Below are 144,179 nucleotides of genomic sequence, written 5' to 3' on the forward strand. Positions count from 1 at the left end.
TAGGGTTTGGTGTGAATGAATTGGGGAAGATGGAAATGGGTGAGTATGAGGTTGGGGAAGATGAATAATGTGAGGAAAAGGGGGAGAAAGGGGTTTAAGGGCTGAAAAACCCGACTGGGGCCCACTTGGGGAGTCTCCGCTCTTTTCCCGCGGTCCTGGCCCGCGCCCGCGGCCGGCAAACGTGGGGGAGAGTCAGGGGACCCGCGGTCCCGCCCCGCGGCCGCGGGTGGTGACCGCGGGTGTGTCCTGGAGTCGGGGGCAGCTGACCCGCGGTCCCACCCCGCGGCCGCGGGTGGTGACCGCGGGGTACTGGGCGTATTGTGCAGTCTGCTCGTTTTGCTCCGTTCTCCCTCGTCCGGACTCGGATTTGGTCGCCGTTTGCGCTCACGGATTCCTCTCGAGACGTACTTCAATCTCATATATTCAAAATCCTCCAATTAATCATTGATGTTTCCTGAAATTACTCCAAAACTACACCAAGATATCAAATCTTCATAAAACTAAATATTCGGGCACAAACAAGCATTCACAAGCAAAACATGAAGGGAAATGACAACAAAACATGTGGAATTGAGGTACGAAAACCATGTTTGTCATCAGCTCTCACAGAAAACCTAATTTTCGTAATTTAATTTACGTCTGGTGTGTTCTGTTCTGAGAGCTTATCAGTATTTATATTTATAAACACAGGATATTGGCCAGGCTTATAAGTTGGACTAATTTTTCTTCTACAGGGCTCGGGAGTCTTTCGGCCAGCCCGATGATCAAATACAAGGAATAAAGATGGGCCTCAAATGAATTAATTATGATCAGCCTAGATCATAATTAATTTATAAATATTAATTCATTTCACTAGAGAATCAATATTGACTTACCCATTTATTGCCGATGATGAGCCGGGGCTTGTATTTAGACGTATCGAACCCCCATATTTATGATATCCAACATCCATTAATTAATTAAAGCTTCTGACAGTTTATATTAATTAATTTCTTATTAATCCTTAAGTAGTACCACTCAACCTTATTATTGCACCTGAACTTAATCAATCTGCAGGGTTTAGTGCAATAAACCTTTTGAGCTCCTTAAGGGGATGTTATCATCATATACCGGATACAGTCACCTAATACAAATTACCAAATGTCATATATAAATTGTTATCACCCAAGATACAGAGTACTCAAGTTAATATGTAACTCTCACCCATAGTAAGTCAAAGTGATACACAAATTTATATATGCACCTGAAATCTTATTAGAATTTAGGTCTCATTAAGTCACCGAGATCTTGATTCTTCACTTAGGTTAGACAGAAGAATACATCTCATTGTGATCCTATCAATACGTTTACACGCACCAGTATAGACAAGTAGTCAAGACAAAATACTTCCATCTATACTGTAGCCTAAACCAACAACTCGTCTTAGAGTCGTCTCGGTTGTGATCAATTTTATATCTCATAAGGTTATTTCAATTATATGGTCTTCTGTGATCTACAATACACCATATAATGTACTTATATAGAGATAATTGGACATACATATGCAATTATGAACAATTCAGATAGGAGATTAGATAGTGAACTCAGGAATCATTGTATACTAGCATAAAAGTTCTTGCTTTCAGTATACAAATCCAACAATCTCCCACTTATACTAAAGCAAACTTTTAGTATACAATGTGTCTATTTACCAATCACCTAACACTTCTCTCACTTATACTTAAAGTTTTCTAAGTGGGTGGCATCAATCGCATTCCCATCTTTCAATGACTATTTGCGATAAGCCTTTTGTGAAAAGATTAATAAATTTGTCCAATATGTGTTATTTCATTCTATGAGCACATAACCTCGATTTACGAATAATCGTATAATTTTGTACTTACTCTCAATGTGTTTGACCCCTGTGGTTTATGGATTTCTTAGAGTTTGCAACTGCACTTGAGTTATCACGAAAGTGATGCACTCACGCAAACTAGAAATCACTCTTAGATCCTGGAGGTAGTAATCAAGCCTAATGATTTTTACCTCCCAAGGAAAATACATAGCTCGAGGTAATTTTTCTTTATTTCGGTCAGCCTGAAAATCCGAAACCTTATAATTCAAAAGGAACTAAACTGTCTAACTGGTAAACTATCCTTATTCTTTATTTTGAATTGTGCGCACCGGCCGTCGGTGTACCTGTGCTCGCCGGAATCCGATGTCGGGCAACCAGCACAAACCCCATCATTCTTCGTGTCGTCCGTGTCTCTATCTCGTTCTTCCAGATTTACAGATTACAACTGAAAAACCAAAAACAATTCGAAATTCTAATCTAACCACAGATTTTCTCGTGGTGGAAAAACGATTACAACGTCAAAACGACATATCCCACGAATCAACAAACCACGAAGAACAACAACAGATAAATAAATTAAAACACGCACATATTAATCGAACGCGAATTATCCGACAGAGCCAAGAAAACTAATCTGGGCTCTGATACCAATTGTAGGAATATTAAACTTAATTAATACTCGATTTACCCAAGGATCGTCTCTTAGATTATTTAAATTCACCATACATCGATTAAACCTAGCATGCTTCTATTAATTTAAATACTACACCGAGGAGTTCAGAAATACCTGAAGAATTCTAAGAATTCTAAGAATTCATCAATTCGTCGCTAAACATGTCAGCCAACTACAACCCTTTGAAGCCTCAAACGTTCTCCAATCACATTTTTTTTTCTTCCGAAATACGACTTCTTCGTCTTCGAGAGAGCTTTATGTGGCCGCCTGTTTAATCTCAATCGGAGTTCTGTAGAGAAAGTTATGGCCTTACTCCAACTCTGATCTTCTAGACTGTGTCCCGCTCAATCCCCAACGTCGGATGGACGATGATCTTCAAGGATTCCCCGAAAAAAAAAATCACTCAACAGGCGCCGCTCAGCTCTCACAGAAAACCTAATTTTCGTAATTTAATTTACGTCTAGTGTGTTCTATTCAGAGAGTTGATAATTATAAATACAGAATATGGGACAAGCTTATGAGTTGGAATAATTTTTCTCCTAGAGGCCTCAGGAGTCTTTGGGCCAGCCCAGGGATCAAATACAAAGAATAAAGATGGGCCTCAAATGAAATAATTCTTATGATCAGCCCAGATCATAATTAATTCATAAATACTAATTCATTCCACTAGAGAATCAATATTGATTTACCTCTTTATTACCGATGATGAGTCAGGGCTTGTATTTAGACTTATCGAACCCCGTATTTAAGATATCCAACATCCATTAATTAATTAAAGCTTCTGACAACTTATATTAATTAGTTTCTTATTTATCCTTATGTAGTACCACCCGACCTTATTATTGCACCTGAACTTAACCAACCTGCAGGGTTTAGTGCAATAAATCTTTTGAGCTCCTTAAGGGGGTGTTATCATCCTATACCGGATACGGTCACCTAATACAGATTACCAAATGTCATATATAAATTTCTATCACCCAAGATACAGAGTACTCAAGTTTATATGTAACTCTCACCTATAGTAAGTCAAAGTGATACACAAATTTATATATACACCTGAAATCTTATTAGGATTTAGGTCTCATTAAGTCATCTAGATCTTAATTCTTCACTTAGGTCAGACAGAAGAATACATCTCACTGTGATCCCATCAATACGTTTACACGCACCAGTATAGACAAGTAGTCAAGACAAAATACTTCCATTTATACTGCAGCTTAAACCAACAACTCATCCTAGAGTCGTCTCGGTTGTGATCAATTTTATATCTCATAAGGTTATTTCAATTATATGGTCTTCTGTGATCTACAACACACCATATAATGTACTTATATAGAGATAATTGGACATACACATGCTATTATGAACAATTCAGATAGGAGATTAGATAGTGAACTTAGGAATCATTGTATACAAGCATAAAAGTTCTTGCTTTCAGTATACAAATCCAACACGTCTCACTTGTTACAGATGATGTATTTAAGTTTGCAGGCAGTTTTTGTTAAGTAAATGTATATTTAACATAAATACTTCGCCTCTTACATAATATTTAAACCATGCAACAAACTCGTTATCATACAAAGCATCTAACTCCATTCCAATGATTGAATGATTTGCAGATCGCATTTCCTCCTCGTAGACCATTGAATACAAAGATTAACTTCCATGTTACTACCTATATACGATGAATATTTATATATATAAATTGAACGAGTATACTCACTTGACATATGTGTCTGTAACCTCCGCACAATTGCTCAAAATATACATATGCGCAACAATGTATTCTTTTGGCTCCATGTATCTCTTTGTCTTTTGGCCAATTGGACTTCCGGAAAATTTGAATATTGAGAGTTCATTAAGATCATCATTCTCATCAACATGCCTATCAGTATTGCTCAACTTTGTAAATCACATGATCCTCAAAGTAATACGAAGAGAAAGTAGACATTTCTTCAAGTATATATGCATTACTGATGGATCCCTCAACCTTGGCTTTGTTTTTGATATTGTTCTTCAATCTCGTCAAATATTTTTCAAACGGATACATCCACCGATACTGAACTGGATCGGCAAGTCGTGCTTCATCTGTTAAATGAATCGGTAGGTGCTCCATTGAGTAAAATAAACTTGGTGGGAAGATACGCTCAAGTTTACATAGAGTAACAACTATTTTCTCACTAAGCATTCTCATATCCTGTATTGGGATACTGCGGGATGTTAATTCCCTGAAGAAGAAGAAACTTAACTTTTTAATTGCCTGCCAAAAGTTCTTAGGAAGAAGTTCTTTAAAGACAACATGTAGCAGTATTTGCATGAACACATGACAGTCGTTACTTTTCATATTGTTCATCTTCAGGGAATTAAAATCAACGCATATGCTAATATTTGACACATATCCATCGGAAAACTTAAGACTCTTAATCCATTGAAGTAAAATCTTCTTCTCATCCCTGTCAAGCGTGTAACATGCTTTTGGATATTGTCGGTCTCCATCCAATTTCTTCAATTTCAGTCGTCGACAAAGATGTTAAATTATTCTCTCAACTTTTCTGTATCTTTTGTCTTCCCCTTCAAATTGAGGACAATGTTGAACACATTATCAAACACATTTTTTTCAATGTGCATGACATCTAAATTATGTCGAATCAAAAGATTCTTCCAATATGGAAGATCCCAAAATATGCTTTTATTTTTTCACCTAATGTGTTGATCTTTTGCGAATTGGGCGTATCTGCCTTCAAAATCTTCTGTAACCTTCACGAAGCCCAACCCCTCGATTAGATTCAATATTTCCCTTCCCGATCTCTGTTCTGGTGGATTCACATTGCAAACGTTATTCTTCAAGAATGAAGTTCTATTTATCCTAAATACATGGTTAGGAGGTAACAACTTCCGATGATTGTCAAACCACGATTGTTTTTCACTTTTCGGTAGAGTGAATGCTTATGTATCCTCCATACAATGTGGATAGGCCAATCTTCCAGTTGTACCACACCCAGACAACATATCGTACTCTAGAAAATCACTAATAGTCCAATAAGAGCTGCCCGCATCTGAAATTTTGCTTCAAAGATATGTCATAAGTATTCACACCTACCTCCCACAAAGATTTCAACTCTTGTATTAGCGGCTACAAGAAAACGTCGAACTTCATCTTCGGGTTCGATGGCCTAGGCACGAGAAATGTGAGGAACGTGAATTGTTCTTTCATGCACAATCACAGAGGCAAGTTCTATGGTGTGACAATAACCGGCCAAGAAGAATACTGACTTCCTAATTGTGCAAAGGGGTAAAACCATCTGTAGAGAGGCTCAATCTCACATTTCTTGTCTCCTGAGCGAATTCAGGATAAACTGAATTCAAGTTTTTCCATGCCAGAGAGTCTGCCGAGTGGCGTATAACCCCATCGTCTGTAAAAGTCGCATGCCAACTCATATCTTCGGCTGTTGCTGGAATAACTCACTATCAATATTTTAAAATACGTAATATCTAAAAACAAATTATTCAATCATAAATACGTAATATCACAAGAATTTAAGCATAAATATTAATATCATATTTTAAAATACGCAATATCTCAAAACTAATTATTCAATCAAGATATCAACAATCTCATTGTGCTTTTGTAAGAATATTATCTTGATGGAAAGACACGATTCTTTCCACGGCGTACCACCTATGGTGAAAGTATAATAATCATAATACCAGGTAGAATAATATGCGGGAACATAATATTATGAGTTTCAAATACCTATATTTATAATGACAAAAGATAAGGGTTTAGGTCGGGGGTTCGGTCATCATCTATATTATGAAAGTATATATTTACAACATATATTGAAATGTAAAATATTTATTAACTGCTCAAACTAATGATAATTATATATTTATAACCAAAGAGTATATAGTTTCTTTATTAATCTCACAAAATGACATCTTAAAAAAATAAAGGGTAATTATTCGATTTTGACCTATCATCTTAGTTTTTAACGAAAATGTCCGACTTTTAAAATAAATTCATAGAAATACCCAACGTATCAGATTTAAGTTATTTGTGTTCCGAAAATAATATTCGACGCCTGAACATTGACATGGAACGTTGGAAATCCAAATTAGCAACTTATGTGAAAATTATGTTCGAAAAAAAAATAGAAATCCATGTAATCAAAACGGTGTCTTCACTGTCACCGCTCTCACCTCACCCTTTCCCTCCCCCTTTATCCTCCGTGACCTCATCCATGGCAATATTTGCGCTACTTGATTATGAATATGCTCTTTGACTTTAAGAAACTTCACAAAAGATTCAAAATTCTAATCTTCCAAAATCAATTATTGCTGAAGATTATGTCGAATTATTCTCCTCTCGGCCTCCTCATGCAGCAGCCTCTGCAACAGCTTATCCTCGACGTCCCTCAAGAACTTAAATTTGGGCGGCAGCGAGAAGCACAAGCGGCCGAGATCCACCTGTGGGAGTGAGTCGAAGAGTGGGTTTTATCCCGTGGTGGCTGTAGCAATCCAAAGAGGTCAAAGATGGAGATGGACATGGAGATAACAATGGTGTGAGAAAAAGAGGTGGTGTTGACGATGTCGCTCAAGCTTCTTGTTCTTGACCCCCTTCCTCAATCTCCCATCTTTTGATAATTCCAAATCTCCCTTGCTCCCCTCTTAGATTATGAAGAGGAATTTCGGTGGGCCACAAAGAATGTGCACCCTCATCAAATCCGCCTTATCTCATTCCCAATTTTAGCTCTTCCTTGCATTTCAACCCTATTTCCTTTCCAATTTCCAAACCTTTCATTTCTTGGTAGTTTTTTGTTGGGTTTTTGAGTTCTTTGATGCTATTGTTGCAGTTGGAATGGGGGAGGGAAGGGGAGGGGAGGGGGGAGAGGTTGGAGGAAGGGGGACAACGAGGGAAAGGTCACAAGGGTAAGGGGGAGGTTGGAGCGGCAACAACGACAACGACAACGCCGTTTTAATTACATGGATTTCTATTATTTTGAAAGATGATTTCCATGTAAGTTGCCAAATTTGATTCTCTATGTTCCACGTCAACAGTCAACACTTAGGTGTTGGTTTTTTTATATTTTTTTTTATTTCAGGACACAAATAATCAAAATTTGATATGATGTATATTTTTATGCACTTATTTTAAATGTGAGATATTTTCGTTAAAGTCTTAATACGATGAGACCAAATCGAATATTTACTCAAAAAATAAAAATAAAAATAAAGAAATGTAAAAAAAAATGGGTTTGTAGGGGCTTAAATTTAATTTATAACATCCCAAAGTTAAACCCCTTCAGCCGGTGTTAGGGTTTAACCGTTTAAGGCTTAAGCATCAAACGCCAGCAGCAGAGAGGAGGGCTGAATATTCAAATGGAGTCTATCGTTGCTTCACTTTTGAGCAGTTTCCGGCGGATTCCTCCGGCGGCGATTCCGGCGGTGCTTGACTGCATATTGACGTCCACAGCCGCGTCTCCATCCTCACTCTTCTATCGTCTTCTCGATGAATTTCCCGATATCTCTAAGGTACCATTCTTACCATTTTCTTCTATTTTCCTCTAGAACGCTTGGAACTGTAATTAATCGTTTAAACAAATTCTCATGCTTGAAATAACTTATTGTCAGACTGCTATCTAGAAACTTCATTCATGTCCCCTTTAGTTATTTGTTCGCTGAGGAAATGTTAAAGAAATGGCATTTCACTGTGGTTATTTTCGTAGATGTAGGGAAAGCCTATATGTACCTGTGATGCAAGGACACTAATTATTTCAATAAAATTGAAATTAAATAGTGGAGAAGAGCAAGAAAAAATTAAACCTACTCTTCGTAGTGGGTGTCTTGAGGGAGACTAGAAAATCGAGGATCTCAATTGCATAGTAGCAACGCATAAGATTTTTTTTTTGGTTTTCTTTTGTTTTTTGTGGGTAGTCTTATGTTTCATAGGTTTCAAATTCTCCAACACAGACTTCTGAGGTATTTTATGCCTTGTTATTGTAAACATAAGTTTGTCTAGTATTACATTAAATCCCTACGAACATCAAACTACTTATCAAAGCAGACCTTGGCAATTAAGGTAAGAAACATATGTTTAAGGTACTTTTAGTATTTTGATTTTCACCTATTACTTGTAATGCCAGTGGGAGAAAACATCAGCATGATCAGATGGTTTTGGAGAAATACTTGTCGAACCAAAGTGATTGTGTTTTTCCTTATTGGTTGGGAGAAGAATGTTTAAAGGATTTGTACGTAATGTAGGCATAATGAACTTTCTAACAACTTCGGTTGATCATTTTGGCAAAGTAAGGACGAACATGACATACCTTGTGATCTTGAGACATTGATTGAGAAATGTGGATTTTTTTTGGTATGAATTTGATTTTATGCTAATTTTTCTAATTCCACTTTATGAAAGCATATTCTGAGCAATAATGAATAGTATCTTGATTTAATTTTTTTGGATAATTTTTGTTGGATATAATTTATTAAATGTTAGGGCTTAGCATATTTTAGTTAGGATTTTGTTGCATTATGGAGTAGATTAATTTTGATTACTTTTATATTTCGGTTTTGTAGGAGTTATTTTTATGTAGTTTCATTTTCCTATGACATAGTGCATATTTGAGGATTCTTCGTTGAGATCAATAAGAAAATATCTATTCTTTCAATTTTAGATTATGGTTAATTGCTAACAATGCACGAACTTCGACCTTTCTTTGCAATTTTAACCAGATCTGTGAAACTTGTCAATAATGTCCCCAGTCTCCATCTCTCAATTTGTAAGAAATTACATGCACCAAAGAAATCTATGTGTGTCAATAATTTTTTTGGAGCCAACTTTTTTAATGAATATGTTAAACGATGATTTAAATGGACAAACAAATTTGGGGTGTCCAATCTATTGCATTGAAAGGTTGTGGGCTCGATTATGAGTGTAGCTGTGTTGAGAATGAGATATGTGTGCTTGTTTCCGTGTATATGTGGCAGATAGAATATACCACGGAAGGTTGAAAGCGACAGTGTAACCGCTTTGTTTGTTATTTCTTAAGGTGATGGTTGGTATATAGGAATGAAATTAGATGAGAATGTAATGAATTTAGGAATGGAATGAAATCAAATATAGGATTCCTATGGCTGGTATCTAACAGGAATGAATGAACGTAAGAATCACCATTCCATTTCCATTCCATTCCTGCATACCAACCATGCCCTGAGTTGTTAGAATATTATGTATTAGTCGAGTTTAAGTTTGGGCTGCTGGTTCCTGTGTGGGCTTAGCAAGCCCTTTTATCCTTAAGCTTCTCTTGGAAGTCACTCTTGGCATCCCTTGGACTGCCAATGTTGAACTGCAAGGACGGGTGCCATTAATTCCATCTCATGGATGACTTTGCTGAGCTTGTGTCAGATAAAGCTTTGCTAAAATAGGCCCGCGGTCGGCCATCCTGCTCCTGGTCCTCGGCTCTATGCGTCACACTCTATGAAAAACGATTTGGAAAAATCAGGAGTAGCTAATACTGGTGCTGTGGTCACAAGATTCTGCAAGACTTGGAAAGCCGATTGGGCTGTTGTTTTCCAATTGAAATTGGCACTCTATCCTTAAGCAATTCAGTTGAAGGACGAGCAATTTGGCCGTAATCTTGAAAGAATTGGTGGTAGTATGTGTTTAGCCCCAAGAATCCACTAACGCTCTTCAGTTAAGGATGTACGGTCCGGATTCTATGGCTAACGCATTTGAAACCCGGATGTACACCACTTAGACTGGAACAGTAAGTGAATATGTCAGCTCTTTTATTTCACATTTGGTGCATGTTCTTGGCCTTGCCGGAAACTATTGTCTGGGAATGCTTTTACATGGGGTACGTGACAAAATTTTTGCGTATACGCTCACAAGAAGCCAAAGATTTATTTGAAACTATTTGTATAGCTAAAGAGTAGAGATGGACACACTAAGATTCCAACTCCTGTGAGAAATAATGTAACAGGAGGTGGTATTAGGGGTCAGTACTGGTCGGCTAATTTGCATAATGATCAAAATAGTTTAAGAATAGTGCACGGCAGCTGGGGGATGAGGAAGGGAAATCCACTTGCTTCCCGGAGTTATAGCTCTGTGGGATCCAGATACAATCAGCCACGCATGTCCAGTTACAATCAGCCAAGCAGCAGATCAACTTGTCAAATATCACACAAGGATTAGTTGGCAACATAAAAGGCTGCACTATGTTTCAGATGCAATGCAAAGTGGTCGCCAATGCACCGTTGTGCTGTTAAAACATTGCAAATGTTTATTATCTCATACCAGGATGATAAAGATGCGTTTCCGGATGAGGAAATGGGTCCGCCACCCGACAAAGAAAAGGAGCATAATGAAACACAAATGTTGGAACTTTTCCAACATTGCAAATGTTTGATGCGCCACACACGATGAAATTAAAAGGAACTGTTTCCAATCAGGAGTTACTTGTTAAGGTGGATATTGGAGCAAGTGATTGTTGGTTCCTATGTGGGCTTAAGTTGTTAGCATATGATTTCTTAACTTGTTAATATATTATGTATTAGTCCAGTTGAATTTTTGGTTGTTGGTTCTTGTGTGGGCTTAGCCAACCCTTTTATCCTAAAGCACGAATACGTTTTCCTACCCACCGTCTACGTATTAATACGAGAAAAATATGAATACGCTAAAATACATCAATAATATGTACTCCCTCCGTCCCATTACAAATGTCCCACTTTCCATAATGAAATGTCTCATTACAAATGTCACATTCATTGGATTCGCGAAAAATATGAATACGCTAAAACCGACTGAATTTGGTCGGTTTTCATTGGTTGTTTTGGTGCAATCAGTTTTTGCTCACCCCTACATACAAGTCTCCGCTAATTTTGGTCCTCATTTCATCTTCAAAGCTAATTTTAGCCAACTCATGAGGTCTTATTACCTGTAAGAATGATGTTACTCTAGGGATATTGTTTGGCATTGTGTTGGTCTCCTTTACTTTTGTGTGTGTGTGTGAGAGAGAGAGAGAGAGAAACCAAAAGGACGCTGTTCTGATGAGTTTTGGTTTTTAAATAAAATATGAGGAGCAATATGTTCCTAGAGTCCTGGTTGCTTGGCCGTGCCCATAGTTATTAATCGCGCATCGCGCACGATCGCGTAAACCTGTCCTAGGGTGATCGCGCATTGCGAATCGCGCGCTATTTGAATATATCGCGCAGAAATATATAAAGACATAATATATATCATAATCATAAAAAAAATATCCATAATATGTCTAGTTAATATAAAAACAGGGGTTTTTTTCTTAATTTTTATAATCTGGCAGCTGCTCCTCGAGACTGCTGCTGTGAGTTGGAGAGAATAGGAGAGGAGAGAGAAGCTGGGTCGGTGTGTTGTGCTGCTGCTAGGTTTTTTTTCTTAATTTTTATAATCTGGAGTCTTTTACTTCAATTAAAACTCTAATTACTCCTAAATTATTAAAGCCCATTTAAATTAAGGCTAAAATTCATTCAGCCCATGAATTTTCGCAGCACCTATGTGAACGCCGCTTGCCAAACGGGATCCTATTCCTACCGCACCGCTTCAAGGCGGCGTTCAAGCGCTGTTTCAAATCATTTTTTAAAACATTGCATGCAGACTTCTCAATAGCGCACGCGATCAGCGCGATGCGCGACCAGCGCGATCAGCGCGACCAGCGAATAGCGCGCGCGAATGGAAAGTGCCCAGTAAATCGCGCTGCGGTGCGATGACTGTGCGCGATGCACCGCGACGCGCGATGTGCGCTATTCATAACTATGGCCGTGCCTCATTCTAACAAAACAAGCGAGGAGTATTAGTGACTGGGTTGAAGATAAGGTGGCCTCTAGGTGCTAGCTGGGCTGCGTTTTGTTGCACCAAGGAGGCACGGAATAATACTTGACGTTGAAGTGGTTCAATTCCATAATGCCTTTTCTTCCAAGTGATGTTTGAGGTTAGGTAGATAGCATTCGTTAATTGAAGAGCTTAATAACTAATTTGGAAGTCTTAGAAAGCTTGACTGACTTTGGTGAATCTTCAATGACAAGTACTTTACCTTTCCAGTAACCAAGATGTGATATTTTTGTAGGGTATTGTACAAAAAGGTGAACAAATCGACAGTGAGTGGCGTAACTCTGTTGCAACCTATGTGGCTGCCCTATCTCACTTTGTAAAGAAGTCCGGTGAGTTTCTCTGCTATTGTAGATACTTCCATTTCCTTACATACTTTCATTGTCTTGTTTGCTTATCATGTTATGCTTATCTTTTTGAATGGAAAATGCTCCAGTTTTGACTGCATTTGGGTAGAAGTCCATATATTTATTAACCAAAAATGAAGTCTACTTTTCATAGTGTAAGCATTGGTAAATATCGAAGAACCATATTAGGTTGAGCTGAGAATTTAGAAAATTTGTAATACTGTACTTGAGACACCATCTATTATCTTCTAAATGCTAGTGCACTTAGCTTTTGTGAAGAGTGGAGCTTGGTTTAAAAAAGTGCACCTAGGCGTAGGGCTTAGTCAAGGCGCAGGTCTGGGCTTTTTTTAGGCGAGGCGCGCAAACCATAGTTATTAATCGCGCATCGCGCACGATCGCGCAAACCTGTCCTAGGGTGATCGCGCATCGCGAATCGCGCGCTATTTGAATATATCGCGCAGAAATAGATAAAAACATAATATATATCATAATCATAGTAAAACCATGCATAATATGTCTAGTTAATAAAAAAATAAAGTCATAAGAGGAGACAAGAGGAGAGGAAGAACTATGAGAGGAAGAAGGTTGATGAACCGTGAGAGAGAGAGGCAGACTGCCGTGAGAGAAATAAAAGAAATCTTCTGCGTTGGAAATTCTAAAGAAGTAATTAAGTATATAAAATAAAACTTAATACCCTAATTAAATATTACTTATTGCCTTATTGGAGAGTCTCTTCATGAAGTTGGAGGCGTTAGTATAGTCTCTTCATGCCTCTTTGACGATCAAAATTCAGCACCCTAATAAGTAATAACCCTAATTAAGCCTAATTAAGAAAAGCCCATGCAATATTAGTCAAGCCCATGCATGCAATTGAGAGATTTCACGGCAGATGCGCGACCTGCGCGACCGGCGCGATGCGCGAATAGCGCGCGCTATCATGAAGCAGCCATGTTATAGCGGTGCGGCGCGATGGAGGTGCGCGTCGCGACGCGCGATCGCGCGCGCTACCAGCGCTATTAATAACTATGGCGCAAACCTACAAGAGACGCACGGAGGCGCACTGACGCGCTGGAGGCGCGCCTAGGTGCAATAGCCTCGAGGCGCACGCCTTTGGGTATCACTATGATTGAGGCGGTGCTCAAGGCTAAAAGGCAGTGAAGGCAATATTTTAGAATTAAAATGCAATATTTGTTATTATTATAATAAAGGAGTATATATTTTATTTCAAAAACCCAATCAGAGCAGCAACTTTTAGAATTAAAAAGGGCCCATCAGCCGCAACTTTTTTTGCAAAAGAATTCCTAATCGTAATTAATATATTAAGGTATAAAAATTAACTCTTTGTAATAACTTTAAATTAACTTTAGCAAAATTCGTAATAATTTAGATGTGATAAATTCTTATATATTATTTTATTTATATTTCAGATTTTTGAGAGTTTGTGTGTTTTAAATTAAGTATTTGTGGGTTTTAAGTATTTATGTTTTAGTTATTTGTAGGGCTGGGAATCGGGTCGGGATCAGGTACCTTACCCGAAAAAATTGGGTACCCGATCCCGAATAAGACCAAAATCCTATACCCGACCCCGAACCCGAAAAAAAATCGGGCCGGTCAAATTGCATCTTTCAAGTCAAACTGTGAAAATCGGGTATTTCGGGTGTTAGGGTACCCGAATTACCTGATTTGGCTTAATCGGGTACCCTAATACCCGAAATACCCTATTTTCTTTTTAAAAATTTCGAAAATGTAGCCCCTATTTTTAGCCTTTTCCTATATAATTGCATACGTTTTTAGTTCCATGTATTAACAAATAATATATAACATCAAATCAAAAATCAACAAGCACAAATCTCAACTCCCAAGTCTAAAATTTTAAATTAAAATTGAATTTTATTTCAAAATTTTACAGATTTTTAAATTAAATTTAATTAAATAATTTAAAATTTATTAATTAAAAAATCGGGTATTTCGGGTATACCCGATACCTGAATTTTTAGCACCCTAAGTACCCGACCCCGACCCCGACTCCTAATTTTTCGGGTATAGGGTACTTGATACCCGATTTTTTCGGGTCGGGTAATCGGGTACCCTATACCAGAACCCTATCTTCCCACCCCTAGTTATTTGTGTTTTCAGTAGAAAATATATTATAGGTCAATATATTAGAATTTTTATACTTTAAGTGCGCCTCGCCTATAAAAAGCCTGCGCCTGCGCTTCAAGCCCTACGGCTAGGCTCCGGGGCAGTTTGCGCCTCAGGCTTTTTTAAACCAAGGAGTGGAGAAGCTAGGTTCAAGCTTTTGAATAGAGGAAATTGCCTTTTGGATTTTGTGGGGTTTGTTAGATGACTAGATCTCAAAGCCTTTGTTTGATTGTTGTTTGGATATAATTTCTGCAGGCCCTCATGACATGCATATATTTGTTTGTAATATTTGGATTCCCTTACTAAAATTGGTTCATCCGTGTGACCGTGAGTTATTTAATGAGGTAGGTCATTCAGCTTCTGTTCTTTTTACCAGCATTCCGGATTTGTCTATGGCACTTTACCCTGCTTCTGTTTAATGCTTTTATCCCTTCTTTTGAGTTCAGGTTTCAACTCTGTTTCTTAATGTTGTAAAAGAAACAAACAGCTGGGAGGTTCTTGAAGAGACCATGGTTCCTCTTCTATTAAGATCAATTGGTCTATCAATGGGAATGAGTCAAAACGAGCAGTTTGCAATATACAAATGGAGTGAAAATCCAATTTCTAATGGTTCCATGGATGAGGATATGAGACCAAAATTGCTTGGAGATTTTCACAATAAGTTAACAGATAATTATATACCAAAAGATGTTTTAGTATGTAATTCTTATATTATTCCATTATCTATAGCTTGTCATATCTTAACTCTAACCTTGTATGCTGCCCTTCGGAGTACTTATGAAGACATTATACCAGAGTCAACTCTAGCAATTGGATCCCTGGCAAAAACTTTTGCAGGGAAAATGCTCTGGGACCTTTCCAGTTTGACACTTAAAATGCTTATACAAACTTCAGAACATCGGTCCACTGCAATAAAGTTTCTTCTTCCATTTATATTTAATGCATTTGCACGTGAATATACATTCAGTGTTGCAGTTCCTGGGACCTCTCATGTTTTAACTAGGTATATAAGTTTGTCTCTCTAAAGCACCAAAATCAGCTTTGCAGTTACCTAAGATTTTCTTTTGAATTTTAGCTTTTTGTTGGTGTTACAGGGAGGACAATTTTATAAAAATTTGGAAGTGTATTAAGTTACTGTTTACGCTGGGATCTTTGGAGAGAAGAGATGCTTACGATATACTTTCCCTTTATTTGTCTCTTCCATCACCAGTTGATGAACATAAAGACTTGGATATGGGTGGAAGAGAGGGAGAATTTGATTTAAGGGATGACCAAACATTTTGGGATGAGATCAGGAGAGGCTTGGTAAATGCCATTGTTTGACATATTTTAATTAAAATGTATCTTGTTGAATATGCCTTCTCTAAGAATATCATGTGTGTGTGTGTTGCTCTTTCTTCTTCTAAAGCTTGATAAAGAGAGCATGTTGAGGAAGCAATCACTTCTTATACTGAAGAGAACATTAAACTTGAGCAAGGAAAGGAAAAGCCACTCTGATACTTTGGTGGAAGTATCCGGGGAGAATGGATCCTGTTCTGACATGATGGGCAAAAGAGGGAGGTGGGCAGACAAAGAAGCCCAGTCATTGGGCGTCGGAAGAATATGCAGTTATAATGAATTAATTTCCACTGGCTGGTATAGGTGGGAGGCCTTTGTTTTTCTATATGAAATGCTCGAAGAATATGGTACCCATTTGGTTGAAGCAGCATGGAATCACCAGGTTTGAAGTTCTAAATTATTCATTTTGTTGAATTAAACCTTTCTTCTTTCTTGAACGAAGTAGTTCTTGTTCTGTCTGTACTAAACTCATGATAGAGTAAAGGCGTGTGAAGATGAAGAAAGAAGAAAGAAAATAAAAGTACGATATAAACTCCTCTTGCGAGGCCCTCAGAGAAAAATATCTCTGCCCTACAGCTATTGCTGTCCCTAAACAATGATCCCCTGATATCCTTAACCCTAAGTCGTAAAGAACTATATATAGACCTAATGACTTCAGGTCCAATTAATTGACTTGGAGCCCATGAGTCTGACCTAAATAACTTAACCCTAAATAATTGAACTACTGCGAAAAATAAAAGATAACTATGAAACTAACAAAAACTAATAAAATAAAGATAATCCTAAATCTGCAGGCTGCAGCTGATCTACACGCTATCAATTGCCCGCCTGTCGAAACAGCCTTGTCCTCAAGGCGGTTGCTGATTCACATGACCCCATGGGACTTCCTCCTTCAGCCCGGTATCCTCAGAATTCTCTAGGTCCCTGCCCGGGTAATCTTCCATGTCACCGATTAAAACCTGTAGTGTTTTAGGTGGGCAGCGGTGTAAAGGCCCAAATTTCAGGCCGCAACGAAAACAAGTGCCAGCTGCACGATGTTTCATGTACTCCTCAGTGGAGATCTTGCGAAAATTGCGGGGAGGGGCAGACGAAGTAAGGGATGCAGTCGGAGGAGCGGACGACGTGTGGGAGACAACCGACGATGTGTTCGTTGCGGGTGGAGGGCTGTGATGTCTGACTGGGGAAGAATGTCGAGTGAACACAGGCCTGGTGGAGTAACTTGTTGTGGTCACTGGCGGTGGGTCTACTTGCCGAACCATTTGGACAGCAGTTGCATGGTCTATCTTTCGAGCGGCCTGTAAAGCGGCCGAATAGCTGAAAATTACACTATCTTGAATCTGGGCTCGCAGATGCTTTTTCAACCCACCCAAGAAAAATCCCAAGTAATGCGCATCCGAGAAATCAGGAATTTGTGAAACCCTATTCTCAAAAGCGGCGATATATTCCTCGAGAGAACCTGTTTGCTTGACTGCAAGCAAGGCATCATAGCCGTTAATTGCGCTCATCGCCATATCGAATCAGCAACTCCAGACGAAAAGTTACCCAATCGGGATTAGGTATTCTCCTGATCAGCAATTGATACCAAGACATCCATGACCCTGACAAGGCTATCACGGCGAGCTCAACCTTCTTCGCCGCAGGTGTCTGGTGTACCAAGAAATACTGCTCTGCACGTGCAAGCCTTGCACGAGCATCAGATCCGTCGAAGCTGGGCATCTCCATCTTCTGCAACATCAGAGTGGGGGAACTTTCTGACTCCAACAGCGAGGGATCGGGGCTCCGATCAAAGTGATCAGAGGATTTCAACTGGGCGAGAATGGCGTCAAGTTTAGAATCTGACGCTGCTTGCTTCGCCGCCGCTGCAGACTGGGCAGCGCGAAGTTCCTCCATTGGCCTTCTCTATCTGCTCCATGCGTTGGTCTCTTGTCATCGTCATCTTTCGATCCGGCAGGTCGGACCAATTTGATAGAGTAAAGGCGTGTGAAGATGAAGAAAGAAGAAAGAAAATAAAAGTACGATATAAACTCCTCTTGCGAGGCCCTCAGAGAAAAATATCTCTGCCCTACAGCTATTGCTGTCCCTAAACAATGATCCCCTGATATCCTTAACCCTAAGTCGTAAAGAACTATATATAGACCTAGTGAATTGAGGCCCAATTAATTGACTTGGAGCCCATGAGTCTGACCTAAATAACTTAACCCTAAATAATTGAACTACTGCGAAAAATAAAAGATAACTATGAAACTAACAAAAACTAATAAAATAAAGATAATCCTAAATCTACAGGCTGCAGCTGATCTACACGCTATCAACTCATTGATAAATTTTAGTTGTTGATTTAGCTTGAAAATATTCAAACCCTTGTTTATAAATGCTGAAAATATGGGACTTTCCATCTTTGCATCTCAATAATTTATGTCTGTTGAAATTATATGAAGTCTGATATCACAAATATGCTTTTTCAACATAGAAGTATGCCAATAGCATTTTGATGTTTTTTTTGCTTCATTTTATGCCTCTAATTCGGTTCTCTTCAATAATTAAAATGCAGCTACTTGAGTAGGAGTCATAATAGTCACGAGGAAAACTATATAAAGTGAAATGAAATTTACCAGATTCATATCCTGCTTGCTAGTTTTATGTGGACACCATGATTCATAATGTGTTCCCTTTTCTCATTAGCAATAACACTTTTCCATAATCTTCAGACTGGTATATATAAGTGATATCATTGTCCTTGCATATGTCTCTGCAACGTGCTTAAGTTGCTAAAATGACTGTTTCTGCTTCTAATATGTCGGTTATCTATTGCACTGGGCATCTGGTGGCTAATTTTAATTTTTCGTTGCTTTATGACTTATAATGTGCAGTTAATGCAGTGCTGACAGTCACTATCGTATGTAAGGATGAATTATTGACTTTCTTAACATCCTTTTTCTTGCTTCTTGCTGGTTTTCGTAGATTATGCTTTTGCTTCGTTCTCTTCCATCAGAAAACACGGTGTGCTCTGCTAATGGAGAACTCTATCACAGTCGTATGGCAACTGCTGAGCAAATTTTTGAATGGTTAGCAATCTTATGGGAGCGTGGCTTTTGCCATGATAATCCTCTAGGTACAATATACTATTGTAACTTGTGATTTTCCCTGATATTTGCTGCTTCTTTGTCTCACTTATCTATGTTGGTATCTATAATTCTTCTGAAATCTTCTACTTGAATTTTACTGCAGTGCGATGCCTTATTATGCAATCGTTTTTGGGAATTAAATGGGATAACTATGGATGCTGTGCAAGAGTAGTGCCCAAAAGCTTCATACTTGGTCCATTTATTCGAGCATTAAATGATCCTGTACACCACAAAGAATTTGGTTTGTTCATTTTATTCATGAATTACGAATTATAGAGTAAATTAGGTCTCCATTCACATTCTTGTGTAGTTCATAATTTTTTTTGTCATAGGTGCAAAGGAATTATATTCTTCTTGGGCAATTGAAGCTTCAGCGAGATTTCTATGTCTATATGCTAGCTATATGGAAGAGAGGTATGATGATATGAAGGGGTACTGCAATAGTTCTTCAAACTCACTTACAGATGAAACTTTGGTGTTAGCTAAAAAAAGTGTCTTGTCCGGACAAAGTCCTGGTGGGATTGATTAGTCCAAAGCAATAACTTTAAGCCACTATTTAACAAATCAATAAATGGCTGTTTGAAAGTTGAGCTGTTGCAGATGGCCTGTGGAATAATCCTCGGCCAAGTAAAAAGAACTTTTAGTCCATCATTGATATCTATATGCTTATTTTCAACAATAAAGTGTGTTTGATGGGTTCTTAGTGCAATTGTTTCCAGTTTCCTTTTGTACTTTAGTTTCAAAACAGAAGAAACTAAAACGAACAGGCAAAAGTGGCCTTTATTGTAATACTAAATACCAAACTGTGCATCAATCAAGAAAAAAATAAAATAAAATTATTCTTATGTTTTAAGTCAGTCAGTCAGGCTTGGAAGTTTTTAACAGCTTTGTCTGTTGTTAAGCTAATGGACTGGGAAGAATTAAAGATGAATTGATCAATTTTATTCCATGTGCTTTGGCATCCTATGTTGCCAACAAACTTGTATATATTAATTGAGAACTTGTTTATATTAGTTATGAAATTATTCTTTTAATTAGTCCGTGGTTGAAGCCATCTGATCTGATTACAGGCAGCACATTTCATTTTTGGTCGATCTGTCTCTTGTTCCTAAAATGCATTCTTTTGGACGAGCTGGGCTTATCTGCCTTGTGGAGTGCATAGCAGCTGCTGCTTGTGGTGTTCGGAAACCTGGAAATCATGATACTGATGCGATCATAGGTGAATCTGGGCCAAACTTCTGCCAAATTGATAAAGGTCACTTATTAGATGTTTGGCGGTTTATTCTCGAATGTAGCAAACAACATTTTAACACTAAATACCGTCGTCAAGGTACTACATTAGTCTCGTCTTATTCTTCTATCCTTGGATCATGAATTTTCTATAGAATGTCTTTCTGACCTGAAGCTCTGTTTAGTTTGCGAAAAGATATTAGCAGCTGCTGCCTCAGTGATGAGTGGAAGTGATGTTCCTTTGGAGATTCTTTTTCACTTCATTTCTAGCCTGCCTCGTGAATATACTGATTATGGTGGTATGTTTAGGCTGTGTGTTCTAATGTATAGTTTTTACCTGCATTATAACTTGTTGCAGATTGATTGGTTTATTTGTATTTCCTGCTTGGGCACATCACTACAACTTCTGTTGTTTATAGGTTCGTTGAGATATGTGGTTCATAAATGGCTCCGCGGTCCTGATTTGCAGCTTTTGAAGGCTATTGATGGATTTCCTGGGAAATTTCTCACCTATCACCAGTCACAAGATTCTGATTCCATATTTGACGATGAAGAATTAGAGGCATGGGGATCAGAAGCAAAACGTTGGGCTCGAGTTCTTTTCCTTGTAGTAGACAGTACAGAGCACTTCGGGCCAATCCTTAAGGTTTTTATATATATGAAAATGTGTTTGCATGTGTGCACTGTGTATGATATCCAATCACATGTTTTCATTTACCCTTTAAAACACTGGCTTATGTATGATGAATCTCATCTTCTGTGGAGAGAAAAAATTGAAGCAGAAAATATTTTGCTCCAAATTTACACAATTCTTTCTATTCAAGTTTCTAAAGACATATTTACAAAATAACTTTTATGAATGATCAATGATGAATTCTTAGAGAAATTGTTGTCTAAATAGAAGAAGATTTTTTGAAACTAACTTGAAGGTAGAACAGTGCTAGAGATGAATGAGGTGTGAATGAAGTTTAAAATATAAGAGGATTATGTATCAAAATGGAAACACCACAATTTTTGTGGACAGACGAAAATTTTAATAAGACTGCAATCTTCTTAGATGGAGGAAGTAACAAATATCCTTTCCAGATCACTGAAAAATAGGATATAAGAAGTAAACATGGCACAAAGTAGTGATGTTAACCCTCCCCTTAAACTGGGTTATGTTCAGGATATCCAACTTGAACTTCTCAAGGAATGTAGCTGGCATGTGACCAAGAGTGATCAATGTAGAGCCTGGGCTTCGAATTCTTTTTTGTTTTTCATAATCACATATTTAAATCACTTCTTCACAATGTCTGATGGTGGCAACCATTGAACTGGATTGATACAAGTCAGTGGCTGGGGAAAATGATAATTCTCCATATCATATGCGCTGTTGTAGCGAAAGAGCTTGACTTGCTATCAAGTTTTTGATTTCAAAGACAATTTTGACGTATTCGCAGGTAAATAAAGGAGAGTATATATGCTATTTGGGGTGTGGAACACTTGCACATGTGGCTCAGTAGTGAACATAAAAGTGCGGTCTACATCATGACAGAGACTGCTCGTAAATTAGTTCATAGAAACTGACAATAAAGGACCCCATATCATCTCTTTTTGTTAAAACTATATGCAGCAGGCGTATAATGATTTACCCTCTGTGAACATGATTGGTCCAGCCCAATTCCCAAAGTAGTTGAAATAACGAAGATGTTGTACAGCTTGATCTGAAGTGGGTTTGAAATAAGCATGGCTTGATGAATCCATATCACTTTTACACTATATTGGCAACAATATTTGCCTTGACAGTTTATATCGTTGGAGTTTAACTGAAGGAGTTAAAAGGCTTAGTGCTCAGAAATTCATTTTAGTTATAGGAATGTACATAGGAATTTCGCTATTATGAAATTGATCCCATCCAACCAAAAGAAAGTGCAGAATTTTAGACTTACTACGGTTTATGTTTGTTTTGCTCTGCCTGCCAATGTTTCGTACTGTGGAGCGACTTGTTCAATAATGAGAGGATGTCAGCCTTATTCAGAGCTGAAGGGTCTCCTGAGTGCACATCCACTAATATATTTCAGAACTTACTTTGTCTTACTAAGTAAATATTTGAAATAGTTTTGTTAATCATAGAAAGGATTTACCAAGTCACATTTTGGTCAGTTTTTCTAGCTATGTTTGATCTTAGATGTATTTATATATTTTTCTGATGACTTCTCTCAATTTTGCCCGTGTTAAACCTTTCTGCAGTTCATTCAAGATCACAGAACTGATGTCTTCAAAAAGAAGAACTATTTAGAGCTAATGGCAGTGAAATTTCTCATTCTTATTGCCAGCTTGATTGAGGAACTTCAAGTAATCCAAGAGAAAGTAGCTATTTTTCAAGTTGCAAAAATAAAGAATGAAGATCTTAACATGCCTACAATTGTAGACAACTTCACTTTCATGGAAGAATCAGTTATCTTTGTCAAGTTTGGAGTAGTATTTCTTTCATTTTTGGTATGTATCACCATTATAGTTTTCAGCTTAATCAATTTGTGAAACAGCTTCACATTGTTTTGTTTATATGGTTTGACAGGAAGAATTGGTGTCATTTACCAAATTATCGTGTTCTGTCTTTTGGTCGTCTGTGATCACAGAGGACATGACTCTGGCAGGTTCAGTTAGAGGGAGACTAGGGGGTCCGAGTCAAAGGCGCTTACCCTCTTCTCCATGTACTTCTGTTTTGGAAGCTGTAAGATTGTTAATATAGTCTCTGTATTCCTGGCCATTTTAATGCCTACATGGTTATAGTTTTCTTCACGTGTTCTGATCTTCATGGCCATGGTTGACTCTTGAAATTGCCCTTATTAATTTGAGCGATGACCGACAGACTTTTTTTCGAAATAATGTGAGTGATGAAAGATCAGTGAATACATCATATTATGCTTGTAGGCATTTGAGAGTTTTGTATTATATATGCATATATATTTAATGTGGTTAAGTGCTACAAACGGAGTACTATTTATTCCAGTGTCCGCTTTCTTTGATACATTTTCTTATATATGAGGAATTTGAAAATTGTTGGCCAGTAATAAGAAAGCATACAACACAGATTATTCATAAACTTCCTAATCCCATAAGGTGTCCTGCTGCAAGATAAACGTGTGCCAAATAATCTAACAATTTATCCACATTCTTATGTTGCCTCAAAAGTTCAGGTCATTTCATGGTTAATGGTTTTGGGAGGTTCTGTTAGCAGAAGGGGCATAGTATTGTGCGGAGTTATTGTCCCGGTTTTGTGTGGCTTGAAAGGAATGTAGAAATCTTAAAGGATCCATATGAAGTTTTGGAAGGGATTTAATAAGATTAAGTTTAGGATGTTATGGTGATTTTCAACAATGAATGTAAAACCATATGTGTTTGTTTTAGTTAATAATTGTTGTTTCATCCTTAGGATTACCTTTGATTTTTAGGTATTATTTGCCCCTTTGCATTTTCTCATCTATGTAATCAAATTTGTTAACTAAAGAGAGAAAGTAAACGAACATGAGAAGGTTATTTGTTCTCTGTGATACTATGAATGCCCACAATCAAAATGGAGATGTCGTAATATCATAAACTTATGTATGTATTGATAATTGAGATTTAGTGTTTATGTGAGTGCTTTCAAATATATATTCTTAATTGATTTGAAAGTGATTCAGGCAAACATATTCATATATTGCACAGGGGCCAGATACTGGTTGAGCTGTTGGTTTAATTTATTTATTTAATTTTATTTTGTCAAAAACATCTTAGATCCATTTTCAAGTTCTTAATTTACACTGTCTTTTTTCTTTAAGAAGTTACTTTTCATGTACCTTTTCCAAAGATTTTCATATCTCTTCCCTCAGATAACATCCATAAGGACGCTGGCTTCTGTGTTGAGATGGTGTGTGCAGTCGAAAGCAGATGGTCTGATCCATTCAGCTGAAAGCTTCCTCTGGAAGTCCTGCTGGAAGATTATCACAACTCCAGCACCTATATCAGAGGTGTTTCAGAATATTGACAGTTGTCATGAAATGATGAATTACTCAATAGTTTAATTTTCATCTTAAACTATTGTTTGCTTACTGGGGGTTTCATTGCGTACTTGTCAGGTTGAAGCAGAAATACGCATAGCTGCTTACGAAGCATGTGCTTATGCTTTGAAGGACTTAATGTTTGTATTCTCTCCAATGACATTGGATATGATGGCAGACATTGATGATTCATTTCAGTTAGAAACAGATGACCAAGGTCTGTTGGATGTGTTTGTCAGTACATTTATGCATAACATCAATCAAATTATTGATGGGGGAAAATTGACTCGAACACGACGGGCAGTTTTGATGAATTGGAAGGTACTACTACCCTTTTCTTCCTTATAATTTCTAGAATCTCCTGCATTTTGTAATTTTTTTTTAATCTTTGAAGAAATGTTATTTTGTCCGTGTAATGTTAATACTTGATATCACTAATCAGCGAAAAAGGATGAGGTAGCTAGCATATATAACAATGTAGGATGGGCAACTTATACTTGCATTTTAGTTTTTCCAAACATCAATGAAGCCTGCTAATGATTTTTGTATATTTTGGTGAGTGAACTTTCACGGTGTTCGAATTTTAGGTAGAAGTTCCATTGCTAGTCCTTTACGGGGCGTTTAGTTTGGTGGATGGGATAGATGAGATTGATAAGACATCGTAGGATTGAAGGGTGATTAAAAAATTAATCCAACTTTGGGTTGATTAATAATCATCTAGTTGGATGATTAGAGTGCGGGCCGAGTTATCAATCATGTTTTATCACTCAAACCAAATGCCTCCTACCTATATACATGGTTGGTGGGGATGAGGATCACGATAGTTCTATATCTTTGCTTCTCTATAAATCTCATATATAAATAACTTTTATCCCATACACTGTATTTCGTTACAGGCATGCAAATCCCTGACACATTTGTATGGGTCAAGAAGTCTAAGGTCCTAACAGGACTTTAGACTTGGATGGAGAATTAAAGTTAAGAGACATTTTATTTTTAACTTGTTAATATCTTTTTGGTTACACATTTTTCATATTTTATTCACAGGTGTTATAATTTTATAGAGAGGCGAGATACTTTTCACTTGTCCCATCTAGTTGTATATCCAAATGACGAATCTTGATCTTTTTGTCTGGTATTTATGAATGGTGTCATTGGTGTGCCTCTACAGTAGTAAGTGCAAGTAGCAAGCTAAATTAAATGCAGAGAAAGGAATGCTCCCATTGTAATTGTTGTTTTTTGATTTCTTAAATAAAAATAAGGATAGTCATTTCTTAGAGTCATGATTAAATTAGTATTTTTTCGTTTTCTTTTGAATTTATATTATTATATATGATTATGTAATGCTAAATAAAATAAAATCATTCAGAAGAATTTTGGTCACAAAAAAAAAAAAATAGCTAAGGTGAAGACTTTTTGGCAAACAAATAAAATTATATGCAAGTTTAATATCTACTTGAATTTACAAATTAACTTCACAGACATATATGAATTACAAAAGAATTGAGGGGCCTTGTGGATTTTAACTAGGGTGGCTATATTTGTCACGACCGGACTTAACTAAGGATAGGTAAGCCGGGAAACCGTGACTAGGGAAGGGAAATTAGGAGAGGGGACAGAAAGGGGTGATAAATAATTATAAATGAATTAAATTAAGATTTAGACATCATATGAGAATAAGTCACACATATATATAGATAATAACGAGTAATCGGTCATGAGTATCCGATTTAAGTGTTTATACAATAACTTGATTTTGACAATCCAACATAATAGGATAAACTGCATCATAACTGAGTGTTCGCAGCGGAAATGAGAACGTGATACATGTATGAAGACATGTATCGCCAAGAGTTTATTTAGTAAATATGACAAAGCTCCGCACGACACCCCATCATCACTCATCACTGCTCAACCTGCACATTTAGAAATACATGCAGGGCTGAGTACAAAGTACTCAGTAGACATATGCCGAAAATCATATACATACATAATAAATGTAAATTGTCATGCCATTTCAATAGTATAACCAAGGGTTTTTACTTAAAAAGGCCCTAAGCATACTAAATTCATTTGTGATTCTAAAGTTCGTCTGATCAGACTAAGTTCTTTTGTAATCTATCATATCTGAATCTGTATGCCGGAGAGGTGGCCACCTCTCACGGTCACTTGACCGGCCAACCCGCTAGATGACTCACGGTCACTGGTGTACACTAGCCAAGGCAGGATAGCTATCAACTGCTCAAGACCCGAATTCGATTACATGATAACTGGCAAAGCCATATCAGATAGATATCATACTGAAATTAAAACATTTTATGGCAAGACAATACTTGAAATAACTTCAATTTAAAGATTTTGTCATGAAATAACTTGCTTGAACGTAACAGTTAAACTCATTTGATATATATGAAAGTAATGCCTACCTGATTGCAGTGTTTTGCTACTTAAGACAATGATTCTCTTTCCTTAGCGCGATAGGTTACTCAGGCGCTTTTGTTTATTTGAACCTTTGATAACACGAAACATGTGTTCGAGTGAATAATAGGAAAGATAACAACAAATGCAGTGAATCACTATTCACTCATTTCTCTAACTACCCATATTTCCTTAAACGACTGTATCTAACTCATATACAATCGTTCTTCTTTTATCGAAATACTTCATGTACCTTTGAGGATGTAGGAAAGCCCATTTTATATTATTCCTTTATTTATCCATTATAAATAAAGAATAATTTATAAAATATTTTCCTTTTCCCCATTTAATAATGCCAATCAATATATAAATATTGCTACTATTAAAAGAACTAATAAGTCATTAATAAATTCTAAACATTAATTCCTGATGAAAATTTCATTGTGAGATTTTAGGAACATTTGTAAAAATATTTAAAATAATAAAAGGAGTTAACTATAAAAAGAAATTTTCGAGAAGATCTAATAATTTTAATATTTTAACCATTTAATTAATAAATCTTTAATATTTCATTTATCAACTATTCCATCTAATATAATTTTACCAACAAGTTCTCATGAAATCTTTCTCAGAATATTTATATATCTCAATAGCTCATTTATAAACTAAAAGTGATATTTTATCAACAATAAAACTTTAAAATCCTTAATAGGAATTATTTTGAATCATTTCCATCTCAACAAAACTGTATATATTCAACTTCAACTAATAAACTGCTTTTACTCCGAACTCGTATGGAGTCCAATTTTATATCAATAGAAACCTCTTTGAGTCTAGTTTAATTTAAAAAAAAGTATGTTGAAAAACTCCAAGTAGTTTAAGAGATATAGCGATTTTCCCATCGCCTACCAGATTCGGCAGTTTCTGCCAACTGAAAGTCCAGATTTTTGAAAAATAGCAAACGTTACCTGAATGAGCTCAAATTTTATACATAGATAGCTAACACATATATCTTCATAGAATAAAAATTTGAGAGCTAAATATCAACATATGGTTACTGAAATAATTAACCTAATCATCTGCCTCACAACAGTTTTAGCAGATACGGGCAGTAGACTTCTCGAATTTTAAAAGGGTAGTAAACGAAGTTCAAATGATATGAAACTTTGTACGAATATTTATCACACTCCCATCTATACCCCAGAAATTTCTCATAATATAATAGAAACGGGAATGCATCGAAATAAGGGCGTCAACTTACCCTTGTCCAAGTGAGCACTAATGGAAGTTGTTCGCCGGGGTTTTTTTTCTGGTCGTCGTTCCGCGATGGGGTTTAGCCGCGAAGGTCTACGACTTAGTTTTCCTCGTGCGAGATAGATCAGGCTACACAACGGTGGTTTCTCGATCCTTTTTCGTCGTAAGGATAGTGAGAAACGAAGGCCGTAAGTTGGCCGGTGGCTAAGTCGGGAATTCGACGTTGGCCTCCGAAGGATATTGTGGCCTTTGGTCGGGAAAATATAGAGAAGGTTTCGGCCTTTCGATTGTTGGGTTTGGTAGCCTAAAGATGGAGGAACGAGTACACGTTCTCGGTTCAGAGCCTAGTGGCCGGTCGACGAAGAAATGGCCCGGCGAAGGGAGCTCACTTGAGCTCTTGCAAGTAAAAGAAACAAATCTCCTAAACTCTCTCTTGCTCGCTGCACTTCTTCCTTCTGCAGAACTCTCCTCAATTTATAGAGGAGTTTCTGCAGACAACAGAATCAAAATGGTGGAAATTTTGGTACCTGGAGTTGCAACTTTTGAAGATTTGATCGTTGAAAATTTACATCCTTTGACAATTGTGATCTTACCGTGAAATTTCTTTCTCGGCGTGCTGAAGCTTTTGAAAATTGTGGATATTGGCGTGATTTTCTTCTCCTACAGGAGACTTTGGGGTGTGATGGAGTTCAGATATACTATCTGCAATCTTTACAATCTCCTTCTGCAGTAATGGTGTATTGGAGGGGAAGATGAATAGTATAGGGAATAGTGTAGGGAATAGTGTAGGGAATAGTGTAGGAAATAGTGTAGGAATTGATGTGTTGGATGAAAAATCGAGACATACGTGTAGTGCCGTGATCTAGTTTCTCCTAGTTCCTGTAATAATTCTCCAATTCTCGTTTAATAAATACTCGTCGTATTTATATAAATTAAATCCTCAATCTTGAGATTTAATACGTGAAAGTCGGAATTAATTCGCGACTTAATACCTTAACTCATATAATGCGAAATAATAAAATTATTATGCATATGATCTCAAGTTATAATTCTAGCAATTTGATTTAAATAACACGATTTATAAAATCGGTTATAAATCTAAATTTTCTAATAATATTGATTAAATCAATAAACTGGTAAAACAAAGTCTCAAACGTATAGTTAAACCAATAAATTTAATTATTGGTTTCATTCATGACTGAATATTAAATCGCAGCTCTGTATCTCTTATACAGACTTTTGCTGAAATAATATTATCTGAACAAAATAATCACCATAAATAATTAAAAGAATTTTATAACTAATGCACATATTTAATCTAATATGTATTTAAAAGAGCGGGGCATCACATACTACCCCCCTTAAAATAAATTTCGTCCCGAAATTTGCATACCTTCGTTAAACAACTCTGGATATTTTTCTTTCATCTTGTCTTCGAGCTCCCACGTAGCTTCTTCTTGTCCATGGTGCCTCCAAAGAACTTTCACTGAGGTGATTGATTTATTTCGGAGTTGTTGCACCTTTTTATCTAAAATCGCTTCGGGTCTTTCTTCATAGCTCAGGTCTGGATTAAGGATCATCTCATTTTGGTGTATCACGTGCTTTGGATCGAAAACGTACTTCCTAAGTTGTGATACGTGGAAAACATTATGGACATTTCCTAGGCTTGGCGGTAATGCCAGCCTGTAAGCCACTGGGCCTATTCTTTGTCGGATCTCATAGGGTCCTATAAATCGGGGTCTAAGTTTCCCTTTAACTCCGAACCTAATGATCCCTTTTGATGGAGAAACTTTCAGAAAGACTTTTTCTCCATTCTCAAATTGTAAGTCAGTTCGGCGTTTATCAGCATATGACTTTTGTCTATCCTGGGCCTCCTTAATCCTCTGTCGGATTTGGCGAACGATTTCAATCATTTCACCTATTGTGTCTGGCCCTAGGATTTTTCTCTCACCCACTTCATCCCAATAAAGTGGCGATCTACACTTTCTCCCATACAGTGCTTCGTAGGGTGCCATAGCGATAGTCGCTTGGTGACTATTATTATATGCAAACTCGATGAGTGGCAAAATGTGCTCCCAGTTTTCACCCTGGTCTAGCACTACTGTCCTCAGCATATCCTCCAATGTTTGAATCGTTCTTTCAGACTGACCATCTGTCTGTGGGTGAAAAGCTGTACTAAAATTCAATCTTGTGCCCAGTTCTTTTTGTAAACTGATCCAGAATCTGGATGTGAACTTGGAATCTCTGTCCGATGTAATTGACTTTGGCACTCCGTGCAAACGCACAATTTCTCTAACATAAAGTTGAGCTAACTTGTCGGATCCATGGGTGATTGGGATTGGTATAAAGTGCGCACACTTCGTAAGTCTGTCCACAATGACCCATATAGCCGTGTTACCTCGCTTGGATCTTGGCAATCCTGTGACGAAGTCCATTGCTATATCATCCCATTTCCATTCTGGTATCTCCAAGGGTTGTAGTTCCCCGTAAGGCCTTTGGTGTAAGGCTTTCACTTGCTGGCAAGCAAGACATCGTTCAACAAACGAGGCTACATCTCGTTTCATTCCTTCCCACCAGAAATTCTCTTTTAGATCTTGATACATCTTAGTACTTCCCGGGTGGGCAGTATAAGGGGTATCATGGGCTTCGCTCAAGATTTTATTCTTAAGTTCTTCATCTTGAGGAATGCATATCCTTCCTTCAAAGAGTATGGCATTGTCTGGTGCTTCTTGGAAATCTTTGAGATCTCCTAATCTTATCTTTTCCCGTAATTTTTCCATCTTCTCATCCTTTCTTTGTGCTTCTAGCACCATTTTTCTTAAACTAGGTATTGTCTCAACAACGCCTGCTATAGTTCCAGGTGGTTTAATCACTTCTATCTTCATCTTGTCAAATTCTTTTATAAGCTCAACTTCTCTCGTGAGAAGATGTCCTAATTTTGACGAGACTTTTCGGCTTAATGCGTCGGCTACTACATTAGCCTTGCCTGGGTGGTAGTTAATACCACAGTCATAGTCCTTTACTAATTCGAGCCATCTCCTTTGTCTCATGTTTAGATCTTTTTGCTCGAAAAAGTACTTCAGACTTTTGTGATCAGTAAAAATCTCACACCTAACTCCATATAGGTGATGTCTCCAGATTTTTAATGCATGTACTACTGCAGCTAGTTCCAGATCATGAGTCGGATAATTCAACTCATGAGGTCTAAGTTGTCGTGATGCATATGCTATTACCTTGCCATCTTGCATCAACACGCAACCTAGTCCATTTTTGGACGCATCCGTGTAGATTACATATTCTTTGTCTGGTTCGGGGATTGCTAAAACCGGCGCAGTAGTTAGCATCTTCTTGAGTTTTTGGAAACTCTCCTCACACTCGTCCGTCCAAGTATACTTGATCCCCTTCTTGAGCAGTTGCGTCATTGGCCTTGCTATTTTCGAAAATCCTTCAATAAACCTTCGATAATAGCCAGCCAATCCTAAGAAACTCCTGATCTCGTTTGGATTTGTTGGCGACTTCCATTCTTGTACTGCTTCCACTTTGGCAGGATCTACCTTGATTCCTTCTGATGATACGATGTGTCCTAAAAATGTGACTTCTCTCAGCCAAAACTCGCATTTGCTGAATTTGGCGTAGAGTCGTTCATTCCTTAGCGTTTGTAGAGTGGTCCTCAAATGCTCTTTATGTTCTTCTTCATTTTTGGAGTAGATGAGGACGTCATCTATGAACACTAAGACGAACTTGTCCAAGTAGGGGTGAAAAACCCTATTCATGAGATCCATGAATACAGCTGGTGCATTTGTTAGCCCGAATGGCATAACTACGAACTCGTAGTGGCCATACCTTGTTCGAAAAGCTGTTTTGGGTATATCTTCTTGTCTGACCTTCAGTTGATGATAGCCAGATCTCAAGTCGATTTTTGAAAATACACTCGCACCCCTAAGTTGGTCAAACAAATCCTCTATCCTTGGCAAAGGATATTTGTTCTTGAGTGTTAGCTTGTTCAGCTCTCTATAGTCAATGCACATTCTCAAGGTGCCATCTTTCTTTTTGACAAACAAAACTGGTGCTCCCCATGGGGATACACTAGGTCTGATGAAACCTAGGTCCAGTAGTTCCTGCAATTGAATTTTTAGTTCCTCCAATTCTTTTGGAGCCATTCTATACGGTGCCTTTGATACTGGCGCCGCTCCCGGTTCTAAGTCTATGGTAAATTCCACTTGCCTATTAGGTGGCAATCCTGGCAAGTCTTCTGGAAACACATCACGGAATTCTCGTACGATATCCACATCTTCAATTGCTCTTTTTGTCTCAGCTTTCCCGTTTAGGTACACGAGGAATGCCTGAGAGTCCTTCTTATTCATCATCTTTCTTGCTTGTAGGGTGGATATAATTGGTATTCTCCTACCCATTCTTGTCCCGTGAAATTTCCAAGCATTTTTTTCTGGAAATTTGAAAGAGATCTTCCGCTCCTTGCATAAGATTGTAGCGTAGTTTTCAGCTAGCCAATCCATTCCTAGGATTATATCAACGTCTGACATCGGTATAACATATACGTTGTTTGCTATGACCTCTAGTGATCCTATGTTCAATTCTAAGTTCGAGCAAACATGCGTTACTGTCATTGTTTCTCCTATTGGTGAAGAGATACTCATGTCCTGATTAGATCTTTCTATTTTGAGTCCTAGGGTGTCCACACATGCACTTGCAATGAAAGAATGTGAAGCACCCGTATCAAACAGAAGTACAACAGGTGTGTTGAGTAGCATGCCCATACCTGCCAGGTTTCCCTGGTTTTTCTCGGGCTGGTTCTGTTTGATAGCATAGGCTCTTGTGTGATACGGTTGCATCTTTTGTTGCTGCTGACGTGGCTGTGGTTGTGGCAGCTGTGGTTGATGTGATTGTTGAGGCTGCGGCAATTGCAGATGACGTGGCTGGGGTAGCGCTTGGATAGCTCTCAGATGTGGGGCTTGGAATGGTGGGTTTGGCCTTAAGCTCATCCCGTGTTGCTTATTTGGGCAACGATTTGCATAATGCCCCTTTTGGTTACAGATGTAACAACTATCACTGCCAGCCTTGCAGATTCCACCATGGTTTTTGTTGCACTTTGGGCAGGGTGAAGTTTTCTGTTGGTTGTTCCCCGCCTGATTAGGAGCAACTTGCCTTCCAAAGCCCTGTTGCTGGGGTGGTTGTCCCTGCCATGGTTTCTTCTCAGTTTGGCCATTGTAATTGCCTTCCCATTTTCGTTTCCCTTTGTAGTTCTGGGATTGGGCTTGTGGGGGTGGTGGCATAGGTGTTGCCACTGGTCTTTCCCATGGCATTGCTGCCTCAATGTCTAGAGCTCTACTGAGGGATTCAGTATACGATAACCCTCCATGACTAGCCAAAGCCATCCTGATTTCATGCCTCAGACCGGCACAAAATTTTTCAGCCATTTTCTCGTCTGTATCAACTAGTTCTGGGGCATATCTGGACATGTCGCAAAACATCCTATCATACTGTGTAACCGTCATCCTCCCCTGTTTCAGGTTATAGAATTCCATCTCTTTCTTCTTTCGGTAACTTTTGGGTATATATTTATCATATATCCCAATCTTGAACTGCTCCCAGGTGAGGTTTTCTAGTTGATCAGCTGTCATTGTCTTCATTCTGGCTTCCCACCAGAAGTCAGCCGATCCCGTCAGTTGGAAAGATACACAGGTTAAACGTTCCTGGTCGGTGCAGCGCAGAAAGTTGAAGATGCGTTCGATTGCACGCACCCAAGTTTCAGCCTCAGCTGGATCTCCTGTACCGCTGAATACAGGTGGGTTTTGACGTAAAAACAATTCCTCTATTCTACGTTCTGGCCGTATTGGTTGTGGAGCTATTTCTGGTTCTGGCCCTGGTTCTGGACCTCTTTCATCATTTTGTGGGATTCTTCTCCCACCTCTTGGACGTCCTCTCTTTGGTGGCATTCTGATAAGTCAATATAATATGTTTATTAGTACATGGTAGATGTATTCTAACACTCGTTCATTGCTTCTTCAATTCCTTGTACTAGCTATATCGTATGCAAAACTTTTAAATCAACGAAATATAATAAGTACTTAACACACGAATTTACTGAAGGCGTGAATTTATATATAAGTACTTAAAGATTCTGCCTCCTAGAGGCCTCTTCGAATAATATGGAGTTATAGAACGGTCCATAGGTAGTTACCGTTCCTGTAGTAACAACTTCCTAGATAGATGAATATTACAACCCACGAGTTCGAGATACATCATATAAGCAAATACAACTGCCCTAGACTATCGATCCATGGGAGCTAGCAGACTTGCTCTTCTCCGGATCCTCTTCTGGGTCTTCCTCCGGATCCTCTTCTGGGTCTTCCTCCGGATCCTCTTCGGAGTCGATATCCAGGTAGTAGTCCTCTGTTTCCTCACCCTCTGCCCCGAGCTGAACACGACCACCGAGAAGTCGGATTTTCACCACATCCTTGCAGGGCGTTCCTGCATCGGAGGTCGTAGCACCCTTCTTAAGGGAAAAAGGCTGAGCAGGTAGTGGCTTCCAACTCGCCTTGCCTGGAGTTTTCTTCCTACTTCCCCCAGTGTCATCGTGGGCTGGAGCTTTCCCCTTTTCAGCAGTCTTGAGTGCCTGGCGCAAGATCTCACCTTCATCGTTGTCAGTGCATGCCAGGGCTTTGCCCTTATCAATAAGTTCGCGTGCTTGACGCAAGACTTCTTCTAATTGTTTCATGGCCGCACTGTAAATGGGGTCCTCTTCCCCTGGTGGAGGTGGCTGTATCGGGGGTGTACCGACTGGTGATTGGGGTGGTGGAGTCTCTTTCCTTTGGGTTTTTGGACGTGATGTCCCGGCCTTGAAGTCGTTTCGGCATCGACGACCGAGAACAGACAGTTGTGGGGAAACACTCTGCACTGGGATGGGTGGATCTGCTGTTATAGGAGCCTGAGTAGGCATAAGTGGGGTCCTTTCTTCCGGACGAACTCCGACAGGAGCAAGGTCTCCTGGCCTCATATATGGTCCCCTGAATGCTCTGCCAAAGGCATCATAGGTGTAGTGAATTGCTGCGATGAACCGTGGAAAATCGCCTTCTGGATCAAACGACTCTTCTGCAGTGTGTACGTAGTCACCTGCGAGCTCTGTAGCCCATCCCTGCCAGTCTGGTGGAAGTAATAAGATCAAGCGCATGATCCCGTCATAACCAGTGGCTCCATGGGGATGTGCAGCTTTCCACAGTCGATAATAATGGGCGAGGAACTCTCCTAGGTCATCTCTCCAACAACGTGTGTAGGTTCGGTATTCCCTGAGGATACTTTCAGGACTTGGTCGCCTCGTCATTTGCTTTCTAGCGGTGCGTCGTGTTCTTGCCATCTTTGAAAGAATGACGTTCTATAATTAAACTCATAATAAGTTATTATAGCAGTAGGTTTCTAATTACTCTCATGTATTAACAACACAAGTCGTGATCATATCATAAGTAATATTGGTCTTAATCTCTGACTTATGCATAATTAATAATTCACAAGTCCTAGATCGTGCAGTCATAATCCCAATACTTACATATGTATTGAAATTTTAAGGGTTGAAAGAGATTCAACTCATTGCACAAATAGTAAATCATTCAATGCACTTTTGTCACTACGAGCTATATAATAAATAAATTTATTGGGTAAAGCAATAGTTGATATGTTTGAACAATTCGGACTATGCCCGTATCATCATGAGTGACACGCTCCGTCATGTCTCTATCTTTATACATCCTCGAGTGACGCCTGATTTTCTTTCTTCTATTGTGTTTTTCATTTCAACTGTAATGAATGATAACTAAACTCATGTATATGTTTTGCTTCTATGTTCTTTGTAAGAGTGATCAAACATTTCTAACGCATCTAAGTTCATCAAGGAATCTACTCAATCATATAGCATAAGATTTAAGCACTTGTACAAACATTTGAAAATACAACTTTCTCAACATTTAATAAATATTTACCTCTGTTTCTCTGTTGAGCAGGATGTCGTGATGAGGTGCTGAGCTTTTGTCAACTGACCTTTCTAACACTAGTATTCAGTAAAGAATAAATTTTGGGATAACTCTTGGGTTCAGAGCAAACGAACTGCTCTGATACCATTCTGTCACGACCGGACTTAACTAAGGATAGGTAAGCCGGGAAACCGTGACTAGGGAAGGGAAATTAGGAGAGGGGACAGAAAGGGGTGATAAATAATTATAAATGAATTAAATTAAGATTTAGACATCATATGAGAATAAGTCACACATATATATAGATAATAACGAGTAATCGGTCATGAGTATCCGATTTAAGTGTTTATACAATAACTTGATTTTGACAATCCAACATAATAGGATAAACTGCATCATAACTGAGTGTTCGCAGCGGAAATGAGAACGTGATACATGTATGAAGACATGTATCGCCAAGAGTTTATTTAGTAAATATGACAAAGCTCCGCACGACACCCCATCATCACTCATCACTGCTCAACCTGCACATTTAGAAATACATGCAGGGCTGAGTACAAAGTACTCAGTAGACATATGCCGAAAATCATATACATACATAATAAATGTAAATTGTCATGCCATTTCAATAGTATAACCAAGGGTTTTTACTTAAAAAGGCCCTAAGCATACTAAATTCATTTGTGATTCTAAAGTTCGTCTGATCAGACTAAGTTCTTTTGTAATCTATCATATCTGAATCTGTATGCCGGAGAGGTGGCCACCTCTCACGGTCACTTGACCGGCCAACCCGCTAGATGACTCACGGTCACTGGTGTACACTAGCCAAGGCAGGATAGCTATCAACTGCTCAAGACCCGAATTCGATTACATGATAACTGGCAAAGCCATATCAGATAGATATCATACTGAAATTAAAACATTTTATGGCAAGACAATACTTGAAATAACTTCAATTTAAAGATTTTGTCATGAAATAACTTGCTTGAACGTAACAGTTAAACTCATTTGATATATATGAAAGTAATGCCTACCTGATTGCAGTGTTTTGCTACTTAAGACAATGATTCTCTTTCCTTAGCGCGATAGGTTACTCAGGCGCTTTTGTTTATTTGAACCTTTGATAACACGAAACATGTGTTCGAGTGAATAATAGGAAAGATAACAACAAATGCAGTGAATCACTATTCACTCATTTCTCTAACTACCCATATTTCCTTAAACGACTGTATCTAACTCATATACAATCGTTCTTCTTTTATCGAAATACTTCATGTACCTTTGAGGATGTAGGAAAGCCCATTTTATATTATTCCTTTATTTATCCATTATAAATAAAGAATAATTTATAAAATATTTTCCTTTTCCCCATTTAATAATGCCAATCAATATATAAATATTGCTACTATTAAAAGAACTAATAAGTCATTAATAAATTCTAAACATTAATTCCTGATGAAAATTTCATTGTGAGATTTTAGGAACATTTGTAAAAATATTTAAAATAATAAAAGGAGTTAACTATAAAAAGAAATTTTCGAGAAGATCTAATAATTTTAATATTTTAACCATTTAATTAATAAATCTTTAATATTTCATTTATCAACTATTCCATCTAATATAATTTTACCAACAAGTTCTCATGAAATCTTTCTCAGAATATTTATATATCTCAATAGCTCATTTATAAACTAAAAGTGATATTTTATCAACAATAAAACTTTAAAATCCTTAATAGGAATTATTTTGAATCATTTCCATCTCAACAAAACTGTATATATTCAACTTCAACTAATAAACTGCTTTTACTCCGAACTCGTATGGAGTCCAATTTTATATCAATAGAAACCTCTTTGAGTCTAGTTTAATTTAAAAAAAAGTATGTTGAAAAACTCCAAGTAGTTTAAGAGATATAGCGATTTTCCCATCGCCTACCAGATTCGGCAGTTTCTGCCAACTGAAAGTCCAGATTTTTGAAAAATAGCAAACGTTACCTGAATGAGCTCAAATTTTATACATAGATAGCTAACACATATATCTTCATAGAATAAAAATTTGAGAGCTAAATATCAACATATGGTTACTGAAATAATTAACCTAATCATCTGCCTCACAACAGTTTTAGCAGATACGGGCAGTAGACTTCTCGAATTTTAAAAGGGTAGTAAACGAAGTTCAAATGATATGAAACTTTGTACGAATATTTATCACACTCCCATCTATACCCCAGAAATTTCTCATAATATAATAGAAACGGGAATGCATCGAAATAAGGGCGTCAACTTACCCTTGTCCAAGTGAGCACTAATGGAAGTTGTTCGCCGGGGTTTTTTTTCTGGTCGTCGTTCCGCGATGGGGTTTAGCCGCGAAGGTCTACGACTTAGTTTTCCTCGTGCGAGATAGATCAGGCTACACAACGGTGGTTTCTCGATCCTTTTTCGTCGTAAGGATAGTGAGAAACGAAGGCCGTAAGTTGGCCGGTGGCTAAGTCGGGAATTCGACGTTGGCCTCCGAAGGATATTGTGGCCTTTGGTCGGGAAAATATAGAGAAGGTTTCGGCCTTTCGATTGTTGGGTTTGGTAGCCTAAAGATGGAGGAACGAGTACACGTTCTCGGTTCAGAGCCTAGTGGCCGGTCGACGAAGAAATGGCCCGGCGAAGGGAGCTCACTTGAGCTCTTGCAAGTAAAAGAAACAAATCTCCTAAACTCTCTCTTGCTCGCTGCACTTCTTCCTTCTGCAGAACTCTCCTCAATTTATAGAGGAGTTTCTGCAGACAACAGAATCAAAATGGTGGAAATTTTGGTACCTGGAGTTGCAACTTTTGAAGATTTGATCGTTGAAAATTTACATCCTTTGACAATTGTGATCTTACCGTGAAATTTCTTTCTCGGCGTGCTGAAGCTTTTGAAAATTGTGGATATTGGCGTGATTTTCTTCTCCTACAGGAGACTTTGGGGTGTGATGGAGTTCAGATATACTATCTGCAATCTTTACAATCTCCTTCTGCAGTAATGGTGTATTGGAGGGGAAGATGAATAGTATAGGGAATAGTGTAGGGAATAGTGTAGGGAATAGTGTAGGAAATAGTGTAGGAAATAGTGTAGGAATTGATGTGTTGGATGAAAAATCGAGACATACGTGTAGTGCCGTGATCTAGTTTCTCCTAGTTCCTGTAATAATTCTCCAATTCTCGTTTAATAAATACTCGTCGTATTTATATAAATTAAATCCTCAATCTTGAGATTTAATACGTGAAAGTCGGAATTAATTCGCGACTTAATACCTTAACTCATATAATGCGAAATAATAAAATTATTATGCATATGATCTCAAGTTATAATTCTAGCAATTTGATTTAAATAACACGATTTATAAAATCGGTTATAAATCTAAATTTTCTAATAATATTGATTAAATCAATAAACTGGTAAAACAAAGTCTCAAACGTATAGTTAAACCAATAAATTTAATTATTGGTTTCATTCATGACTGAATATTAAATCGCAGCTCTGTATCTCTTATACAGACTTTTGCTGAAATAATATTATCTGAACAAAATAATCACCATAAATAATTAAAAGAATTTTATAACTAATGCACATATTTAATCTAATATGTATTTAAAAGAGCGGGGCATCACAATATTGTTCTGAGAAAGCATATGGCTCATTGCGAAGACCAGATGCCCCATTCCTTTAGTGCCTCTGCCGTTGGTTGTGATCATTCCTTCAGTACCTCTGCCGTGAGTTGTGGTCTAGTTGAAATATACAGAGCAGATATCTGTGAATTTTTCCATTAAACGGCTTTCAGTCATATAGGTTAAGTCAAGGAATCCTTCTTTGGACTTTCTGAAGACAGCTCAGCTTAGCTAGAGAGGTCTATCTTTGATTTGAGAACTGCAAATTCAAATTTGTTTTCTTTTTGTTTTTTTTTTATCTTTTACTAATAATTGGTGCATATTTATTTTCATGTATGTGGTGTGGGGTTCCTTAAATGTCGCCGAGTCTTTAAATAGGCAGAGGAACTTGCTTTGTTAAGCATTTGATATCTGAGAATGGCTATGATTTTGGCCCAGTAGAGCCTCGACCCTCGAGGCCCTGGACCAGTTGCATCCTTTTGATAGCTGAGCTGTAATTGTATACTTATGTCACACTAGTCTGTAATTGTTTTACCCCTATAAGATGCATTCATATTCTTACTTTCTTTGATGATTGTAAGAAGTTCCTGACCATTGACAATGTGCAAGTCAATTCATAGTATTGAGTAATGATGTTTTTGCTTTTCAGTGGAGTTGTTCAGAATCTCTTTTGTCGATACCAATTAATGCACTTCGCAATGGAGTTCAATTGGAGACGTGTAAATCTTTCTTCTCAAACACAATTGTGGAACATATTTTTGGCGATCTTGTTGGAAGGTGAGAAAACTAAATGATGATTGCAGGCTGCCACCTTAAGCTATTCCTTTGGAGTAGTAATAGGCATTACTTTCATCCACCAATAGTGGCTCTATCACATGTGGTTTCAGTAGGTAAGAGGCATATCCACAAATCAGGACATGTTTTGGGACATGGATACGCCTCTTACCTACATGTCATATACATTTAACGATGGGTTTGAAGACTCTGACTAACTAAAAACTGAAGACTACGGTTTTGCTCAACCGTGGTCCATTATATTTGGACAACTATACTGCACGAGATTTTTGAATATTTCGGGGACTTAAATCGTGATAATTAAAATGAAAAAACTGGGAGTTTCTCCATGCTCTGGAGGCGTTGTAAAGAAAGGGATATGGTTTATTGAAATTTGTAATGTATAGACAGTGTAGGGGATCTTTCCTTTTGGAAAAAGAAAGGGTCTGCCTGGCTATTTAGCCAGAAAGGAAAGCATGTCTGCCTGATCTCCTGTATAATTAATCAATTAGCTTCACTTAATAATATAACTAATCATGCCAATGAATAATGCACGATAATCATGCCTCCCCTCATTAAGGAAATAGCTAAATACTTGATTGATTGGTTTCCTACTGAATCCTAAACTCACGAGTAATAATGCCACACTGTTGTAGTAAGGGAACTTTGCTTTTAAGTTCTAATAAAATCATGTGCTTGAATATGTTAGAATGAATAGCTTGTGTATGCACCTATTGATTTATGTATGTATATACGTACAAGAAAGACTAATCTATTCCAAGAAATGAAAACATGATATTTAAGCCTAAACTGCTTCAACCATATATAAAATCTCTAGCACTCCCCCACAAGTTGGAGCATAGATGTTAATCACACCTAACTTGTTACAAAAATAAATAACCCTAACTCCGTTTGGAGCCTCTGTGGAAAAGTTTCCTAATTGGTCTTCAACTCTATGTATTTGTAGTAGAGATCAATCTTCATTGAATCTTCTCACGAACAGAGTGACAGTCAATCTCAATATGTTTGGTTTGCTCATGAAAGACTTAAGAGGCAATGTGAAGTGCAACTTGATTATCACACTACATTTTATCTGGTGTTGAGACCTTCAAACCCACTTCATTGAAAAATTGACCAATCCTTACTATCTTGCACACAAATTTGGTCATGGGTCTATATTTCAACTATACACTTGAGTGTGAAACCATATTTTTTTTCTTTTTTTTCCACAAAATCTATTACCTCAATAAAGATATTATCTTCAAATGGATCATTGATCCTCTTTTGACCCTACCCAATTAGCTTTTGTAAAACATTTGATCTTATCATGACCACGGTTACTATACACGATTTCACGCTGAGGTGCTCTTTTTGAAAGCACAAAATGTTCTCTAGTGCCTTCAAAATGATTAAAGTGGGTATCATGTACTAACAAACAACATCAGGACGTGTCACTTTAACATAATTCAACTTTTCAACCATTCTTCTATCTTTATCTACCAAATCTTGAAGTTGTATCTTTCGGAACTATTGGAGTGCTACAAGGTTTTGCTAAGGGGAAAATGTTTCAAAATAATCAACACCTTAAGTCTCTGTCCATAGTTATTTTAATATTATTATTATTGGTACTATCTCTTTTAATTTTCTTTAGTCCTTTTCATTCTTGTGAAACAAATGAATAAGATTAAGTTTTATAAGTTCTATATTCTTAATGCATCAGTGGTGGCAATGATTTGTAGTTTCATTGTGCTTCTTTGGTGTTTTCAGTACGTTTTTTGTTGTATGCTCATCATCATTTTTTTGGCTGAGATTGCAGCCTAGAAAATGCGGGGGAGATTTCTGTTTTACCCATGCTCAGATGTGTTCGATTAAATATTGAACTGTTAGCTTCCCAGATAAAGGATTCAGCAAAAATTTTCTGTGGTGGAATATCTATCGAGGTAAGCTCTGTGGTTCAGTTACTTTAAGAAAAAATTATTTGTGCTTGTCACATGAGATAAATACATGCCAATTCCGGAACTTCTCAACAATGGTTTCCCTAGTTTCATCATTTTTATGCTAAATTTTTGTCAAAGTTTCGATTAGCTCTGCAAATTCTTAAGAACCATTCATGCACGAATATTGAATAATGTTTTGTGAACATTTGGTATCAACTTTTGCCTAGCGATGTTCTGCATTGAGTGGAAATGGGAGTTTGAATGATTCATAAGTGGGTAATAGTAAACTCTTTCCTAGAAACTTGAATCAATCATTAGCCAGAACAAATACCATGTAGTTGCTAGCTATTGGGCTTTCATCACGTGAGCTCGAAGAGTTGCAAATGATATTCGAACTTTAACAATGAACTGATTGTGAGTTTTTTTTCTTTCTGTTATTAATTATCTCATCCTGGCCTATTAATAACTAATAACCAAATGGAGTTTTCCTGGGTTTTGTCCTAGAGATGATCAGATGAAGTAATGCAAGGAGTGTCTTGCGTGTCCAAGAGAGGTGATTGTAAGGTCCGATATTGTGTGAGAAATGAAGTTTAAAATGATTTATAAGTTAGTATTTTAAAATTTTCTAGTTACTAGGGTTACAAGTTTTGCATTGTGAGAATAAATGCAAAGTAGTTGTGATGTCATGTTACTGCTACTGTCCCTCCAACCCATGTGCAGGGGTTTTCATTATTAGATCTAGAACATCAGTAATGACTAATGAGTTGACAAGAACCTGTCTGACCAAAAAGGATGATAAACCAAAAAAATTTAAAAATGCAAGTTTGGAGGGTTCCCCAAAGCTCACCTGTCACTGATAGATACTAAAATTACTGAAGTTTGTGAAATTATATAGCTCTGTTTCAGTTTTTCTTTGTAAGCCCTATAATCTCAAAGTATTTTGGCGGAGTTGGATAGTTTAACTTCCATTAAATGCTTTTGTCTTTGTAGATGATGTGGCTTTTGGTTCATTCTTCATGGATATTGCATATCAGCTGCAATAAAAGGAGGGTGGCTCCTATTGCTGCACTTTTATCATCTATCTTGCATCAATCGGCATTTGGGGATCAGTTCATGCATATATCTGACGATGGCCCTGGACCTATGAAGTGGGTATGTGTTATACTCCCCCTCTCCCTTGAAATAAGGTTTGTTTTCTTGTTTGACATGTTCATGCAAACCATCATCAATTTTGCAGTTTGTTGAGAAAATTCTTGAGGAAGGCACAAAAAGTCCACGGACAATTCGTCTTGCTGCATTACATTTATGTGGGCTTTGGCTAGCCTATCCGAATACATTGCAATACTATATTAAGGAGCTGAAGTTGCTAACTTTTTATGGTTCTGGTATGCTATATTATTAAAATGCAGAATTATCCAATATACTTTTTCTACAACATTATGTGACAGCTATAGTGTCTTGACTCTTGAACAGATCTGATTTTTTGATTTATTTATTTATCACATCGCTTTTTGTACAGTTGCTTTTGATGAGGATTTTGAAGCTGAACTGGCTGAAAATCATGATGCAAGGGCTGAGGTATCATTGTTATCGAGAAGCCTGGACCCCGAGTTAACAAATGTAAGTTACTAAATTTGATGTATCTACTTTTGATGTTTCATTTTTACTTTTAACTGCAAGAGAATGATTCATTTTTAAACCGTGCCTCTTTGTAAAGTTAATTGATATGTATTCTAAGAAATTATCAGCAATATTGTTTTCATGGGATTTTGGGAAGAAGTTTAATTTAAATAATAGTCCTTTGTCATAGCTTAAGCTTTTAGATGAGTGATGGGATATATTTTCTTTTGTTAGTTGCTGTTTTATTCATGTAAATATTGTTTGCATACCATTTTGGCCAGTTAAGTACTGCACGGTCTTATCCCATAATTATTAGGCATTATTTAAAGAGTGCTTGTAATTATTTGTTAGGTTAGGGTATGCAGAATCATTTGTTTAGCTTTTGGAAGAAGATTTTCCTGACGTAACCTCCTTTGTTCTGGCTTCATTATCTTTCATTTTGGTCAATTACGTTACTTTGTGTTGATTTCAATTAATTTGTTCTTCACTTGCACGACCACCCTTGACACTATCACAATTGAAGTTCCTCCATCTATATGGCTTGCTACTAGGTTGAGCAATAGTCCTGTTTTGGCTAGACAAATAGTTGAGTGAACTAGAGATTGTGATGGCCCTTAGAAGACTAGTTTTCATGAATGTTAATGCTTCAGTTCCATTTTGGTGATGACTTCAGGAATGTAGGCTGATAAATGCTTCTGCAACCCAATGGCGATTGTTGTAACTTTAGTTGGATTACATTAGCAGTTGTTTTCTTGATGTCCAATGAGAAGACATATTTCAAGCTACAAGGGTTTCAAACTGCCCATCATCTAAAACTTATTTGCTATTTACTTCTTAATTTTTAAGATTAGTTGGGCATCCCACATTACATGTGTTATATGATACGTGTGATCATAATATTGTGGGAATAAATAGTATCTATTTAATTGGACGATTACATGTATATATACAAGAGTATTAGCTAAACTAAGTAAATCTAATATAGACGTGGGATAATGACATTCTAACAACATGGATAATTCTTTTCAAGTTGGGTGGAGCTTCTATTTAATGAGTCCCGGCCCTTTGTCTGCATCGTTGTGCTATCACCGGTTTTTTTTAGGTTTTTCTTTTATTTTCTTTTAATAAAATCTCGATTTAATAATACATTTTTGGAATTTCTGACTCAATAAAACTATAATGCTTCTTCTGATCAGGTGTTTATCAACACAGAGTTGTATGCGCGTGTATCTGTTGCCGTGTTATTTGCCAAACTTGCGGACATCGCTTATTCAGACAATTGTACTTCTAGAAATGAAGACAAGGTTGCAATTATCGCATCTGGCAAATTGTTTTTGCTTGAACTCCTGAACTCTGTGGTATGTATGTTTTATAGTTGTTAAGCAACCCTCCAACCCATCATGTTTCAATGTGTGATGGGAGGCACTGGTCTTCTGTCGGAAGTTTTATCTTTGCTCTAAATATAGTCTTCTTTTCAGTTCTCGTTATGATTTGGGTTTATTGTTCATGATTTCAAAGATTTTGACATAGTTGTCATCTCAACTACAGATGAGGGATTTGTTCCGTTAATTTTTTTGTTCTATTTTTGCAGTAGGTGAAGAACAACCTTTATTCTATATGCCTGCAGCTTTGGTTGTATTCAGAAAATATCCTATAGAATCTTCTGTATTGTTTTCTAACAGCATTATTTACTTATATGTTATTTTGTGCTAGATCACTATTATTTTCCACTCTTTTTGAATATGGATATGGCAAAGTGCTCATCAACTGCTGAATCTGATTTGTTGGCAGGTGAATGAAAAAGATCTCTCTAAGGAGTTGTATAAAAAGTATAGTGCCGTAAGTTCCTTGTGGAAACAAACTTGAATGTTATGTCTTTGAGAAATTATGAACTTTCTTGACCTTATTTTCTATCCGGATGCTCCTAGACTTTTATCTTTTTCTTTATGATTCATTTTCTCAATGTATATAATTTTCCTGGCCTGTTCTCTTCTTTATCCATCTCTATTTACTAGTGTTGCTCTCAAACATACATGATAAAAATACTTGGGATGCATTTAATAGACTTATGGAATTTCAAAATCTAATTAAGTTTTTTTAGTATCTTAATTCTTGCTTGATGGTGGCGAATAAAATGAACAGGATTTTCCTTTTCCATTTTTTTTGCTCTTTGCAGATTCATAGGCGGAAGGTTCGTGCATGGCAGATGATATGTGCATTGGCACATTTCGTTGACCAAGATATTGTTGAGGAAGTGACATTTAGCTTGCACACATCAATTCAAGTGAGTAATTTCTCTCCAATTCAGACTTTTCTTTATTCAGCTGTCTTAATAAACTTTTTACTTGCATGCTCTAAATCTAATTGCTTTTCACATGAGAGGATAGGGTCCTTGTGATGGGTTCCATACTTCCATGATTGGAACTGTAGATAATATAAACTTTATACCTAAAGTTAAATCTGGAGTGTTGTTGTATACATATATTTTATCACAGGTATCAGCTTTATATGCGTGACATACTTGTGCTGTTGACCTAGAATACCTGTGGAAATGGCAAGTATTTCCCTATGATCACTACACTACTTTATTTTCCAAAACTATTTGTTGCTTGGATTGAGGACTTGTGCACAGAGTTGGTGTTCTTTTTTGAATCTATACAATAGGAGATATAGGTTTTCTAGTTGAGTTATACATGGTTGGAAAATAGTAACTTGTAGGGCCAGACAGTCTTGTAAGAGCTTTTTTCTTTTCTTTTTCTCTCTTTCTTTCCCCTGTTATAATCTCTTTCCTTAGTCAAGCACTACTCATGCTTAGCTCTCAGTTTTGTCACTTCTAAGATCCCCATGAACATGAGTTTGTAACTAAACTAGGACTAGAAAGATTCTTTTCACATGTATCCATGAGAATTTAGTTTTAGATTCTCAGGAGGAGAATTCTCATCGAGGGGACATCTCTCCGACTTTGATAAATTATTTTTGCCTCACTAAGTTGAATATTTTGTATGTCAACGTGTGGAACTTCTTATTGGTTACTTCCATTTCTAAATCATGTAAATATACAAATCTAGTGTGCATGTTCCTAGGCCTATCAGTCTATCACTGTGTTAAACTAATAATAAGAAAAAGGAAATACACTGTATTAGTTCTGAAGCATAGGGATGTCTCTTGTTCATTCTATTGTCCCATGAAGGGTGAGAATGGATTAAGGTTGCCTAGTTCCTGAGTTTCTTTTATGCATTGACAGATACAAGGTTTGGTTTATCATTATGGGACTTATCCCAATATATGATCATGCATTCTTGGATTTGGTGAAGAAGTATTCTTTACTCTTTTATTCTTGCTTCTAATAGGAAAATTGCTTCACTTGGTGCACAGGCTCTGTCTTTCTGTGTTTTGATTGCTGATCTTCTGATATTCTTCTCGTGTGTTTTATAGAGGAACAACTTGCCCTCAGTTCGTCAGTACTTGGAAACTTTTGGCATATATATATATTTGAAGTTCCCTTCACTGGTGAGAACATAACCTTATCTGCTCCTTCTCCACTTCGACCAATTCTTCTCTTCTGTAAATGTTAGATGAAACTTCTTATACTTTAAAGAAATTAATGTCATTAGTGCACAAATAAGTTTCTTCTCTCTTTATGCCTAGTACCTTTCTCCTTGTTATTTTCTTCCCTCTATATTAACTTCTGCGGCCCTAATGGGTAAGTAAGGATGCTGTGGCTACTTTTTATTTTTGTGATAAGAATCAAGCTTTATAGATTTGACAATGAGAATATGTTTGGCTTATTTTACTTTAAAATTTTATATTGGGTCCCTCTAAATTTTTGGTTGGAATTGAAGAATTATTTGTAATTGGTAGGTCCCACGTACTGATGATATCAGATTGTTGATATGGGGATTGGGAATGGGGATTTTCCGTGAAACTAGAGTAAAGCAAACACGATTTTAAGGTTTTGCTTAATAGTCAACTGTGAAGATGCCGTTGGCAATGCAAACACAGAAGCCTTGAGAATTTTAAATAGTTGTGACTCGTGACTGAAATAGTGTAGAAATGTATAGTTTGCTGATGATTATGCTCAATTTCTGTCCTTAGGCCTTTTCCTTTTCTTCATTTTTACAGGTTGGCCAACAATTAGTTCCTCTGCTAAGGAATTATGATTTGCGGCCTCAGGTGAGATAAAAACTGTTTTTCAGTTTGATATTGCTTTGATGTTCTATATTATGAAATATGCCATCACAAGATCATTATGGCCAAAGAGTCCCAGATACTTGGTCTCACACATTGGTTTACGCACGAGTCCTGTATTTATATTTCTGACATCTATAAATATGAGGTAAATGGTTACATTACAATGATTTTCATCTTGCAACTGTTCAGATTGAGTAGTTTAAGTGTTTGTGCAAGTCTTTGTAGCTCACTATTTACTAGTACCATGCATACAAGAGAGTCAACTAATTGGAATTCATTTAGCTATAGATTTTCTTTCTTTCTTTCTTTCTTTTTTTTTCTTCTGTTAGAGCTCATACCGAAAGTCTTGCTACTGTTTGAGTACCATTACTTTCTCCATTCAAGGTGTCTTCTATTGTTGAATAACCACATCTTATGAAATCTTTAGTTATGATGAATGGGTATCATTTTATACTAATATTAACCTTATGATTTTTGTACTGAAGCCTTGTACATGAAAATTTTAGAAAGTAGGTGGCATGGGATTCAGTTGGAGGACTTTTTGCTTGGGCTACATGGAAATTTTCAGTAAATGGGTGGCATAGGATTAAGTTAGAGGACATTTTGTTTGGCTGGCTCTGATGCAATGATGTTTTTTTTTTAAAATATCCGAGACTCACTGGTTCTGGTTTATTAAGACTAGAGATGCGAGTTTGGGTCACCAAGTTGCAGTCTGCCTAGCCCCTTTGCAGGGCTGGTGGATTATGATTATTCCAACTGTCCCAACCCACATCTCCTTGCATCATGAAAGCTTATTGTTTATGCTTTTAAGATTTTCTTGTACATGAACTTAAATGTATACGAAAGAAGCCTACCGATGTTGGTGGGATGGAGGGCTTTCTCTACTTTTAATGTGATTCTGGATACTTGAATCCTTATGAATTTGAACGAGCAATAAGATATTAGTAGGCCATGGCATAAACAGATGATATTTTGACAGAACCTATAGTATCTTACCAAATTGCTTACCAATTATAAGTACTTAGAAGATGCAGTTGAATGGAACTACTGCCTGTTTTATGCTCTTTTCCGAAAACGACCTTTTAGTAATCTGACATGTATCTTAGTATTCTTTTGGTTTGTTCCGCGAAGGAACAATCTATGGATATCCTTCACTGAAGATTAAAAAGAACTATTCCACATTATATCCTTTGTTTTGAAGTTCAAAGTTCCAGAACTGTCTATATTATGGAGTAAAGGATTAGCAGCAGCGACTCATATCTTTTTCTCCTTATACACTGCTAGTAAATTTGTTTCCTACTAAGGCTAAGAATAAATATTTCATATGGCATCAATCTGACAATTGATATGCAAAAAGGCTTGACATTCCTTGAGCCATAGCTTTTTGCTTGTTACTTAGCTATTGTATGGTCCACCACTTAATATCAGTAGCACCATCCTCCAAGAAAGGTCTATGTAATCATGTTATGTCCTTTATCTGCCTTGGAGCTGAACTGTATTCTGTATAGCAGAAAAGTACTGTGCAGCAGATCATCAACATAACTAAAAAGAATGAAGAATTTAGTCCAAGTCTTGACTCTCAACCTATATTGTTGTCCTATATTGTTGTATGCAATCCACTTATTTCAGGTGGTACTAGGGTTTCAAAAAGTATGATTCTTGATAAGTGTCTCTTGCCGTTGTTTCTAGGATCCTTTGTTGGATAAGATCCGTGCTCATGTCATCTTTATTGAGCTTCCATTATTTGTAGAATTATTTGAAATCTTATGTATTACCTATAGTAGGCAACACTGTTGATGGCTCCAAAGCTCTTACCTATACAGTGCTTATTAATGCAGGCTTTGTCATCATATATTTTTATAGCAGCTAATGTCATTCTTCATGGGGAAAAGACTCAGTTTGGGCACCTAGATGAGCTGCTTCCCCCTATAGTTCCATTGCTGACATCTCATCATCACACTTTACGTGGATTTACACAGGTCACTCTTCATAAAATGGAGAATGTTTCTTACTTTCTTTATGTGGACCTCAGAATATTGTATTTTATCATTTGTATTAAATTGCAGATATTGGTGTATCATGTTCTTGAAAAAATGTTTCCTGATTCAAATCCTGCTGCCTGCTCTTCCATGTCCTTGGAAGGAAGGTGCTTTGTCGATTTGAGATACTATTTGGAGCACAACTCAGATTGTACACGGTAAGTTCATCATATTATGCGATTCTTGGAGTTTCTTTTATCAAGGTGAGGTCCGAGTTGCCTATTATTGCTACTACCACAAGGTCTCTCTTATATATCGGAGTCGGTCTGTCTCCCGCTAGTGTATTGTTGGTTTATTCTGTCTGATTAGGAAACTTTAAATTGTAGGCTGCTGGAATTAATCTATAATTGCGTTTAGCAACAGTCTAACAGAATTCCTCTAAGTTCCTGTCATGTGTGCTGTAATTTCCTACGGACCACTTTAGGTGGGACTTTCTCTCACTGGTGTTTAAAGTTGAAGGTCCATACTTAGTCAATATGTGTTCGATGGAGTGACAAGTAGAGTTTGTTATACTTTGTAACAGTTGCCAGATAGGGAAAATAAGTAAACAGGGGTTGGTACTTATTGTAAATTTTTAGTAGAAAAGTCCAATTCAAAGGGCCTAATTTTGTATTATCTGTATTAAATACAGCAGGTTTCGCCCTGCACAATATTGATTCTTTGTATTGTTTAAGTCTGGACATGAGCAAGTCTAAACTTGGTACTGCTGTGTTTTTCTTCTTGGTATTGAAGGTTGGATATACTGTGATTCTTTCTTTATTTGTGATCTTTATCAATTATCAATGCAGGTTAAGAGTTTCCATGAACAGTTATCTTGATTCTTTTGATCCAATTAAGTCTGTATCTCCAGCTGGGATTTTTACTAACAGGGTGGCGGTGGAGGTCAGTTGTGATTAACATTTTCTGCTCTTTCTTTTAGGGGTCGTTTACTTTGCGTGATTGATAAAATACATGATTGAGTATTTTGTCCTTAAGATTAGGATTTTTCTAATCTCGCCCTTTCAATGGGATATGAATCAAAACTAGCTCAAATGATAGAAATTATCAAGGGCCTTGCCATTAAAGTAAACAAGACATTTTCTATGAACAAGTAGAAACTTTTTTATTCGTACTCGTATATCCTTTCCAATGTAAGCCTTCATCTCTTACGTTCTGATGATTGCCTATAGTATAGCGCCGTTTGGATGCCATTTAACTTTTTTAACAAAAAGAAACTAGTGACTAGCGATACAAATTGCTAGAGCTGGGACATTTGTTTTATTTGTCAATTGATGTTGGAATTCAATTCCCTGCTAGAGTTGGGAGATTTATTTCTTTATTTCGAAAAGACAAGATTTTATTTGATTTTAGTCTTCCAAATCTACGACAATTCGATCTAGGTTAGGTCACTCACTGGCTTATTAGAATAATATGAATTTAATTCCTTTTTTATGGTTGCACGCCAACCACATACTCGTGTATTTTAGGATAATGTTTTCTCCGTTGTATAGGAAAATAAACAATTTCTAACAAGCAATAGCTCTCCCTAGAGGAGGTAATCTGATCGAAGTATATACTTTATTATTTGCTTCAAAGTATCCATTGGGAACTCCTTTTTAGGAAGTCCCACTATGATAATGAGAATGGTTTTGCATATACATCCAAATTGGTATGAGATATAGATTTGTATATTGGTATATCTTATAGAACAAGATAGTGCTTTTCTAGTTTAGTTAGGACTCTTGTGTATATATAAGTTCTTTGATCAATAAGATGATATACAGAAAATTTCCCCAACATTATGTTTTTGTCATTTGATTTAACAATCTGATATATTTCTTCAGTTAGGCTTGTTAATAAGCCAAACCGAGTCAATCTCAAACTTGACTTTTTATTATCAAGTTGAACTCAAGCTTAATTTGCTGAACACATTCAAGGCTCATGTGCTAATTGGAATCCAACTTAATCAAAAAAGTCCAAATGCGCTATATAATTGTCTATTTAAATAATATCATTTCCTTTAACAAATAATTTATTCTATGCTAAAAAATGTGATAGAACTACCAAAATCTACTATTTCTTGTAATAATAAGATTAATAATATATTATATACTTATCAGCAATTAAATTAAAAAAATGTAAGGTAAATGTCAAATTTAAATTTCCGAACTCTTTTGACTACATGCGAGGTTGCTCACAAACTAATAGGCCGACTGATATCGAGTTCAAGCTTGATACATTTATGTGAATGAACCCAGTAAACAAGCTTATAAAGAACAAATTCGAGTATCTTGTCCATAGCTCTACTCATTTACATCCTTGTTATATGGTTAACTGTTTTTATCATTTCCAAGTATTCCATCTGGCCATTTCTTCCTCATTTCTAAACCCTCCATATTGTTGATATTTTTGTAGGAGCAAGAATTTGAATGCGTTCCGGCTACACTTATGGAACGAGTTATTGACTTTTTGAATGTAAGCAACCAGCTACTTCATTGCTCATTTTCTTGTAGGTTTGTGGCTTAAGCTTATAATTAATCATTACAGGAAACAAGGGAAGATCTTAGGTCATCTATGGCTAAAGATGCAGCTGCTATCCAGAGTGATAGCATCTGTATAGATGAAGGTCGTAAATGTAATGAAACATTAAATTACAATGGAGGTCATTCCACAAACCAGCTAGGGAAAGAATTACTATATGACTTCCAAAGAAAAATTTGCCTTTCCAAGAATGAACAGCTAGAAACGGGCTCAGCATCTTTCTTGGCTAATAGAACATCTCATGGATCTTTATTAGGTAAGTGAACATGAATAACTTGTTATGTGCTGCTCTTGCATTTAATTCCAGAAATCTTTCAAGTCCTATGCCAAAACCATTCACCTCTTATATTATTTTATAATTTACATAAATGTTTGTTTTAATCTCTATTTCAGTGTAAAAATACCTAATTTCAACTATTTATTTCCACTCATAAACATTTGTAGAATTTATATCTTCATTTGCAATTCTATATTTTCTTTTAACCCCTCGTATATTGTAACACGTAGACTCACTATGTCTAATTAGAAAATATTGTTTCATGTCATTGTTTCAGTGTTGCCAACTTACTGATGATGCATCACCCTAATAAGTAGTCACATCCATATAAATAGTCACATTGGACGTTTACAGTTTCAACTGAATATGAATGTGTGTATTTTTCTGTTCTTTAATCCCATTTTGTTGATGGGTTTCATTTTAAGACTTATTATTCGTTTTAGATAAAAAATGAGCCTAGCATTTTATTAAAGTGGTTGGTTCCATATTCACTTAAGACCTTCGTTTCCAAAGGAACTTTTCCAGTTTTCCACCATGTAAAGCATTCAAATCATATTTGTTTGATCAATTGTTGAAAATTTCGACATTGTAGATGGGGTCTGCTGCCATTATTTCTTAAAACCCTAAATTTTCTATTTTTTAAGCATCCATAATCATTTCAATGGGATCTAAACACTTATATATATTATTCATTTCTAACCACAAATTCAGTGTTTGGCCACTATAAAAATTAAAAGGTACGATCTGTCAACTTATTCTCATTTTCAAACCAGTGACTTTCAGTTTTCAAAATCACAAATCCACTAGTCGATTGCAAACTAACCTCCTTCGAAATATTCGTACCAATATCTCTTTAAACTTTAAAGACATTGCTAGTGTTCCCTTAGCAGATTTTTTTATTAAGATATATAACATGATTTTCCTGAATCATGAAATGCAGACATGGAAAATGAAGATAATCTTCTTGATCAGTTGCTAAATAATAGGGGAGTGATAGATGAGAAGTTAAAGGGAAGCAGGCAACAAATTATCCTTCAAGCATCCCTTATAGATCGGATTCCTAATTTGGCTGGATTGGCACGAACATGTGAGGTTAGTTAGACATACTTTGTCTGCTTACTCATGCTCGCATCCATACATGATTGACATTTTGCTTTGACTTGCTTAGTAAATTTTCTCTTTAGTACATCTCCATCGTGTTCAATAAATGACAGTCTTATTGATTCCAGGTATTTAGAGCAGCCGGACTAGTTATTGCAAATAAGAATGTACTAAATGACAAGCAGTTTCAACTTATCAGGTTATGATAAATTTGACCTCCGCATCTTTTATGTGTTTCTTATGAATGTTGTTAACTAAATTAGCTTTTATAAGCCATTCAAAAAGTCTCTTCAGCCTTCCCATTAATTGTCTTTTGGGACCTTTGTGGATATGGATGCCCATTTGTTAATCTCTCTTTGGTGGTTCGAATGTGATCTTTAGTTTGAAAAATTTATGTTTTCCCTACTCATGACTTTTTGGGGACGTACTTAACTTATAAGTCCACAGGACCATAGTCCTTGTATTTGACCATTAAGATTCATTCATTGATTAATATGATTATAATGGCCTTTTTAGAAAAGCCATCCATAGGTCTGGAGCAGATAGAAAACATTCTGTGAAACATTCTGTAATACTCTACCGGAATGAAATTTCTTGAGCAGATAGAAAACATTCTGTCTAGTTTACTATGTTCTTGTAAAGCTTCTAATATTTAATATGTTTCTTATCTCTCCTGTCTGTTTGTGAATCATGATTGCACTATGAACTGTCAATTTTATCACATTATTATCGTTTTCACTGCAATTTTGTTATGGGCTTTACATTTATATATCTCGAGGGGTTGCAATAAATATTACTATCACGTTTTAAATTGGACTTCTATAGTATTATACATGACTAGATTTTGGGTGATGTAGTTCCCTAGCCATCAAATATTGCAAAAATAAATTTTATGATACTATTAAAAATAATTTCTTCACAATCCCTATAATCTAAACTAAAGAAATCAAATTTCCTAATTTTCATATATTCATTTATTAGCATTTGTAAATGGCACTGAGACACCTTTCCTTATCAAATATCAGTGTAACAGCTGATAAGTGGGTTCCCATTGTGGAAGTCCCAGTGGAAAGTATGAAAATATTCTTGGAGAAAAAGAAACAACAAGGTTTTGCTATCCTAGGTCTGGAGCAAACTGCAAATAGCATACCGTTGGACCAGTACAATTTCCCTGCAAAGACAGTAAGTCATTCTCACACTGGCTTGATTAGTATGGTTGTTCAAATAGGTCTGTTTATTATGTACTAACTAAATGCATATATTTGCTCTAGCATCTGTGTAGGATCCCATTGCATTCTAAGTTTCTTTTATTTATTTAAAAATAAATAAAACAATCTTTGGAAGATATTACTGGGAATTCTCTGTGCTATTTGTAGGGGAAGGCTTAGATGCACCTGGTGTATGACTTACAGATTACACATTATTTTTACATCTATATTATTTATCCATTTATCTGGCTTGGAAGAAAGTTAAAATGTTTATGTAGCAAATATCACCCTTTTATATATTCAATCCCCCACTAACACACCACGTCAACTGAGTTATAACAGACTGTTGTGCATGGTTCGTTTGAATTGGATTAGCTGGTTTTGTAATTATTTTATGCTTTTACAATGGATGTAAGAAGGAAAATCCAGAAGCTGATATTTTATTTTCGTCCTGATATAAGTTTATCGCGGATTAGGCATAGAGCTATCACCCCTATCGTAATGGTTATCCTTGTGTTTTAATTCTTTTACCTGCATTGTATGATAGGGAATCTTTGGGATTCCTTTGCTTATTAAACAAAATCTGTCATTTTTATGGTTTTTCTGTGGAATGGGGATCTTAAGGAAGATAGTGCAGGAATAGTGGAAGCCTTATTTTTTTTGAAGATGTTGGTTTCTCTTGTCTGAAAGTTATTCCAGCATTATTGATGACCATGCTATATCAGATTCGTTTTATTATTAATATTATTTATGTATGAAAAGGTCATGATTCGTCATTACATTTTTTGCAGGTATTAGTTCTGGGTCATGAGAAGGAAGGAATACCTGTGGAGATAATCCACATGTTGGATGCTTGCATCGAGATCCCACAATTAGGTATTGTTAGGTCCCTTAATGTCCATGTCAGTGGCGCCCTTGCACTTTGGGAGTATACTCGGCAGCAGAGGTTGCGATAAGATGCTTTGAAGCCTTACTCGATCCGATAGAATCTGGTCGCTTGTTTGTACATTTACTGGTCATCATCATCAATGTTGTATAAAGATCAATTGGAGCTACAAATCGAGTCGTGTTCTCATGTTTAGAGTTTCTTCGAAGAAGCATGGGAGCATACCTCAGGCGTCCCGACGTATGCAAACCTCCTCATTTGTTAATCAGTTTGAAAATGCAGAATAACTTGTCTGAGGTTTGAACTCTCATTGAGCTTAAATATCAGTCTCGAAATACATTCAGTCCCCCATGCATCCTAATAATGCTTCCTAAAACTGGAACATATGTTGATGTTGACAAGACTTGTATGTTCTGTTTTCAGTTGTCAATTATTAGACTGAAATTTAATCTGGGTAGTTAGATATAATGAATGCAAAAAGCTAATTATCAAATGTTATTGTATTTAACTTATTATTTTGGTTGATTTTAGGTATGAAGTTTGTGTAGCTACTTGTTACAAATATTTAAATTTTGAATGCAATGGAATCAATTGTATTTTAATCTCGTTCTCGTTGGATTACAGGTTTTAAATAATTAATTAGTACATATTTTAATCAGAACATTGGCTAAAAATTGCAGTCTATTTATTTAAACCGTAGAATTTGTGTAAATAATAACTATGGTCAGCACTGTAGACTATGTATTACAACGGAAAACATAAGTCTTTGTATGGATCATAGTGAATAGCTACGTTTGAGTACCGTAGAGTATGAAAGACAATAAACAATAGTGTAGTATATGCGCATAGCAGTTGTAGACTATTTGCAACCGAATAATCTTTTTCCACCAATTCGCTCTACAGCTCGCCACGCATATAATGTACGTTTAAATTTCGTTGACTATGAAGCCAAATTGTAGCAAGTGTTATCAATATTGTATTCTAACACCACTAATTGAGAAATATTTACCATAAAATAGAAACTTATTGTTGTATAGTGAGAACCCTAATTAAGTTTTATTAAAAATAAATGATTTGCCCTAATTTTAGAATAATCAACCAAAAATAATTATTTTTAACTAAATATTATTCCCTCTGCCTACGAAATATTGTTCTAATTTGTCACTTTGGTCCGTTCACAAAAAGTTATCCTAATATATTTTAAATAATAATTTGTGGGTCTCATTCTTCACTCACTAACATGTGGGCTTTATTTTTCACTGACTAACTTAATTATTTTTTTCACTTTTCTTCATTTATGAGCCTCTTTCTCTACTCAATAAATTAACAATACTCCCTCCGTCCCAAACGAAATGACCTATTTCTTTTCGACACGTAGATTAAGAAATGTGTATAAAGTAGATAAAGTGGGTTGGTGAAAATTATTTAAATATTAAGTGTAGAGAGAGAGTATATTGCCAAAAAAGGAAACATAACATTTCGTTTGGGACAGCCCAAAAAGGAAAACATGACATTTCGTTTGGGACGGAGGGAGTACAATTTTTACAAACCCGTGTCTGCCCCCAAGACAACATTTCATGGACGAAAGGAGTACAAATTAAATATATAAAATTTAATTATAAACCCTTATTAGATTAGGTGAATTTTAATTTAAATTGTAAACCTAACTAAATCTTAGTGATGATAGGACATTAAGCGGGACATGAAAGTTAAGATCTTCCCATCTCGAAATGGCAGAAAATTATTAAGATGCACAATTCTGACATATGGAGGCAAAATATGGTAGTTAGCAATGGTGATGAGTAATGAGTAAATTGAACGGTTGGCCTGCATACTTTTTAATTCCTAATCTTCTTCATTTGGAAGTCCGCATTTTTTTAATCTTAAAATTGTAGAAAATCTGATTTTTCTTGTTTGGACATTCTACCTTATTCAATGAGACTCAATATTTCGATCCATCCAATGAACTAACTACCTTTGTCTCTTTATCTTGTTTATATTAAAGAAAGAGTAACTTTAATTTGATGACTCAAGTGTTCATACTACCAGCCAACCCTTCTCGTCTGCAAAATGGTTTCTCTCTCTCTCTCTCTCATTTTTGTTATTTGATTTGCATGTAAGTAAACATTTTCTTCTTTCGAGCCTTCTCGAAAAATCTTGAGAATGCAACATGGGTGTCACACAAATTTCAAGAAATGCGATTGCGAAGTTTTGATGAGGCCAGATTCTTGAATTTGAAATATGTCAATTCCAGAATTTTTTGAATTTTTTTTATTTTCGTTGTTCGTATATCTCTATTTTGAGCCCTTGTGAATCATAATTTTATAAATTATGCAATATATCTGCATTTTATTGGTGTTGATAATTGATGAAAATCCGAATGTGGTGCGTAGACAAGGAAGTGGTGTAGAGAGGAGGGTGTTGTAGTGGTGGTTTATGCGGAGAGACCGCGGCGGGAGAAACAAGGCGGGCGGCGGCGTTATCATCGGAATGTAGTACGAGGATACAACAGAAGAGCTGAGCTTCTTGACCATGCAAGGCATCTTCGCCCACCTGCACCACAATCTCATCCCCCATCCCAGGTCAATCTCGTTTTCCCTTACAACTCAACTGCAAAAATAAGGACTTTTCTCTTACGGCTAAGTTTTATCTTTACAATAGCAAAATCGATATTTAGATATAGTAACTCTATATCAAATGTATAAATATTACTCCCTTCGTCCCGTGAAGCTTGAGCAGTATTTCTTTTTGGGTGGTCCCACGAAGCTTGAGCATAGAGCACTTTCTTTATAGTATAACAATTTTTTTTTCCTTTATTCACCCTTTTCACTTTTTCACCTACCACACTTAACTCACAAAATATTGACTCCTTAAAACCCGTGTCGAAAACAAATTGCTCAAGCTTCGCAGGACGGAGGGAGTATGTCCTAATTTTTACTAGGGTGGTGACTTGTGGAATTTCTATACTTGGACAGGCTTTAACTACTGATGGAACAAGAAAGCAAAGCTCTTTGAGTTCCCCAACATGTTTCGACAAATGGAGCTTTTTCGTAACGAGGTTTCTCAGGTCTATGACGATCCCCAAAACCACCAAAGACAAGCATAAAAGGAACCATAAGAGCAATGTGGCCTCAACCACTAAGATCAAAGCTCTTGTAAATAGTCTTAAGGTAAAATTTGGAGACCTTATAAGTTTTCATCATATATAAATTTATACTCAATTCTGCCATACTTGTCAGTTGAAGAAACAGGGCAGCTTCGTATCGAAACTGCTCACAGCACTGCAGAAACGACGTTAGGAAATTAGATTAAGGTGGAAGCGACATTTCATGTAGACACCTTGTGATCTTTAAGCTTAAGGATGCATGCTAGCTAGGGATTGCAGGTTTTCAAAAAGTTTGGGTTATTCTTATAGTATAGCCCAAACTCTTATGTCAATACTAGACTTCTCGCCCACGAAAAAGCAGATGGAGGTGGAACGCTATGCCCCATTTTTTCATCAATTCCGCAGTCTATCGAGACATTGCGAGCGTCTTTTTTTTTTTTTAGCCAACTTGGTTGTGATTGTTATCTCATGTCATATTTTTTCTTTTCATTTGAATAAATCAGGCAGTGAGATTTCCCTCTTCCTACATTTATTCAACTAAAATGAGGGAAATCAACCAATTATCATAAGTAGAAAAAAATCTTCAATCACAATCAATCAATTATCATATAATGATATATGGAGATGATGTGGTTGAAGGGCTTATCTCGGTACCGTAAGGCTACTCCATTAGCAGAGTTCAAATTTTTTTACTCTAAACTTAATTACAAATATCACAAATATATTTTGTACTTAACAACGTTGTTCACTTAATAACTTAAGCTTATTTGTCTTAAAAATAGACATATAAACCAATAATATGACTACAAACAACCCATAAAGGTTTTAAATGCTAAAAAAACAACAATTTTTTTATTAACTTGCCCAATAATCATGGCTCATACTATTAAGCCGTGCTTATAAGCTCCTAAAAAACAAACAACTTGACAATGATTTGACAAAATAAATTTATAAACAATTTATAAGCTATAAATAAGTTATAATAGTTTAATAGTTTCCAATTTTAACAAAAATGTGTTTTAAAGCTCTGTGTATCGGTATACATATCTTGCATATGGTGAAGCAAATACATAAGTTCCTTAATCCCAACTCTTTCTTTGAGATAATCTTATAACCAACAATTAATTTACAAAAATAATCATACTACAGTTGACTATATCTATCGTATACTCTTCCAGTTTCGCCCCTCTTTAATTTCCGATCTCTAATAGGATTTTCTCTCTACATTGGAATTCTCAATTACCAAGACACTTGGATAACTTATGTTGGATTATAACTCTTTCTAAAATTAGTCTAGCCATAGATCCTCTTATTTAATCCCAACCACATTGTAAGAACATAAATTGTGCAGTGTGATCTGTTTGTTCATTAAGGGTACGTTTTCTTAGGTTGTAAAGTTTTCATTGAAAAATAATGGATAAGAAAATATGAGAAAATATTACTTCATTCGTCCCATTACTAATGTCCCAGTTACTATATTGGAACGTCCCACTAGTAATGTTACATACAATTTTGAGTAAAAAATTAACTATTTAAAATATTATTTATGGTGGGCACAACTCACTTTATACAACAACTCACTTAAAATAATCCTTAAATATCTTCCACCAACTCACTTTATGCACGAACTACACTTTTTCTTGATCTTCATGCCCAAAAGTAATATGACATTACCAATGGAATGGATGGAGTATATCTCCCTCTATTTTTATCATATGCTTACTAGAGATGAAAGTTGTTAGAGCGTCAAAGATACTTCATTACATTGTCATTATATAGACAAATTGCAAGTATCAACAAATGTACTTTTTGAATTAAGCACAATATCTTTCATTGTACTTGTTGTGTATGGAACAACTGGAATCTTAGTTATTTGTGGATTTTTAGCAGCTAATTTGAGGGTTATGAGATTCTTGTGGATATACTTGACTTCAAATATCCAAATTTTATGAAGTCTTATTGGATCGCGATTACAAATAAACTCTATTATCTTTGTTCCAGTTATATTCGAGATATAACTCTTATTAGGGTTCAGCTAATTAAAGATAATGAGGACAACATTTTCAGTAGCTGCTTTTATTGTTATTTTCCTGAGTTTTGCATAATATTTTCGTGTTTATTTCCAGATCATACTGCGTGAGCGTGTGATCTAGTTAGTCGCTTTTTCTATATTGTTCTTAAGCAATTGGAGTTGTGTTTTCTTATTCATTGTTGCTTTCATCAAGCTGCAAGTGGAAGATATTTTCGTAGGGTTGAGGTGGTGAAAGTGATGTATTCACACCTAGTGAGTAAGTCATTGTCTTGCTCTCAATTGTCCATTGTTGGTGAGATTTTGGAATGATATAGAGGCTAAGTAAGATCGAGTCTTATTGTGTAGGTCCTTCGTGTATCTTAACTTCATATAGTGGATCGTTTACCCTGGACGATGCCCCCCAGACGTAGGTGTTTTATCACCAAACTAGGTAATCATTCTTAGTGTATTGTTCTTTACTGTTTTAGTACATTTTGTGATATTGTATTTGCACACGTACTTACTTTGTATGTGTGCGAGATTTTATGTGTTTGGATAGGTGACAATTTCTATTGACATCAGAGTGGGTCACCCAAATTATCGGTGTTGATCATGTGTTTCCGCCGCCTATCCTATCGCTATTTATCGTGCGCTCGATGGCTTCTCAGAGAGAATGTGGATCTGTTGTTAGACCACCATTACTTGATGGCACCAACTTTGCTTATTGAAAAATACGTATGATTTCCTTTGTCAGATCTATTGATGAGAACACCTGCACTACTATCAAAGTTGGATGGTCTATTCCTAAAGATGCTGACAACAATGAGAATCCTAGAAACTAAAGATGCTAACAACAAATGAGAAGCCTAGAAACAAGTGAACTAGTGTTGAGCTTGCTACTTCAAACGTCATTTAGAATAAACTCAATTCTATTCAAACTGTTGTCGCTATGGATGTCTTCACCCTCATCTCAATGTGCACATCAGCTAAAGAAGCATGAGACGTGCTTCAGAATACATATGAAGGGAACTTAAAGGTGAAATGGCAATGTCTTCAACAATTGGCTGTCATGTTCGAGGAATTAAAGATGGATGAAACTATTAGTGAGTTCCACGTTAAGTTACAGCTATAGCCAATGAAAGTTTCTCGTTGGGGGATAAGATACTAGAAGAAAAACTTGTTCACAAAGTCTTGCGATCTCTTCTAGAAAGATTTGATTATAAAGTTACTACCATTGATGAAGCGAGAGACATCTCAACTATAAAATTGGAATAACTCATTTTTTTCATTGAGAACGTTTGAAATGAGCTTGAGATCTGAAAAGTCTAGAAGAAAGAAAAACATTTCTTTTGTTGCTGACTCTGGAAAACAAAAGTCTGCATTATACCTGATACTCAAGAAGAGCTTATTGAATCTTTCCTCTTGTTCATCAAAAACTTTGAAAAAGTTTTCAATCTATTCAAGAATGAGCAGACTTCGTCCTTGAAACTGGGTATTCAATATTGTGAGTGTAATGGACCTGGACACAATCAATGTGAATGGGCCAACACGCTAAAGAAATCACATAAACATAATAAGCCTTTTAATGTTTCTCGTAGAGATGAGGAGACAGACGACAATGGAAGTCAATATGAAGGGGAACATGTATCTCTCATTGTTCGACAAGAAAGGCGTACAAAGGAATTGGTATTTGTAGATGACCCTTCAAAACTAAAAGTGAAAAGTGATACAGACGCAGATACAATGGCCTAATTGAGAAAATTGAGAAACCTGTTACAATCGTTGTTCTTCCGACAGATGATACACATTGTGACACAGATGAGCTGGATGAAGAGTATCTTGTCAAAAACTATAAACTTATGCATCAGAAGTGTGTGTTTCTTGAAGTAAATAGATCCTTAGCGACTCAACTGAGTGAGGTGGTGGACGTCGTATACCACCAAATAATTCCTGCAGAATTATCAAAACAAATTAGTATGATGATAAGCAGGGTCGATCCCACAGAGAGCAGGTAAAATCATTCGATTCCCCAAAAATCTATAAATTTTGGTGATGCCACCACGCCTTAACTTTGGAGAAAATATTAATTAACTAAGAAAAGCAAATTAAATCAAATAAAATACGATTGAAGTAAATCAATAAAAAGGGTAATTCGGCTCAAATAAATCCACTCTAATTCAACTCTGATCCTCGACGCAATAATTAATCAATCCCTATCAACCAACCAGTTATAGGATACCGTGATACACACTGACATACCCCAATTCCTACTTACTATGTCGATAAACAGCTAGATACGCTAGTCTTGTCTATTTCCCTTATTAAAATATAACCTAGCTGGATACGCCAGTCTTAGATTTAATATTCTAACAGCATTAAGAGGAAGGAACCCAATTTAGACCAATTATCCTAGATACGCTAGTAATAATTAATCCACCAATTTATTCCTACTACAAACATGGTAGTTTTGTCACTAATCAGCCCTATTCTAACAATTACGGATTGGAGGTGCTAATTGACTGTAATCCAATTAAACCTAAGTTGATCAGGCTTAAATAAAATCATAATTATCATTGAACCTAGGAATTAATCGGAATCAATAGGAATCAATTTTAAACCAATTAGGTCTCACAGATAATTAAATCAGAGTTTCATTATTCTCGCCGAATTAAAAAGTTAGCTACTCATGCTTAAATTAAGAACAAGCAAAGAAATAGAAGTAAACATAAAACAAGAGAATAAATTAAAACGCAATAAAATAACTACTCTGGAATGAAAAGAGAAATCGTTTGTATTGAAAGCTAAAGCAAAAGTATGAACGTAATCAAAGTAAACTAATAAATCTAAGTCTAAGGTTGCGGCTGCCAAGGGAAAGTTGATCTTCAGGAAGGACAAAAATTAGGGCAAAAGATTGTGTATCTGAAAGACGAAAACTAAGCCTATTTATAGATCTCAAATTTCCCTAGATCACCATGGAAGTTGCCATGCAAAGCCGGACTCTAAAAGGAATAGAATCGTGTAAAGGAAGGTAAGTCCAACTGTGACGCGCGCTGCAAGTCATCTCCATTCTGGCCGAATTCGCGGCTCTCGCCAGAGGAACGGCTGTCGTCAGAGAAACGGACCTCGCCAGAGAAATAGCTATCGCCAGGGGAACGGGTCGCTCCAGAGAAATGGTGATTTCTCTGCTCTGGCTTTTGATCTCTCTGGCACTTATGATTCCTCTGGTATCTTGATTTCTCTGGCGCCTTCGATTTCTCTGCAGTTCGATTCCTCTGGCGCTTTCGCAGATTTCTCTGGATATGATTTCTCTGCAGTTCGGGCTTTTGATTTCTCTGGCGCTTTCGCGGATTTCTCTGCTCCTCTGGCGATTGGTTCCGCTGCTCTGGCTGGTGATTTCGCTGCTCTGGAGATTGGTTTCTCTGACGCGGGGCTTCGGCTGACTTCTCTGGTCTGGCTACAGAGTTATGCTAAAAACACCCTCTTTAGCCCCGAAATCTCCAAAATTATATTCTTCCATCTAAAAACCTAAATCTCCCGCGAAGCATCAAACAAGCCATAAAACGCACCAATTTCCAGAAGATTCTCTTAAAATAAAGCTTATATAAACCCAAAATTTAGCACAATTAAGCATAGATCATGAGGCAACTCAAGAAAGAGATAGTCTTAAATATTCAAATATTGCTCTAAAGGAAGAAAATGACGTACTTACTAATAAGTTCAAGCACCTAGACAAAATGATCAAGATGATAAACAATGGAACTGAGATACTTGATCAAGTTCTGAAAATTGGTCAATGTTCCAACAATAATGTTTGATGAGGATAAAAATATGCATTCCTTATTCATCGGTTGTCAACAACAGAAGCGAGGCTGATTCAGCCAGAACAAGGCTGATTTAGCCAAAACAGGGTTGATCCAGTCAAAACCAACCTGTTCGGCCTCAAATCAACCCTGGAGCAAGAAGGTTATCTTATCCCTATTAGGATACACTTCAAATCTAGGAGAAGATGCAATCGGAGAAGAATCCGAGCCTAAATCAATGTGAATATACGTGGATAAGCACAAGGAAGCATAGTTCGAGTAGAATTCGGTAATAGAGTCCTTTTCCTGCTAGATTCTTAGCATCTTGCCTATAAATAGAGGCATATATTTTAATTATTAGATCATCAAGCATTCAATAATTCTTGTAAGTTATTATTTCCCGAATCATAGTGAAAAGCATCCGAAAACCCCGTGGACGTAGATCCTTACGATCGAACCACGTAAATCTCGTGTTCGTTACTGCTTTATGTTGTTACTGTTATTTTTGGGCACAACAATGTTAGTCTTGGTTATAAAAATCATCGATGAAAACCTGAAGATGCCTACATTCAAAGCACGTTTGTTTCTGCCAAAAAGGAAGAAAAAGACAAGCAAGATGAAGCCAAACCTCATGATCAGAATAATAAGACCGTTAAACATTCTGAAAACAAGAAGTTGGCTCAGTCTCACACTCAGAATTCACAGTCTGTGTCAAATCGACAGGCTCTGTACTCTTCTTATCATGAAAATAACTTATTTGTTGCTATTTATCATTATTGTGATCGTCGTGGGCACATCAGACCTCATTGCAGATTTTATCTCGGTGATAGAAAGAAGATGACAAATTTAAGAACTTATCAGTCAAATAAAATCTCATCCTGGTAAGATCAAATTTTGTGCATCTGAAAAGTACAAAGACAAAATCCAGTATATAGCACAGAAATCACAGACTATTCTCATACACGATTATTTTGAGGCTCAAAGGTCTGAATTTAATAAATCATCTGTAAGTATGTGGCGTCCTATCTATCAGTATTATGATAAACTACGTTATATTAGATCAAATTGCAGATCATATCATAAGGATAAACAGGTGAAGAAAAGAAGAAAATTTCAGAAAAAATGGGTAAAGAAGCTATACATGTTCATGTAAATGTTGGAATAGATGGAGAAATCACATCTAAACACCACGACACTGCTGTTGATATTCAAATTCCTAGAAAGAAAAATGTTTCTTTTTTAGGTATTTTAAATTTCTGAGCATGTTGAAGGAGCTTCTAATTTGTTGGAGAAAAATGCCCCTACTCCAACATATGTTCCTTCTGCAGAAGTTACTATATCAACATTTGATCAAGTTTTTAATGTCATTGATCATGCATGTCTTCTTGTTGCCTCTGGAGAACTTGTTTCAGTAACTATTCCTAAAGTCATTTCCCCGTCGTTCATACCCCTATCGTTCATAACACACTTGATCCCGCCATGAAGGTATTATTTTGAAGCATATATTAAAAAATATTCTTACATAAGAACACGTTTTATCTCTTGTTAGAGATCAGTTTTGCAGCCCTCTGACATTTGCAACAAATTGGAGAGAAGTTTCAAGGGGAACTTGGTATATGTTTTATGACTAGCCATCTTGAGAACACAAGTGCAGTTCTGGATTTTTACTGGAACATGCACTTCTTTATTTTGGTATTCTACCAGCAAATATATATGTGTCAGCCATTGTTCTTGCTTCAGATGATACTCCCTCTGTCCTAATATAAATGTCCCATTTTCCATAATGGGACGCCCCAATATAAATGTCTCATTCCTTTTTTGGCAATATATTCTCTCTGTATACCTAATATTTAAATAACTTCCACCAACCCACTTTATCTACTTTCTACACATTTCTTAATCTCCGTGCCCAAAAGCTTTATATTGGGACGGAGGGAGTATTGCACTGATGATGATGATGCAGATGTTGGTACTGATCGTAATGATGTGGCTAGTTCAGATTATGATAGAATTAATGATGATGGTGCAGCCGTTGCTTCATGGTGATGATGGTTGCAGCCTTTGCCTTTAATGTTTGACAAAAAAGGGGAAGAGTGGTGATTATTGTTAGCTTTGCAGTTTCTGTTGATCGTTCTTGCATTCAGGGGGAGTTGATTTTACATTAAGGGAGAGTTCGGCTTATCTTATTGTCTTGGTTTTGAGATATCGTTTGCTTCAGTTTCATGAGTTGTGCTGCTTATTTTGTCTACATCAATCACAAATGGGGAGATTGTTAGAATCTTAAAGATATTTCCTTATATTGTCATTATGTAGACAAACCGCAAGTATCAGCAAATATACTTCATGTAGTAAGTACAATATCTTTCATTGTACTTGTTGTGATTGGAATAGCGGGAATCATAGTTATTTGCGGATTTTTAGCAGCTAATTTGAGGGTTATCTTTATGCGAATCTTGTGGATATACTTGACTTCAAATCTCTAGAGTTTATGAAGTATTATTGGATCGAGATTATAGATAAACTCCATTATCTTTGTACAAGTTATATTCGAGATATAACTCTTATCACGGTTCGTCTATTTAAAGAGAAGTAGGGGCGGTTCTGGGCCCTGCACGGGGTGGTCGACCGCATAGGGCCCCGAAAAAATAGGGGCCCCAAAATATATCAATTCATACATGTATTATATATAATATTTGCAACACTTATAATATAAATATATATGTTATAGCTTAGTGGCAGAGAGCATATCCATTTTTTACTTTGTCTCGGGTTCGATTCCTCATTGTTGCACTTTTTGTAGGCGTAATGCATTTTTTTTTTCCTCTTTAGGTTCACTGATTTTTATTAGTCTCTCTTAAAATTTCTAAGGTAGCCCCAGTACTGTGTCAGGACTATGTTTTCTAAAATTTAACAAGCTTCTCTTGTTAATAAAATTTTCTATCATAGTAAACATTCAAAAATGTTAGAAAAATGGTGAAAACATAAGTGTTCTTTACTTTTCCATTAAAAGTAATGGACCCTAAAAAGGCATAAAGAAATAAGATGGGCATATACTTAAGACTATAAGACGCTGCTAACAAACACAGAAATGGGAAGTCGAACCACATGACCTTTGTTTCCTCTCAACACCATCTCCCCAAAAGCGTAAGCATTGCTTCTCTGCGTCGCATCCATGCGGATTATGATATACCTCGACGCGTTCACACGAATCTTGAACACGCTCGGCGCAACGCCAATCTTAACCCCCCAAGGCTCTTGCACAACGACTCTATACATCTCATCTTCACCTCCCACATTCGTCACTCTTCGACTCACCTTTCTTGACCCAACCAAGTTGGAAACCGTTATGCTCGGCAAGTTCAAATCTGAGCACCACTCCATCCTCTTGTCCGGGGCCGGGCATCCTACCCCGACGGCCCTCCTGATGGACATGTCGTCCACGCCGGGGACCGCGCACAGGAACTCCACGTAGTGCCTGAACGAGGCGTCCAACACAAGCCCCGGGTCCAGGGCCCGGGAAGGGTTGACGAGCCCTGCCCCGAGGTCAAAGGGCGTGGCCGGGGCAACCTTGTTGGTGTACTGAGCTGCGATTGGGGCGCCGGAGAGGTCTGTGACGTTGGCCGTCGTCATCATTGCCGAGGTGATAGCGGCCGGGCTCCAGTTGGGGTGCTTCTGCTTTATTAGGGAAGCGATGCCAGCGATGTGCGGAGCGGCCATGCTCGTTCCGGACAACAACGCGAAAGATTGCCCTAGAGTATCAATCTTATTAGGATTTTGAAAATGAGCGAACGAGGATCAAATGAGAACGGGGAACCATTTTCAACCCTTGGATCATGAAGATCTAAATGCACACATTATTGTGGTGGTGAAGGAGTAAATCTTTTTCATTTTTTCGAGTGCAGTTAATTGCACAACGATGCAATAACTATACACAACAATGCAGTGTTCTCAGTTCTCATTTTAATTAGCGATTTCACTATAACCAACCCCTATATATATAATTTGGAAGATGTAAGAGTGATAGTAGGTACCTTTGATGTATTCATCTCCTACACTATTAGGAGTCCAAGCAGCCCATATGGAAGAACCAGGAGCCATGATGTTAGGCTTAAGTACATCGGCAGTCTCTAAACGAGCATTGTTGAGGTCAGGGCCTCTTGATGAATACGTTGCCACAACAGCTCCCTTCCCACCATAGCTCGCCCTCCTTCCATCCAAAATCCTCGCACTCGCTCCGAATATTATAGCCAACCCACTGCTGCTCCTTATCGTATTGGAGTTGTAATAATCCCAAAGAGCCTGCATCAACTATGATCAATACATACCATATATATGTATTTATGATTCTTGAAATAGATATATGATGTTACCGAAGAAGATTCCATATTGTATAGAATGATTCCGGGGAGGCGTAGCGTGAGCAAGGCGCCCTTGATCTGATCAGCACCGATGTCGGGATCCATGGTGAGTATGAAACCGGCAGCCCCAATGGCTTGTGCAGTGTCTGCCACTCTTGAAATGGTTGCTGTCTCAGAATCGAAGTCGAATGTGTAGGTGCAGATGATGAGTTTGCCGCGAGCCAAGGATCGTATGAACGCGTCCGCGCTTTGGCAGCTCTCCACCAGCCCTGCCGTGATGTTCCTCCGGCACACGTCCGCAGCCGCCGCAAGTGGGAAATGTACACCTCCCATAGTTGGCGCTGCAGCCACAAAACTAGACAAAATTACTTTTGTTTTTGGGTATCAAGTGGAAAAGAAGAAGACGAGGAAGTCTTTTTAAGATATTTCAAGAGTTTAAAATTGAACGTAAAACAAAAATTGTGAGTAAATCTTAGTTAGAAAGGGAAAATGCAATAGGGGTGAAATTTGACCGATGGAGATCTCTTGATCGTATAGTACTATTAATTTCATTATTTTATCATTATTTATTATAAAGATAAAAATTACTATTATATATATTAAACTTATCACTAAAAATCAAAATTTTAAAAATAAATGATAGGTTAATGTTAATTAGCTCTAAAGATCGCATATTAATTCAAAAATTAGAAAATAAATATAAAAAAGTAATTATAAATCTTAATTGTATTAGTAAGCTAGCTCTAGTTAAATATCTTAAGCCTATGCTAAAATATAGTAATAAATTTAAATTAATGAAAAATAATTAATAAAATTAAAGAAAAAATAAATTAAGGTTAACAAATTTAATTCGTTGAAAAATTATAAGTTATTGAAGATTATTTTATTCAACTTATAAGCTAGTTAGGAATTATTTTTCTCCAAATACTTATAAGAGCTTATACGTAATAAATTGTTGAAGAGCTTATAAGGTAAACCGAAGATGACGAAGAAGAAGAGGAATTACGTGCTAGTCCCATTCCCGTATAACGTTGGCCGTTTCCAAGGAAGAGAGAGTTGTTATACTTCCTATCGGTGATGGAGGCGGCGACGCTGGCGATCCACGGGCTAAATGAGAGGATGGAGCTCGACGAAGGGCCTCGATTCCCAACGGCTTGAACAACAAGCACGCCGGCTTTGGTTGCTAAAAGAAGCTCGAGTTCTAACAAGTTGAGGAAGGCCGAGGCGCCTGAGGGAACACCTGCTGGCCCTATTGAAAGACTTAGTATATCTACTCCATCTTCTACTGCCTTCACAAATCAATTCATTCATATATTGCTTTTAATAATTATATCATCTCAATTAGTTAACATTCAATTAATTATATATAGAATTAATTAGGCGTAATCGACTCACCTGATCAACCGCAGCCACAACGTCGGACATGTAGCCCCCGAAAGGAAACATGGCTTTATACACTGCAATGCTGCTATAATTAAATTCAAATACCGTGTCACGATGGACTCGAATTCAAGATCATTTTGTAATTGAATTCATCAATTCAAGAAATATGGAAGTAATTAAGATCATTACATACCTAGCTCCTGGTGCCATGCCACTAGCATACCCATAGTTGAAGTTATTGACTATCACTGGTATATTGTGAATTCCCGCTGCTGTTGATGCTGTATGGCTGTAATTACATTCCCCACAATTTTTAGGTTTTTTTTTTGAAAGGGACAATAATTTGGTTGTTTCGGTTACAAATTAATTGAACCGCGAAACTGAATTCTAGTGTAATCACTAATCGAAAACTGAACCGGTTAATCAAATTAACCGATTTACAGTTAAAAATTGTAGAGGTCTATTTCGATTTCACACCTTTATTGTATAGTAATACACATGCGACTATGATTCTATCATTAGTATTACCACTATATATAATAATCCATTGAAACTCAATAAATTAAGAAGTAAATAATGTATATTTATTAAAATTTCATTATTTGTTCAAATAATTTAAAAATCACTAAGATAAAGATTAATAATATTATATGTGAGCGCAACTATGTGCTTTCAAGGGTATAGGTCTTTTCTTCTTTGCGTTTTTTTTTTCTTTTAATAAAATTTCTAATTCAGTGGCAACAAATGTATAGCTTGACAAGTCTCTAAATAATTGGTTGCATTAGTATGCGATTTGTTTTGGTAAAATCATTTTCTATACATTAGATGGAGTACCTGGAAACACACTAGGAATAAAAACTGTATCTAACAAATCAGTAGTTAAGGATTAACGGTGAATCGGTTAATTCGGTTAATCGATTTTAATCGTTCAGTTATCGATTAAATCGATAAATCGAATTTCAAATTATTCTACAGCCGAAAATCAACCAAACTTGTAAATTTTGATATTCGGTTAATAGATTAATCAAATTTTCAATTCGGTTACAATTATAATTGAAAAACCAAACTCATTTTACCACTCCTGCATACTACTCTGTCCCTCCACCCAAAAAAAAAAAATAGTATCCTTCAATTATCACATGCGTTAAGAAAATTTATTTTATTTTCTTTAAAAATACAATCAATTATATACATTTATTATTTTGTCTTTATTTTAGTGTTACACAACAATTTTAACAAATATTGAATAAGGTTATTTTAGTAAAAGAAAGTATTAGTATAATTCCAATAAAAAAATAGATTTCATTTTGGCAAAAAAAGAAAAGAAAAAAGAGAAGGGTCTAATTTGGAGGCGGAGGAAGTAGCTGTACATAGTATATTTAGTTTGTGATATTATGGGTTAATAGAGTTTTTATGTCTTGAATTTTCAGTGTTTTCTATAAAATGTTTTGAATTTTTGCTTTCTCCTAAAGAAATTCAAACTTTTAGTATTTTTTCCATAAAACATTCCGCTATACAAAATTCGGTGACAGAATGATGTCTTATCTCACCGGATGAAATATTTTGAGGACTATCATTGTTGGAAAACCATATTTCATACTACCATTGTTTTAAAACGGTGAAAGTTCTTGAGTTTTCGGCAAGTTTTTGTCACCGAATTTTGTATAACAAGACATTTTACGAAAAACTTGAAAGTTCGGGATTTTTTAGAAGAAAACAAAAAATTGAGACATTTTATGAAAAACGCTGAAAGTTTTGAACATAAAACAATATTAACCTTATTACTATTGACATTACTTGCCTTCCGTGACCATCGGAGTCGAAGGGGGAAGCAACATCGCGCGTGGCATTGAAGTCTCCTGCTGCAATTGCTGCTCTTGCAAAATATTGTGCACCAACTATCTTCCCATTGCATGCCGACTCCGGAAATTTGTCGCCTGTCGCGCATTTTCCCTTGAACCTGCTAAATTTAGGAGGTGCCGGTGATGCTCCGGTGGTGAAGCTTGGATGTGTGGGATTGATTCCGGTGTCTATTAGGCCTATCACCACTCCTTTCCCGGCGGCTGCGTATCCACCTAAGGCTGGCCAAGCGCCGCTGTTGATATCCAAGAAGTCGGGTGTGTATGTTGTGAGCTTCTCCATTTTGGTATCTTCATGGACAGATCTAACTCCCTTTGCACTCCCAAGGAGATGAGCAACCTGCATGTATATATTATGTAAATTCAGATTTTTATTATTTAGATATGTGCACATATATTATATACGTACCTCCTGATTGTTTGAATGGATTGCAAAGCCATTCAACAAATGAGTATAACTATAGAGCTTGATGTAGAATCCTTTCTCCAGTAGCGATTCAAGGAAAATGTCGTGCTGCTGCGTCAATTTCTCCTTGTAAAATTCGGCGTCGCCGCCACCACCGCTGCTCCATATATCAAGGAAACAAAACGCAGATTATTGATGCGAGAAACTCATATCTATACATGTGTAACGCCGGAAACAGTAAAGGAGCGTTTACTTTGGATGATCGCTAGTAAGATATATAATTAATCCTTTGTTTACTTTGATAAATTGAAATTTTGTGATATCTCAAGGCCGTTGATTATTTCTATCATTTAAGCTAGTTTTACTTGATTCATATCTCATTGAAATAGTGAGATTGAAAAAATCCTACTCTTCAGAAAAAAAAAATACTCAGATCATGCATATTATCAATCATGCAAAAGTAAACGTTCCCTAAGAGGTAAGGGGGCGCAAGAAATGTATATTTTTTTTATTCTTATTAAATCTTTAATCAGTTGGTGTTTTTTGCAGCTCCGATATAGAATAACTTTTTGTGTATGAAATATTATATACGTATGTAGTGAATAAGAGGCCTAATGGTAAAAATAGGACCGTAACTTTTAGGATTTTTAGAAAAAGGACTACTCCCTCCGTCCCATTAATCAAGTCTCCTTGCATTTGGGCACGGGAATTTAGGAGAGCTAAAGTAGATGTAAAAATAGTAGGGACCACATAATTAGTGTATTAGTTAATGTTATTTTATTTCATAATTAGATGCAAAATTTGGGGTCAGCTCACTGTCACACTCCCCAAATCTCTTCTCTCTCTTCTCGCCCTTCTCTCTTGCAAAACACACACACACACAGATCTCTGGCAGAGCGCACCACCATGGCAGAGCGCACCACCATGGGAGGAGAGCAGAGTCGAGAAGGGCTCGAGCTTTCCGATTCGAAATATTCCGACGAGGAGAAGGTAGAGGAAATTGAAGGAGAACCGACGATTGGCTACGCCGACTGGTGGGAGTCGTGGTCGCAGAAGCGCTCCGGCGACTGGAAGTGGATGAGTCGCGGCGGAGAAGAGCCGCGAGTGGACGCCTGAACGGTGGGGTGCGAGAACGGTGCCGCGGAGAAGCCCTCTGTGCTCGATTTCCGGCGAGGCAGCAGATCTGCCGCGGTGCAGGCGGTAGAAGGCGGCGCTGGAGCATGGTGGAGGCGGCGGAGGCGTTGGCGTTGGAGTCGGTGCATTTCGCCTTTTGCAGAGGGCAGCGCCGCCGCTAGAAAAACGGGCGGCGGCTGGCTGCGCGGATGTGTCTGGGAGAGGGAGTCGGTGGAGGCGGAGGAGATCAGAGGCGAAGGCGGTCACCGGGAGAGAAGAGGAACGGTGGTGGTGACTGGTGAGGCGTCCGAGAGAGAGAAGAGGCGAAGAGAGAGAGGACGAAGATAGAGATAGAGATAGAGAGAGAGAGAGTGAGAGTGAGAGATAGATAGGCAATAGATAGGCAGAGAGAGAGAATTGTTAATTCAACTAATTGTATCTTAATTTTTGCCAAAAAGGAAAAGGAGACTTGAATATTGGGACGGCCCAAAAAGGAATAGGAGACTTGAATATTGGGACGGAGGGAGTATAAGTTACGGATTTTGAAAATAAGGACTATAATTTTTTTTTAACATTTACACTCCTGTTTCGGGCTCAAAATTAATTGTTTGGGCTTTTGATGCCACCTAGAGCCCGTTGCTGACGTGGACTGCCATGTCAACTTTTTTGCAAAAAAGAATTTGTTTCTTTTTTGTATTCTCGTTTTAACAATTAACAATTATATTTTTTTAGGAAAATTAACAATTATATTTATTTTATCTTAATTAATTTAATATCTTAAAAGAAAGCTACATATATACGTTCATTATAATGTTAAAAGACATATATTATATCTTTTTTACATTTAATTAGAAGAATAAATTATAAAAAAATATGCCATCAATTTTTGACTCAATAAGAATATAAAGTACATCAAATTCACTATTAGGCTTCGCATGACAGCAAAATGGATTATAGTGCTATTCAAATAAGGCTTACAGTAGCATGACACAAAAAATGGCCAAAAGTGTCATTCAAATAAGGCTTCGCAGAACCATGACAACAAAATGGCTTATAGTGCCATTCCAAAAATGCCAAAATATTTCAGGTTTTCTTCACAAAAAAAAATGTCTTTAAATATCTTTAGATATCTTCACAAAAAAGAAACAAAATTTTTTTTTGCAAAAAAGTTGACATGGCAGTCCACGTCAGCAACGGGCTCTACGTGGCATCAAAAGTCCGAATAATTAATTTTGGGCTCAAAACAGGAGTGTAAATGTTAAAAAAAAAAATTATAGTCCTTATTTTCAAAATCCGTAACTTATAGTCATTTTTTTAAAAATCCTGAAAGTTACGGTCCTATTTTTACCATTAGGTCTGAATAAGAAGATGAGTTAACGAACCTTAGTGACGTATTGGTGAGAAGAGGGTCGTCCTCCATGAGAACCATCAAGACTTTGGCATCGGCTGTGAAATAAAAGAGAAGGATATTGATCACAAAAATGAATATCATCGCCAACTATATAAATTAATATATAGGATAGAATTAATTATTTAAGAAGCTAGCTTGGAGAAATGCAGTGGAAATTGAAAATGGAAAATATGAGTAAAGATGAAAGCGTAGGTGAGAGATATATTGGGTAGCTGAAGAGTAGCACAAGATAAGTGTTGTCAAACTACTAACATCCATGCATTTCACACAATATTGTGGAGTAGAGGAAATTTTTGGTTTATTACCAGAGAGTGTGTGTTCACTATTCATGAACTTATTAGAGTAGAATAATATTGAGAAATTTTGCAATGATATGTATATAGTAATGGGTTAAGGTACAAATGCCCCCCTAAACAACACACTCCTAGAGCGTATCCCTCCTCATTCTCGATGTTGACCCAAATAAACCCCCAGAGTCAATAAAAAGGGTACACTTAAATCCAGCAAGTGTTAACGGCCGTTTAACGCCGTTAACTTAAATTTTTATTTTTTTTTATTTTCTCGTGGAGCCCACCTTTTAAGCAGCAGTCGCCGTCTTCTTCCGATTCCCGTCGACGCCGCGTTCGGTGCCACGCTAGAGAATGATTGTGACGTTTCCAGACATCACGCTTCCTCGCCGGTCGTTTCCTGTTCACGGACACTCCGTCTCCCAACGTCGATGCGGTGGGACGAGAAAAATGACACTCCGGCATCCAAGCCCACCACCAGAAACACGCGAATCATCTGCCCTCCCACGCCGGACTCCACGATGAAGGTTCAACGCAACCTAGCAAGAAGAACAACCAATTTTAAAATCAGATTTCCAATTTCATCCTCTGCCCGCTAGGAACCAGCTTCCCGAGCTCCTGCGTCTTCACCATGATCTTCCGCCTCCTCTACCTGGTCGCGATGCTCTGCGCGGATAAGCTGCCGCCGCCGCTCGCTTATTTCTTGGCGCTCTCACAGCTTCCTGTGCTCAAATCCATCGCAGGGAAGTCCACTGGCATAAGTGAGGTCATCGCAGAGAAGAGAAGGGAAGAGCAGCGTGCGGGGCGGTGCCGGAGGTTTTTGCGGAGAGGGTGAAGGGGTATGCCCCCCATTCTCGACCTTGGCCCAAATACACCCCCAGAGTCAATAAAAAAAGTGAAGGAACCATAGTTTGACGTATGATCCATTTGCCCGTGACCCATTCCGGATGCCAAACAAGTACATACAAAAATCACAAGTGCCTATTGCAAGGGTTCGAAACTTACTTGCAAATTCGACGATCAAAGACTCCGGTGTTGATCTTCCAACTTGTTCCCATGGTAGAGCTCGACGTTGGGTGGCAACGTGCTTCAAGCCCTCTCCCTCAAAGTTGGCGTCTCCTCACTCTCACAATCTTGCTCTCACGTGTGTGATTAATTAATTAGGTTTAGGGTTGTCTTATTACTTATACTAGGTATTAGACATACCTAAATAATAAGCCCAAAACATAATTAAATCAAACCAAGCCCAAAGGCTTAAGAGAGGAGGGGACGCCCCACTTAAGGAGTTGAACCTTTATTGGGCCAAGCGGGGATCTACTAGCTTGAATAAAGTTTGGCCTCCCAGTGCTCGATTTTCTTATTCAGCCCAGAATAAAATCGAGACACAAGTATTAATTTATTCCACTAGAAAATTAATACTGAATTACCTCTTTATTCTTTAGGTGAGTCGGGCTAGTATTAGACTTAATTAATCCCCGTGTTTAAGATATCCAATATCCATTAATTAATTAATTTCTCTGACGATCAATTAATTAATTAATTAGTCGTTTAATAATAAACGACATCTCGAGTGCTACCACTTAAACTTATTATCGTATCGGAACTAATTCCACCTGCAGGGTTTAATACGATAAACTTATTAAGTTCCTCGAGAGGATATTATCATCCTGTTATTAGCAGGACACGGTTCCTTATTGCAATATAATCGCATGTCAAATAATAATTGCTATCACCCAAAGTATCGAGTATATTGAGCTTCAAGAGAACTCTCACCCATGATAAATCAAAGCAATAGTCAATATATTATTTACACCGATTAATCCAACTAAGGTTAAGACTATTTAAGTCGCCGAGATCTTGATTCTTAATTAGTCAGAATATAAGAATTCATCTCACTGTGATCCTGTTCAATACACGAAGGTACTAGCATAAATAAATAGCCAAGACAAACTATTTATCCATTTATGCTACAATCTAAACCAGCAACTCGTCCATAGTTGCCTCGATTGTGAACTCAATTTATATCTCAACTTTTTCCAATTATATGATCTTCTGTGATCTACAACACACCATATAATCTATAGTATGAGATAAATTGGACTATAATAGGATTATGCAATAACAATATTTCAAATAGAAGAATCACAGTGAACAAAGGAATCAATGTATACAAGCATAAAGTCTTGCTTTCAGTATACAACCCTTCAATTCTCCCACTTATACTAAAGCAAACTTTTAGTATACAAAGTGACTGAAAAAACTGATAATATCCTCTAGCTATTACAAAATCTCCCACTTATACTAAAGTTTAATTTAGTATGGGGAGGCCACGAACTCCAAGGCCTTCAACATGCTTGTTGAACACCGCACCAGGAAGACTCTTCGTGAAGGGATCAGCCAGATTATCAACTCCCGCAATATGCATCAAAGCTACATCACCATGCTTGACCACAGACCGAATGTAATGATACTTGCCATCAATGTGTTTCGTGGATTGATGACATCTTGAATCCTTGCTATTCGCAATAGCAGCCTCATTATCACAATAAATTGTGATGCACTTCGGCAAACTAGGAATCACATCAATCTCAGTTAGGAAGTTCCTGAGCCACACAGCCTCTTTAGCAGCTTCACAAGCAGCTACATACTCGGCTTCCATAGTGGATAGTGAATTGCATTTCTGCTTTACACTTCTCCACACAATGGCTCCACCCCCAAACTTAAACACATAGCCAGTAGTAGACCGCCTTTTGTCCTTATCACCTTGATAATCGGCGTCCACATACCCTACCGGTGTCAGATCATTAGACTGGTAAACTAGCGCATACTCCTTAGTCCGTTTAAGGTACTTGAGTATGTGCTTTACAGCAGTCCAATGAGCTTGACCTGGATTCGCCTGATATCTTGCTGCAATGCCAACGGCAAAATAGATATCAGGCCTGGTACACTGCATCGCATACATGAGACTTCCCACAGCCGAGGCATAGGGAATTATCTTCATGCTTGCTATCTTCTCAGGCGTTGTGGGACACATTGCCTTAGATAGCGAAACACCATGTCTGAAAGGTAGAAAACCTTTCTTGGCATTCTGCATGCTGAACCGCGCCAAAACAGTGTCAATGTAGGATGTTTGAGACAAACTCAACATTATCTTAGATCGGTCACGACCAATCTTTATCTCGAGAATATATGCTGCCTCTCCCAGATCCTTCATTTGAAACTGTTGGGATAACTACTCCTTAATGCCAGACAATACATTCACATTATCGCTAATGAGCAGTATGTCGTCCACATAGAGTATAAGGAATACCAGACTCCCATCGATACAGACCCTATAAACGCAACTATCGTTGACACACTGCTCAAAACCATAAGTTTTGACCACGTCATCGAAACGTTTGTTCCAGGATCGTGAAGCTTGCTTAAGTCCATAAATGGACTTCTTGAGCTTCCACACTAGATGCTCCTCACCTTCCCTGATGAACCCCTCTGGTTGTAGCATATAGATGTCTTTATCTTCCTCAAGATACCCATTCAAGAATGCGGTCTTGACATCCATTTGCCACACCTCTAGGTTCATATGGGCAGCCATGGCCAAGAGAGCTCGAATAGACTTAAGCATGGCTACTGGCGAAAAAGTTTCCTCATAATCGATACCAGGTCGTTGAGTATAACCCTTCGCCACTAGTCTCGCTTTGAAGGCCGTAACCTTCCCGTCTGGTCCTCTCTTGCGTTTGTATACCCATTTGCAACCAATGGCCTCACGACCAACAGGTTGCAAACATTTCTCGTATACATCTATGGCAGTTATGGATTCATATTCAGAAACCATACATGCTTCCCATTCAAGAGCATCTGGATCTGCTAGTGCTTCTGAGTAAGTCCAGGGATCTTCCTCGACAAGCCCATCATCAACTGAATCCGTAGATTCATTGACAAACGCATATCGATTGGGCGGTTTGCCCTTTGACGCCCTCTCACTACGACGTGGCACTATTACAGATTCCGTATCGACAGCTTGTGCATTTTCTGATGAGACTTGTGGTACTACATCTTGCACAATTGGCTGAGTTGGTTGACTTGTCGAGCCAATGTCTTTGACCTCACCGAGGACGATTTCACTCCTACTTTTGTGATTATTTACATAGTCCTCTTCCAAGAATCTTGCGTTAGTGCTAATAACGACTTTCTGATCCTTAGGACAATAAAAATAACCACCTTTTGTTCCTCTAGGATATCCTATAAACAGCTTTACTTCAGTTCTAGGGCTCAACTTATCGGCATCCTTGTTCAGCACGTGTGCTGGACTGCCCCAAACCCGGATGTGGTTAAGAGAAGGCTTGCGCCCTGACCACAGCTCGGACGGAGTCTTTGCAACCGACTTAGAAGGCACTAAGTTAAGAATGTAACCAGCTGTTTCTAAGGCATATCCCAGAACGAAATAGGTAAAGTAGCGAAACTCATCATTGAACGAACCATTTCTAGAAGAGTCATATTTCTTCTCTCTGCTACACCATTCTGTTGGGGTGTACCCGGTGTAGTCAACTGAGATGTAATCCCAGATTCTAACAAGTATGCTCTAAACTCGTTACTGAGGTATTCGCCACCGCGGTCAGATCGCAATGACTTGATACTTTTACCATGTCGCTTCTCTACTTCCGCCTTGAATGTTTGAAACTTGTCAAAACATTCAGACTTGTAGCGCAATAAGTAAATGTATCCGTACCTTGAGTAATCATCAATGAAAGTGACAAAGTACTCGTACCCTCCACGAGCTTGAGTGGACATAGGTCCGCACAAGTCAGAATGAACCAGTTCCAACACTTCTTTGGCCCTATACCCCTTGGCCTTGAAAGGCCGAGTCGTTATCTTTCCCTCTATGCAGGATTCGCAGACTAGGATTGGTTCTACTTGGAGAGACTCCAAGATACCATCGGAAACCAGTCTTTGGATCCTCCTTAAATTGATGTGACCCAATCTTAGGTGCCAAAGAAGAGTTTGGTTCTCCAGAGAAGAAGCCTTTCTCTTCTTTTGGTCTGTAGTCAAAGTATAAGCAGATGAAGAATAATCGAATGGACATGAAAAAGTATAAAGAGAATCAGCTGCACTTCTAAATAAAACTTGACCATCTTTAATGAATACTGCAATGTCTTCTAAAAGAACAGAATATCCATATTTTCGTAATTGAATAGTAGAAATCAAATTTTTCCGAAAACCCGGAACATAGAGTACATCTCTCAAAACTAAAACATGTCCATCAATCAATAAATTCACATCTCCAATTGAAACAACAGGTAAACTTGCTTCATTTCCCATGGAGAGTGCCAGCTCGCCTCCACTAAGCTCCCTTGTCCGCAGGAACCCTTGCAAGGTGTAACAAACATGGTCAATTGCACCCGAGTCAACAACCTATTGATGGGAAGATCTCGAAACTGAATATGTTTCCGTTACAAGAGCAGTAGAAATACCTTGAGCTTTCTTCATCATGGGACAGTCAGACTTCCAATGTCTTACTTGTTGACACTTGAAGCATTTCCCTTTCCCCTTTGGCTTGCCAACGCCTCCGGTCGGGCCTAGCTTCTTCTTGCTCCCACCTTTTGCTTGGCTTTTCTTGCCATGGGCCCCTTTCTTCTTCCTACCTTTCGGTGGAAAACTAGGTCCTGTGGCAGTGGCCAAAGCCTGTGGACTCTTTCCCATGACCCCCTCGGCCGCTACCAACTCATTAAGCAGTTCATTTAGAGTGAACTTTTTCTTGCCCATTACGGCATTGAGTCGGAAGTTTTCGTAGGATTTGGGCAGAGTGTGGAGAACCATGTCTACCTTAGTAGCATCCTCGATTCCTCCACCGAGCACGTCCAGCTCATTGAAATGATTAATCATTCCAAGCACGTGCTTGCGCACAGACGATCCTTCCGTCATCTTTGAAGACATGAGTTTCCTCATGAGTTCAAAACGGACTGATCTGTCCGATTCCCCAAAGAGCTCCTCGAGGTTCCTCATAATTGCAGCCGCAGTCTCCAACGACTGATGTTGCAGCTGCAACGCAGAAGACATAGTGGTCATAATATAAGCTTTCGCCATATTATTCGCCCTATGCCACCGAGTATGAAGGTTCGTGGGAGCGGGAGTAGTAAGCACAAACTTATACTCCTCCGCGTCTAGGACAAATCCCAGATTGCGCTTCCATTCCGAAAAATTCGGACCAGTAAGCGGCTTAGCAGATAAAACATTCAAAAACGGGGTAACAGTCATATCTGAAATATAAACAAACAAGCGCACATTAGAAATCACGTTATTGCATAAAGATTCGTAGCAATAATATTGTAACCTTTTGATAAAACAATATTATTGAAAACTCCGTTAGCCCAATCGAATTACACGCAAGCCACGTTCGTGTGGACGTTTACGCGCTCTTCGTTTGACCAGACACCCAGTCTTTGGTCTCATTCCATTGCCAACTTATCCTTATGACAAAATGGGACCAATAAACGGACCTTGACTAGACCACGCAATTTCAAGAAGGGACTCCGTTGGGGAGTTGTACTTGAAATAAACGCCTAAGCTATGACCACAGTTTAGTCAACTTTATGACTATCTTTTATTTTAACCCCTCCTAGAATAATCCATGAAAAACTAACCCGTGCAAGCCGCGTTCGTGTGGACGTTTACACGAGAAGCTCCCACTATTCTCAAGGTTAAAATAATTAATTTTAATCCTTTCTAGAATAACACGCAGAAATTAATACATGCAAGTCACGATAGTGTGAACGTTTACATGCAAAACTCCCACTTATTCACAAGATTAAAATATTTTTAATTTAGAAGTTTAACCGACAAAAGCTGCAAATTAATAACGAGTGCAAGCCACGTTCGTGTGGACGTTTACACCAATTATTAATTTACTTTGTCTTAAACCAACTGTGGAGGTCTATATCAATTTTATTTAAAAAAATTGAATTATCCGCTTAGTCTTTTACTTCAAAAGGTTTACAGGTTAAATCACATTGACACGGAAAACCTAAGCATGCATTTCTAGAACACATGTAATAAAACATGCTCGCTTGAAATTAAAACGTGCTTAGTGAAAACGTGATAGAACCTAGCATAATATTCTATGCGCATTTACATTCACATAAGCAAATAAAAACATGTTCAAAACACCTTAACGGTGATTAAAACCACGACATGCTTACGACAATAAAAACGTAAAAGGTGTCGTCTTGTCGTAGAAATTGGAACATGTTCGTCCCTGCCTACTTTAATACAAAGGGAAAACTAATCTATTACAAAAGTCTTCGTCTTTAGGCAATCCTCATCGTCTTTCGATAAACTCTCGCTTTGATTCAGATAGACAGTAGATCCGAGCAGCCAAGCCAGAGCAGAGTAGCCCAAGCCAGAGCAGAGAAGCCCAGGGCCAGAGCGGAGCTCAATAGCCAGAGCAGCGAAGCCCAGCGCCAGAGCGGAGCTCTATCGCCGGAGCAGCGAAATCGCCAGAGCAGCGAAATCGCCAGAGCAGCGAAATTGCCAGAAGCGAAATCGCCAGAGCAGCGAAATCGCCAGAGCGAAGCTCAATCTTGCTCTCGGGTTTCTGCCTAGATTAGGGTTTCAGCAACCACCTCAGTCGATGCCCCCAAACCTCAGAGCACCCTTTCAACATACCTGAACCCTAGTACACCCTAGGGTTTCGTTGAAACAAGGCTGCACAGCAGCATCAACGCTGAAGCGGATGTTGCCTTTGCCACCATAGTCACCGCGCCTCATCCACCCACTGATCCGACCAGTGATGAGTCAGATCTGAACACCATAGACGCTGGAGTTAGAACTCCAATGAATCGGATTCCGTTCATCCCATATCCTCACCATGATCAAACCTCAGCAGATGGAGAAGGCGCAAATTAACTACAGCCATCTACACATCAGCACCATTCCTTCTCCGCCAAAACCACGACCCGTACAAAACAGAAAACAGCAAAGTACGAATACATCGGAAAAAGCTACACTAACCACGGATTTTCTCGTGGTAAAAACAGCCAAAATGGCAGAACATTAAACGGAAGAGCAGCCACGACAAGACGACAGAACAGGATAACATCAACGTAAAACCCTAGTGATTTTACTACTCATTTATCCGGCAGAGCCGAAATCCTGGAACCACGGCTCTGATACCAATTGAAGGAACCATAGTTTGAAAGGGTGATCCATTTGCCCGTGACCCATTCCGGATGCCAAACAAGTACATACAAAAATCACAAGTGCCTATTGCAAGGGTTCGAAACTTACTTGCAAATTCGACGATCAAAGACTCCAGTGTTGATCTTCCAACTTGTTCCCACGGTAGAGCTCGACGTTGGGTGGCAACGTGCTTCAAGCCCTCTCCCTCAAAGTTGGCGTCTCCTCACTCTCACAATCTTGCTCTCACGTGTGTGATTAATTAATTAGGTTTAGGGTTGTCTTATTACTTATACTAGGTATTAGACATACCTAAATAATAAGCCCAAAACATAATTAAATCAAACCAAGCCCAAAGGCTTAAGAGAGGAGGGGACGCCCCACTTAAGGAGTTGAACCTTTATTGGGCCAAGCAGGGGATCTACTAGCTTGAATAAAGTTTGGCCTCCCAGTGCTCGATTTTCTTATTCAGCCCAGAATAAAATCGAGACACAAGTATTAATTTATTCCACTAGAAAATTAATACTGAATTACCTCTTTATTCTTTACGTGAGTCGGGGCTAGTATTAGACTTAATTAATCCCCGTGTTTAAGATATCCAATATCCATTAATTAATTAATTTCTCTAACGATCAATTAATTAATTAATTAGTCGTTTAATAATAAACGACATCTCGAGTGCTACCACTTAAACTTATTATCGTATCGGAACTAATTCCACCTGCAGGGTTTAATACGATAAACTTATTAAGTTCTTCGAGAGGATATTATCATCCTGTTATTAGCAGGACACAGTTCCTTATTGCAATATAATCGCATGTCAAATAATAATTGCTATCACCCAAAGTATCGAGTATATTGAGCTTCAAGAGAACTCTCACCCATGATAAATCAAAGCAATAGTCAATATATTATTTACACCGATTAATCCAACTAAGGTTAAGACTATTTAAGTCGCCGAGATCTTGATTCTTAATTAGTCAGAATATAAGAATTCATCTCACTGTGATCTTATTCAATACACGAAGGTACTAGCATAAATAAATAGCCAAGACAAACTATTTATCCATTTATGCTACAATCTAAACCAGCAACTCGTCCATAGTTGCCTCGATTGTGAACTCAATTTATATCTCAACTTTTTCCAATTATATGATCTTCTGTGATCTACAACACACCATATAATCTATAGTATGAGATAAATTGGACTATAATAGGATTATGCAATAACAATATTTCAGATAGAAGAATCACAGTGAACAAAGGAATCAATGTATACAAGCATAAAGTCTTGCTTTCAGTATACAACCCTTCAAAAAGTGCATCTAAACCTAGCAACTTAACGGCGTTAGACGGCCGTTAACTTGTTGGGTTTAAATGTACCCTTTTTATTGACTCTGGGGGTTTATTTGGGCCAACATCGAGAATGGGGAGGGATACGCTCTAGGGGTGTCTTGTTTAGAGGGGGCATTTGTACCTTAACCCTATAGTAATTAATAATGGGGATTTGAAAAGTTATTCTTCTCACGATTAATATATGAGGTGGTCTACTGTGCAACCGGTTGCACCATGCAACCGGGTTGTACAAGGATCAGATTCTTACCCAAGTGAAGTATCCTGACCCATATAGATGTAATAATTTCATATCAATTGATAGATACAATTCGGTTGCAACATGCAACCGGTTGCACGAGAGTTAATTTTTGTGTTATGTAGAGTTAATATATTAGTGTGTGTTGGTTAAGCGGTAAAAGGTTAATGCCTAAGGTCAAAGGTCTTGGGTTCGAATCCCCTGTGGTGCAGCCTTTTAATTTCTTTATTCAATATTGAAAATTTATCAAAAAAAAAAAAGAATTAATATATCAAACTAGTCTGCCTTTTAATTTCTTTATTTAATTTAATATTGTAAATTTATCCAAAAAAAAAGAGAGTTAATTTCTTTTTTTAATATTGTAATATCACAACCTTTAGCCCAAATCCATTTTACCCACGAGATTTGAAAAATTCAATTTTTATCACAACCTTTGATAGTTGTTGAATCTCCCCACTGCCCAATTCTTTGAAAATTTGGAAACTACCCCATTTTAGAAATAATTACACAAAACCCTACTTTTGAGGCCTATAGTATAGAAAAGGATAGTGTATTCAAAATTTTATGAAATACCCATTAAATATGTTTTCTTTTAATTATAAATCAAATTGACCCTACGCTCTCGCCAGAATTGGTATCAGAGCGGGTTTTTATAGATGAATTATATTATATTTAATTTATTTTATATAATTAACCTATGTGGGAGGAGACTCCATTAAAAAATTATGGATCCGGACGAATGTCCGAGATGTATTGTATACAGGAATTCTCTTCAAAATTTGGAGAGAGAAACTACTCGTCTATTAGACGACCTCAACTGGAATAATCGAGCCCTCGTAACGAACATTCGTCGAGGAGAAGATGGAGAGATTATTCGTGATATCCTCACGAGTATTCAGTTCTACCAGGAACGACTGGTTGGAATCGTTGAGATCAGATCAACGATTGAAAGAGCAAGAGACGGCGCCCATCAATCACACGAATAATGGAGCCAAAAGACAAGGCAGGAGTAGCTTATCCAAGTTACCAAAAGATCGAGTCAAACTCTTCCGACAATGTCAACTTGCGGGAGATTCAAAGAACGGTGGAATATTATGGCAACAAGCTATATGATCTACCGATGGAGATGAGCCAAATATCACTCAAACAAGAGGAAATCTTAAAACTCTTGTGTCATATTCAGAAAAAGGTGAAGGATATTGAAAGGCGAAAACAATGTTCCGGAAAAAATTCGGAATACATGGTCTAATGACCCAACCTATCCGCTATCACTTAATGCAGCACCCAAGGAACTGCAGCCGGAGGACATAATCCGAATCGTGAAAGGGAAAAACCATGAATAACCCTGATCGAATCGGATTAGAGGATCTACAAGAGTTAGTAGAATCATTTGCTAACCTAAATATGGTTGATCTAAAGATGAACTATGGAGGTGAGGTGCCCAAAACAGAGCACCCACAAGAAGAATCATCCAGGAGAGGTGAGGCTCGTGAAGAATCGAGCCATTATCAACAAACCAGAAGACGCCGGCCCAAGATGCAGGATACTCTTGTAGGGAAGGCCACACTTGAACCAATCCACCCATACGGATTGATTCTCAACCTCGATGAAGCCAACTTTAAAGATTGAGAAATTCTCATCGATGACTGGGCTTCAGCTATGAAGGTCGTGATTGCCACGATAAAATATGATAGAAATGAATTTATCAAAATCTTCGAGGCAAGTTTTGCTGGGATGGCAAAATAATTTTGGGATAAGGCATCAACGGATGCTAAGAATGAGTTGTTCACCAAAGAATCAGCTCTGGAAATCCTTGAAAATTCCGCCCACCAGATTAAAATCCATTTTCTTGGAATGGGTTTCTTTGAAGCATCAGGGGAAGAGAAGCGCAAAAAATATCGACAAACACTTTACAATCTAAGATTGGTAGTGCTAGGAGCCAAAAGCTCTTGATGAATTTTTGCGTCTATATGCCCTATATGTCCATATGGGGTTAGTTGATGATCAGACAGCCAGGGACCTCTTTTTCACAAAGTTTCCGAGTCCATGGAGGGAAATGCTCATCAATGAGTACGTATCACCAGGAGAATATCCACTTGATAGTGCATCAAGAAGGATGTCATATGTTCACAAGAAGCTGTCGCAAATGGTGCCAGAAGGCGGCAGACCAGAGAAATCTCAAGAAATTGAGGAGGCTCAATAAAGGATCTCCATTGATGTGCAACAATCTTGACCTTCCAACAGGGATTGGGGATGAGTTGCTATATCAATGGAGGAGAAAAAAGAAACATAGGCATCAACCCTATGAAAGAAAACCAAGAACAAGGTAGAGTTCTTGGAAGCCAAGAACTATGTGGACCAGACAGAAGGCACGCTCCTACAAATCAGGCCAACGGAGCGGACCATTAAGGAGCCGATTCTCTTTTCAAAAAAGAACTCCGGCAAGGAAAACTTTCAGGCTTACTCAAGCCAAAACAAATGAGAGTTTCAAAGATTGCAACTGCTGGACATGCGGTGCAAAAGGGCATATTTCTATCAATTACCCGGACAACGAGAAAAGAAGGATAAGGAAATTCGAATCCATACCGGATATCGAAGACGCCCACTACAACCAAGAACTAATACCCGTGTATCAGTTCAAAGATATATCCTCCGATGAGAGTATATACGAGCAGGAATAAGTCTTTAGTTCTGAAGATTCGGATATGACTGATGGATCCTCCGGAGATGAGTCAGACTAAGGAGGACGAGGTCATCCACTTTCAAAAAGACGATCAGGATGGATATACCAACCATTCCCTGATCCTATAGGAAAAGGTGGTGGAAAAACTAGTGACTAAAATCAAGAACAAAACCATGGATATACAAACATTCCAAGGGTTTTCAAGAGGAAGATTGGATCAAGTTCTACAAAGCTTGAGTCCATTCAAAAGGAAGCATCATGTCTTCTTCGGCACAACGAGTCGGGAGTTAGCGCTTCCAATACAAATAACGAACAACCAAGTAGAGATCCAATTAATTCCAGCCAAAGATGTGCGGAGGGATCTCTCAAAAATGAAGCTAGAAGTCGCTAGGGCGATGAAATGGATTCATATTGGAGCAATCCAGTTGGTAATCAAGTCCTCACTTTCACCAGGGACAGATACACCAATTGATATTGCAATTTGTGACAAGAGGATTACAAATTCGAGAGATGCAGTGCTGTGAGCTTTCTCAGGCAATCTCTACACCAAGCAGATTGTAACCTAATTGTACCCACAGATCGCTTATAATCTTCAAGATTCAGCCTTCAGCCGAGCCCTGACACTCTACCAGGACCACAAAAAGAAGGATCTATTGACGGGAGGAAATAGGCTGTACTCGATTACAAATCAAGTATCATACGCCCTATCAAATTCCCACCACACGAATTTATTTCTGGGGAAGAATTTTATTAAAATCCCAGAAGTATTCAAAGAGGTAGCCAAGGCAATTAGCCCTGACCGAGTTGAAATTCCCAAAATAAGGAAAATTGACATCCAAGTTGGAGATAAGCAGGTGCTAAAATATAATCAAAGTCTCAGATTGGGAGCACCGAGGCTATCATTCCAAGGAGATAGGCTGACCTCAAGGCCTTTAGAAAGAAGTTTCTCTCATTCCTACGAGAGAAAGGCGATCCAAGAAACACCAGCTCAAGGCATAAAAGTAAAACTCAAATGCCCCGAAGGGTGGAGAAGTGTTTCCACAAAGTTTGATACAACCGAAAGGAAAAACCAATCTCCTTGCAATACGTTGTACTATTTGGCAAATCCAGAAAGCAATCGATATATCGGATTTCTGGAGATTGGAGGCTTTGAGATCCAAGTCGAGGGCAAATTCGGACAAGAAGCTGACGTCCTAATCTTAGGACGAAATTTTCTTGACAATTATCAATCATGGTCAAGGAAAGCAAGTGGGATGGAGATCACAATTGGCGAAAAGAGGTTGCTGATCCAATGACGAGTCCATTCTCGATCTACATCTCTGTGGGGATGTTATACGAGATGTTCAAAGTAGAATATTTTGCTGCTTATATTGATTCAGGAGCAGGAATTTGCACAGCAAAACGAGGAGTCTTTCCAACAGAAGTTGAAGAAGAACTGCCTCGAATTGCGGGAAGGGACTTCTCAAAGAAGATTTTGCTCTTATCAAAAGGAGTAAAACAGACAAAAATATTGATCGGCGGAGCAGGACAAACACCTTGGTACAAGATCAAGACTCCACCCATCTATTTCCATGATACAAGAGCATATATTTTGTTCGGAAATAATTTTCTGCAAACCTTCAAAAGGTACACACAAGACAATGAAGCCAGGAGGCTTGTGTTCACAACCAATTGTGATCACAAAATCATTGTGCAAAGGCTCGAAGGAGCTTTTAATCGCTCAATGCCAGTCAACTTCCGCAGCAAGCGTGGTGATGATGGCAAACTTCGGAGACCACAAATGAAGGATCAACGGAGATTCAGAGATGTTCTGCTTAAATGCAGAGCCGAGGAATTTCCAGATCTCTCCGAGGAAGAAACACAAATCCTCAAAGTTTCCTTGATATCACACAAAGATATTAGGGAAGAAGAACAGGTGTCCATAGCCGACGTCAAAAGGAAAATCCAGAAGTGCTATTACAAGGATCCTTTGGTATGGTGGGACAAGAACCAGCTCAAAGCTACATTGAAGGTTAAAACTGGAAAGGAGCATGAGTTCGTAAGGTTCAGACCTATCCTGATGAACACGCAAGATCAACAGGATATGAGGAGTATAATCAAGGAACACCTTTATTTAAAGTTAATCGAACCAGGGAACTCGCCTTACAACAATCCCGGATTTTTGGTAAGAAATCATGGGGAGATCAAACGAGGAAAGCCGAGATTGGTCATTAATTACAAAGGAATTAATGACATTCTTGAGTTCAATGGATATTTCATCCCGAGTAGAGAACACCTTATCAACTGCATCAGAAGTGCAAAGGTATTCTCAAAGTTTGACTGCAAATCTGGATTTTACCAGATTCGCATGGAGGAGGGGAGTATGAAGTTCACAGCCTTCTCAACTCCACAAGGACACTATGTCTGGAATGTCATGCCAATGGGGCTAGCCAACGCGCCTCAGATATTCCAAAGAAAGATGGATAATCTTTTTAAGGATTATTCCTCATTCATGTTTGTTTATATTGATGACATTCTTATTGCATCAAAAAATATTCGTGAACATGTCAGGCATCTGAAAACCTTTGTGGAGGTTTGTCAACAAGAAGGATTGGTGCTGTCTGAAAAGAAGGACAGTCGTGGCAACCTAGAAGATGGAGTTTCTGGGAATCGAGATCGATGAGTCTGGGATAATTCTATAAGATCATATTGTGGAAAAGGTCTAGAAATTTCCAAAAGATCTCAAGGAGAAGAAGCAGCTCCAAAGCTTTCTTGGAGTTGTTAACTTTGCAGGGATGTTCATCAGAAACCTTGCAGAGCATAGGAAGATTTTCAGTCCTCTACTGAAGAAAGATGTTCCATTCGTATGGAAGGAGAAACATCGCGAGGGTATGAAAAAGCTAAAAGAGATTGGCAAAAATCTCCCAAAGCTTTCAATACCACAAGATGAGGACGAACTAGTCCTATACACCGACGCGAGTGATTTTTGGTGGGCAGCCGTGCTCACTAAAATCACCCCTTATGGAGAGGAACCATGCAGATACTGTAGTGGTCTCTTTTTCGACAGTGAGGCTGTGCGATGGCACATCAACGAGAAACAATTCTATGCAGTCAGAAAGGCATTCAAGAAATGACCGCTATTCTTACTGGCAAATAAATTCATTCTGAAAGTCGATAACACTAACGTTAAGGCTTTCTTAACCAAGAAAATTGAGTCTAAACCTGAAAAGGCTAGACTACTTAGATGGCAAGCTGAATGTCAATATTATGATTATGATATTGTCATTTTGAAATTTGATGATAATGTTCTTGCAGATTTCCTAACAAGGGATGGAGCCAATTGAGGTTGACGTCATCATTATAAACCAGAGGCAGCTCCAAGAAAATATGGAGATGCTACAATAGGAATGACAAGAGTAGGGCTGTCTAAATGGTTATCGGATTTTGGGTATCCAATTAACCGAACCGAAATTCTCGGGTTTTGGTATCCAATAACCGAAAATTTCGGGTAATGGATCGGTTTCGGTTATTGTTTTTTTGAAAATTTCGGTTATCGGTTAACCCGAAAAACCGATCAGGTTAACCGAATAACCGAAAATTATTTTATTAATTATTTAATATATATTATCAATATATCATATATAATATATTATATATTTGTAAATTAATATATAAATATATTTGTAAATTATTTAATATATATATTAGTAAATTATTATATATAATATATTTGTAAATTATATTTGTAAATTTACATATATATAATATATTTACAAATATATTATAAATTTGTAAATTTATAATATATATTGGTAAATTTACAAATATATTATATATATAATATATTATATTTGTAAATTTACAAATAATTTACATATATATTATAATATATTTACAAATATATTATATATTTGTAAATATATATTATATATTTGTAAATTTACATATATATTATATATTTGTAAATTATTTAATATATATATTATATATTTGTAATTTCTTTTAGAGTAGATAGAGCAAAAATTATTTGAATTTTATTTTTGAAATGGGTATTTCGGATACCCAAATAACCCAATTGGTTAACCGAAGCGGGTATTGGGTAATCGAACTTCTAAAACGATTCGGGAACGGTTATTGAAATTTGATAATTTCAGGTTCGGGTAACCGAAAATTTGGGTACGGGTAACCGAACCCGAACTGATCGACAGCCCTAGACAAGAGTGTGTACTCCATGTCAAACAAGCTGGAAGGATACAGTCGGCTGATGAAGCCAAAGTGTCTGACCGCATACGAGAATGCCTTAAGAAGATGATAAATCTTCATAAAGCAACCCAAGGACCGCTCCTTCGCGCAATCAGAGAACCTCTGATTAAAGAAGGTATTACCGTATAGGGCGGATTACCTATAGCAGGGGATTCGAGTACCCCTAGCACGAGCTCTGAGGTTATAGCTTCCAAGTCAAAGACTCAAGAGAAAAATGATGATAAGGGTTCACACCCTGAACTATCATGTCAACCCGGCACCTCTGGGGTTAAAGAGGGAGAGATTAACCTTAGGCCAATGACGGGCAAATCTAAGGTTGATACTGATCTTTTTGAAGTATCTCCAAGTTGGCAGGTTTACCAGTCCAGATGGGAGAAACTAAACACAAGAAAGGGTATTAATCCGGGAAACAGCCGGGTTAATGTCGAGGGAAAATATCCTCGAGTGTGGATGACTACCGGGCCAATCCACAAGATGTCAAGGAATGGTATAAATTTGGGGCACTGGCCTCGGTTTATACTATTTCCCCGGCGTTCAACGAAATCAAGGGTCTACCAAGGTGAATCCAAGAAACAGTCTACGACGCCTGGGCAAACAACGAGTCCCTCAAACGAGGGAATGTTTTGGAACTATATTTCTTTAGGGCAGCGCCAAAGCCTACAGGAAAGGGCAACCATGAGGCTTTCCATTTCATAAAGCTTCGACGGCCCAACAATCAATCCTTGAACCGAATCAAGGCTCCTGACCATCAGTCCTCTATTGTCGCCATATTTACAGAAGAACAAATTTCCTCAAGGCGAGCATGGGGATTGTGGGTCTGTCTCACAGAGATGGACAAAGTTAAGTCCAGATTCAAGTTCTCTCAGAATTCGAATTTAGGATCATTCCTGTTAAACACCATGACATGAACTACTACCAAGTACGCCGAAAAAGCCTTTGAAGAAAAATGGCTAACACTTTGGCAAAACAAGATCGCGGGTAGCAAAGAGGTTCGTCGCAAGTTCTGTAATATGGCTCACTTGGGCCATTGGAATGAGCACGTCTGCATGGAATGTCCTACGTAGGAAGAATCGGAGTTTTCCAAGGGTTTCCTTCCAAAACCCGATAAAAAGAAATTCCGGTCCGACGAGTATGAAGAACACAAGACTCCGCGTGGACGAGCACCTCGGGCACAAAAAAGGTAAGAAGCCCGACAAAGAAAAGAGAGTCATGTGACTCGGGACAAGAGGACCACCCATTAAACAGAAAACGACAAAAGTGGGTGGAAATAATGCAGATTGATTACCAACTAACAAAAAAGATGAAAGTGGATAATTCTACAGGAAATCCACTCACCAAAAGATAGAAAACAATGTTTAGTGGAAGGAAAAGCAGCTGGTCCACACCAACAATTATCATAAAAAGATAAAAGGAAGGTTCGACTCCATGTGAAGGCACTAGCTGGTGTTGACAATCATGACCGAGAAAGGAAGGTGGCAATCACAATCCATGAGCTGGCCTTGGTGGAAAGGAATCAGAGGCCAACCACCAAGACTTATAGAGGGCATCAGACCTCTATAAGAACCGCAAGCTCTGGAGAGAAGGGGCATCCGAAGAATCATCACAACTTCACACAAAACGCTCTCTCTCTAGAAATCTATCTCTGTAATATTTATATTTTAGTTTTCAAAGTTTTAGTTTTAAAGTTTTTTGTTCTTTTAATTTTATATACACAAGTATTAAGCTACTAATGAGTGGCTAAACAAGTTGTCTCCTCCCTAAGGGAGATTTTATGAAATAAATTAAGTATCTAACCAAGGAAGTTGTTGTCGCCGGCGATTTTGAAGGAGTGGAACAGACTTGTTCGCATCTGCTCCAATTGAAGAACAAAATTCTAGGTCCAATCGAAGTCTCGCGTTGCTTGAGAGTTGAGAAGAAGCTCAAGACGTTGCAAGCCTTGCGCAAATCAATTCAGATAATTAAGTTACTCAAGATGCCTAAATTGCGAAAATCAATTCAGATGAATTTAATCAAGATGCTTAAATTGCGCAGAGCTAACTTGCGATGGGGTATGATTACGGGATATGAGCATTCATGCTAGCAAGCAAGGAAAATAAAAGTAGAGGTGAGTTTAAGGCGTTGGCAAGAACTAGAATTGGTGATGATTTGTGAATTTTATTGGAGACATATCTATCTATTTATTATATGAAAACACAGTTTGTGGCAAAATGGTAATTAAAGAATCATGTTAAGGGTATTTACAAAATTCAACAAATTCATATTTCATATATTTTCTCTCTCCTCTCTCCTCTCTCCTCTTTCATCACACAATTTCTTTAAATTTTCCATACATACTTTCTCTCTCCCTCTCTCTTTCTCTCATATTCTCTTTTTCATATTTTTGTGATTTTTTTTTAAATCAAATTTTATTTTGAAAAAATATTTATTATATATATATATATATATATATATATATATATATATAAACTGCGATTTTATAAAAAGAAGAAAGCCTAAAACAACCCTTGAAAGCACAAGAAAGCAGACTAAGGGCCGAGCCTATTTATTATATATATATATATATCTTAAATTAAAAATAAATGCAAGATCTTTAAAAATAAAAATTATCAAATATGAATTTAAAATAAATAAATTATTATATTTTAAAAATTTTAGATGTTTATTTTTTCTCTCTCCTCTTTTTTTTTTAAATCAAATTTTCATATTTTTTGTCTTTTCTTATTTATATGGTTGTTTTAAGGTTGTCGTTATTATTAATATTTTTTCTCTCTCCTTCTCTACTACAAAATTTTGTTTCTACTCTCATCTCTTTTGATAAAAAAAAGTAAATATCATTGAAACATTATATTTATATGTTGAATTATTTTATTAAGCATAACATAAAGATACCTTTAATTCTTTTGTGAAAATATCACATCTCCTTAATACTAAACAAACGTTTACTTTTTCTCTTTGGTTTACTATTGTATATAAATTTAGCGGCCTTTGCACATCAATTATTATATCCAATTATTATATATTTTTTATTTTGCATACTCGCTTATTTTTTGGTCAAATTTTGTGCTGAAATACTAAATGAAATCCTACGTACCATATTTGTCGATTACTAATACAATTTTAATTTGGGCATATTAAAATAATGTCATTTACGTTTAAAATTAGCATCTAACTAAATAAATTAAGAATCGAAGTATTAAATTGAGAGAAAGTGAGATGAATGAAGCTGGTGAGAGAAAATGACAAGAAGTAATCCAAGAAATCAAAGTAATCGATAGAAACTCTTTTTGCTGCAAAAAAAAATACTATGATTAGATATAAGGATAAGGAGAAAACGAAAATAGGAATTAAAATAATTTTAGAGTTTTTAATTGTCTAACAGCCTGAAACGACGTTGTTTCCATCCAACTGACGTTATATCTATTTTATACACAATCATATTTATGTCAAGTTGGGATTATATGAAAAATAGAATTTCAAAAATAATTTTATTTTATGATTGTGAATGAAGGTATTTAATTACTATATAATAATAATGTGTGATGTCAATTGCCATTATAAGTAATTTAAATAGTTTACAAATAATTATAAATATACGTTTATATACCATGTTCAAAATTATAATCAATAAAATTTTATAAACTTTGAAATTATACCTTTTTAGCAAAAAAATGATTTTAGAAATGTATTTAAATAAGTATGTTTAAACGAGAAAGCTAAAGCAAAATGATATATTTCATTTTTATTGGGATTTGTTTTTTGGCATCAAATAATTATTCAATTATTTTATAAGTATTCAAAAATATTCTAATAATATAATTTATTTTCCTACTGATCAATTGAAGCTTTTATAATAAGATGACATAGGTAATGAGCTAACTTAGAAAAAATAATTTTATGCATGATTAGCTCATGTTTTAAAAATATATATTGTGATGTGAATACTTTTTTTTAATTATTTCTTTGATTCTTTTAATTTGAATGATGTTTTTATTCTATAATTTTAGGGAAGAAAACAAAGTTTTCCATCAAATAGGTGGAAAATTAAAAATGATACTTTTGAAAATTATAAAATAAAATTAAGGATCTTTACTGAGTTATCAATGTAGATTATTTTAATTTTTTAAGAAAAAATAAATTACATTTACTTATATTATAACTATATTTAATATTTATTTATTTTATTCATTTGATACATCATTTAATTTTTTTTTAAAATTAATATGATTAAATAAAGAAATTTAAAGGTCACGTCACAGGGACTCGAACCCAAGACCTTCAGTTTTAGACATTAATCCCTAATCACTTAGCTGATACATTACACACACTACATCGTTTAATTTTGATGCAAACCTATATTCGCCGTGCATCGCACGGGCGAGCGAGCTAGTAATCGATTGAAAAAGAAAGAAGAAGGAGATTTTGGATAAGTGATTAATGTTCTTGAATTCACAACTAGATCTATGAATTCACGACTAAATTTATCAATTCATAACTTAATGTTCTTGAATTCACAATCAGATCATAAATTCACAACTTAATGTTCTTGAAGTTACAACCAAATCTATGAATTCATAACCAGCTCGATGAATTCACAACTGAATCATTAATGTTGATTGTGAATTCGAGTTTTAAAGCACAAATTAACAACTTGTTTTGGTTGTGAATTCGAGTTTTAAAATTAGAATTCACAACCAGTTTAATAAATTCACAACTGAATTGTTAGTGTTAGTTATGAATTCGAGTTTTAAATCTCGAATTCACAATCAACTCTATTTCTAGTTGTGAATTCAAATAGCCGTGAATTTGAGTTTTAAAGCTTGAATTCACGACTAACAATACTTCTAGTTGTGAATTCACGCTTTAAAACTTGAATTCACGAGTAACACTATTTTTAGTTGTGAATTCAAACTTTAAAACTCAAATTCATGACTACTTGAATTCACAGCTAAAATGAATGTTGGTTGTGATTTCGACTAGGTGTGAATGCGCAGATAATTTTTAAATTTTTTATATGCAAGAGCTGCTATATCCACTCTACATATAATCACATATTCATGTTTAATCTATCAAGATCTTCTTCTAGTAATTGAATCACACATAGATTTTTAATATATATTCTATATATTAAAGCAAAATAAATCCTATCCTATGTGGCATCTTATAATCACTTCATTCTAATTTTCCTTAATTTTTATTCATTCTTATTTTTTTCTAAATTTTAATCAATTTCTATATCTAAAAACCATTAAATATCTAAAAATCATGATATATTAAAAACTAAATATCTAAAAAATCATTATATAAATATTCCAACAAAAATCTATATATATATATGTATGTATATATATATATATATTAAAGCAAAAGTAAATCCTATCCTATGTGGCATCTTATAATCACTCCATTCTAATTTTCCTCAATTTTCTTACTTTTTTTTTTATACTTTAATCAATTTCTATATCTAAAAACCATTAAAAACCTAAAAAGCATGATATATTTAAAAACAAAATATCTAAAAAATCATTATATAAATATTCCAACAAAATAAATTATATCCTACATGGCGTCGTACAATCACTCCATTCTAATTTTCATCAATTATCATTCATTTTTATTTTATTTTATTTATTTTTTAATCATTTTCATATCCAAAAAAGATAAATATCTAAAAATCATTATATATTTAAAAGAAACAATAGGGCCGGATGGCCCTATTGGTGATTGAAACTTAAATTTTGTCCACAAAATTTAAAATATCAATATTTGGCCATCTTTTATGTGCTCTACCTAATCTACCCTTTAACCCAATAGATCCAACAACTTCCTTTGACCCGGATCCAGATTTAGGGATTAACCCATGCCTTGTCTACCCCCCAGACCCCGACCCCACCCACCACCCCCCCCAAGCCAAAAAAAAAAAAAATTTTTTTTACTTCCCCTGCTTGTCTACCCCCCAAACCCCCGACCCCACCCACCCCCCCACCCACCACCCACCCCCAAGCCAATTTTTTTTTTTTTACTTCCCCTGCCTTGTCTACCCCCCAGACCCCCGACCCCACCCACCCCCCATCCACCCCCAAGCCAATTTTATTTATTTATTTTTTTTTACTTCCCCTGCCTTGTCTACCCCCCAGACCCCCGACCCCACCCACCCCCCCACCCACCCACCCACCCCCAAGCCAAATTTTTTGTTTTACTTCCCCTGCCTTGTCTACCCCCCAGACCCCCGACCCCACCCACCCCCCCACCACCCACCCCCAAGCCAATTTTTTTTTTTTTTTTTTTACTTCCCTTGCCTTGTCTACCCCCAGACCCCCGACCCCACCCACCCCAAGCCAATAAATTTTTTTTTTACTCCCACTGCCCTGCCTACCCCCTGACCCCCGACCCTACCCCCCCACCCACCCCCAAGTCAAAAGGAACTTTTTAAACACTTCCCCTAGGGTTTAGATATTCCATTTAGGGTTTAGATTATCCATTTAGGGTTTAGATGTTCCATTTAGGGTTTAGATTATCCATTTCGGGTTTAAATGTTCCATTTAGGGTTTAGATGATGCTGTTGTTTCTATATTTGTTCTGCATGTTTGGCACTTATGGCACTAATAGTGCCATAAGTGCTAAAAAGACCATTTTACTTTATTTTATTTTGGCTTTTCGTTGGCACTTATGGCACTATTAGTGCCATAAGTGCCATAAAATAAAATAATAAAGTAAAATTTTTTGGCTTGGGGGTGGGTGGGGTGGGTGGGGTCGGGGGTCTGGGGGGTAGACAGGGCAGGGAGAGTAAAAAAAAAATTTTCGTTGGCACTTATGGCACTTATAGTGCCATAAGTGCCAAGCTTGGCACTTATGGAACTAATAGTGCCATAAGTGCCTAACCCGACCCGCGTGCATGATCCTACCCGGCACGCGATCCGCGCTCCTGACCCTACTCAGTCCGCCCAATTAAGGGCAAAAACGTCCCAAAGCTATAAAAATGGCCAAAATTTATGTTTTTTCAATGAGTGGCCATAATTTGTGTTTTATGATTCATTTTGGCTATTCCAAAATTTTACTCTATTTAAAAACTATTAAATATTTAAAAATCTTTATATTAGTATTCCACTTATCAATAAAATTTTATGGGAAAATGTGCAGATTGGCCCCCGAAGTAGTAGCCCCTAACCCCTCTTACTCACTGTATGTGCAACTAAACCCCTGAACCCCGAGAAAAGGGTGCAAATTCCCCTCTCTGACCTAACGCTGTTAAGTGTCCGTTAACGTTTGGGTTTAATTGCACCCTCTACTTCAGGGGTGGATCTGCACCTTAATTTAATTTTATTTTTTCTTATAATTTCAGCAACACACCTCCGGCATCAAGTTAACCACCCCGTACTCATCGATTCTGACTTGCACCTTGTCAGCTCGCACGCGCCCAATCTCTTGGTTGTCGACTGTCCACCGCTTACATGCAGCAACGCCACTAGCTTCTTCACCGCCCCGCACAACAGCATCTCCTCCAACACCTTAACCTTTTAGGCTTATCTTATTATATTAATAGTGTATATATTTATCTATGTAATATATATTTAAATTTATTTATTTATTTTTGAATAATTATTAAAATTCTAGATAATAATTATGATTTTATTTTTGGTTAATTTAATATTTGTAAATTTATTTTAAAAGAGAAAAAAGAATGGATCCGGGTCAGGACTCGAGACCCTGTGAATCTAATGGATCTGGACATGAATCTCGTTTTTTTTGAACCTAATGGATTTGGATCGGATCCTGACCTAAGTAAAAAAATACGGATATGGATTGGACCAAGCAGGATTCAATCCAGGTCCACATCTGGAGTTGGTGATGCTGCTGCATGTCGGCGGTAAGCAGTCGACGATCAAGAGATTGAGCGCGTGCGAGCTGACAAAGTGTAAGTTGGAGCAGTATGGGGGGAGGTTAAATTGATGTCGGAGGTGAGTTGCTGAAATTATAAAAAAATAAAAAATAAAAAAATAAAAAAATAAAAAATAAGGTGCAGATCCACCCCTGAAGTAGAGGGTGCAATTAAACTGAAACGTTAACGGACACTTAACGGCGTTAGGTCAAATGGGGGAATTTGCACCCTTTTCTCGGAGTTCAGGGGTTTAGTTGCACACACAGTGAGTAAGAGGGGTTATACGCTATATGGGCTACTACTTCGGGGGCCAATCTGCACCTTTTCCCAAATTTTATTTATATCCATACACGAAAAATAGAAAATACATATATTTGTTATTTTGAGGTTGTAATTATTATTGTAATATTATACTTTATGATATCCAACTCTCCAATTTCAACTTAAAAACGTACTTGATTACTTTAATATATATGACTTTGATGTTATTAATTCTATTTATATTCCCTAAAAAATTATCTTCGACCTCATGGCCAGACCAATTCAGGTTCCAACGTATATCATACTTTAATTGGGTTAAAATAAAAATGACCCTTAAGATAAGAATGTAGAACTAATCTATACCCTTAATCAGTAATATTTTATTGGACATGATTTAAAATTTATTATATTTTAATTTGCCTCTAATACCTACTGTATATTAGGAATAAAAAACTATTATAGAAAAAGACTATAGATTCCTTAAAAATCACAACAAAGTTGATCTCCAAATGCGAAATTAGATAAGTATCCTTAATTATTAAATTTACGGAAAAACAACCTTTGAAATAGGATTTAATCATATCGCCGTTAAAATGGAAAAATAATTAGTACTAAGTTCTTACAATAAAATGATTTTTATTTGAACTACCAAATATATATATATATATATATATATATATATATATAGTTAATTATGTAAGTGAAAAGACGACGATTGAAAATGGAACCCTAGCCGCCGCCTTCCATGAGCCCTCCGGTCAGGTCCCCTGGCGCTTCGCCGGACCGGTCAGGTCTTAACCTCCCCCCTATCTCTAACAACTTCGTCCGCTGTGATTCGGGAAACCGGCATGCCTTCCGAGACATAGAACCTTCAACTCACGCACAGCGTCTCCTTGCTGATGACGCCAGGTCCTCTCCGGGGGTCTCGTCGGGTGTCGACGCCGGCGGAGTCACAAACCTGCCGGCTGATTCCTTGCCTCCACTTGCTGCTCGGGGAAAGGATCTGATTTCTTCCCATGAACAGCGTATTCTAGCCACTGTCGATGCCAGATCCTCTACGGGGGTGCAACCGACGGCACTAAACACTCATCTCTCTCCGGGAAAGCACGCTTCTCATGCTGCTACGACAAAGAGCAGTTGTCCTGGTGGCTCCGGCGCGAAGGGGGATTTTCTCCCGGATAATCAACGTGGTTCTTACGCGGGTGTGGTTGCTCCCCGCCTTTTGCGACGCCCAGATGTCTTTACTCATAAGTTCACGGCGCTTCAGGCACAAGAATCAGGTCATGGCTTTACTCTTTCTTTGCCTTCTGAATTTTGCAAGAAACGGTTTGAGGAATATCGCTACGCGATGATTGGAAAACTGTTATTGGAAAAAGGTGATACGCCTCATCCTACCGCTGAACTTAAGCAGGAACTACAATCGATATGGAAGATTTCCTCGGAGTGAAAGTTGATCCCAATGTGTAAGGGTTTTTATATCTTGAAGTTTGATACAATGGAGGATAAGAACATTGTTAAGGCTCGAAAGTTATGGGATTTGTCGAAGGGATCCCTTCGTATGAGGGAGTGGGTGAAAGGGTTTAATCCCTATAAGGAAGTTTCTTCGTTGAGCCAAGTTTGGGTAAGAATATATAATCTTCCTGTGGAGTTCTGGCATCCTGAAGTTATCACAGCTATTGGCAACGTCGTTGGCACTTCTATTAAAATTGATGGGGCGTCTGCCTATGCCGATGTTGGGCATTATGTTCGGCTGCTTGTCGAAGTTGATTTATCTCTTCCGCTGCAAGAGTCGATGCAAGTTCAAGGAGAGGATATGGCTTATCACGTGGAATTCTATTACGAGAAGTTACCTCTTTATTGTACACATTGCAGGATCACTGGGCATAGTGTTGATAAATGCAAAAAGAAACAAGTTGTGTTTGGAAGGAAGTCCGCTATGGACACGGAGGGAGTTAAGCATCAGCCTCCTGTTGGACGACAATGGCAGGAGGTTGATGTGATTGAGGAGGCTGCAGATGGCTCACAATCTCAGCCAGAGACCGAGCAGCAGCAGGCTGCTCCTTTGAAGGAGCAACAGCAGTTCCCGCCGAGGGGACTGGTGGTGCAAAATTCGGCTTTGAGGGCAACTTCTCCTACTAAAGGCAATAGTTTTGCCGTTCTTGCTATTGAGGATTCAAGTCATGGGACGGAGGCGGCTACGATGACAGGACCAGATTTATTGGAGGCCATCGCGAAACTGGTCCAGAATTCGGTTTATGACAAGCCTCTCCAAGAGTGTAGCTCTGAAGAGGAGGAGAAGATCATTGCAGATGTTGTAGGCGATGTGGATGGAGGTGACGCTAATAAGTCCTCAGTTTCGGGCGTGATTGGAGAACAACAGCAATTGGTAGTTGGGGCAGAAGGTCTCAAGGGCCAGCATGTTAATTCTCCAATTAAGGAGGTGAATGGGGATAAGCAGTCTGCTCCCGAGGATATTGCGAATCGTATAAATCGGTTAGAGGAGCAGGTTAATCAAGGAATGCAGTTACTCTCAGAGCAGAAGCGCGGACGTGGCCGTCCAAAGGGATCAGGAAAGGGCAGAGAGTCTGTACATGCAATTCCGGAAGGCTGCATTAAAAGTAGACTTAGAAATGCGGAGGAAATGGGATACAAGCCAAGGGAGTTTGTGGTCGACCTTACCAATAGGCCCAGTATGAATGCAATGAATAAGGTCGTTCAGGGACGTTGGTCGGATGAAATGGATGATTTTCATGATTTCATGTATTAATTTTTGTTTGCTCCGTAGTTTTTCTTTCTCTTTTTGAGCTTTGTGCCCTTAGTCCGCGTCTCTGTGCTTTCAAGGGATTTTTCTTTTTTCTTTTATAATAAATCTCAATTTAATAATATAGTTAATTATGTAAGTAAATACATCTATATATAAATGTATTATATATATATATATATATATTAATTTATGAGTATGAAGTGATAAACTTAAACTAATATTATATAATAAAATAAAATGCAAGCATAAATATTTTTTAGATATGGAAATTGATTAAAAATTTAGAAAAACTTAAGAATGAATAATAATTGAGGAAAATTAGATTGGAGTGATTATACGTCGCCACGTAGGATTGGATTTATTTTGCTTTAATATTAATATTTTTTAGATATGAAAATTGATTAAAAATTTAGAAAAAATTAAGAATGAATGAGAATTGAGGAAAATTAGATTGGAGTGACCTCATGGGCAGACCAATTCAGGTTCCAACCTATATAATACTTTAATTGGGTTAAAAGAAAAACCACCCTTAAGATAAGAATGTAGAACTAATCTATACCCTTAATCAATAATATTTTATTGGACATCATTTAAAATTTATTATATTTTAATTTGCCTCTAATAGCTACTGTATATTGGGATTAAAAAACTACTGCAGAAAAAGGCTATAGATCCCTTAAATATCACAACAAAGTTGATCTCAAAATGCAAAATTAGATAAGTATCCTTAATTATTAAATCTACCAAAAAACAACCTTTGAAATAAGATTTAATCATATCGCGGTTAAGATGGAAAAATAATTAGTACTAAGTTCTTATAATAAAATGGTTTTTATTTGAACTACCATATATATATATATATATATATATATATATATAGGGGAAGGCTAAAATAAAAATCAAAGTTAGGCTATAAAATAGGAACCATTTTCAGCCCTTGGATCATCAAGATCTACGGTTAATTCATCACCTTGTTGGAATAATTCATGGTCCTGAGTTCGAATCTCATAGGTAGCAAAAAAGTTAATTTTCGTTATTCATACATTTACACAGCGGATTCATGGGTGTTCTACATATAATTCATACATTTTAATTAGTTTATAGTTTATAGTCTAAGAGGAGTTTTCTGAATAGCCCTCCCCTATATATATATATATATATATATATATATATATATATATATATATATATATATATATATATATAGGGGGCCGCTCCAATGAGACCCCCTAATTTTAGTGAGATCTAGGGCACAATCTGGTTAGTTTATTTTATCAATCTTATGGCTGCCATTGTATCTGGAGGGAGATTTTTTTTTCGCAGGGTTCAAATCCTGGAGGGAGCATAATATTTTAAATTTTGTTATTCATCAGTAGATACTGCTTGTTCATCAGTATATATATGTCTTATTCATTACCAATTTTTTAAATTTTATTTTTCATCAGTATGTACATCTTGTTCGTTAGATATACGTCTTGTTCATTAGCATTATATGTCTTATTCATTGTCCCCATTGATGAGGAGTAATATGTGCAAAGCAGATGAACGGTCTTTGTCAAAGGAACGAGCCTCGTCAGAGGAACGGTCTTCACCAGAGAAGTAGCTTCCGTCAGAGAAGTCGCCCTCGTCAGATAAATGGTCTCCGTTAGAGAAATCACTCTCACCAGAGAAATGGCTCTCGCCAAAGGGATGGCCTTTGCCAGGGAAATGGCTTTCGCGAGAGAGATCACCAAAAGAGTGGAGAAATCCCCCGCTTAGGGGAAATTTACTATTATGCCCTCGACCATGCGAGGCGCATGTTTTAACACTGAATTTACTATTTTGCCCTCAACATGTAATCTATAAATAGCCATGTACACGCATCATGTAAAGACACGCTTTCCTCACTCATAATACTACTGCAGTCTTACTTTCGTGCTCTCAACAAACTTAGCATTTCTCTCGCTTCTCCAAACAACACTAGGTATAATTCGTAATTCGACAACAAATCACTGATTAAATCTATATCCGTTCGATTATAATTCACCAGCTGGCGCCGTCTGTGGGAAATCTGGGCTAGGACGTGAGTTTCGACCACCTAATTACGGTCGGATTCGCATGCGCAAGTCCCAATTAAGTTGATGATCTGATTACCCAAGCGAATCCGGACTGATAATCATGTTGTTCATGCTGATCTATCTACAAGTCCTTGAGATCTGTGATTTTTACGTTTTCCCTGCATGTGCATGTTGGGAAGGGGGTGGGCGCTGAGGATCGGGCGTTAATTTGTGATTATTTTTACGTAATCATGATAATTGTGTGTGGTTATGATGTCTTCTCGCATAATTTATGTTTTTCTTACGAATCTAACGTATTTCGCTAACGATCTATTGATTGGTGCTCTGATTTTGTGTTTTTGGGTTTTCACGGTTATTTTACCGGGTCATACGCTCTCTCTCTCACGAGTTTGACTCCGAATCTATGGGAAATCTCCATCGTTCTCTCTGCTTACGTTTTAAACCGTGTCCTGGGTTTATTTCCCAGTGCACGGGGGTGTTTCTCATGGGATCTCTTAATGGCCTTCGTGTCAATATTCGGGACATTCTACATTTCGTATTTCTCTGACAGCGGACGGCCTGATCTGTTTTTTACTCAAAATTTTTTCTCATATTTTCCTATTGTAGGTACTATGGGTTCTTCGAATGCTCACCGCACTCTTGAGAAGGAGTTTGACAACGTTGTCCTTAGCTCTGCTGTTCATACCACTGAGGTTCCCACCTCGATGTTTAACGGTCTGCAAGCTAGCACCGTCTTCACCACGCCGCCGGGTTTTCACGCCGTCTCTGCTACCCCGCTAACGGGTCAGAATGCTAATGCCCAGAGATCTGCTCTGGTGACATACCAAGTTTGGTCCCCACATCTGGTGGTGGACCGCTGAACTTTGTGTTGGCAGAGCAGATGATGGCTCTGCTCAACTACGCTGTCGTACGCCAGGCAATGGGGACTCCCCTGTTGTCCACCGTTCCTGCCCCAACTCCCCTAATGGGTATGAGCAACCCACAGGGTACTGAAGCCCCGCCTACTGCTGTTCTGGAGGTGAACGATCCGCTTGTCAACAAGCAGGCTATGCTGCCTAAGGAGACACAAAAGGTCCCTGCTGAGAGGGAGCTAGAGAGAAGGCCAGAAGGGAGCCGAGTCAGGCTCAATAGCATCATCAGGAAAGAGGGGGTCGATGAGTCCGATAGTCGTTCCATCACCCCCATGTTCGAGGAAGAGAGGCTAAGGGAAAACATGAGGCTCAAAAATCAAGTGTCACAGTTGAAAAACCAGGTCAAAGACTAGGAGGAGTCGCTGAGGGAGAGGTCTCAGAGGGCTAAGAGGATGCTGAGGTCAGAGAGATCTCACAAGTCAGAGAAGTCGTACCGGTCAGAGAGATCGCGTCGGTTAGAGAAATCACAACAGACAAGAAAGTCAGAGGGACGGGAGCAGGAGTGCTCCTCTAGGAAGCAGGACCATAAGGTTCATAAACGTCATGCTCACGAATCACCAAGGGACAGAAGGGAGCATGGAAGGAACAAGGATGATAAGCGGGCCAGAACATCGAAGGTCCCCACCGCTACTAACAAAATCCCTTTTTCCGCTGACATCTTGGCGGATACCCTACCAAGGAGTTACAAACCTATTTCTCTGGACTATGATGGTACCACCGACCCGGAGGTACACCTCAACCGGTTTGAGGGACTGGTCGCTCTTCACATGTACACAGAGGGCATCAAGTGCCGGATATTCTCCACCACGTTAACTGGACCTGCCCAGTTGTGGTTTGGGACGCTCGCCCCAAATTCTATTCACCCGTTTGAGGATCTACAGACATGTTTCTTAAGGCAGTTCGCGAGCTCGCGTAGGGTTGGGAAGTCAGCTCTTTCCCTGATGGACATCAAACAGGATCAAAATGAAACACTCCAGGAGTACACTGCCCGGTTCAACCTTGCAGCTCTGGAGGTGCCAGAGGCAGAGTCACAAATTAAAAATTGTGCTTACGTTAGAGGGTTAAAGCCGGGGCTCTTCTTCGATGAGCTACAAATCAGACCAGCCAGGGACTTCGATGACATCATGGCTAGGTTGCCAGGGTATTTGTAGTTAGAGGATGCCAGGATGGCACGAAAGGCTGAAAATGACAAGCACAAGGCTAAGAGGGCCGAGGAAGCACCAGAGCGGAACAGCAGACACCAAGACAGGGCTCCCTTCAGAGGACTGCCTCCGAAGGTGCCACCTCGCCAGCAGCGCACCGTAAACGAAGTAAACCGTTTTGATGAATACACCCCACTGAACAAGCCCCAGGAGGAAATCTTTCACTTGATCAAAAACCAGCCGTTCTTCAGGGCGCCCGGGACTTACAGGGATGGGCCACCACAACAGGGGCCGAACAACAAATTGTGTGAATACCACAATTCCTATGGGCACTATACCAAGCACTGTGGGCACCTTAAGCATCAGCTGGAGCTTTTGGTACGTCAGGGAAATCTAGACCAATTCATAGCCCGAGGGAATGAAGGCCAGGGTCAGAGGCCAGAGCAGAGAAATGAGCCCCGACAGGATCAGGGGAATAACAGGGATCGTAGACCACAGGAAAATCGTGATAACCGCAGAGGAGTAGCAGAGGGTCGGGTACCTCACTTCCCATACCAAAGAGAAGTACACATGATCTTTGGGGAAAATGGGACGCCAACATCCAACAGGGCCAAGAAACAGGTTGTACGTGCAGTAAAATCGGGGTACTATCCCAAGCAAGTGATGGAGATTACGGGTGCGGCAGAAGAGCCGGTCATCAGTTTCGGGGCAGAGGACCTGAGAACGCTTATGTATCCGCACGACGATGCGCTGGTGATCACAGCTGACATAGCCGTTGCATTGTCCATCGCGTCTTCATGGACTCGGGCAGTGCAGTGAACATTTTATATCTGGAGTGTCTCCAGAACATGGGAGTCGAAGCCCACATTGAACCAACGAACGCCCCGTTATTCGGGTTTGGGGGAGAAATGGTTATGCCGATAGGTTTTGTGGAGTTGTCATTAAGTCTTGGTAATGCGGATGCCAGCAAGACCAGGGTAATCCAATTCTTGGTAGTGGATATGCCGAAACCATCCTACAATGTGATACTCGGCCGCCCTGCCCTGACGACGTTCAGAGCAATCATCTTCATGTTCCACCTAAAGATGAAATTCCCCATCGGAGGGGGAAGAGTGGCAGAAGTATGGGGCGACCAGAAAATGTCAAAAGCGTGCCATGTGCAGATGCTTACACACTCTTTGGGGCAGAAAAGGGAAAGAATAACAGAGGGATCAGACACCCGAAAAAAGGGGAAGGTGCGAAATCACTGCTCCGGTAGAGGAGCGACAGGAGTTGGCGGAATTGTTAAAAGATCGGGATAGTTGATTTATGCTTAATTTACTCTATTTTTAAGGGTTTGTATGTGCGTATTTTAAGATAATCTTCTGGAAATTGGTGCGTTTTATAGTGTATTCTATACTTTGCAGGAGATTTAGGCTTTCGAGACGGAAGAATGCAATTTTGGAGAATTTTGGATGAATTTGGCATTTTCTAGTTGTTCTGGTCTCCAGAGCAGAGGAACCGACATCTCCAGAGCAGAGAAATCACCATTCCTTTGGCGTAAGAGAAATCAAAGTTCAGTGCAGCGAAATCCGCGAACGCCAGAGGAATCGAAGCGAGCGCGAAAACGCCAAAGGAATCATAAGGCGCCAGAGGAGTCGCCATTTCTCTGGTGATAGTCAGAGAAGAGGAGTCGAGGCCAGAGGGATCGAGTCCCCGCTGCCAGAGAAGTCAAGTCCCCAATGCCAGAGGGAAGAAAAGCGCCAGAGCGGAAGACATTCCGCTGGCGACCCATTCCGCTGACGTAGTACCAGAGAAATCACCCATTCCTCTGGCGATACCATTTCTCTGGCGATAGCAGAGAATTCGTCATTTCTCGGGCGTGACTCGTTTCCCGGGTGACATCCATTCCTCTGGCGAGAGACGCGAAGTTGGCAAGAGTGGGAGTATGTTCCGGAAAGCGTGTCCAGCTGGAGAGTTGCCTTATTTCACACGATTCTATTACCTTTAGAATTCTATTTTGCATGGCAACTTCCATGTTGATCCGAAGGAAATCTGAAAACTATATATAGGTCCTCTTTTGACCTATTGAAAAACACACACACGAGAACCCTAGCATTCATACTTTAATTTTTAGCTTTAGAAATTTATTGCTTTCTAGTTTTTAAGGCTTGGATCCAGATTGAAGATTCAAGCCGCTACTTCAGTTTTTATTCGGTTTTTATTTAATTCAGTTTTTACAATTGCTTTCTTTTTAATTATGTTTAAGTTTTATTTCAGTATGTCTGGCTAGTTTCCTTTAGCTGATTCTAGGGTTTGTAAATAGTTGATTGAATTTATGTGATTTATTTGTTAATACCTTTGTGCCTTCCAGTTTATGATTCATAATTCCTGGTGCTTATTTTCTTGTGAATTATTTGGCCAATAGTTTGCATGTTTAGCTATTTGGTTTGAGACCTAGCGGAGATAACTGTTTAGCGGATTCAGGAATGTATGATATGATTTTAACCTTGAGACCTAGCGGAGATAGGTGGATCATAGGGAGTTATTCTTAAGAGCTATTGGGAGTTGGTAGATTTTCTTGAGACCTAGCGGAGATAGAGAATTTACTAATCTACGATCGTTGCTGCTCTAGCGAGAGTGATTGATTAATTAAGTGATCTCTCATCATAACTGGATTAAATTGGTACATAGGATTAATGGATTAATTGCGTAGATTTAGTTGATGAATTTACTACCCTAGGATCAGTTGTCTTTTATATTTGATTTTTCCTACGATCTTTTAATTACTGCTATTTGCGTTTTAGTTTGAGTTACTTAAACCTTCCTTCTTTCGTTTGCCTGAATATTACTAGAGTTTAATTAGGATTACTTAGAGTGATTTGTTATAATAGTCCCTGTGGATACGATACTCGGTTACTTGTTATATGTGCTACAATTACACCGTGTTAGTTGCGGTAATTTGTTGCTAATAATTTAGTGATCAACTTTTTGGCGCCGTTGCCGGGGACTATTTAGAATTTACTTTAATATTTCTGATTAGACTTAAGCATTAGTTCAGGCATTATAAGTTTTTATTTTATTTTATTTTTAGTTTTTAAATTTCTGTTTTTGTTTGTTGTCTCAGGCGTGTATGATCACGAGATCCAAATGAAAGGAACATCTAGTACCTTTGAACTTGGAAATCGAAAAGCAGTACAAAAGAGACAACCGCGACAAAAAGAAGCAAGTAATGGCAGAGCAACAGAATAACATGGACCTTGAAACTCTTGTGCGAGCCGTGACACACCTTCAGAGGCAGCTAGACGAAGAGAGAGAGCGCAACCGAACTCCTCCACCAGAGCCACCACTGAATCACATGTATCAGCCTCGGGTTGATCAATTTCAAGGAGGCAGCTGGGGACCAACTGTGCAGGCTAACACGTTCGAGCTGAAGCCGGGATTGATAAACATGGTGCAAGCTGAACAGTTCAGTGGAATGGTTGATGAAAATCCACATGTTCACATCACTCAGTTTCTGGATATCTGCGACACTATTAAGCAGAATGGAGTACCACCAGATGCCATCAGAATGAAGATGTTTGGATTCTCTCTCAGAGACAGAGCAAAGGAGTGGTTCAAGAGCTTGGACAGAGGCGCTATTACTGGATGGGAGGATTTGTGTAGAGCTTTCCTGGCAAAATATTTCCCTGCTTCTAAAGCTCAGAAAATCATTGCAGAGATTTCTCACTTTTCCCAGTTAGGAGATGAGACCATTCATGATGCCTGGGAAAGATTTCGTGAGCTGCTCAGGAAATGCCCACAACATGGTTTCACAGAGGATCAGCAAATCATTCACTTTTATAATGGTTTGACTGGTCTGACAAAAAGTATGGTGGATGCCACTGCAGGTGGATGTCTTCTCCATAGAAATACTAAGGAGGCATATCGTGTGATAGAAGAGATGGCCTCCAACAGTTACCAATGGCCGAATGACAGAAATTCCACGAGAAGAATTGCAGCTGCGAATGAGGAGAGAGATGATTTTAAGGAGAAATATGAAGCTCTTCAAAAGCAGTATGAGTTGGAGAGAAAGACACTACTAGCTAAAATTCCTCAGCAGCCGAGTTTACCTGATGTGTCACAGCTGGAAGACGCTAATTATGTCCAGCGGCAGTACCAATTCAATAGATCAAACTATCAAGGACATCAGGGCGGCAATCCACCGTATCATCCAAATAATAGGAATCCCAAAAAAAAAAAAAAAGCATGCATAGAGCATAAGGGATAAACACCACGACATGCAAAGAACAAAATTAAAAGAATAAAGTTCTTCGTGACCCATTCGTGGAATCCCAACATCTATTCTATTACAAAATAAGAAAGAAAAACAGGCCCAAAACTAAAACGCAGCCCGAAAACTTCAAGCCCATCGTCGGAATTTAGGGTTTGGGCCCCCTAGGGTTTGAGCTGCACCACCTAGGGTTTGGAACCCTAGGAACCGCCGCCTCCTAGCCTCGACGGCAGCCAAACCCGCGCGGCAGCAGCAGCCCCGGTGTGGTGGCAGCCGCCTCGGCTCGGCAGCCTCGGCAGTCCTCGCGCACAGCAGCAGGTCCGACCCTCGGTGCTTCCGGCAGTAGCAGCACACAGCGGCAGCAGGCGCGCGCAGCCACCAGCACCCCGTCGGCAGCCTCCAGCAGCAACAGGTCCTCGGCGATCTCGGCGGCAGCAGCTCCAGCGGACGACAACAGCAACGGCAGCAGCGGCAGTGTGCCGCCCGCAGGGCACGCAGCGCGCAGAGCGCGCAGGCGTGGCCCCGGGCGCGCACCACCCCTGCCGGTTGCTTCCAGCCGCTCGCCCAGCCCTAGCCGAGCCCGCCTCGCCATCAGCGCGTGTCCAGACCAGAGAGTAGCAGCGGCCGCGCGGTCGTCTGCCTGGGCGCGCTGCGCGCGGTGTGCACGCACCCGCGCGCGCGCTGCCCCTCGCTCTCGGTCATCCTCGCCTCGCCATAATCCGGCAGCCTCGGTGACAGCAGCACGCGGCAGCGTGGCAGCCTGACCAGGCACGCGCAGCACACGGTGCCGAAGCGCCCGTGCGCGCGCGGCCCTCGGCGCCGGCAGCCCGTGCCGCACCGTGCCCGTGACGTCCTCCTTACACCGTTCTTCGTCGTTGAATCGTTTTCATCTTCGTCTTGTTTCTCAGTTTTTACAGATTACAAAGGAAAAACAAAAACAAATTGAAAACCTAATCTAACCACGGATCTTCTCGTGGTGAAAAACAATTACAACGTCAAACGACGTATCCCACGAATCAACGAACCACGAAGAACAACAGCAGTAAAAACAATGCACATTATTAATCGTACATAAATTAATAATAGAGCCAAGAAATTAATCCTGGGCTCTGATACCAATTGAAGGAATATTAAACTGAATTAACGTTCCGCTTTGCCCGATGATCGTTTCTTGGTTATTATTAATTTATCATACAACGATTAATCCTAACATGCTCCTATGAATTTAACAGCTGCACGTTGGAGTTCAGAAATACCTGAAGAATTCCTAAGAATTCGTCAATCTGTCGCTGAACAGGTCAGCCAACTTCAACGCTCCGTTTGACCCCTCAAACGTCCTCCAATCGTATTTTGTGCAGAAATACGACTTCTTCGTCTTCGAGAGAGCTTTCCGTGGCCGCCTGATTCGTCTGAATCGGAGTTCTGTGGAGGAAGTTATGGCCGTTTTACGGAGACTGCCAGAACTTGGTTTCCTGCGAAAATCTGACTCCAGCTCTGATCTTCTCGACTGTATCCCGCTCAGCTTTCACCGTTGGATGGACAACGATCTATGAAAGTCCCAAGAGAGAAATAAGCCCCACACGTTTTTCTTCCCTGCGCCCCACAGTTCTCAAAACCTTAATATTTTATCAGTGTGTTTTCCTGAGAGCTGACAGCTGTATTTAATTAAAATTAAATACGTGTGGGCACAGAATTAGTGTAGGAGGCGTTTTTCTCTCCTTCTAGGGCTAGGAGACATTGGGCCAGTCCAGGGACCAGATACAAGGAATAAAGATGGGCCTCAAATAAATTAATTTATCTATGGTCAGCCCAGACCATAATTAATTTATAAATATCAGTTCATTCCACTAGAGAACCGATACTGACTTACCCCTTTATTGCTGGTGATGAGTCGGGGGCTTGTATTTAGACTTATTAAATCTCCGTATTTAAAATATCCGACATCCATTAATTAATTAGAGCTCTGACAGCTTAAATTAATTAATCTCTTTATAAATCCTTAAGCAGTACCACTCAAACTTTATTATTGCGCCTGAACTTAATCAACCTGCAGGGTTTAGCGCAATAAACCTTATTGAGCTCCTTAAGGGGATGTCATTATCCTATACCGGATACGGGTACTAATACAGATAATCAAATATCATATATTAACCGCTATCACCCAAGATACAGAGTACTCGAGTTAGTATATAACTTTCACCCATAGTAAGTCAAAGTGATATACGAATTAATATATATATCTGAATACTTATTAGTATTAAGATTTATAAGTCACCGAGATCTTGATTCTTCAGTTAAGTCAGATAGAAGAATACATCTCAACTGTGGTCCTATCAATACGTAATGACGTACCAATATAGACAAGTAGCCAAGACAAACTACTTCCATCTATACTGCAGCCTAAACCAATAACTTGTCCTAGAGTTATTTCGGCTGTGATCATATTATCTCTCTTAAGGTTATTCCAATTATATGGTCTTCTGTGATCTACAACACACCATATAATCTACTTATATAGAGATAAAGAACATACATATGCAATCATGAACACAATCAGATAGGAGATTAGATAGTGAACTTAGGAAACATTGTATACAAGCATAAAACGTTCTTGCTTTCAGTATACAAATCCAACACAGCCTCCACCTGGATTTTCTGTTTCTAGTGGGGGAGTCATCAATGAGCCAAAGAAAGATTCAATGGAGGAAATGATGAATCAAGTATTGGTGAAGGTCACCGGGATGGAGACAAACTCGGCAAACTTGGGAACCAAAATGTTCAACATGGAGCAAAATGTGTCAGCACTTTCTAAGCAGGTGCAGATGTTAGAAAATCAAGTTGGTCAGATGGCTAACCAAGCAGCTACACAGCACAAGCCGGGCCACTTTCCTAGCAATACTGAAATTAATCCTAAAAATCAGTGTAATGCAATTCATCTAAGGAGTGGAACTCAATACGAAAATCATAAAGAGCAGAGGAATCACAATTCCTCTGATGAGCAGCTGGATCATACAGGGCAGAGGAATCGCCATTCCTCTGCAGAGCCGCAGAACGACAAGGGAAAAGGCAAGGTAGTGGAGGACGACAATGATGACTTGGAGGAGCTTGCAGAGAAACAGACGCCTCCCCCTAAGAAGGATTCGAGCTCTTCAGCTGTTAAGGAGCCTATCCCTACTCCTACGTTTCCCATGCCAGAGTACAAGCCTGTAGCACCCTTCCCGAATAGCCTGGCAAAGCCAAAGATGGATCAGAAGTTGACCAAGTTCATGGAGATGTTTTCAAAGCTTCACATCAACATTCCTCTACTTGATGCTTTGAGAGATATGCCAGGCTATGCCAAGTTCCTCAAGGATGCAGTTTCCAACAAGAGAAAATTGGGGAAATATGAGACGATTAATCTTTCAGAGGAATGCAGTGCAGTGCTACAAAGGAAGTTACCATTGAAGTAAAAGGATCCAGGGAGCTTCACTATCGCTTGTGTGATTGGAGGGCAGAACTTCTCCCGTGTTCTTTGTGACTTAGGGGCAAGCATCAATCTGATGCCTCTCTCTATTTTCAACCGATTGGAGATTGGAGATATCAAGCCTACCTCTATTGCATTGCAGATGGCAGATCGTTCCATGACATATCCCAAGGGCGTTGTGGAGGATGTTCTAGTGCAGGTGGAGCAGTTTATTTTTCCTGCAGATTTCGTAGTCTTGGACATGCCGGAAGACAAAAATACTCCATTAATATTAGGACGTCCGTTTCTGGCTACGGGACGTGCGTTGATAGACGTTCAAGAGGGAGATCTTACTTTCCGCGTCAACGATGAAAAAATGACGTTATCCATCTATGATGCAATGAAGAAGCCAGCTGAACCACAAATCGAGGATTGTAACTCAATTGAGTCTGTAGTAGATTTCCCTGCAGCCGTGAAGGATCCTTTGGAGGAATGCATCACACAGTCATTATACCCTTATTCCAATCTAGACGAGGTGTGTGATGAGATCTTAGATTATATTGCAGAGCTGGAGGCCGTAGAGAGACATCCCATCGATCCTGTGCCTTACATGGATATTCGCAAACCTGTGGATGGGGAAAGAAAGTTGGTGGAACAAGAATTCTCTGCGCCAGAAAGATCAGCCTGGGCCAGAGGAATCCGCCGGGCCAAAGGAATCAGTCAGGTCAGAGGAATCAAGAAGGCCAGAGGGATCAGCCGGGCCAGCGGCCGCACCCAAAATTGAGCTGAAACAACTTCCAGAGCACTTGAAGTACCAATTTTTGGGTGAAAATGAAACTTTTCCTGTTATTGTGTCTGCCTATCTATCTCCGTTGGAGTTGGAAAAGTTGATGCGAGTTTTGAGGAAATACAAGTCTGCTATAGGATGGTCTATTTCTGACATCAAAGGAATTAGTCCTTCTATTTGCATGCATCGTATTCTATTGGAGCAGGAATACAAACCTAAGGTGCAGCCGCAGAGACGTTTGAATCCAGCTATGCAAGAAGTGGTGAGAAAGGAGGTGCTGAAGTGGTTGGATGCCGGCATTATCTATGCCATTTCTGATAGTGAGTGGGTGAGTCCCACTCAAGTTGTCTCCAAGAAGGGAGGCATGACAGTAGTTAAAGATGAAAAAGATGAGCTCATAGCTACGAGGCTGGTCACAGGATGGCGCGTGTGCATTGATTACCGAGCATTGAATGCAGCCACACGAAAGGATCACTTCCCTTTACCGTTTATTGATCAGATGCTTGACCGTTTGGCAGGGTATGAGTACTATTGTTTCTTGGATGGGTACTCGGGCTACAATCAAATCATGATAGCCCCGGAGGATCAGCATAAGACCGCGTTTACTTGTCCCTATGGCATCTTTGCTCTTAGGAGAATTTCTTTTGGTCTTTGCAATGCTCCTGCCACTTTCCAGCGCTGCATGATGGCGATTTTCCATGGGTTGATTGAAAATATCATGGAGGTATTCATGGATGATTTCTCTGTCTTTGGATCTTCTTTTGATAATTGCTTGGACAATCTAGCTCAAATGTTGCAGCGATGTGAAGAAACAGCACTCGTGCTCAATTGGGAAAAGTGTCACTTCATGGTTCGTGAGGGCATTGTATTAGGGCATAGGGTCTCTGCCCAAGGATTGGAGGTGGATCGTGCTAAGATTGTGGCCATTGAAAAGTTGCCGCCGCCTACTTCTGTGAAATCAGTGCGGAGTTTTCTTGGGCATGCAGGATTTTATAGACGCTTCATCAAAGACTTCTCCAAGCTGTCCAAGCCACTTTGTGCTTTACTAGAGAAGGATGTGAAGTTTGTCTTCACCGAGGAATGCCGCGTCTCATTTGAGAAGTTGAAAGCCGCGCTGATTTCTACACCAGTGTTGATCACGCCGGATTGGAGTGCTCCGTTTGAATTGATGTGCGATGCTAGCGATTGGGCCGTGGGAGCTGTGTTGGGACAAAAGAGAGATAAGTTATTCAAGGTAATTTACTATACTAGTAAAACTTTGGATTCTGCTCAGAGGAATTACACCACCACGGAGAAGGAGCTGCTAGCTGTGGTGTATGCTTTTGATAAGTTCCGTTCTTATTTGATTGGAACTCATTCAATTGTCTACACTGATCAAGCCGCCATCCGCTACTTGTTCACAAAGAAGGACTCCAAGCCCCGCTTGATTCGATGGATCTTGTTGCTTCAAGAATTTGATATGGAGATTCGTGATCGAAAGGGGTGTGAGAATGTGGTAGCCGATCACTTGTCTAGATTGGAGAATCCGATCGAAGGAGATGATCCGAAGAAGGCCATCAATGAGTTTTTCCCCGATGAGCAGATATGGGTTCTGTTATTTAAGGATCCTTGGTATGCAGAGTATAGCAATTACTTGGTTATTGGAGCTCTTCCCGAGGAGTTATCACACTATCAAAAGAATAAGTTCCTACATGATGTCAAGTTTTATTATTGGGAGGATCCTTACCTATATCGGAGGTGCGCCGATGGCTTTATTCGACGATGTGTTAGGGAGCATGAATGGCCGAAGATCATTGAGGAGTGCCATAGCTCGCCTAGTGGAGGCCACTTTGCTGCCAACCGCACTGCCATGAAGATAAATCATAGCGGTTTTTATTGGCCTTCAATTTTCGCAGACTGCCATGCCTTTGTGAAGTCTTGCGATCGATGCCAGCGCATGGGCAACATTACAAAGAGGGATGAGATGCCACAGAACATCATTGTTGAGGTGGAGCTGTTTGATGTGTGGGGAATTGACTTCATGGGTCCTTTCCCTGCTTCTTGCGGTTTTTCCTACATATTGCTTGCTGTGGAGTATGTGTCTCGATGGGTGGAGGCGATCCCAACTTCCACCAATGATTCCAATGTAGTCATTAAATTCTTGCAAAAGAATATTTTAACTCGGTTCGGAGCACCGAGAGCGTTGCTTAGTGATGGGGGTCGCACTTCAACAACAAGTTACTAGCAAGCGTGTTGGCAAAGTATGGAGTAAAGCACAAGGTGACGACTCCATATCATCCTCAAGCTAATGGGCAGGCAGAGTTAGCGAATCGAGAGATCAAGCAGATTTTGGAGAAGAGTGTCGCCAATAAGAAGGATTGGGCGAAGCACCTAGATGATGCTCTTTGGGCGTATCGCACTGCTTACAAAACTCCAATTGGTATGTCTCCCTATCAACTTGTCTTTGGCAAGTCATGTCATTTACCTGTTGAGATTGAGCATAAGGCATATTGGGCGACGAGGAGAATCAATTTGGAGTTCAAGGAGGCCGGTCACACAAGGCGAGATCTATTGACGGAGTTAGATGAATGGAGGAATGAAGCCTATGAGAGTTCCCGCATCTACAAAGAGAGGGCCAAGAAATTCCATGATTTGAGCATCCGCACCAAGGAAATCAAGCCAGGAGATGAGGTACTTTTATACAATTCAAAATTACGTTTGTTTCCTGGTAAGCTGCAATCAAGATGGACAGGGCCATATGTGGTGCATAAGAGCAATTGGAATGGGACGTATGAGTTGTTTGCCGCTGATGGCACTATCTTCACTGTCAACGGTCATCGTCTCAAACCATACTTCAAGCCAAACATGGATCGTGGTCTTGAAGTTGTCAAATTCAATGACCCATGAGTTGGAGGTATCGTCGAGCTCTAGACGTTAAATTAAGCACTTGTTGGGAGGTAACCCAATTGTTTTTCTTTGTTTTGTTTTCCTTTCTTTCTGTTTCGTTTTGTTTCTCTTAGTTTCTTTGTTTAGTTTAGGGCAGGTGTTTCTCTGCCAGATTTCTGGTGGTCTTCATGATCCAGCGCAGCCACTCTTTTCGCTGCACATTTCCACGCTTAAGTTTCCACGCTTCATGTTCCAGCGCGCCACTCTCCCATCTGAAAAAGACCGCAAACCCACCTTTTCACCACCTCTCACGATGCTTCTGTTTTTCAATGCCGATAATCAGGGACGTTTTCTCAACTATTTTTGTTAATTCTTTTGTGCCCTGAGGACATGGCATACTTTAAGTGTGGGGGGTGTTTTGGAACTTATATTTTTCAAAATTGGGCGAAATTGATTTTTCTATGCTTAGTTTTTGGTCTCGAATCTGGCTAATTTTTATGAATTTGTGGAAGAGAAGATGGTTTTCAATGTGCATTTTGGGTTTGTGAATGAATGGAGGATATTCTTGTTTTACTTTTGATATATGTTTCTTGTTTGTGCAAAGAATTATGAGTTTTGTAGCAACACTTTTGTAAGTTAGTAAAACATGATTTGTCCGGTAGATGCTAGAAGGAGTGTTGTCATTGTGATTGCCTACGATCGTATCTTATCTGTGAAAATGATTGGACGAATTGCCAACTTCAAAAAATAAAAATAAAAAATTGCCAGCTCTGAAACATCTGGCCTGTTCTGAAAACGTGATAGCTCTGAGTCTCTGCTCCTCTAGTCCAACTATGAGCATGAGAAACCATGTGAAAAGACTTTGGATTACATCCAAATGATTTTATTTCATGAATTATGGCTTAACTGTCGAAATCTCAAGCACACAAAGTGTGGAAATTGGTGATATTGATTATAAAGGCGATCACATTAGGGAATTCACTTCTAGCGGAGAATTGGGTCTGATCGAATTACTTGCATTACTCTTTTGTTGCTTCTTAAACTTTGCGTTACTTGCATGATCGAGAGATGTGTGTTGAAGGCAAAATTTTGAATTGACGCTGTGAATGTATGGATGGAAATTTACATTGTTGAAATCAATCTCATCCTAGGATTCATATAGATTTTGCTTGAGGACAAGCAAAAGGCTAAGTGTGGGGGAGTTGATTTATGCTTAATTTACTCTATTTTAAGGGTTTGTATGTGCGTATTTTAAGATAATCTTCTGGAAATTGGTGCGTTTTATAGTGTATTCTATGCTTTGCAGGAGATTTAGGCTTTCGAGACGGAAGAATGCAATTTTGGAGAATTTTGGATGAATTTGGCGCTTTCTAGTTGTTCTGGTCTCCAGAGCAGAGGAACCGACATCTCCAGAGCAGAGAAATCACCATTCCTTTGGCGTCAGAGAAATCAAAGTTCAGTGCAGCGAAATCCGCGAACGCCAGAGGAATCGAAGCGAGCGCGGAAACGCCAGAGGAATCATAAGGCGCCAGAGGAGTCGCCATTTCTCTGGTGATAGTCAGAGCAGAGGAGTCGAGGCCAGAGGGATCGAGTCCCCGCTGCCAGAGAAGTCAAGTCCCCAATGCCAGAGGGAAGAAAAGCGCCAGAGCGGAAGACATTCCGCTGGCGACCCATTCCGCTGACGTAGTACCAGAGAAATCACCCATTCCTCTGGCGATACCATTTCTCTGGCGATAGCAGAGAATTCGTCATTTCTCGGGCGTGACTCGTTTCCCGGGTGACATCCATTCCTCTGGCGAGAGACGCGAAGTTGGCAAGAGTGGGAGTATGTTCCGGAAAGCGTGTCCAGCTGGAGAGTTGCCTTATTTCACACGATTCTATTACCTTTAGAATTCTATTTTGCATGGCAACTTCCATGTTGATCCGAAGGAAATCTAAAAACTATATATAGGTCCTCTTTTGACCTATTGAAAAACACACACACGAGAACCCTAGCATTCATACTTTAATTTTTAGCTTTAGAAATTTATTGCTTTCTAGTTTTTAAGGCTTGGATCCAGATTGAAGATTCAAGCCGCTACTTCAGTTTTTATTCGGTTTTTATTTAATTCAGTTTTTACAATTGCTTTCTTTTTAATTATGTTTAAGTTTTATTTCAGTATGTCTGGCTAGTTTCCTTTAGCTGATTCTAGGGTTTGTAAATAGTTGATTGAATTTATGTGATTTATTTGTTAATACCTTTGTGCCTTCCAGTTTATGATTCATAATTCCTGGTGCTTATTTTCTTGTGAATTATTTGGCCAATAGTTTGCATGTTTAGCTATTTGGTTTGAGACCTAGCGGAGATAACTGTTTAGCGGATTCAGGAATGTATGATATGATTTTAACCTTGAGACCTAGCGGAGATAGGTGGATCATAGGGAGTTATTCTTAAGAGCTATTGGGAGTTGGTAGATTTTCTTGAGACCTAGCGGAGATAGAGAATTTACTAATCTACGATCGTTGCTGCTCTAGCGAGAGTGATTGATTAATTAAGTGATCTCTCATCATAACTGGATTAAATTGGTACATAGGATTAATGGATTAATTGCGTAGATTTAGTTGATGAATTTACTACCCTAGGATCAGTTGTCTTTTATATTTGATTTTTCCTACGATCTTTTAATTACTGCTATTTGCGTTTTAGTTTGAGTTACTTAAACCTTCCTTCTTTCGTTTGCCTGAATATTACTAGAGTTTAATTAGGATTACTTAGAGTGATTTGTTATAATAGTCCCTGTGGATACGATACTCGGTTACTTGTTATATGTGCTACAATTGCACCGTGTTAGTTGCGGTAATTTGTTGCTAATAATTTAGTGATCAATAGTACATAGAAATCCGCTCTAGTCTTCACCAGCGATGTGTGTAATATGATAGAATTATTTCCCGGGCGAGAGGGCTTCCAGACCAAGATTGGGTCTTCCATGAACGACCAAACCAGAGAGGAGCTAATCAGCTGCCTTAGGAGAAATGCGGACGTATTCGCCTTCAGCACGACCGATCTGAAGGAAATAAACAGAGGGTTGGCGGAACATTGCCTTAACGTGGATCCTAAGGTCAAACCGGTGAAGCAAAGAACAAGGCATTTTGGTGCCGAGAAAGATGTTGCGATCAGGGAACAAGTCCAAAGGCTGCTGGACGCGGGCATATCGAAGAGGTACAATATCCAAAGTGGATATCGAACGCCGTGATGGTGGCAAAGAAAATAAACACCTGGCGTATGTGCGTGGACTACAGGGATTTAAATGCCGCCTGCCCCAAGGACCACTACCCTTTGCCGAGGATTGATCAACTTGTGGACTCCACCTCAGGTTGTGCCTTACTATCAATGATGGATGCGTACCAATGATATCATCAAGTGAAAATGAACAGAGGGGACATTGCTAAAATGGCCTTCGCCGTCTGCTGCGGGGTTTACGGCTGGAGGAGCATGCCATTTGGGTTGAAAAATGCGGGAGCCACCTACCAGCGGATGATGGAAAAGATTTTCAGAGAACAACTTTCAAAAAATATATCGGTGTATGTTGATGAAATGCTAGTACGCAGCGTCAGAACGGAGGTCCATGTCTCCGACCTGGAAGAGGTTTTCACGGTGATCAGAAATCATCGACTCATGCTCAACCCGGCGAAGTGTACCTTTGGGGTCACCACGGGAAAATTCTTGGGATACAAAGTTACTCCGGCGGGAATCGAAGTCAACACAGATAAGGTCAAGGCCATCACGGATATGACACCACCCACAGGGATCAAAGAAGTACAGACACTGAATGGGCATATCACTGCTCTGAGCAGGTTCATCTCACGGTCAGCAGAGAGAAGCTTACCATTCTTTAAAATTCTGAGGAAGGGGACTAAATTTCAATGGACGGCGGAATGTCGAACAACATTTGATGATCTTAAAGCGTACCTGGCGGAGCTCCCAACTCTGACCAAACCGGTACCAGGAGAGGTCTTGTATTTGTATATAGCAGTGGGAGAAGAATCAGTCAGCTCGGTGCTTATCAGAGAAGAGGGGAGTCATCAGAGGCCAATCTACTTTGTCAGCAGGATCATTCAGGGCCCCGAACTAAATTACTCAGAAATTGAAAAGGCTGCTCTGGCAGTCATGGTCACAGCTCGGAAGCTGAGGCCTTACTTCTTATCACATCGGGTAGTGGTGCGAATTGCCTTACCATTTAGGCAGGTGTTGGGGCGGCCGGATTTGTCGGGAAGAATGGTGAAGTGGGCTGTGGAATTGGGGGAGTACGACGTGGAATATGAGCCAAGGATGGCTATTAAGGCGCAGGCCCTTGCGGACTTCATTCAGGAAACTACTCACCGCCCGGTACAAGAGTTCTGGATAGCTTTTGTGGATGGGTCAGTCACAAAGGAGGGATGTGGAATCGGGGTGTACATAGTATCCCCGAGCTCGGAGGTATATCAATTCGCCATAAAATTTACTTGCAAAATGTCCAACAACGAGGCTGTGTATGAGGTTGTGATCAGAAGAGCGCACATTTTGTCAGAACTACGGGCAGAGTGTGTCATCATCAGAACTGATTCCCAGTTGGTGGCCCAACAATTTTCTGGAGGTTATGATATCAAAGAACATAGGATGAAGGCATACCACTGCAAGATCAATGAATTAAAGCAAAAGTTCATGGAGTTCAAAATCGAACAAATTTCCCGGGAAGAGAATACAAAGGCAGACTTACTAGCGCGAATGGCTAGCGCAGTGGAACAAATATGGAACGACGAGATCACGTTGCTCTGTGTTACCAGACATATGGGGACTTCACAGGTCTTCTCAGTAGAAAATTGGGATGATTGGCGGGCCCCAATTATACACTTCATCAAGACAGGGGAACGACTGAATAAAGAATCTAATCAGAGGGCCAGATACGAGAATTATTGTTTGATCAATGATCAACTATATAAGCGATCTTTTACCCACCCCTTGTTAAAATGCTTATCTCCCGAGCAAGTTAATTTTGCTCTAAAAGAAATTCATGCAGGTTGTTGTGGCGAGCACACGGGATTCAGGGATCTTGTACAAAAAATCATTCGGGTAGGGTTTTATTGGCCAAACATCAACAAAGATGCCAGAGAATTCGTCCGCAAATGCGAAGCTTGTCAGAGACACGCCGGAAGAATCAATGTCCGAGGAGAGACCATGGGAGTCATGTACGCTGCGTGCCCATTCGATATATGGGGCATAGACATCGTTGGGAAGTTGCCTACAGCACCCGGGGGCAAGTGCTTTCTCATTATAGCAGTGGACTACTTTTCGAAGTGGGTGGAAGCTGAGGCTGTTGCAAAGATCGACGAGGTCACAGTGGAGCGATTTATCTGGCGAAACATATGTTGCCGATATGGAGTCCCCAGAATCATCGTCTCAGACAACGGAACTCAATTCACAGGGCAGAGGATTGCTGATTTTTGTGACCGAATGAACATCACCCAACGTTTCGTGTCCGTGGCTCATCCGCAAGCAAATGGACAAGTGGAGTTGGCAAACAGATCAATCTGCGAGGGAATCAAGAAGCGGCTGAACCAGAGCAAAGGAAAGTGGGTCGAGGAGTTGGACACTGTCCTGTGGGCCTACCGAACTAGTCCAAAGACAGCAACCGGAGAGGCGCCTTTTACCCTGGTATATGGATCCAATGCAGTAATACCAGCAGAGGCCAGATTGGAGTCATATCGCATTACAACTTACAACACAGAGCAAAACTCGGAACTCCGCAGAGCAGAGCTCGACCTGGTGGAAGCACAGACGGATGAAGCCAAAGTCAGAGCAGCGAAGTATAAAAGCATCATCAAAGCGGGATACGACAAGAGGGTCAGAGCAAGGAAGCTAACTAAGGGCGATTTAGTCCTCAAAAGGGCCGACGCATTGAAGCCAGTGGGAAAGTTCGAACCTAATTGGGATGGTCCCTTCATCATCACCGAGGTTCTGGGCGGTGGAGCGTACACATTGTCGGATCCAGACGGCAGAGCTCTCCCCAGACCATGGAATATCAACACCTTGAAAAAGTTCTATGTATAATGTTATTGATGACAGAACAAATTGTAGACCGAATACTCTTTTTCCCCACAGGGGTTTTTAACGAGGTTCGGGGCCATGATATCAATAAAATCGGATACGTGGTTCTAGGGAATTCCCTGATGTTGACTCATTTACTTTAATTTATTGCTTTCCAAGTTGCATATTTTTACTTAACATGTTCATGCAGAGCATTGCACATATCACCAGAGGGGGGAGTAGGGTATATACCCACAATTCACAAATTCAATACCAATGGCTGCTAAGCAAGCTAAGGGAAAAAAGGGAAAAACAAATTCAAATTACTACTTAGCAACTCGAGGGAAAAGCAAACATCAAAGGCGGATCAGAGGAATCACTTTAATCGTAAGCCGCGAAAGTTGGTTGCACCCCCAGGGTCTTCCATGCTCCGCGCAGAGGGTTACTATTTAACCGTAAGCCACGAAAGTTGGTTTCACCCCCCGGGTCTTCCATGCTCCGTGCAGGGTGTTCTCTTAACCGTAAGCCACGAAAGTTGGTTGCACCCCCCGGGTCTTCCATGCTCCGTGCAGGGTGCTCTCTTAACCGTAAGCCACGAAAGTTGGTTGCACCCCCCGGGTCTTCCATGCTCCGTGCAGGGTGTTCTCTTAACCGTAAGCCACGAAAGTTGGTTGTACCCCCCGGGTCTTCCATGCTCCGTGCAGGGTGCTCTCTTAACTGTAAGCCACGAAAGTTGGTTGCACCCCCCGGGTCTTCCATGCTCCGTGCAGGGTGCTCTCTTAACCGTAAGCCACGAAAGTTGGTTGCACCCCCGAGTCTTCCATGCTCCGTGCAGTGTGTTCTCTTAACCGTAAGCCACGAAAGTTGGTTGCACCCCTTGGGTCTTCCATGCTCCGTGCAGGGTGTTCTTTTAATCGTAAGCCGCGAAAGTTGGTCGCACCCTCTGGGTCTTCCATGCTCCGCGCAGAGTGTTCTAGCCAGTGATGCGTCTTCGACTTTTGGGCCATTTGGCCCTCTTTTTCCCTTTATTTGTGTCAGTTCAGGTCTGTCCAGGGGGAAAACAAAGTTGTGGAGGAAGGAAGATCAGTAGAGCGGAAACGGAAGAAATGCGATCAGAATGGGCATTACGGAGCCCAGATTGCCAAATCATGTTTGCCAGCATGGAGCTTCGGCCAACAAGTACCTCTCCAATTCAACTTGGAGCATGGGAACCTGGAGTAACCACCTGGTATGAGCCACACCGATAAGAGCAGTCAGTCTAATCGTTACCAGAAGAAGCAGACGGCCAGAGCCATAAAAGGAAGGTCAATCTCGGAGATCTCGAGAAACAAGTGGAAGAAAGAAGAAGAGACTAGAAGGACCGAAGGGATGGGAAAGGTTGACTGAGCTTGCAGCTGGACGCCATCTTCAATCAGGATCAATCAAAGATCGAGCTAATTAAGGAAAGAAGATCCCGGCGAAGATTTGGAACCGGCGCAGCTAGGGTTAGGCCTCTACCATCCGGCAGTATAAAAGATCAACGGTGTGCAGCGTGAAGAAGTTCTTGGCACCCAAAAAACTCTTGTTTTTACTTTCAGTATTCAACTAAGTTCGCCGTGTGTGGCATCCAAAACAATTTACATTTCAGTACTTTTACATATTCCGTTGTGTTTAGCATTTGAACAAGATTGAAGGCTTGAAGCCTAGGTATCGTTTTATCTATTCAAGTATTTCCTTTCTTTCTATCATGTGTTTAATCTCTTTTGCATTCATGAATTTTAATATGCGTGAGTAGTCCTTTAGGTGAGGTTTTAGGGAAGGAAATAATTGTTGTTAACATGTAAACATTCGTGAGGCACTTGCTCTTTTGGTTGAATTTCGTGGTTCCGGAAGGATCTGTTCGATATCATGGGTAGTAGAGACCTAACGGGAGACCCTCGTTCGATAAACGCTGCCCATGTCAAGCAAAGGCCAGGGTATACCAAGATACAACAATCGGTATGCCCAAGACCGAGTAGCTGAGCAGCGTCAACAAAAGGCGTTGCAGATCCGGAAGGTGGGGAAAGGATTGATGGGATACACTGTCCGTCCTCAGTCTTGGGCTTCTCTAGAGACTATCCATCAACTGTGACGAGGCATAAAGCCATGGTTATCAAACGAGGAAAGCAATCTCGGCGCTGTAGCATGTCTATGACTGGTCGGTCGACAAGGCCGGAAATAGTTGAGTCCAGGAGGCATGTGTCACTCTAGTGCGGAGTTGGGGACCTCGGGAGAGAAGGTTGGTGAGGGTCATACTTGGTGAGTAACGGGTATGACTACTATCTAAGGGGGAGTGAAGCACTGCCTTGTGACCGGGGATTGTGTGACCTTCGGACCAAGTGACCACAATGAGATCAACCATCCTATATGTGAAGTACAATTCCTTGAAACGCCCCAATGTCTTTGGGCCACGCCTTGGAATTGTATGGATCATAGACGGATCATCAGTGTGCCTATGACCGAAACGAATGTTAACAACAGTTATGACCTAACCAAATAACCTCACCCCTTTGTTATTATTGATCGTGTTTATTTCTTGTGCAGCGTATACAGATTGAGAATTGTGACACCTCAGTTTGTCAAAGGAGAACAAAGTGGTTCCTCACTCCCTGTGGGATTCGACCCTACGCTTACCGCTAAGACTAAGTCCTTGTCGTGAGAAGTAGGAGCGTGTATTGTCCGTACTGGGCTTACACAGGTATTTTGTCCGCACCGCACGACGGGTGTGTGCCAAAATTGGCGCCGTTACCGGGGAGTGACGCGCAGCAATTTTGTTCTCTCCTCATTCCATCTTCCGCTACTGGTGTATGCGTGGAACTCGTAGAGCTGTAAGAGCATTGGTGTTTGACCCTGATATTGATCGCACCGAAAGACGACTACGCGCAGGAGCACGGATAGCGAGACGCGAAGCTATGGCAGAAGAAGCAGAGCATGCAGAAGCCGTACCGGAGCAGACCCTCAGACAGTTGGCATATCCAACTAACCTCAACTTGAGGCCGAACGAAATCACTTTACCCGCCAATCCGTTCGCACCTCGTCGGTATGACATGAAGCCATCATTGCTTCAGATCTTACCGAAGTTCAATGGATATCAAGGAGATGATTCTCATACTCATCTCCAAGATTTTGAGATGACAATCATGCACCAATCAAATGACGAGCAGCAAGAGTATGTCAAGTTAATACTTTTCCCTTTTACCTTGGTGGACAATGCAAGAAGATGGCTGTATGACCTACCCGAGAGGAGTGTCACTACATGGGCACAACTGCAACAAGCCTTCTTGGAAGAATTCTTCCCAGCAGCACGAGTGGAGCGGATGCGATGGGATATCCGCAGCATCAGGCAAGATGGGCTAGAATCCTTCTACGAATACTGGACGAGATTCAAGAGAATGTTGAGCAATTGCCCCCATCACCAGATCTCTCCAAAAGATCAGGTGGAGAGCTTTGTAAAGGGCATGCGGAGGAACGATCGCAGTCTGGTACTAGCAGCCTGTAATGGATCATTGATGAGCAAAACCCCGCTGGAAGTCTTCCAACTATTGGGCACCATGGCAGAAGAATCACGCGATGAAGGGCATGAAAGGAATCTGGAGAAACCAAGGAAAGCTGAAGAGAAGGAAGGGATGTCCAATCTGGAGAAAACTATGGAGAAGAGCATGAACGAACTCAAGGAACTTCTTTCGGGCTTGACTATACCAAAGAAGATTCGCCAGTGTGGCCTTTGCGATGCCACTGGACACCAATCTGAAAATTGTCCAAATTTTGGTGAAGATATTGTTGATGTCAATGCCATCGGAGGACATGATGGAAATCCACGGAAGTACGATCCTTATGCAAATACTTACAATCCTGGGTGGAGGGATCACCCCAACTTTCGGTGGAAGCAAGATGGTCAGCCCCAGCAGCAGAACAATATGGGCGCACCAGTGCAACGTCCTCAGTATAATCAGAACCAGCATCAACAACAGTACCAGTTAGGACCACCTCAACACCACAACCAGAATCAGCAACAACCTCCTTACCAACCTCCACATCGGAGAGCACCTTGGGAAGAAGCAATTGAAAGCATGGCTAAGGAGAGCGAGAAGTTTCGCAATGAAATTCGTGCCAGCATGAACCAAACTAACCAGCAAATTAGTCATTTGACTAAGGCAGTGGCCAAACTAGAGGAGAACGATGGTAAACTCCCAGCCATGGGAATCAACCCCAGAGAGCATGCCCAAGTGGTGCTAACCGAGTTTCCAGAGGAAGAGGAAAAGGAGGAAGAACTGCTAGCAGAGGCTGAATTGCTTCAAGGAGGCTGGAATAAGAACGGGAAAGGTCCAACTGATGAACAAGTTGGAGGTAGCAATCCAACCGAGGCACCTTACCCGGGACGCCTGAAACAGAAAGCTAGAGAGAAGGAAGCAAGTGAAATGATGAAGATGTTTTCAAAAGGTTGAGTTGAGCATACCTCTACTCGATGCTATCAGGCAAATTCCAAAATATGCCAAATTCTTGAAAGACCTTTGTTCAAGAAAAGTCAAAATGGAGGAAGAAGTTCGGTACGTGATGGGAGAAAGCGTATCGGCGGTGATTCAAAGGAAGCTACCCACTAAGCGGAAAGATCCGGGGATGTTCACCATTCCATGCAACATAGGAGGAACGAATATGGATAAAGCAATGATGGATCTGGGAGCCTCCATTAATGTGATGCCATTGGCGGTGTACAAGAGACTGAACATTGGCGAGATGAGGAACACCCGTGTGGTCATACAGTTGGCTGATAGGTCCAACGCTTACCCTGAAGGAGTAGTGGAGGACGTGCTGATCAAGGTCGGGGATTTGATCTTTCCAGCAGACTTCTATGTCCTAGATACCGGACCTGAAACTGGAGAGAATGCCATACTATGGGGAAGGCCATTCATGATGACCGCCGGAACCAAGCTTGATATGAAAACAGGAATATTGACATGTGAGTTCGATGGAGTCCAAGTAGAATTCAACATCTATGAGACTATGAAGAGGAAACAAGCAATGGAGACGGTGGACATGGCCGATGTATTTGAACCCTTGGTGCAAGAACAAGGAATTACTTTCGGTTCCAGAGATACCACAGAGAAGGTGATTCAGTATGGTCTAACGGATCGGGATGCTGAGCATATGGAGGACGATGAAATGAAGGAAGCTATCATGGAGCTCTACTCCCTCAGAGAAAGCACCTTAGAAGCCGAGGTGGAGGTAGACCAGAAGATCAAGGAATTAATCCAGGAAGTCTATCTAGCTGGAGGAGCAGAGACAAGCAAACTGGAGTTATTGGCTCAGTATGGGCAGAACGAGAAGCTGCTACCTTCAATCCAGAAAGCACCTGTTTTGGAGCTCAAGCAATTACATAAGCATTTACAATATGCTTATCTGGGACCAGAAGAAACACTACCAGTTATCATCAGTTCTGATCTAACCATCGTGCAGCAAGATCGATTGGTCAGGGTATTACGAGACAACAGAGAAGCCATCGGTTGGACCTTAGCTGATATTAAAGGCATCAGTCCTACGGAGTGCATGCATCACATTACCTTGAGGAGGGAGCCAAACCCGTTCGGGACTCTCAAAGGAAGATGAACCCGGTCATGAAAGAGGGTAGTGCTGAAAGAAATTCTCAAGCTGTTGGAATTGGGAATCATCTACCCCATATCTGATAGCCAATGGGTGAGTCCAGTCCATGTCGTACCGAAGAAGTCAGGGATACAGGTTGTAGAGAATGATCAAGGCGAGCTTGTGCCCACCCGTTTGCAAACTGGATGGAGAGTTTGCATTGATTATAGGAAGCTGAATGATGCAACCAGGAAAGACCACTTCCCACTGCCCTTTATCGACCAGATGTTGGAAAGGTTGGCCGGTAACGCCTATTACTGTTTTCTAGACGGATACTCCGGATACATGCAATTTTTTGTGGCACATGAGGACCAGGAGAAAACCACTTTCACCTGCGTATTTGGGACATTTGCATACCGGAGAATGCCGTTCGGACTCTGCAACGCACCGGGAACTTTTCAACGGTGTATGATGAGCATCTTCTCCGACCTATTGGAGAATTGCATTGAAGTATTCATGGATGACTTCACCGTATATGGTAGCTCTTTCGACACATGTTTAAAACACCTAGAACTCGTCTTGAAAAGATGTGTGGAGAAGAGCTTGGTCCTCAATTATGAAAAAATGCCATTTTATGGTGAGAGAAGGAATAGTGCTCGAGCACGTGATTTCAGAAAGGGGAATTGAAGTGGACAAGGCGAAAGTTGATTCCATCGCCAAATTACCCTACCCATCAACCGTAAAGCACATACGGGCATTCCTCGGCCATGCAGGCTTCTACCGGCGATTTATCAAGGACTTCGCCAAGATTGCCCAGCCCATGACCAGACTTCTCCAACAAGACGTGCCGTTTGAGTTTGATGATGATTGTAAGGAGGCCTTCACGATTCTGAGAAGCAAGCTGGTGTCGGCTCCCATTATTCAACCTCCAGTATGGGATTTACCGTTCGAGATCATGTGTGATGCCAGCAACCACGCAGTTGGAGCAGTACTGGGACAGAAGAAAGGCAAGGAGAGTTGCGTGATCTATTACGCATCCAAAACACTGAATCCGGCACAGTCCAGCTATACCACTACTGAGAAAGAACTCCTGGCGGTGGTATTTGCCATAGAGAAGTTTTGTTCCTACCTTTTGGGGACGAAGGCGGTGGTCTACACGGATCATGCCGCATTGAAGTACTTGATGGCCAAGAAGGAATCCAAACCTCGACTCATCAGGTGGATTTTGCTACTACAAGAGTTCAATATAGAGATAAGGGACAAGAAAGGAGCTGCAAACCTCGTGGCAGACCATTTGAGCAGGTTGCAACTGGAGGAGGATGACGGTATGCCCATTACCGATACGTTTCCAGACGAAAAACTTTATTCCATGAGCATCCTGGAGGATGAAGAAGAACTATATGCTCTAACCAAGCAGGAGCCCTGGTATGCGGATATAGCTAACTATCTGATTACCAAAGAGTTGCCGTCAGGATTGACAAGGTTCGAACAACGGAAGTTACTTGCGCAAGCCCGCTACTATTACTGGGAGGACCCATATCTCTGGAAGATTGGAGCAGATCAAGTCATACGAAGATGCATACCTGAGGATGAGCATGCCCGAATAATGGACATGTGTCATGGAACGGCAAATAGCGGACACTTTGGAGGAAAGCGCACGGCCCACAGAATTTTGGAGAGTGGATTCTACTGGCCCACCATATTTGCGGACACAAGAAAATGGGTACAGAGCTGCCCGAAGTGCCAGATGACTGGAGGTATTACCGCAAAGGATGAAATGCCACAAGTTCCAATCATGCCGGTCGAAGTTTTCGATGTATGGGGGATTGACTTTATGGGACCTTTCCCAAAGTCAAAGAACTACGAATACATTCTGGTGGCAGTGGACTACGTATCAAAGTGGGTTGAAGCCAAGGCAACCGCAAGTAATGATGCCCATACCGTGGCAGGTTTCCTGAAGGAACAAGTGTTCGGGAGATATGGTGTACCAAAAATTCTAATCAGTGACCATGGGTCGCACTTCTGTAATGCCATTATCAGATCACTAACCAAGAAGATGGGGGTGACACACAAGGTCACCACTGCATATCACCCCCAAGCAAATGGGCAGGCCGAGATTTCCAATAGGGAAATCAAGAGCATCCTGGAAAAGGTGGTACATCCCAACCGTAAGGACTGGAGTGACCATCTAGGGGATGCGTTATGGGCTTACAGAACTGCTTTCAAGACACCAATTGGAATGTCCCCGTTCCGTCTACTTTATGGAAAAAGATGTCATCTGCCTGTGGAAATCGAGCATAAGGCGTATTGGGCGATCAAGCAGATCAACCTCAGTATGACTTTAGCTGGAGAAACAAGAAAGCTGCAGTTGAGTGAGTTGGAAGAACTTCGGTTGGAGGCTTACGATAATGCGGTGCTCTATAAGGAGCGAACCAGAAGGATCCATGATGCCAAGATCAGGAAGAAAGAGTTCGTGGTGGGACAAAAAGTCCTACTTTTCAACTCAAGCTTCAAGATGATGGCTGGGAAACTTCGATCAAAGTGGTCAGGACCATTCGTGATCAAAGAAATCTTTTCAAACGGAAGCATTGAAGTATATGATCACAATGGAGTTGATACGTTCGTGGTAAATGGGCACCGCCTTAAGCCCTATCACGAGCTTGCTGAAATAGAAAAGGAGAAAGAGGAATGCTACCTTCTCGACCCTGAGTACGAGTGAAGAGTGAAGGGAGGTCGAGCTCAAGACGGGAAACAAGAGCGCTTGCTGGGAGGCAACCCAGCGTGGTTACTTCGGTATGGTCTATACCGAATTTTCTTTTCTTTCCTTTTAAGTTGTTTTGTTTTGTATTTGGATGCACTAACTCGCAGGGAAGTCGGGCCGAGATAATTTGGAAGAGGCCCAGAGGTTGATCCGAGCCCACTTTGCGTTGCAAAGTGTGTAGGTGGAGAGCTAGGGATTGGAACGGTCTGGGAAAGGGCTTACGCAGAGAAATGACGCAAGCGTGTCAGGGGCAGGCGGCGATGTGACTGCAACCCTTCGGTTTCCGCAGAAAATTTGAATTTCAAATTTTGGCCATGATTTTTATTTCCTTAAAATTTCTTTTTCTGCCATAACCGTCACACTTACCATATTCAAAGCCTTAACCCACGATTTTCTTCTCCACAAACCCTAACCTCCGAAAACTGCTACACCACGATCACCACTCGCCTCAAACCCTAAATTTCCATAACTGCCGGTCACCTTTCTTAAAGACCAACCTCGCCTCCGAAAATCCCACAAAATCCAAAACTTCCGCACAAATCCTAAATCTTCTTGAGCTCTGCAAATCACAATGGCGAAGACCAAAGGAGCAGGCTCCGGAAACACCCAACCACCAAAGAAGAAAGGCACCAAACCTCCACCTCCAAAGCGCACCACAAGGCAAAGCGCTTCGGAGGAGACTTCTACCAAAATCACTGAAGATCTTTTGCTAAAAATCCAGCCCGAAGACAGAGGGCGTGCCGAAGTCCTTCAACAAGAGGAGCGAGAAGTAGCAAAAACAGCCGCTGAGTTAACTCAACCGGGAGAAGGGGAGCCCGAGCTCACTCCTCTTGTGAAGAAATCAAAGAAGGGTCAAGAGAGCAAAGCAACTCCGGCGCGATCAACTGTCGCGCCACCACCTGTTCAAACTCAACCGCAACCACAAATTCTGGAAACCTCCATGCAGGAAGGAAGGACAGCTTCCGAGGATACGGAAGAGAAAGAACAAGAAGAAGCGGAGGAGGAGAAGAGCGAAGAAGAGAAGGTGGATGAGGAGGAGGCTGATGAAGCAGAGGAAGTTGAGGCAATTCAAGAGAAGGAAGTGGAAATCCCAACACCCCAGAGCAAGAGACCTGGAGTAAAGAGAAAGCTAGATGTTGCAAAACCCCCACTACCAGTCAAGGCCAAACCGACGCAGGCAGGCAGTAAGACCCGAATCAGAACTGCACAGAGCAAGAAGCCACGGAAACCCACTGCAGTCGAAAAAGGGAAGGCCAAGGAGATGGAAGAGCCAATGGAAGTAGATCCAGAGAGAACCGAGACGGTTGAAAGCTCCAACTCAGAGGATGTGATCGCCCCTGCTAAGCCGGTGACGAGCACACTCACCTCAAAACCCAAAGGCGTCAAGCGCAAAGGAGTAATGCAACCCAGCACTACGGAAACGGTCATACCGAGAGACAGTGAGAGGTATGTCGTCTTAAAAAGCCGGGAGATCACCCCTTGGTATTTTCTAGTGACTGAAGTGTTGGAGAATTTCAGAATAAAAGAGCGTGTGGAGGGATATTTCAAGAGCATTGGTTGGGGAAAGATTATGAAGTGGAATGTGTTGGCATTCAAGAACTTGTCGGAGGAGTTCATGAGCACGGTGGAATTCAAGCCAAAGGGAAATTACTCGATTGAAACACCAGGTACCCTCCGCTTCCAATTGTGGGGGAAGATGTTCCCTCTGTCCATCAACGACTTGAACATCCACCTGGGGGTAATCGAGGACAAGGAGGTGTATGATGATGAGTACAGGCAAGCCGAGACCATGGCCCCACCGGAGTGGCGCAGTCAGATTGACCAGTACTGGTCCCAACTCTCAACAGGGACCAAGTATGTGAAGAATATTAGCAAATCCAGCGAACTCCGCGACCCAGCCTTGCAGATTTGCCATCGTTGGTTGGCCTATAACATCTATGGCCGGATTGAGGGATCCAACGTCGTCACGCAGCAAGAGCTCTTTGTGCTTTGGTGCATGGTGGAGAGAAAGAGGGTGAACTTTGGGTTCACCGCTGCACTACAATTTCAGTATGGGGTAACCCATACCAACAAGTATCTCTCCCTATGCCCACTGGTGACCCTCTTGGCGAAGAAGCTTGCTGGTTTCGACGAGAAAACCCCAGATGAGGTAGCTGTGGCAGAAACCCGACTCTTTGATATCGGGGAGGCTGGTGCTGGTGGCGGATTGTTGAGATGGATGAAGGAGGAGGCCACCGTTTAGTCCAACCAGAAGGCAGCTCAGTTCGACCTGAACCGAAGGTTGCAAGGGAACGAGGAACTTCTCGCCCAATCAGTGGCGAGATTATCAAACTGACGGACGAACTGAAAGAAATCAAGGACGAGCTGGTGATGCTGGGAGGAGAAGTGGCCACACTGAGGGACACTGTGGAGGAAGGATTCAAAGCGATGGCAGATTGTTTTAAAGAAATCAAAGAGATGATGGCTGCGGAGGCGAGATCCTCCGACCAAAATGACTAAGTACTTTCCCCTGAACTCGTAGATTAGGATTTATTTTTATCTTTTGCTTTTCTTGTTTTGGTGTCCGTTTAATCTGTTTTTGATGTCGAGTCTACTTGCATTGTTTGATGGTGAAAGATTATGCATGCTGATTTCTGTGTTGGTATGATTGGTGGATTGAGTATGAAATGCATGATGGTAGTTGTGAGGATACAGAGAATACCCCACCGGTGAGATCAGGACCAAATTGAAAAATGCATGCTTGTGGTGAGAATTTGCTGTGACTAGGAAATCTAGATTTTGTTTGAGGACTCAATTTTGCTAGTACATGACTTGTGTGATTTGGGCACGCTTCTTTGACTTATGGCCCCAGATTTTCTTTGATGTTTAGTATGAAAATAATCCTTAGTATGCCAACTTGAGCCGAACTCATTCTTTCTTAAGCTTTGATAATGCTATATCTAGGAGGAAGAATTTATGAAGTGAATGAAATGGTGAACAGGGGATTATAAGAAAAGAAAGAAATCTGGACACAAAAAAAAAATTTTGAATTAAAATGATTGCCCATAAGAAGAATCAAAAGGGAAATGAACCCCATTGAAAGCGGGGAAATTAAGGGTTGGTTATAGCTGTACTGAATGTGTATACTGAGTAAGGGTGATACTGAAATTAGCCACTGGACCATATTTTCCCACCTTAGCTCCGTATGCCCCATTACAACCCAACAAAGACCCTTTGATAAGTCATACTAGTGTGCTTAATTTGTAGTCTTCGATCAAATTCTTAGAGGAACTAGCACAGCAAATTATGAGTGCAAACACATAGCCCGGTGCTTGAGCGAGAAGAGAGACTACCATCACACTTTATGCATGATCATTACTCTGGTTTGTGGTTTGACTGAACTGAATGATGCATGTTGGTATGATCTGATCCTGAAATATATGCAAGTTTCGTGTCTCTTAGTTTTATTTCTTTTCTTTCACCTTTTCGTCCGTGTCTTCTGTGAATCCACCTACATACTTGAGGGCAAGTATGCTTTAAGTGTGTAGGTGTGATGCGTCTTCGACTTTGGGCCATTTGGCCCTCTTTTTCCCTTTATTTGTGTCAGTTCAGGTCTGTCCAGGGGGGAAAACAAAGTTGTGGAGGAAGGAAGATCAGTAGAGCGGAAACGGAAGAAATGCGATCAGAATGGGCATTACGGAGCCCAGATTGCCAAATCATGTTTGCCAGCATGGAGCTTCGGCCAACAAGTACCTCTCCAATTCAACTTGGAGCATGGGAACCTGGAGTAACCACCTGGTATGAGCCACACCGATAAGAGCAGTCAGTCTGATCGTTACCAGAAGAAGCAGACGGCCAGAGCCATAAAAGGAAGGTCAATCTCGGAGATCTCGAGAAACAAGTGGAAGAAAGAAGAAGAGACTAGAAGGACCGAAGGGATGGGAAAGGTTGACTGAGCTTGCAGCTGGACGCCATCTTCAATCAGGATCAATCAAAGATCGAGCTAATTAAGGAAAGAAGATCCCGGCGAAGATTTGGAACCGGCGCAGCTAGGGTTAGGCCTCTACCATCCGGCAGTATAAAAGATCAACGGTGTGCAGCGTGAAGAAGTTCTTGGTACCCAAAAAACTCTTGTTTTTACTTTCAGTATTCAACTAAGTTCGCCGTGTGTGGCATCCAAAACAATTTACATTTCAGTACTTTTACATATTCCGTTGTGTTTAGCATTTGAACAAGATTGAAGGCTTGAAGCCTAGGTATCGTTTATCTATTCAAGTATTTCCTTTCTTTCTATCATGTGTTTAATCTCTTTTGCATTCATGAATTTTAATATGCGTGAGTAGTCCTTTAGGTGAGGTTTTAGGGAAGGAAATAATTGTTGTTAACATGTAAACATTCGTGAGGCACTTGCTCTTTTGGTTGAATTTCGTGGTTCCGGAAGGATCTGTTCGATATCATGGGTAGTAGAGACCTAACGGGAGACCCTCGTTCGGTAAACGCTGCCCATGTCAAGCAAAGGCCAGGGTATACCAAGATACAACAATCGGTATGCCCAAGACCGAGTAGCTGAGCAGCGTCAACAAAAGGCGTTGCAGATCCGGAAGGTGGGGAAAGGATTGATGGGATACACTGTCCGTCCTCAGTCTTGGGCTTCTCTAGAGACTATCCATCAACTGTGACGAGGCATAAAGCCATGGTTATCAAACGAGGAAAGCAATCTCGGCGCCGTAGCATGTCTATGACTGGTCGGTCGACAAGGCCGGAAATAGTTGAGTCCAGGAGGCATGTGTCACTCTAGTGCGGAGTTGGGGACCTTGGGAGAGAAGGTTGGTGAGGGTCATACTTGGTGAGTAACGGGTATGACTACTATCTAAGGGGGAGTGAAGCACTGCCTTGTGACCGGGGATTGTGTGACCTTCGGACCAAATGACCACAATGAGATCAACCATCCTATATGTGAAGTACAATTCCTTGAAACGCCCCAATGTCTTTGGGCCACGCCTTGGAATTGTATGGATCATAGACGGATCATCAGTGTTGCCTATGACCGAAACGAATGTTAACAACAGTTATGACCTAACCAAATAACCTCACCCCTTTGTTATTATTGATCGTGTTTATTTCTTGTGCAGCGTATACAGATTGAGAATTGTGACACCTCAGTTTGTCAAAGGAGAACAAAGTGGTTCCTCACTCCCTGTGGGATTCGACCCTACGCTTATCGCTAAGACTAAGTCCTTGTCGTGAGAAGTAGGAGCGTGTATTGTCCGTACTGGGCTTACACAGGTATTTTGTCCGCACCGCACGACGGGTGTGTGCCAGCCAGCAAGGAGGGAAGCAGCAAAGGAATAACTTGAAGCAAAGAGTCAGAGAAATCCTTGAAAGAGGAGTCAGAGAAATCCTCGAAGAAAAAGTCAGTGAAATCCCCAAAGGAGAAGTCAGAGAAATCCCCGAAGAAGAAGTCAGAGAGATCCCCGCGGGAAGAGACAGAGAAATCCACGAGGGAGGAGTCAGGGAAATCACATGGAGGGACCATCCAGAAGAATCATTCCGAGAAGTCAAACAAGGATAATAACCGGAGAAGCCGCTTAGAGGGAAGCCGACCAGGGAATCATAAACACTTCAACAAAAAATAAAAAGTCCTACTCTACGCGAAAGAAACAACCATCTTATCCTGAAGATAAATAGATACGCAGCTAAATCTAAAGAAGGGAATTATGAGGGAAATGCATTAGAACAATCCAAAGGCAATAAACTGTACATTACAATCGAGAAAAATACTAGAGTGTTTACAAAATTTCAAATGTACAAATTTTGAGGAGAAGGGAGGAAATAAGCAAAGGCAGCTACGAGGGAGGAGCAGGAGTAGTGGAGTCCAGAGGAGCAGGGACCGAGATGAGTGGAGCCAACGGACCAGCAGGAGCAGCAGGCTTCAGAAGCCTCACCAGAGGGAGACGAACCTCCACGTCTAACAACTTTAATGCCTCTTGGGTATACATTGTTTCATCTCTATACAGGGCATAAAGTTGATCAACGGCTGCAGAGGAGGACGCACGGTCTTCGAAGTCGGAGGCTTTAAAGCCAGAGGGCAGAGGGGGCTCCAGGCCGAACTGCGAGAACCCCAGAGGACCAACACTAGCCTGGTCCCTCAGTTGATTCACAAATTTTGTCAGAGAAGCGGAGAAGGAAGGCCAGTACACAGGGGCAGTGGGCGCCGGCTCGGAGCAGACCCCAAAGGCAAATTGGGGAAGAGCCTTCTCCAAGACCGGGTACCACCACCCTGGCTTCTCAGGGAATCCACGGCGATGCCCAGCAGGCTGTTCAGATCCTCATCCTTGATGTGGTCCATCAAGGCCCCCATGTCCAGGGCAGCGGCTTGCTCCGCTGATGCTCCCAATAACTCCACCGTCTTCACAGATGTTTCTTTTATCACGTGGGCGAAGATTTGGGAGAAGCCTTCCAGATAATTCGGAGTTCGCTGAAAGGCCGCCAAGGTACCCTCCAGCATCATACCCAGGAATTGCTGGCCCTGGGGAGAGAGGAAGAACTCCAGGCGCTGGTCCCTGGTCCCCATCACATAACCCCGATTCTGGGCACCCTCGCAAGCCGCCTTCCAGTTGCGCCTGGATTCCCTGTGCTCCTCCAGGTACCTCATCCGGAATCGGACGATGTTGTCGTACCCCTCTTTCTTATCCCTCTCCAGTTCAGAGGCTAGAGAGGCCTTCTCCACGTCGGCTTAGGCAAGTTTCGCTTCAAGCTCAGCCATATCTGCTTCGGCCTTACTGTACTGCTCCACCATGCCCGCGACCTCCTCGTCGCGGCTCGCTGTCCGCTCCCTCTTTTTCTCCAAGTCCTTCTCCAGTGCATCGTAGTCATTGATACACTGGATGACCTCTCCCGCTCGGACTCCCGCTATAGACAAACGAAGGGAAAAAGGTCAGAGCAGAGAAATCGAAAGGATTAGTAATAAAATCATTTAAACAAGGTAGAAACGCAGGGTACCTGAAGAAACTAACTGGCTGAGCTGGTTAGCCAATGTCGCCCGTTTCAATTTACTTGTGGCTTCCCTATCCTTGGGATGGATATGGGAAAGCAAGGTGCGGATGAAATCTCGCCCCTTCAGGGACGAGATTGGCTTGGAGCCGGAAGCCTCTGATTCCCCGCAGGCAGGGCCGGAACCTTACCCCCATCATCATCCACGGAGGCAGCCTCCGCTTCACTTTCTGGCTCCACTTCGGGGTCCACGAATTTGCTGGCCTTTTCTGAGCCCCTCTTGCGTCTTTCTTTCTTCGCAAGGGCCTGCACGGCGGCCTTCCTCTTCTGTTGGACTTGACGGGAAGCGGGAGTTGGAATGTTTTGGACTAAGGCGGAGATGGGGACATCATCGTCGAGATCCACCACGGGAACGGTGGATCCTCCTTCGGCTCTGCCGATGCCAGAGCCACCAGCCCCCTGGCTGTCGGGGCTGAACAGGGACAACACTTCCATATTCTTTCCCTTGCCAGGGGGAAGCGCTGCGCGGGAGTAACCCCCTCGAGGGCATCAGTCACCATCTGGGAAGTGTCTATCCCAGAATCTGCGGGCTGCCCAGAGCCCTGCCCCTCATCGCCAGAGGGACGGTCGGACAAGAGCGTGGCTCTGCACTTCTTCCTCCACGACTTCCCTGCGAACAAACACAGTTTTATCAACAAGAACCAAGGTAATAGTAATTTATGCATATCCACTAACATTTAGTTTTACCTATAGCCCCGCAGGGAAACAGGGAAAACAAACCGGTGGCAACTAAGGCCGAACTACTCTCAGCCAGCTCTTTACAGGGAAGAGGGTCCTCCCTATTCATGGTATTAAGGGAGCATATTATCCCTAAGTCAGAATCGCTGGGTTTCCCCAGAGCGGGGGGCTTATAGTTGGTCCGAGACTCGTGCCATTGCAGTTCTTGGGCACCATATTGACGCCAGGTGCCCTTATTGGTTTTTACAAAATAGTAAAAGGACATAAAGCCCTTGTCATGGGAGTTGAGGGAGTTGAGGAAGGTGGTGGGATAGGTCTTACGGGCAGCAAAACTATACAAGGGGTTGCCCTGCCATCTAAGGGTTTGGGTCTGAAGGAATAGTTTGGTGGTGTCTTGGACACCGTGGGCTGTGCAAAGAATGTGGAAGGCAAACAACCTCCGAAGAGCGGAGGGGGCCACTTGGAAAAATGGGATGTGGAAATGATTGCAAACATCCACTAGGAGGGTAGGAGGCGGAAGCCTTAGACCAGCTTCTACCTGGGCTCGAAAGAGAGGTATCTTATTCATATGCAATCGGGTGAAAGGCTCGGAAGCCTTAAAATAGGGCTCGAATGTCAGACCCTCAGGACGTCGGCACTTCTCAAACAGTTGTTGCATGCCCGCAAAACCCAACCGGGATTCGGGAATGGTCTTGGGTGATTTGGGAGTAGGGGGAGAGATTCGGAGGAGGCCGGAGGATCCTAGGGACTGGGAGGATTAGTTAGGGCCGAAAGTTCTGGAGGGCTTTGTAAGTGGGGTGTGGCCTAAGGAGAGAGAGAGGGAGAAGGAGAGGGAGAGAAGGTAGGTTGGGCGCCGGAGGTAGAGGCCATGACCGAAAAAACTTGAAAAATTCTAGGGCTAGCACGCTCAGTCAGAGCACCAACAAACTTACAATAAAACTAATCTACGCTAAACAAGAACACTAGGAGAGGGATATGCAATTTACCTAAGTCAAGTAAGGTCACGGAGCACACGTCGGAGTAGAAGATGAGGATCGCCGGAAATCGGGAGAGCAGTCGAAGGGTTTGAGAGAGAAGAACGAAGAAGATGAATAGTGGGAAATAAAATTTGAACCGCCTAAGTATAACGTACGCGGGCATCTACCAACTAGCGAGATGAATGACACGTGGCACTAGGGAAATAATCAACGGTCGAGGATTATTACGGAGAGGCGAAAGGACGCAAAGGTTAAAAAGTAACCTCGAAATACGGGAAAGTACACTGTAAAAGGGGCGGGCATTTAATGCGGATGACGTCAGCCACGCGGACGAACACTCTGACTAGATTACTCTGCTCCAGAGCGAACTAGTCAGACCAGAGGGGGGAGTAGCTGATGAGGAGTAATATGTGCAAACCAGAGGAACGGTCTTTGTCAAAGGAACGAGCCTCGTCAGGGTCGGTCTTCACCAGATAAGTGGCTTCCGTCAGAGAAGTCGCCCTCGTCAGAGGAATTGTCTCCGTCAGAGAAGTCACTCCCACCAGAGAAATGGATCTCGCCAGAGGGATGGCCTTTGCCAGGGAAATGGCTTTCGCCAGAGAGATCACCAAAAGAGCGGAGAAATCCCCCGCTTAGGGGAAATTTACTATTATGCCCTCGACCACGCGAGGCGCATGTTTTAACACTGAATTTACTATTTTGCCCTCAACATGTAATCTATAAATAGCCATGCACACGCATCATGTAAAGACACGCTTTCCTCACTCACAATACTACTGCAGTCTTACTTTCGTGCTCTCAACAAACATAGCATTTCTCTCGCTTCTCCAAACAACACTAGGTATAATTCATAATTCGACAACAAATCACCGATTAAATCTATATCCGTTCGATTATAATTCACCACCCATGTTACACGAAAAATAAGGGATCTCACTGGAGCGTGCCTATATATATATATATAGGGATGGGCTACCGTGAGAGCACATTTTAAAATAAGAAATAAGAGCAATTTTAATGTATGAATTTTATGTAGAACACGTATGAATTCGCTGTATAAATGTATGAATTGTGAAAAATAAATTTTTGCTACCTTTGGGATTCGAACTCAGGACCATAAATCCATCCAACATGATTACAAATCAACCGTAGATCTTGATGATCTAAGGGCTGAAAATGATTCTTATTTTATATCTTAAGAAATGCTCTTATTTTAGCCCTTCTCTCTCTCTCTCTCTCTATATATATATATATATATAATAACTATTAAATTCAATTGTTAACATTTATTCCTTCAACCACTCCATTCTAATTTTCTACATTTCTCATTCATTTTTATTTTTTTCTAATTTCTTTTTTTTTTATCAATTTTCATATCTAAAAATCATTATATTAATATTCCAACAAAATAATGTCACAGCCCGACCTAAGCTAGTGAATAATTAAGTCGGGAAAAAGTGTGACTGAAAACAGAGTAAGAAAAAGAAAAAGAAAATAGGTTTCAATAATGACCAGAACTAACCTGCTTAAACAATGATTTACCAAAATGTTTAGTAATCATAAGCAATCTTTTCTAAACTCAAAAGCAGACAACTCACAATAACATAACGACAAGTTGTCTAGGTATCAAGTGACATAATTATGCAAGCTATTAGTTTGAAATCTTTGCAACACATCAATAAAGTAAAACACACTAAGCGTTGCAGCGGAATAACTTAAGTGGATTACATGTATGAAGACATGGAATCCTGAGCCTAATTTAGTACTTATATATCAAAAGCTTTGCTCTGCTGACATCCATCTGCATCACAACTTAACCTGCACATTTAGAAAATATATGAAGGGCTGAGCACTCAAAAGCACTCAATGGTCACATGCCAAAATAACTTGAAA

At 39.6% G+C, this 144,179-nt stretch overlaps 3 protein-coding genes and 1 non-coding gene across 6 annotated transcripts; 2 read left to right on the plus strand and 2 right to left on the minus strand.

The window, feature by feature from the left end:
* The first annotated feature begins 7,503 nt into the window (after positions 1 to 7,503).
* LOC130993110 (uncharacterized) lies at positions 7,504 to 57,026 on the plus strand. 3 transcript variants are annotated; one of them, XM_057917862.1, is made up of 36 exons: positions 7,504 to 7,524; positions 7,824 to 8,039; positions 12,611 to 12,704; positions 15,117 to 15,205; positions 15,308 to 15,864; positions 15,956 to 16,166; positions 16,270 to 16,581; positions 19,161 to 19,311; positions 19,428 to 19,565; positions 19,657 to 19,738; positions 20,395 to 20,654; positions 20,740 to 20,853; positions 20,974 to 21,200; positions 22,787 to 23,035; positions 23,115 to 23,270; positions 24,412 to 24,549; positions 24,658 to 24,900; positions 40,521 to 40,648; positions 42,462 to 42,585; positions 43,573 to 43,734; positions 43,820 to 43,967; positions 44,102 to 44,202; positions 45,399 to 45,506; positions 45,994 to 46,041; positions 46,379 to 46,486; positions 47,638 to 47,712; positions 48,325 to 48,375; positions 50,232 to 50,372; positions 50,460 to 50,590; positions 51,221 to 51,314; positions 52,827 to 52,886; positions 52,959 to 53,208; positions 54,170 to 54,321; positions 54,459 to 54,529; positions 55,356 to 55,512; positions 56,330 to 57,026. In XM_057917862.1, exons 2-36 carry the CDS (start codon positions 7,887 to 7,889, stop codon positions 56,492 to 56,494), a joined length of 5,448 nt encoding a protein of 1,815 aa, XP_057773845.1. In that variant the 5' UTR covers positions 7,504 to 7,524; positions 7,824 to 7,886; the 3' UTR covers positions 56,495 to 57,026. The 3 variants fall into 3 exon arrangements, with proteins under 3 accessions (XP_057773845.1, XP_057773843.1, XP_057773844.1); XM_057917860.1 differs by having other exon boundaries at positions 7,505 to 7,524; positions 45,399 to 45,560; XM_057917861.1 differs by lacking the exon at positions 7,504 to 7,524 and having other exon boundaries at positions 7,814 to 8,039; positions 45,399 to 45,560.
* Positions 57,027 to 58,280: 1,254 nt separating this feature from the next.
* LOC130993111 (uncharacterized) lies at positions 58,281 to 59,887 on the plus strand. Its single transcript, XM_057917863.1, has 4 exons — positions 58,281 to 58,497; positions 58,818 to 59,006; positions 59,400 to 59,594; positions 59,664 to 59,887. The coding sequence occupies exons 1-4, from the start codon at positions 58,495 to 58,497 to the stop codon at positions 59,721 to 59,723; spliced, it is 447 nt and encodes a 148-aa protein (XP_057773846.1). The 5' UTR covers positions 58,281 to 58,494; the 3' UTR covers positions 59,724 to 59,887.
* Positions 59,888 to 68,283: 8,396 nt separating this feature from the next.
* On the minus strand, positions 68,284 to 76,024 carry LOC130993112 (subtilisin-like protease SBT2.5). Its single transcript, XM_057917864.1, has 9 exons — positions 75,843 to 76,024; positions 73,351 to 73,504; positions 72,884 to 73,281; positions 71,276 to 71,371; positions 71,095 to 71,164; positions 70,706 to 70,988; positions 69,712 to 70,040; positions 69,373 to 69,640; positions 68,284 to 69,090 (listed from the first exon to the last, which is right to left on the minus strand). Exons 1-9 carry the CDS (start codon positions 75,950 to 75,952, stop codon positions 68,402 to 68,404), a joined length of 2,397 nt encoding a protein of 798 aa, XP_057773847.1. The 5' UTR covers positions 75,953 to 76,024; the 3' UTR covers positions 68,284 to 68,401.
* A 35,515-nt stretch (positions 76,025 to 111,539) lies between these two features.
* LOC130996480 (small nucleolar RNA R71) lies at positions 111,540 to 111,646 on the minus strand. The gene has a single exon (XR_009092650.1). It is a non-coding gene; the product is annotated as a small nucleolar RNA R71 (small nucleolar RNA).
* Between the last annotated feature and the right edge of the window lie 32,533 nt (positions 111,647 to 144,179).

This window comes from Salvia miltiorrhiza, chromosome 7 (genome assembly GCF_028751815.1).
Source record: "Salvia miltiorrhiza cultivar Shanhuang (shh) chromosome 7, IMPLAD_Smil_shh, whole genome shotgun sequence".
Taxonomy (NCBI): Eukaryota; Viridiplantae; Streptophyta; class Magnoliopsida; order Lamiales; family Lamiaceae; genus Salvia; species Salvia miltiorrhiza.

Coding starts and splice junctions, on each gene's coding strand:
- LOC130993111 (XM_057917863.1), top strand. Junction 59,007..59,399: donor AATCTCATCCCCCATCCCAG/GTCAATCTCGTT, acceptor ATACTTGGACAG/GCTTTAACTACTGATGGAAC. Junction 59,595..59,663: donor CTCTTGTAAATAGTCTTAAG/GTAAAATTTGGA, acceptor CATACTTGTCAG/TTGAAGAAACAGGGCAGCTT.
- LOC130993110 (XM_057917860.1), top strand. CDS start 7,887: ATGGAGTCTATCGTTGCTTCACTTTTGAGCAGTTTCCGGCGGATTCCT. Junction 16,167..16,269: donor ATGAGATCAGGAGAGGCTTG/GTAAATGCCATT, acceptor CTTCTTCTAAAG/CTTGATAAAGAGAGCATGTT. Junction 24,901..40,520: donor CAGTTTTGATGAATTGGAAG/GTACTACTACCC, acceptor TTTGCTTTTCAG/TGGAGTTGTTCAGAATCTCT.
- LOC130993112 (XM_057917864.1), bottom strand. CDS start 75,952: ATGATATTCATTTTTGTGATCAATATCCTTCTCTTTTATTTCACAGCC. Junction 71,372..72,883: donor GACTCCGATGGTCACGGAAG/GCAAGTAATGTC, acceptor ATGTAATTACAG/CCATACAGCATCAACAGCAG. Junction 71,165..71,275: donor GGCATGGCACCAGGAGCTAG/GTATGTAATGAT, acceptor TAATTATAGCAG/CATTGCAGTGTATAAAGCCA.